The sequence below is a fragment of the Phragmites australis genome, chromosome 2 (assembly GCF_958298935.1).
Source record: "Phragmites australis chromosome 2, lpPhrAust1.1, whole genome shotgun sequence".
Lineage (NCBI taxonomy): Eukaryota > Viridiplantae > Streptophyta > Magnoliopsida > Poales > Poaceae > Phragmites > Phragmites australis.
The window spans coordinates 13,345,111-13,489,289 of record NC_084922.1 but is presented as its reverse complement, the minus strand read 5'-3'; the positions used below and the strand labels follow the sequence as shown (position 1 = coordinate 13,489,289).

The 144,179-nt window shown below is 44.2% G+C and overlaps 5 protein-coding genes and 3 pseudogenes across 8 annotated transcripts; 5 read left to right on the top strand and 3 right to left on the bottom strand.

Annotated features, from left to right (window-relative positions):
- Positions 1-19,801: 19,801 nt before the first annotated feature.
- On the bottom strand, positions 19,802-26,428 carry LOC133900256 (homeobox protein knotted-1-like 1). Its single transcript, XM_062341369.1, has 5 exons — positions 25,950-26,428; positions 25,717-25,833; positions 25,423-25,570; positions 20,444-20,694; positions 19,802-20,361 (listed from the first exon to the last, which is right to left on the bottom strand). Exons 1-5 carry the CDS (start codon positions 26,127-26,129, stop codon positions 20,173-20,175), a joined length of 885 nt encoding a protein of 294 aa, XP_062197353.1. The 5' UTR covers positions 26,130-26,428; the 3' UTR covers positions 19,802-20,172.
- A 25,875-nt stretch (positions 26,429-52,303) lies between these two features.
- Positions 52,304-53,332, bottom strand: LOC133903062 (uncharacterized; annotated as a pseudogene).
- Positions 53,333-66,276: 12,944 nt separating this feature from the next.
- On the top strand, positions 66,277-70,814 carry LOC133900245 (pentatricopeptide repeat-containing protein At4g01990, mitochondrial-like; annotated as a pseudogene).
- Positions 70,815-77,515: 6,701 nt separating this feature from the next.
- On the top strand, positions 77,516-78,058 carry LOC133903053 (formin-like protein 5). Its single transcript, XM_062344398.1, has one exon. The coding sequence runs from the start codon at positions 77,516-77,518 to the stop codon at positions 78,056-78,058; it is 543 nt and encodes a 180-aa protein (XP_062200382.1).
- Positions 77,540-82,721, top strand: LOC133900235 (14-3-3-like protein GF14-B; annotated as a pseudogene).
- LOC133903042 (dihydrolipoyllysine-residue acetyltransferase component 3 of pyruvate dehydrogenase complex, mitochondrial-like) lies at positions 81,042-82,738 on the top strand. The gene is made up of 6 exons (XM_062344388.1): positions 81,042-81,206; positions 81,326-81,445; positions 81,819-81,914; positions 81,989-82,091; positions 82,502-82,576; positions 82,668-82,738. Exons 1-6 carry the CDS (start codon positions 81,042-81,044, stop codon positions 82,736-82,738), a joined length of 630 nt encoding a protein of 209 aa, XP_062200372.1.
- Positions 82,739-115,332: 32,594 nt separating this feature from the next.
- LOC133900225 (pentatricopeptide repeat-containing protein At4g01990, mitochondrial-like) lies at positions 115,333-119,103 on the top strand. The gene is made up of 2 exons (XM_062341345.1): positions 115,333-115,711; positions 117,464-119,103. The coding sequence occupies exons 1-2, from the start codon at positions 115,412-115,414 to the stop codon at positions 118,703-118,705; spliced, it is 1,542 nt and encodes a 513-aa protein (XP_062197329.1). The 5' UTR covers positions 115,333-115,411; the 3' UTR covers positions 118,706-119,103.
- Positions 119,104-119,851: 748 nt separating this feature from the next.
- On the bottom strand, positions 119,852-124,288 carry LOC133900198 (acyl-CoA-binding domain-containing protein 4-like). Of its 4 annotated transcripts, XM_062341337.1 has the most exons (10): positions 123,184-124,288; positions 122,871-123,089; positions 122,240-122,770; positions 121,852-121,917; positions 121,601-121,767; positions 121,348-121,495; positions 121,177-121,273; positions 120,722-121,077; positions 120,518-120,622; positions 119,852-120,424 (listed from the first exon to the last, which is right to left on the bottom strand). In XM_062341337.1, the coding sequence occupies exons 3-10, from the start codon at positions 122,714-122,716 to the stop codon at positions 120,155-120,157; spliced, it is 1,686 nt and encodes a 561-aa protein (XP_062197321.1). In that variant the 5' UTR covers positions 122,717-122,770; positions 122,871-123,089; positions 123,184-124,288; the 3' UTR covers positions 119,852-120,154. The 4 variants fall into 4 exon arrangements, with proteins under 4 accessions (XP_062197321.1, XP_062197307.1, XP_062197316.1 ...); XM_062341323.1 differs by lacking the exon at positions 122,871-123,089 and having other exon boundaries at positions 123,596-124,288; XM_062341332.1 differs by lacking the exon at positions 122,871-123,089 and having other exon boundaries at positions 121,177-121,264; positions 123,596-124,287.
- Positions 124,289-144,179: the final 19,891 nt, after the last annotated feature.

Below are 144,179 nucleotides of genomic sequence, written 5' to 3'. Positions count from 1 at the left end.
TCCACGTTTTTTTGGCGCACTACGCATAGGGTTGGCGCTCCACTAGCCAATCGGATCCACCCCATCCTCACCTCTTATTCCTCTCTCTACAGGTCCGCAAGGTAGCACCGGCGAGGAGTCCTCTCCATCCCCTCCGACGAGCTCCCCTTCCAAAGTGGCAAGGTAAGGCTATGTCTCGTTCCTCTCCCTTCGTTCCTCATTTGATGCATATTTCTAAATTTAATTGCAATTTATGCTTGGTTAAAATGGTCAGATGGATAATTTGGTTGTCAAGCGCCGTAAAATCATTACTCAGGTTGCTGGAATAGTTGCTACAATTTCTACGTACATGCTGTTTGTGTATAGGCATGCATGTTGTACACCACTTGTCATCTATGGTCCTTTAGTTGAAAGACAAAATTAGGATGGCAAACATTAGGTTCATTTTCCACAATGATGATCGGCACTCTGTAGAACAACTTCATATGAGGAGAGCCCCTTTTTCCACTTATACACATTGTTTAGGACAAGACGCTTGCTTAGAAACATAATTAATATCTCGGTTGAGGAATAAGTTGCCATGTTCCTGCTAGTGATTGGCCACAATTGCAACTTTATGTTGATAGAGCTTAATTTTAGAAGGGGCATGGAAACAATTAGTCGTTACTTCCAAGATGTCACGCCCCAAACACGGGCTCACGCGACAGCTGCCACATAATTATGGATTAAAAACCCATAACCATGTTAAGAAAAAAAAATACTCAAATAAAATCAGTGGTTTACAGAGTAACTAATGGAAGCTTTATTTACATGAGAAGTCATAATTTACATAGTTAAGTGTCTGCTTACACAACTTATTTTGATGTAAACAAAATATTAAAAACTACACAATTGATATATCCAAAATTTTCCTGTGCATAGCACCTAGTTATCGATATCTTGATCATGAGTTTGAGATTCTAAGTTTAACACCCAAGATAAGTATGAGTACAAAATACTCAGCAAGATAAAGACATTGAATGTTTAAATAAACTTGAATTATTCTATTATCAGATTTTTCATTGTTTATTAACCATGCAAGATTGTCTAATCACTAATATCACGTCGTGTTTTGTACCACGACGGGGCCTGAGCTTTTCCTATGGATAGTCCCAAATGATACTTTCAATACACATGCCACACCATATAGGTGAATAAGATAGTCCCGGTTACATGACTAGATGTTTCACTAGGCACTCCGTTAACTCAAAATGTATCGATTGTCCATGTCAGTATCCACTCTACCATTAGTGATCGACAACAGTATGAACAATTGACTGAACATATGCATTTCTACTCTAGAAATGCAAGCATTAATTAAAATATAACATTAAACTATAATATTAATGTGTAATAACAAAAAAATACAATATTGAAATATAAACAGATAATGACTCTGATGTAAATATATTACTCTAAGAGGGTGTGAATGCAGCTTGCTAATAAAGTCACAATAGTAATAGAGTAGGGTGTTAACGCAGCTTGCCTCTTACTAAGAAAACCAAAATTCTGACTAGATATAGCGCATTTGTCCTAATATGAAATTTTGGCAAAACCGACACTTGAAAATCAATCTTTATATATATCAGCGGAAAACCTGAACTATAACTTGACAGAATACTCGAACTATAGTTTAACTATAGGCTATAGCACCCTGATTGTAATATATAGCTAGCTTCAGACTAATACTAATATGGGAGTATATGTGTATATTTGTATGAGCTGTGTATACATGTGAAGGACTTAGGGGCTTGGAGCTTGAGTACGTTTAGCACAGTCAATGGTAGTTCCTATTTATAGTATAGGAAACTTGGCTTTTACGTTAGCTCAAATGCTAAAATATTGTGTTGTGGTTATCATAAAGATAATTGTTTCTTGCTCCAAGCCAGTGATGTTGTGTGCGCCAGTAGAAAAAAGAGAACCAAACTCTCTCTTGGTCCCATTGGTCAGTGCTTCTTCCATTGATTGCCTCAAGTATAGACAACCAAAGCTAAATGATTTGATCATGTGGTAGTACAAACTACTAGCACACCTACTGCGAGTGCTAGATATGGCACATGGTAATTCTCAGGTTTGGATATACCTCAATATCAATAAGTCCCACAAGGAAGTGTATCACCTTATTTAACAAATGATAGCAAAGCTAGGGGCTGATTCATGTATTGTGGGTGCTGCTAGAGTGAGCATCACATGGAAGATAAATATGGTGAAAGTAACAATGTGATGGCTTAGTTTATCCATGCAACAAAAAATATGGTTGCTCATGTGTGGCATACATGTGGGCCTCCAAGTTAAAATATTTAAATTACTATACTCATCCATATCCAAGGTGATTCCAGAAGAACTCAAAATTGTATATCCATGACAGGTTGGCCATATGTAGAATTTACCTTCTCCATTTAAGCTATAAATAATTAATTAAATTACCATGTTTAATTAGTATCAACAAATTATTTGGCTAATTAAATTTAAGTATTTATTGGCTAAGTCGCTGGTTCCTCACATTCTACCCCTCTTAAAAGAAATTTCGTCTCGAAATTTTACTCACTGCTGTCCATAAAAAGATGGGGAAAATCTCTACGGATATCTTGTTCCTTTTCCCATGTAGCTTCTTCCTCATTGTGGTTACTCCATTATATTTTAACAAATGGAATTGTTCGTTGACGTAACTTACGATCAATTGATCCTAAGATACGAATAGGATATTCTTGATGCGTTAGGTCATCTTGTAGTTGTAATAATGGCGTATCGACTTTATCTGTTGGCTATTGCAAACACTTTCGCAATATTGAGACATGGAAGGTGTTATTTAATCCTTGTAGGTGTTGTGGTAACTCTAACTGATATGCGACTTTCCCAATTTTATGTGTTACTTGGTATGGATCAATATATCTTGGGCTTAATTTTCCTTTCATTGGCGAGATTTTTAAATATACCCAATCACCTTATTGAAACTCTAGATCTCTTGTACGGTTATCGACATAACTTTTCTGTCTATTTTGTGCCATATGCATTCAATTTCTTATAACCTTAATTTTCTCCTTTGTTTCTTGTACTAAATCTGGCCTAAGAAATTTCTTCTCTCCAACTTCATTCCAACAAATTGGTGTTCGGCATTTTCTTCCATACAATGCCTCATATGGTGCCATCTGGATAGTTGACTGGTAGCTATTATTGTAGGCAAATTATACCAAAGGTAGATGCTTATCCCATGATCCTCCGAAATCTATTACACATGTCCTTAGCATATCTTCTAAAATTTGATTAACTCTTTCTGTTTGTCCATCTATCTGCGGATGATATGTTGTACTGAAGTTTAATTTTGTTCCCATAGCTTTATGTAGACTTTTTCAAAACTTAGATACAAAGCGAGGATCTCTGTCAGAAACAATAGCTAATGGCACACCATGCAGTGACACTATTTCCTTGATATATATTTCAGCTAGTCTCTTAAGGGAGTAAGTTTGCTTCACAGGAATAAAGTGTGTTGTTTTTGTTAATATATCAATAATTACCCAAATGGAGTCATGTCCAGTTGATGTACGAGGAAGTCCAATAATAAAATCCATACCAATTTGTTCTCATTTCCAAACTGTTACTTCTAAAGGTTGTAAATAACCACCTGGTTTCTGGTGCTCAGCTTTTACGTGTTGACATACATCACATTCAGAAATGAATTTGGCAATATCTCTTTTCATGTTATTCCACCAAAATATCACCTTTAAATATTTGTACATTTTAGTACTTCTAGGGTGAATACTATAAGGGGTAGAGTGTGCTTACTCTAGTATTTCCTTTCTTATTTCTTGGTTATCTGGAACACATAAGTGATTGCGAAACCAAAATGATCCATCTTCATGGATTTTAAACTCAAGTGGTTTCCCGGCTTCTGATCCTTCCTTTATGTTATTTAGGAATTTATCATATTTTTGCTTCACCTTTATTTTTTCTTGTAAAATTGGCTGAAGCTGTAGGGCATAGAGTTGGATCTCTGGATCATTTCTTACAACCATGATTTCCAAATTTTTCAAATCTTTTAGTATTTCTACTTGATTGGAGATCATAGTAGCCATGTTACATGATGCTTTTCTACTTAGACCATCAGCAACAACATTGGCTTTTCCAGGATGATAATTTATTTCAATATCATAATCTTTAATTAATTTCAGCCAACATCTTTGTCTCATATTTAGCCCCTTCTGAGTAATATGTTCTTGAGGCTCTTATGTTCAATGTAGATTTCACAACGTTCTTCAAAGAGATAATGACACTAAATCTTAAGTGCAAATACTACTGCTGCATGCTAATTCCAAGTCATGGGTAGGGTAGTTCATTTCATTAGGTTTTAATTGATGGGATGCATATGCAATCACTTTATCTTCTTGCATTAGCACACAACCTAATCCCACTTTTGATGCGTCACAATAGATCACATATCCAATTGCACTTCTTGGTAAAGTGAGTATTTGTTAGGACCCATCCAAATTAAATTCGAATTAATCACCAAGGCGATCATTTGACAAGATGAGAGCTAGCCCATGCATGTCTTTTGACGTGTCACGTGCTAACCCACATCTAATCACGAAGATCAAACCACCGATGATTAAACTGAATTCAATTCTGGCAATCCTGGTATGTGTGTGTTGGTAACTCCCAAGAAAGCTATTACCCACACATACCTCAACAACATAAATACCATAACATGATGAAGAAACAGGATTACAAGAAAAACAAGTTGATACAAAAGATAAATGACAAGGCTCATCTAGCGTTAACTTACAACAAACATCGCAGTGGAAAAACAAAACTAAAGAAACAAAACCGGTGGCGCCATTTGCCCACAAGGCAACCAACCTGGGGCTAGAGTAGCCGTCACCTAACTCCACCAGAAAAGAAAATAAGCAGCGTGAGTACGAAGGTACTCGCAAGACTTAATCCATAGTGGTTACATATAAATAACCCGACTCCAAGGATTATGCATTTGGTTGTTAGCAAGAAAACATCTACAAGGTTAAGTAAATTCATTATGCGAAAGCAAAACTTGATACAACTGTGTGAGCATCTACATAGAACACGTATACCTATCTATCATGTAGACATCCACTTGAAATATAAACATAACTAGAACCAAAATAAACATAACTGTAAATGAAACCATCGTATCTCACCATAACCAACATACATTCCCAACATACCATCCATCCCAAACATCCCACATTCATGACTCTATGACCGATGTAAATGGACATAAGTGTGCTTGATAACCGAGAGTGCGGTAATTTAAATTGATTTTACACCCTACAGGGGGTGCTCCTGGACCCACACGACTCGAGGACCATTTGGCTTGCACGACCCGCTAAAGTCCACGCAAGAGGGTACACATGTCAACCTTTCCCAATAAGCTCCAACCGTTTGATCATACACCGATAGATGCGGGGTCAGCCAGAACTACTCTCGGAGCAAACTGGATACCCCAACAGGCCTCTCATGCCCAACAACATCGACTCGCACACTAAAAAGCCACAACTACAAAGGTATTCGGCTCACCCGTCCCATATCCGGGTATGTGGAAAGTACAAAAAAGTGTTAAAGCCAACTGCACCGATGGAAGGTGCTTAAGCAATGCAAGAGGTCTACGGCATCTGGGCTCCTCTCCCAAACTACCCCGTGGAACTCCTCCAGGGCGGATGATAACCCTAGAACCTCCCACATCTCAACTCATTCTCACAACTCATCCAACCAATATCATCAACCCAATATTGTGGTCCTTGTGAAAGTAATTAACGCCTATGCTCACGAATGATGAAACATTTCACCGCTCGACTACCAGTGACATGCGCATTGCTAAGCATCATGAGCAACTTTTAAGTTAGAAAACATCATATTAAACCTAGGTTACAAGAATACAGATAATCAATAATTCAAGGCGGGAGAAATAATACATCAAAATAGGCTTTACCCACGGAACCCGACATCGACTCACTAACATGCAAATATACATAAAGCATAATTTACCAATTGAGATGACACATGATCCAAAATAATAGGTGCAGTATGCTTAGATTCTTGTCTTGCTGTTTTTTTTCAATTCAGGATCAACAGCAAACCTCCTCGTGATAACCCGCTACTCTCCGGTTCGACGATCGCTAGAGAAAATAATGCATCGCAATAAGCATGATGAAATACTACAAAATATGCTTTATAATGCATGAAAATATTTTTCCTAGTTAGAACAAGTCATAAGAAAACTAGCAAAATTGGTTTAACCAATTTTGGACTCGTAAAGAATTAACGGTGAATTAATGAAGCCTTAACCTAATTAATTTATCTTAGAATTTTAATTAATTATTTTATGGTTGGGGAAATTTTTAATAGGTAGAGTAGGTTATTATGAAACTAACAAAATTAGTTTCATAATTGTTGGAGCTACAGAGAATTTATTATGAATTTTACAAGTTTCAGCAAACAGTGAACTGCACTGAAACAGTTCTGTTTGAGTTGACCGCGGTCAGACCGCAAACATGGGCGGTCGTACTGCTGGGAGTGGCGGTTGGACTATTGGAAAATGCGGTCAGACCGTCGGTGTGCAGAGAGATTCGGGGTCTGGCGGTCAGACCGAACCCTTGGGCGGTCTGACTCCTGAAATAGCGGTTAGACAGCTAGAAAACACGGTCAGACCGTTGTGCTCGCCCGGGAGCACTTGGTGAGCTCACCGGATACGATTCCAGTGATGTCTTTGACCAAGGCTGGCACCTAAATGCTCTATGCGAGGAGAACATATTTTAGGTGCTTTGAGTGACATTCATGGGGCCGAAAGCTAGAGCCCCATGGATCGACATCCATAGCTAGGGAGCTCGCTTATATGGCTATAGGGAGTGGAAGAACTCGGGGGAATAAGGGGAAAAGGGGTTGGGGAGCTTCACCTTGGTGTGGGGGAAGCTTGCTTATGGGTTGGCCGGCTTCAAGTAAGCTCCGATGTGTGGATCCGCTCCGGGGTGCTCCGTCCGGCCTAGAGGTGGAAGAAGTGCTTCGAGCTTGCTTCGGCGAAGGGGCTGCTTGGGGATGAGCTCGGGGACAACGTGAGGGACTCGTGGGCAATCTCCTCCTTCGGTCTTTGGCCTCCATTGAGCTCGGGTGGGGACCTCCTCTTCTCTTCCTCCTTCTCTCTTCTCTCTCTCTCTCTCTCTCTCTCTCTCTCTCTTTCACTTGGTGAGGGGAAATGAAATGGTGGGTGGATGGATATGTGCTGGTCGGGGGCTTAAGTGGCGGTTCTGTGTACTGGCGGTCGGATCGCGAGATAGCTCTGTCAGACCGCCTGGGAGCAGAGACTCTGGGAGTTCTGCACACCACTGGCAGTCAGATCGGTGGTAGCTCGGTTGGACCGCCAGGGGGGTTTCTTCCCGGCTTCTTTCTAAAAGGTTTGGGAGCTTTTGGGGTTTTGGGTACGATTAGGGTTTTGGAGATGATTAGGGAGGCCCAACATACGTGGTGGAAACGCGTATATGCCAAAAACATACGTTTTCGAAACGTTTTAAATACTTAAAACATGATTTTAAAACACTATAATGCTTATGCATGCTCCGCGACCGAATTAAGATTTTTGGGCCGTGATGGTATTGGAGCAGATACAAGTTTCTTCTGTAGTTCTTTGAAACATTTGTCACATTGCTCATTCCATTCAAACTTTGCTCCTTTTCATGTAAGCTTTGTTAATGGTGATGATAAATGAGCAAAACCTTCAATAAATCTCATGTAATATCCTGTTAATCCAAGAAAACTTCTTATCTCTGTTACTGTCATTGGTTTCTTCTAGTCTACTACAGCTTGTACTTTTGTAGGATCCCCTGAAATTCCATCCTCAGATATTACATGTCCCAAAAATGATACTTTGTTAAGCCAAAACTGACATTTCTTTAGTTTTTCATATAACTTATTTTCTTTCACTATTTCAAGAATTATCCTTAGGTGATTTCATGTTCCGCTTCATTCCTTGAGTATATTAAGATGTCATCAATAAATATGATAACAAACTGATCCAAGTATGGTTTGAAAACTCGATTCATTAGATCCATGAAAGCCGGTGGAGCATTTGTTAACCCAAAAGGCATAACCGAATATTCATAATGTCCATATCTTGAGCGAAATGCTGTTTTGGGAATATCTTCCATTTTAATCTTCAATTGGTGATAACCAGATTGCAAATCTATCTTGTAAAATACCTTTGCTCCTTGAAGTTGATCGAATAAGTTATCGATTCTTGGTAATGGGTATTTATTCTTAATGGTTACTTTGTTTAGTTCCCGATAGTCAACACAAAGTCTTAGACTACCATCTTTTTTCTTTACAAAGAGTACATGAGCACCCTATGGAGACACACTAGATTGTATGAAACCTTTGTTTTCTAGTTCTTCCAGCCGTTTCTTCAGCTCTTGCATTTCAACTGGACCCATCCGATAAGGTGGTTTAACGATTGGACTAGTACCAGGAATTCGATCAATGCCAAATTCTATTTCTCGGTCTGGTGGTATTCCTGATAATTCTTCTGTGAAAATATCTACATATTCATTCACTACAGGAATATCCTTTATACTTTCCCTTGTAACTTCAAGATTATGAGCTTTGAGGCTTGCTACCCATTTATGTCCTTGATATACTACTTCAAGAAGGTTTGTAATTTAAATATTACTCTTTTTCTATGGCAATCGATCAATGTCCAATTCTTAGATAACCAATCCATGCCCAAGATAACATCAAACTCCACCATTTCTAGTACCACTAGATTGGCCAAAAATTTCTTTCCTAATATTTCTATCGGGCATGAATCACATATGTATCTTGAAGTCACCTTTCTTACTGGGGTTTCAACTTTGATTTCAACGGGAAGTAATTTACAGTGTATGACATGCTTATCAATAAATTTTCTGATATAAAAGAATGTGATGCACTAGAATCAAAAAGTACTATTCCGTAGTGAGAGGCAATGGAAAGAATACCTGTCACCATGTTGTTTGCTTCCTCTGCAGCTTTCATAGTTAAATTGTAAACTCAAGCTTGGTTACCTCCCTTAGATTTTCCTTTTCCATCTTGTTGTTTTGCTGGTGCATTAATTGCAGGAGGTGCTAGTAGGTACATGGGCTTTTGAGGAGCTAGTAGACCCGTTGGTGTAGGTTTTGATAGAGAATACTGGTTGTTGTTGGTAGTTTGTTTCAAATGAGGACACTGATAAAACATATGCCCTTCTTGACCACATTCAAAGCAACGACTGTCGTGTGAAATGGTTTCCTTGACAAATATTACACTTTGGGTTCAAGAACTTCTGGTTTGATTTGTTATTGCCAAATTGTCCAAAGGTCTTTGACTTTTTGAATCTGTTTCCAGAGAATGAGCCTTGAAAATCTGGATAATGCTTTCATTTGGTCTCGGCCACATCTCGTTCATCTTGATATGATTGTTCTACGATGTATGCTTTATTCACCACTTTATGAAGGACATTGAGCTCAAAAACTTTTACTCAACCACAGATTATAGGATTGAGTCCATCTTCAAATCTCTGTGCCTTTTTAATTTCATTTTGGGCATACTCAGAAGCGTATCTCATTAACTTTGAAAACTCAATTTCATATTCAGCCACTAATTTGCCACCTTGTTTGAGACCAAGAAATTCTCGCTCTTTTTGCCTTTGTATACTAGATGGAAAATACTTCTGATAGAAAGCTTGCTTGAATATTTCCCAAGTGAGAATAGTACCTCCAGGATATGACTTTCTATGTGCATTCCACCAATCAAAAGCTCCTTCTCTAAGCATAAATGTGGCATATGCAACCTTTTTTGTATTTGAACACTTCACTATATCAAAGCATTTCTCCATGTCAGTTATCCAATTTTCTGCCACAAGTGGATTAGTTGTCCCACCAAAAGTAGGGGGTTTAAGATAGTGAAAATATGCGTTGTGATTGCGACAGTCTCCCTCAGATGTTCCATCCATTCTAGGGACTTGCTTACTAAGTTGTTGAATCAATGCACATTATTGTTGTTGTGTCTCATGCTACTTTCCTAATATTGCTATCAATATTTGGGGTACTTGTGCCATCTCAGGCCAATTGTCAGAAAAACTCGGGATGTCATGTTCTGTTGTTTGACCTGATGTATCAGTTTCTTTATCCTTGTTGTTCTCATCAGAATGGTTTTGTGCCATCTGATTTATTATTTCAAAACTGTAAATACTAATCAATGGGACAAAAGCTACAAAATAGTCTAATAATTATTTTAAACAATATACATAAGCAGTACATAACAACAGAAACAACCTGTTAGAGAGATAATGCACAACAAAAATTCTCTCTATCTATGTTATGTGGTGAGCATGCCTAGCACAAAAGGTACTTTCAACCCCAAAATCCCTCTTCGCGAGTCTCTCTCTCTCTCTCTAACAAGGCTAGTAGATTGATAATACAAGAAAATCCTACTAGTTGCTATTTAGGTTGGACATAATCTTTTTAGGATCCTCATCATCATCTATATTGATAATGTCTGAGAGCTGGATATACGACTCCCATGTATGAGAATCATCTGATGCTAGCATTGGGAGTGAATCACCAGGTTCAGAAGGCAAGATGTTTTGCTGATCAAGAATCTGGTAAAGTTCACATAATTCTTGTGCAACTCTAGCACCTTGTTCACAAACACGAGTATGCTAACCTCGAACATTATTAATCTCATTCTCTAGAGAAGATAGATCATCCTGAAGATCGTGATTGTAAGAGCGATACTGAGTCACGGTATCACGTAGTTCAAGAACCTCTCTTTGATTCAAATCATCTAGGTGGATAGGTAAGTGATGGCGCATCTCATGGATAGCTGCTAAAGCAGCCCTCCTGTAAACTTCGCCTTCAAATGTATGCTCCCCAAAGAAAGTATGGAAAATATGATCTAGTGGTCCATTTCTTTGAATTATACTGGACATAAACAAAAGCTTTTAACACATCTCCATCTCGAGTATAGCCAAAATATGGAGCTGGGAAGCCAAAGTCAGTTGTGATATTATTAAGAAACTCTTTAAAATTAACTGTATATATCTTTCCGCCTGCCATTTGCGACAAGGAATAACAATTGAACATGAGTGAGAATGTCTTATATAAAGGTAAAATAAAATGTTAATGCATATTAATTGGAAAATAAAGCACAACCAATTTGCAAAGATAAATCATGAGAATAACTAAGCATTCCCCAACCATGCAACTTAAGGCTCTGATACCATTTTAACGGTCACGCCCCAAACACGGGCCCACGCGACAGCCGTCACATAATTATGGATTAAAAACCCATAACCATGTTAAGGCAAAAAAAACCCAAATAAAATCAGTGGTTTACAGAGTAACTAGCGGAAACTTTATTTACATGAGAAGTCATAATTTACATGGTTAAGTGTCTGCTTATACAACTTATTTTGATGTAAACAAAATATTAGACACTACACTATTGATATATCCCAAATTTCCTGTGCATAGCACCTAGTTGTCGATATCTTGATCATGAGCTTGAGATTCTGCGTTTAACACCCAAGACAAGTTTGAGTATAAAATACTCAACAAGAAAAAATACATTGCATGTATAAATAAACTTGAATTATTCTATTATCAAATTTTCATTGTTTATTAACTCTACAAGGATTGTCTAATCACTAATATCACGTCGTGTTTAGTACCACGATGGGGCCTGAGCTTTTCCTATGGACAGTCCCAAATGATACTTTCAATACACATGCCACACTATACAGGTGAATAAGATAGTCTCAGCTACATGACTAGATGTTTCACTAGGCACTCCCGGTAACTCAAAATGTATTGACTGTCCATATCAGTATCCACTCTACCATTAGTGATCGACAATAGTATGAATAATTGACTGAACATATGCATTTCTACTCTAGAAATACAAGCATTAATTAAAATGTAACATCAAACTACAATATTAATGGGTAATAATGTGTAATAACAGAAAATACAATAATGAAATATAAACAGACAATAATTCTTATATAAATATATTACTCTAAGAGGGTGTGAAGGCATCTTGCTAATAAAGTCACAATAGTAATAGAGTATGGTGTCAACGTAGCTTGCCTCTTACTAAGAAAACCAAAATTCTGACTAGATATAGCGCACTTGTCCTGATATGAAATTTTGGCAGAGCCGACGCTTGAAAATCGATGCTTATATATCTCGGCCGAAAACTTGGACTATAACTTGACAAAATACCCGAACTATAGTTTAACTATAGACTATATCACCCTAATGGTAATATATAGCTAGCTTTAGACTAATACTAATATGGGAGTGCATGTGTATATGTGTATGAGCTGTGTATACATGTGAAGGACTTAGGGACTTGGAGCTTGAGTATGGTTAGCACAGTCGACGGTAGGTCCTATTTATAGTCTAGCAAACTTGGCCTTTACGTTAGCTCAAATGCTAAAATATTGTGTTGTGGTTATCATGAAGATAATTGTTTCTTGCTCCAGGCTAGTGATGTTGTGTGCGCCAGTAGAAGAAAGAGAACCAACCTCTCTCTTGGTCCCATTGGTCAGTGCTTCTTCCATTGATTGCCTCAAGTACAAACAACCAAAGCTAAATGATTTGATCATGAGGTAGTACAAACTACCAACACACCTGCTGCTAGATATGGCACATGGTAATTCTCACGTTTGGATATACCTCAACATCAATAGGTCCCACAAGGAAGTGTTTCACCTTATTTAACAAAGATGGCAAAGCTAAGGGCTGATTCATGTGTTGTGAGTGATGCTAGAGTGAGTATCACGTGGAAGATAAATATTGTGAGAGTAACCATGTGCTGGCTTGAGTTTATCCATGTAACAAAAGTTATGGTTGCTCATGTGTGGCATACATGTGGGCCTCCAAGTTAAAATATTTAAACTACTATACTCATCCATATCCAAGGTGATTCTATAAGAACTCAAAATTGTATATCCATGACAGGTGGGACATATGTAGAATTTACCTTCTCCATTTAAGCTATAATTAATTAATTAAATTACCATGTTTAATTAGTATCAACAAATTATTTGGATAATTAAATTTAAGTATTTATTGGCTAAGTCGCTGGTTCCTCACACAAGAAGTCTTGTATACTATTGGAGAGCTGCGTGGAGAGATAATTCGGCCACCATACCACGAGGTCCACCCCAAAAATTGCAAACAGTCACAGGTTCAACCCATATTTCAAGTACTAGTGTTAGCTTGCGTGGCTTTTTTAGCCACTGTAGTTCTTAACTAATTGTTTCTTAATCTTGATTATAATTGCATTGAGTCTATAGATGGCACTCAAGTGCTAGCTAGAGCCCCAGCAAGCATGGCAGTGACCTTTTGGGGTAGGAAGAGGATTACCACGTAAAATGTCATGGCAGCCGTGGATTTTGACCTTAAGTTCACCTTTGTCTTAGCTGGGTGGGAGGGATCTGCATATGATGCTAGCATTCTAGCAGATGCATTAGAGAGGGGTGATTGTTTAAGTGTGGCTCCGGGTAAGTGTAGTTAGGTAAGTAACATAAAATTGTTAGTGAACTAAACAATGTGCTTACTTGAACGATATTTCTCACTTCTTAGGTAAATTCTACTTGGTCGATGCAGGATATGCTATTCGGCATGGGTTCCTTCCATCATATCATGACTATCGGTACCACTTAAGGGAGTATGGTGTAAGGTACCACCCTTGTGATCAAAGAGAGTTGTTCAATCTGAGGCACTTCTCTCTTAGGGTCACGATGGAACAGACTTTTGGTGCATTGTAGAACCATTTCAGAATTCAGTACAACAAGTCATTCCACCCATACAAGACCAAAGTTAAGTTAGTGCTAACCTGCTACATTTTGCACAACTGGATCCTAATGCATGTCCAAGATGAGTGTGTCCCTAGGGAACAAGAGTGGACTCCAAATCCTGTAGATCCCAAAGCGCACAATGATGTTGCATATGAAAACAACACTTGGGTAGCAAAGCAGGATGAGTGGGCACTAGCTATGAGGAATAGCAGGACAAGGAGGCTCCTGCAGATGGTGCGGAGGATAAGGGGAAGGACTCCTCCAGTGCGATTGGTGCCAAGAGGAAGAGGGTCATGATCACGGAGGAGGATACCATCATCTTCAATGGTAAGACCGATATTGTCAAGCAGATGGCAATGCGATCAAGGCAACCATCCACACTGAGGCACACCTTGAGGTGTGCAATGTTGTGATGATCCTCCTTGGCTTCACCGAGGATGTCCTATTGTCCGCTCTCAGTTGGCTCTATGACAACAAGACACAAAGCATTGGTTTTATGCTTATGTGTGCCGAGCATCATCACAAGTGGATGAACCATTGGAGCCAAGCACTACTTCAATGCTTAGTTTGCTTCTCATCTAACCACTAACCTTTTGCACACCTTTCTTTTGTACATATGCTGGGGTTAGTTGATGTTAGGACTATGGCGGAAGCAAGCTTCATACCTTCACATTTTATGATTGAAGTGTAAGCTAAACTCTATGGATTATGCTTGTGCTTCATATACTATGTTAAATATGGATCTTTATTATGCCTTGGTGTCTTTTAAGTGTTGTTTTCATTTTTTCTTTCTAATTTTGATATATGTTGCTACTATGGTTCGGTCATATGTTGGTGACATATACATGTGCAACAATTTTTGATACATGTTGCGGCTACATACATGTAATGTTGCTATATACATGTGCAATGGAGACTTATCCATTTTCAACCCATCCAAACTCAGGGTGTGGGAGGTAAGCACACCACTCCTCAGCTGCAGAGTTACCATATCCACCTATAGAGGGCAACCAATTAGCTTCAAAACACATACAAACCCCCCATGCGGACTCAGATTTAGCCTACCAATCAAAAACTCAACTCAACCAACCCCTCAGAACAGCAGCCTACCAAACACTCTTCTTTTTAGAAAATATAGTACTACTTAGTATGCTTCTACTTAACCAGAATATACTATACAACTCTACAAAACCCTCATCCAAATAACCAAACATACCCTTAAATCCTGGTGTCCATGGTTTTTTTTTTTTGCGTGTGATAGGAGCACTCTTGGGTGTGTTTGTATGTGCGCGCGCGTCATACTTGTAATTGGAAAAAAACTGCCAATCTTCCATGATAGATGTTACTAGTCTATTTGACTGTTCACTACGTATTTTTATTTATTTATTTAATGCTTTGAAAATTCATGTCAATGGCCAAACATTAAATCTTTCAGCTCACAAAGATGCATATGTAAATTCAGGGCATGTTTGGATGTTACAGTGTTTGTAAACCGGTATTCGAAAACTACAGTGTCTTAAGTACAAGGCGTTGAAAACCTCAGTTGCAATTACCACAGTATTTTACAGTTTTTGATAAACCCATATATGTTTGGCAAACTGCAGTATTTCAATGTAACAGTTGTTTAATAAAAGAAATGAATAAAGTTATTCACATGCATGGAGCTAGATAGCGCTGCATTTTATCTAATGGCTATTTTCAAATAATATGTCTGCAGACTAACTTATTTTCAAGTTTATTGTACCCTTGGAGAAAGAAAAATACAGAAGCTCACTCGCATATGTACGTACCATTGGAAATTTATCATAACATAGGAAGCTCATCTGTATATGTACGTACCGTAGGAAATTTATCATACAACAAGTTTATTGTAGGCTTGGAGAAAGAAAAATACATAAGTTTATCGTGCATTTGTATATGTGTAATATTATGGATGCTAATACAGGGCATGTCACCTACCAAAGCAACGTGCGAGGTCGTTTTTAAGAAAGAGGTGATGAGGGGATTTTCCAAAACTCCAAAAACACTATGGTATTTGGCATACTAGAAACTACAGTCTTTGTAGCATCCAAACACTTCAAAACTTTCAATACTACAGAATTTTCAAGAAATCATGGTATTCTCGTAAACTCAAAAAGATTCCTGCACAATCCAAACAGGGCCTTAAACTGTTTTCTCCCAAGGACAACATGAATTATTCACAAGACCTGGGCCATGTGGCCCAAGAACTTAGAAACCGACTTGGTAGTTTGGCTGAAGTAGCCATTTATCTCTAACTGGGCCTATACTTAAAAGGCCTTACAGAAATTTGATGGAGCCCAGAAATTCCGTCATTTCATGCAGGAATAGTCTTCTTGCCTGGGACAGAGAGCAGAGGAGAACGTTTTTTAATAATGGAATAACATAAAAGCATTTCAGCCTCTACATCTGACGATGTATCTGACCGATCATTATTACAATATTTTGCTATGATGTAGACTTTGTCTACCACATAGATTACTTTCTCATTTACTTATTACAATAGAAAAGCATATGGTGTAGACCCCGTCAACAACATAGCCATCTAACACTCATGATGTAAGAGAGACAAAACTACCACCACTGTTTAACATAAATGTAATCTATTACTAAATCTCCACTCATGTCTTGCAAAGATTTTCATTGTAGTGGTCTTCAAAAGTCGGCACGCCGTTCGCATATTGTGTCGCACCTTATCCTTCTATAGTAAGGTCTAGAACCTCATCTAGTAAGTACCCTAAAGATGACCTACATGTAAGAGTGAATCTTTACTTTATAAAAAATTACATCATTTCGGCTGAGCCAAAGTGCCCAACATAAGGCACCTATCCCCACCAAAATTTGTTTTTTCATTTCTAAACCTATTCCATCTAGCCATTAAGTAGAGGTTGTAAACCAAACGTTATATGTATCGTATGCCAAATAAATTTTGCTAAATGACAATAAAAAAAGAGATGTTGTATTGTTGCATTTGCATTACAGAAGCAACATCTCTTACTGCCTTGCCAATTCCTTTTAGCTAAATTATCTTTTGTTAAGATTACACCGCTATGCAAAAATCATAAGAAGACTTTAATCTTTAGTGGATGTTTCAATTTTCATAGATAGCGATTATTATCCACTATATTGGAATTAATTAGAGCTCGATACATAGAATTGATCATAAAAATTCCGTTTTGGTTAAGCGACCACTGAAAAAATCCAATTGGTCGTTTAACTGAACATGAACTAGTCTTGCCACTAGATTATACCAAGCTACTAACTTATTACCCACTAGAGCTCTCCTAAAAGTTATATTAAGAGGTTCTGACCGAAACACTTTAGCTATTGTTGCCGACTTTCTATATGCGATGTTATATAAAATTGGATATTGCTTGCTTAAAGTGGTATCACCCATCCATACATCCTCCCAAAATCTAATTTGAGTGCCATCTCTTAGTTCAAACTTTTCTAGATTTAAAAATAGAGGTTTGACACTCATTAGACGTGACCAAAACTGTGAGTCTACATGCTTCTTCTCCACTTGAGCAATAGTTTTACCCCTTAGGTATTTATTCCTAAGAAGTTGTTGTCATACACCCTCTTCATTTATTAGTTTAAAAAGCCATTTGCTCATTAGACTCTTATTTTGAATATCTAGGTCATGGATGCCTATTCCACCCTGATCATTCGGTCTACATAGCATATTCTATTTTGAAAGTCTATATTTCTTTTTATGCCCATTAGTCTGCCAAAAAAATCTAGATCGGTAATAATCTAGTTTCTTTAAAACTCCTCTTAGAACTTCAAAGAATGATAACATAAACATTGCCATATAAGATAAGACTGAGTTTATAAGAACTAGTCTACCTCTATAAGACAAGTGTTTAACTTTCCAGGTACTTAGTTTCTTTTCAAATTTTTCCTCCACCGATTTCCAATCCTTATTACATAGTGTCTTATGATGCATTGGAATACCCAGATACCTAAAGGGGTAGGTTACCATCGCACATCCAAAGATTTGCAAGTAGTGGTCTTCAAAATCATAGCAGAACAGTTCACTTTTATAGAAATTGATCCTCAAACTAGATAGATGCTCAAATGCATATAGCAGTAGCTTCATATTCTTAGCTTGTTCTAGATCATGGTTCATAAACAATATCGTGTCATCTGCATATTGAAGAATCGATAGACCCCCATCAACCAAGTGTGGAACTACCCCCTTAATTTGTGCATCTTCCTTAACTCTTGCAATTAAAATTGCCAACATATCGACTACAATGTTAAAAAGAATTGGAGAAAAGGGATCGCCTTGTCTTAAGCCTTTCTTAGTATGAAAAAACCTACCTATATCATCATTCACCCTTACACCTACACTACCTCTAGACACAAATTGTTCTATCCAACTGCACCACCGTTCTGAAAAGCCTTTCATTCTTAGTACTTGTTGCAAAAAACACCATTTAACCTTGTCATATGCCTTTTCAAAATCTAACTTTAAGATGACCCATTATATTTTCGTGTAAAATCACTACCTCTTCCATTATATTTCTTCCTAGCATAAAAGCGGTTTGTGTTGGTCTTATTATATCATCAGCAACGCTCTTTAATCGGTTTACCCCTACTTTCGTGAAAATTTTGAAGCTCACATTTAGTAAGCATATTGGACGAATCTGTTGTATTTTTTATGCATCCTTTTATTTTAGTAGCAATGTAATAATTCCAAAATTAAGTCTGTAAAGTGGAAACCTCCCTTTGTGAAACTCATTAAAAAGTGTCATTAGATCACCTTTTATAACTTCCCAAAAGACCTGTTAAAACTCTGTTGGGAATCCATCAGGTCCCGACGCCTTATTATGTTTCATTTGGAAGACCACCTCTTTGACCTCATTTTCAGGGAACATTTCTATTAATCTCTCATTATCAGTATTGGTTACCTAAGAAATATCATCCCTCAAAGTCGCATCCAAAGCAAAATTCCCATTATCTGGAGGACAAAAAGACCTTTGTAATATTAGGTAATATATATTTTTAGTTGTTCCTCACCTCTAATGATTTGATCATCATGTTCAAGCTGAAAAATTCTTGATTTCCTATATTTTTCATTAGCTACCAATTAAAAATACTTAGTATTACAATCCCCTTTAACAAAGTTGTCGTCTTGGAGCGTTGGTACCATTTAATCTCTTCTTCCCTTAAGAGATGAACCAATCATTCCTTCAGACAATGTTTATGGTCCACTTCATATGGTTGTAATATCGTACTCTCTCCCTTTTTATCTAAATCATCAATACGTTTGAGCAGTTCTTGTTTCTCTTTTTTTATGTACCACTGATATTTTTGGTCCATCCTCTTAAATCGGCGAAGCCTTCTAATCTTATTTTGCCAGATTTCAAGAGGCTATTGACCCATATGCTCTCCCTTCCACACCTTTTCTACTATCTCAAAAAATCCTTCCTGGGTAAGTCAACAAGTTTAAACCTAAACCTATGTTGATTTACACCCTGAGTAGCATTTTCAGTATTGAGTAATAAAGATGTGTGATTCAAAATTTCTCTTGTCAGGGTCTGCACACTTAACCTTGGAAATTTGAGTTTTCATTTTGTACTTACAATAATCCTGTCTAGCTTCTCATATGTAGAAACCTCCCATGTACACTTTTGTCACTTTTTCGATCGTGCTCCGTTCCTGCCTATTCTTTAACAGTCATTATAAATTCTTAATCCGTTCATAAAACTTATCGTCAGGTTGCAAATTCTTAACCCCCTGTTATGTGTTTCCCCGTACTACACAAGTATGTACAACTGATACTACAATCCCTTTCCTGAAATTACTAGTCCAGGTAAATTTGCAACCAAACTGCACAGATTCTGAAACGACACCCCTTATTTCAGTAGACCACTTTGACAATCGCTGAACATCCGAAGGCCACAGACGAATAATAATAGAATAACAAATATAAACAGAAACAGAACAATAGAGGTAAATTTACCTTTTATAAGCCCTTCAGCATATCTAACAATTAAACTGGGTAGCCAGGGCACTGATTACGTACAATCCATGAGCCCCGTACACGAAACTACTAATAACATGCTTTTGCAGGTCTCCTCAAATCGCTTATACATACATTTTGTTTTGGTACGACAGTACGCCATATACACATGATCTTGCAAAATAACGGGGCAATTGATTGATCTGATCAATTTTCAGACCGGCAGATTTATTGTCAATTTTGACCCGGCAAATTTATCATCTTCACACGCCAGATCCTGCTACCGATTGAGCTGGCCAACTTTCTGCCCGAAAACTGGTGCCATTCACGGTCCGATTGTGCCCGTGTCGAAGTAGAGCGTCGTCCCAGATGACCCACCGACAACACCCTCCATGAGGGCGAACCGCATGTCCTCCGACGGCTTCCAGTGCCTCTTCCTCTGGTTGATGAACCAATTGTTGATCTGCTTTGGGTCGAGACCAGTCATCGCCGCGAGCCTCACCTTATCTTCTTCCTGTCAGCACCACAACATCAGGCAACGGTTATCGTACTGTAACAGATTTAAGTTGTAGAGAGACGGTACTCGCGGCGTCTACCGTCGGATAGGGCCAGCGGTAGTGCGTGTTCCACCATTCCAGCAAAACCGTCCGTGCGTCCTTTGGTAGCTTCCCTTTCTTCCGCTTCTTCAAGAACTCCGACCGAAGACGACTGAGACATCCACTGTACTTCTTGAGCAACATATCCTTGAGTTCATGGTCAGCTAAGCGGGAGTTGTGTTCTTGCCCTGTGTCTGCCGCATCAGTGTCCCTCGAGCATTGCTCATCCTCAGAAGACCCCATCATTTCATCTGTCATGCGAGGACCAAGTCAGAAGTACATCAATTTCAAGACATGTAGGTATCAACAATTGTATAATATCTACTGAAAAGTATGTTTTTCAGACTAATCGAATGACAATTCACAACAAATAAATCATTTGCCAAGCAAAAAAAAGAACACCTTAGAAGCTACATAGAAGGAAAATATTGGTACTTTTCACTCATTTTTGTGAGAAAATGAATGGCATTCCATCAAATGTATTAGATCCTTGACAATTAGCATGCGCCAACATGGTTTCGTGATCTCCAAAAGATACCTGGTGGCCAACGAAGAAAAACAGGGACCAACATGACCTTTGATGATAAACATATTAGCAGTGATCCTTTTGAGCTCCTCCAGAAATTATTTCTTTTCTAAACCAACATCTTTCTAATATCATCTTCATGGCACACCATTTATTCACGTGGCGCCTTCATTATCACGTAAAACACATAAATTTCTGCCTACAGGTTCAAAATAAGCACAAACATAACACAAAAGCGCATAGTTACTGCTTGGGCTTCGGACAGTAGCAAAATAGGGGCATGTAGAGAACCAAAGCCCTGTTAAACAGTAAACTTGAAAAGCATTTCAATGGTACTTAAGTCAATGTAAAATCTGTCTCATGATTTTGCATGACAGAATCCCCCACAGAGAACATGTCTTCGTCAAATTCACAACAAAGGTGGACGGCAAAGCAGTTTTTCAATAACATTGAAGGTCCCTTTTTATATACTACTTTAACAAGGCTAGTGGCGGCCAAATATGCATCAAATATCAAGATGCAGAAAAGAAACTATAGTTATAAGCATAGTATGAAACAAATAAAGATAATTTTTCAGCCTAACCTCAAATTGTCACATGCTACTACTGGACTTGGCCCAACAGCGATTAACTCATTGTGCTCTGATTAACTATAGGAACAAAGCTCAGTGCCTTAGCATGCACGACCCAAAATAACAGGAGGCCAAAATCCATTTCCAATATGCACCATCTTACTTTGCAAGACAATGTACCCAATTGTGTGCTTAGTTAAAGAATAAAAAATGGAAGAAACGCCAGAACAGAAAAGGACTAGTGGAAGAATTAAAAGATATCTGTGCACAGCCTTGCCACAGAAGATCTTTTTGACATCACCACTAGTTTACTCCATGCATCGTGTTCTTTTTTTTTTTTTTTTTACTCACCGTGCATCATGTTCAAGTTGGAAGCTTTAGGCTCTCAAGACAAGCTGCACAGCATTTCCAAAAACCAAAAAGATGCATTCAGTAGAACAATCAGAAAAAAAAAAAGAAGGAACAAGATTGTTGTAGAAGGAAGGCTCTCGGGAAAATCATGGGCAAGTCAATTACTCCCTCCGATCATAAATACTTATCGCTTTGACCAAGATTCAGTCAAATTTTTAAAACTTTGACCGTCAATAGCTTTCATAATAGTTAGTTTGAAAACATAAAAATTATATATGTAGATTTATCTTGAAAAATAATTTCATAATATTATATTTTTATTACATATTAGAACTATATTCTAATACAAAACAATTGTCAAAGTTTCACATCGAAGACCGTGAAAAGTCAAAAGTGACAAGTATTTATAACCGAAGGGAGTATGTCTCCAAACAGTAAATAGACTTTTTTTTAAGGAAAGTAAATAGACTTAGAAGTGTATACATATATGACCAAGTAATGAATTCAAGTGCAAGGCCCAATATGGTCTCAACTAAGTTCCACCACTGCCAAAGCTTAATTCATACCTTGATACTTAACATAAAAATGATGAAAAGACCTGCGGGTTTCCAATGTCATAAGAATCATTTTTTATTTGTTTGAGATAATTATGCAAAATATTCTCGAGCATTTCATTGCATAAACCTACTAAGGACGAACAACAACAATAGAATTTTTGCTTTGTGACACCCAAAAAGCACATTTGGAAACATGCCATCATTTACTTGTCTCTCGCTTGACCAGAATACATTAACTATCTACAATTTCATCGTTGACTTAGTTTTTTTGAAAAAAATAGCTCCTACCTATGTCGCCATCACAAGAGTTTTTATTATTATAATGTAATAAGATCAATAATGCAAAAGGTGACAGCATTTTCAAATTTTGCGTTTTTCCTGTGGTGCAGACCAAAGAATAGTAACTAAAAATGGAAAACCCTGGCAAAAGTAAAACATGCATATTTGACTCAAATAAGACCAAGATAGCTAACACCTGTCACTCTGTCAGTCCCCCTCAAGAAAACTAAACATCTGTAGTCAACATCTGAGATCATATGGCACAAACCTCCGCCCATATTTCACAATTTTCTACGTGCCAAGATAAGCCTCTAATCACCAACACGTCTTCTGCACATTTCCACTGAGTAATAGTATTATCACAAGACATTCTTCCCATTTAATATTGTGGTGTTAGCCAGCCGCTGCCATACATCATCTAGCACTTCTTGTGGGGGCTACATTGAAGTATGTTATCTAGGAAGAAATATGGCAATTGCTGGTTTAGTCATTGTAAAACTAGTAATTTGGTAATTTCGCCTTGAGATCTACAAACCAATAGCTGTTATTTTGCACAAAAGTACTTAACTTTTCTTTTCCTTTGAGGAACTCTGCATTCTTTTCATCTACCAGATATTCAAACATTTTACAAGTTCATACGATTACGGACAATATAACAGGATGGGAATTGTTGAAGGGCTTATGACAAACAGCATGAAGTTTGACAAAAGCATGCAGTGAGCAATCTAAGGTATACAAACATAACATCACAAGAGATAGAACAGTGACTTGCTAGGGTTTTGTGAAAAAAGTTTATCAGTTACATGCAAACTAAATAATTTGTTGAACAAAATGGCGCGAAGTCATGGATGTATGATATAATCAAGGGGGAATTAGGATTTAGAGGGCATGAGTATTATATCTTCGCAGATACATTAATAAGACTATTATCTCCCTAATCTTCTCTGGAACTGAAGACATCCATACTACAAATATCAAGCTTAGAATTAAATATGGAACAACAGTTTCTAGTTCTACGCATCTTTTTGACATTATTGGCTGCATAAACTTTTGTGCATTTTTCCATGTGATTAAATTTTTACAGAAATGGAGACAGTCTGGAGCATCGAATGCGAGATCAGTATTTTCCTAGCAATACGGTACGCTTTCACCATATTAAGAGAGGATATATAATGTACGAAGAGGAAGCATGTTGAAAAACATGTCAGTAATTTTTCCAATCATACCGACAATATAACTGTCCTATTCGTTTTCTAAGGGCAACACATATGCATGCACAAACAGTACATATTGTTACGATTGATTGCCAGGCATGCACGTATTTCTCCATAGACCTAAGATATGTGGTGTACATGTCCATTACAAGATCACAATATACCTGAAGGCGATCCTTACAACGTACAGAAGTTGGATCAAAACGTCAATGTTGCATCAGAAAAATGGGGTACCAGACCGGTCTTGTCAAATCAAATAATAGCATTGCTGTCTCCGTGTAAAATATTGCTACAAAGAACCCGAACAAAAAAAATAGACTCCTATGTGCACATATTTATTTTGTTTTGTTTATTCTGCTGCATGTCCCTTTTCTAATATTCTGGGCAAGGATTTGACTGGACCTTGGTAATGAATTTATCAGTGCAATGTATATGTTTTGCTTTTCTGGTGGCGGATCATCACTTTAGAAATAAAACCTTCATTATATAATCCTCCATGCTAACTTGCTAATTCTATTTCTTGCTTTGCTGGCATTGCACCAATGCTGAAAGTAGCCCTGCTTGTTGGTATAGCAACCGAATGTGTTGTTTGTCACCAATAGCATACATCAATGAAAACACGGCTACTTACCAAAGGCTCATCAGTGTTGCGACCCGTTTAATGTCCAAAAAACTACTGTTCCATAAGATAATGGATCTACATAATATAAGGCATGGTAGCTAGAATAGTATATATCATAGTCAAAGAAGGCTTAACATAACAATAGTATTCTAGTCAAAGAAGGCCATACTAAAACAACTCAAATTCTTTAGCTGCCCTCCGGAGAGAGAAACTGTAAAAAGGAAATACCAACCATAGAATAATGTAGTAGAAAAGAAACCGCACCACCGGAAATTATCACTACCGTGATGATATTGATATGTCTTGTCAAAGTACAACTGAATCCGGCAAGAGATCTCCAAAGCACGAGCTACCTTGCAAAATTTAATTTTCACCACCAGCAAGTAGCTCCAAGCAAGACCAAGATTCCGTCATTGGGCAAAGGCAACCAATCCACGCAAGCTACCCACTCCCCCACACAGCACTCTCAAGTTCCATCACACAGCCTAGCTACTAAAGCCATCTAGAGAGAGATAAGGTGCATGCCTAAATAGAGAGAGAGAGGAAGAAGCCTACAACCTTGGACAAAACCCTACACAAGCACCCTCCCGATGCTTTACTCCACCTCTGACACCCCTGCACCCCATTTGCATGGACACGATTTGACCCTTCGAGAACACACACGCACGCACATGAATACCTTCAGAGGCTTGCTTCTTTTGATACGCACACACCACAACAAGATGCACGATCGCTCACACGAAACCAATGTGCAACGCAATGTGACATCTGAAACGTGCAATAGAAACATGTGCCACCACGGATGTATGGATGCGTGCATGCAAATTTTCGAGGTGTCTGGGTGCGGTAGTTTCATTACCGGAGTGCGTGGCGGTCGCCGCCGGTGAGCTGCCGCCGCTGCAGAGATTGCTGAGCTGCGCCTGGATGCTGCTCAGGAACGACGCGGCCTCGTCGAACGGCCGCGACAGCTCCTCCTTGTACCGGATCAGCACCCGGCAGTACGACTCCTGGAACCACAAGCGCGCACGCGCGTGCACATGTAATAACAGATGATTAGGAGTAAGTCCCGCAGTAAATTTAGCGTTCGCCACAGAAATTACTCAGGTAATTATCCCTGTATTCAGATATACACGACACGGGTTCAAGAGCAAACCATGAACTCGTCGAGCTCGGGATCGACGCCGATCTCTCCGGCGCCGGCGCCGGCACAGCCGCGCCTCTCCCGGCTGATCTCCTCCAGCAGCGACGCCACATCAGGAGGCGCTCCCACCTGAAATCAAGAAACCGCGCATGTAGACGAATACACGTACGCAGAAAACTATCAATTCTTGGCATGCACAGCACGCCACAGCACGCGGGAACTCGCAAGATCTCACGTAGGCGCACCTTGCGGCACTCGATATAGGCGGAGAGGAGGGAGGGGTAGCGCGGGTGGCTGGCGATCTGCGCTTTCATGATCTCCGTCAGATCCGACGGCGAGGGGACTCCGACGCCGACGACAGACGCCTCGCTCACCGCGCCGCCGGCCCGCGAGATCCCCGGGTGGATGCTGTACAGATCCTCCATGGAAAAACCACAGCAGCAGGCAGCAGCAGCTCACATGTGGATCACAACTATTTACGACCACTATAGGTGCACAAGTGGTAATCTAGTACTCTACTGTAGTGAGTAAATGGTTCTTGTGCAGTGCTGGGTTCCAAGAAAGAGAGGAGGCAGGAAGCCAGAGGCTTATGGGGGAATTTAGCAGCTGTTTGCACTGCAGATGAAGATGCCGCAGCAGTAGGAGCAGCAAAAGCTTGTGATATCTGCAGGCAGGAGAGAGAGATTGATTGATTGGGAAAGAGAGGGTGGGTGTACTATATGTGGAAAAGGGAAGGTTGGGAGAGGTAAGGTATTTGACCCTATTTTTCTTGGAGATAGACTGGGAAGGTTGTTATTATTATTGATTTGTTAATTTGCATGGTTGGACCCTCGTGTGAGCTGGGATTTGGAGTATTTTTCTGAGTAATCTGAGTGTTTTTTCATAGTTATATATATGATAATAGTACGATTTTTAGAGGCAGACGATATAAAAAACCGCATGCATACAAAATAATTTCCAAACACGCTTCTTTATATGAACCGCATCCAGTAATGTAATGATTACCACGGACTATATAACTAACTATATGTTAAAACGTATTTTCAGATACGGCTCCTTATATGACATGTCTCTGTTAATCTCTCTATTAACAGTATATGTCCACGAAGAGCTCAATTCAGATCAAGCTTGTTTTATTCGAACAGAGCAGCTCAAAGGCGGCCCAAAGATTTTAAAAATAGGGGGAGGTTTTGCTTTTGAATTCCTTAGAGGAGCTAGCTCTCTAAGGTAAGAGTATCACATCCCTAACTAGTATTTTTTTTTTTAAGTTTAGATTTAGATTTAAGGTTTAATTAAAGTTTGGATGTGATATAGAGATGCACATGATTCTAGTCATTTATAAATCCTTGAATTAGCTAAAATTTATGGCTAATGTTGATTAAATTGTGTAGATTTACATGATTTTAGCATTATATTTCAAAAATATAGCTTTAATTTGATTTTAGCCTCTAGGAAGTTGTATCATGAATAGAGATTTTTTTAAAATATATGTAGATCTAGATCTAGATATAGAGGGAGAGAGAGTAATGAATCCACATTTTTTTAGCTACAAATTTGCGTCAGTATAGATTCAATTGCGTAGATATAGCGTTAAGCAATAAAGAAATATACATCAAATGACTCTCTACTTTTATTCAAGTTGTCGAGAAGGACGTTTTGACTAAGAAGATAAAGGAAATACATTATCTATACTCTGACTGCAAGGATAAAAAATTGTGGGACAAATCAAGTATAATCAAATCACACTTAATCTTGAGAGGTTTTATCTATGATTACCCATATTGATCCAAACACGGCGAAAAACGTACATGCAAATCAAACGACGACATCATTGCTGATCAAGTGGATGGTGATGATGAGGGAGTCAAAGACAGCACTGATATTACGATGGATGATGATGATGATGATTTTGATATGGAGGAAATATTGTGCCACGCAGAATCGCATGTTTTAAGGGAGATGAGATGTTTAGATAATTTTGAGGTGTTACATAAGGCATCGAAGGAACTTTTGTATGTGGAATCGTATGGTTGTGATAAGGAGTTTATAGTGTTGCATTTGGTGCTTGAACTTCTAAGGTTGAAGACCAGCAATGGATAGTTCGATAGGAGTTTCTCGGATCTGTTTAAGTCTCTTAGCAAACATACTTTCGAAGCCCAACTCCTTGCCCACCACTACTTATCAAATGAAGAAGGTTATCTATTTGTTGTCATTGGACGTGCAAAAAATACACGCGTGTCCAAACCACTGTATCTTCTACTGTAAAGAGTACAAAGACTTGGATAGATATCCAGTGTGCAATGCGAGTCGGTACAAGAGGGATGATGTCGGAGGATTAACTCCTGTCGCAGGGATCCCGAGAGACCCCTTTTTAGAGATTCGGCCGGGGGGATGATCCTGAATAAGTTCGTCGGAGAAATAAATGGGAATGAATGCAATGGCCAGTGGTGGGGGTGTCAACCTAGTGCAAGGAGAAGTAAATGCACCGGAATTTAGACAGGTTCGAGCCGCACGGGGGCGTAATACCCTACTCCTGTATGGATGCTATAACTATCCTAAGGAAGTCCCTCAAAGATGTTGCTAGTTACAAGGATGTTGGCCTAACTAAGAGTTTGAGGCTCCTTGTTCTTCGATTGGAACTGTGTTCAACTTTGCTCACAGTGTCTACTCTTGCGCTGTGTTCTTCGTCTTGTTCTTTAGGATGGCTCCTCGCTGTGGTTGGTCTTTTTCTTGTTGGTTCGTTGTTCTTCTCTTCTGTGTTGCCGACTATTTTAAGTACTCGCCGGCCACGACATGCCCCGAACGGAAAGGAGGGGGCTCGAGTTCCGAGACGCCATAAATGGAAAGGGCGTCATCATTTCTTCTGGGTGAAGTGACCGGGGGTGGAAAATGCGTCGCACGCCCGGTCGCTCGTCACCATAAATGCCCTGGCAACGGGCATCGTGGAGAGGGCCTACCGGGCAGCCGCAGAGCAACCCGGCGTGCTCGCCCTGTCTTGTTCCCCTGCCACAGCAGTGCGGCAGACGGAATGCCTTGATCCTCATGACGTTATCCCGAGACAAGCCGGATGGCACGGGACGGGATCTGTGCAATTGATGACCCCACGCCTCTCTGCCAAAACATGGCAGGAACTGACGCTGAGCGCGGCAGGAGTATTTGGAGGTGTCAGGCCACGCACGCTCATTAAATGCAGCCTCAGACATCTGGCTGGTTGACACCTCATCGGCAGGCCCCTCGGGGGCCTTTCTGGGTTGTCGGGGTACCGAGTGCTCGGGGGTACTGTTCACATCCCCGAGCACTCTCTCCCGAGCACTCTTGCATGAACCTTCGGGAAACCGAGTGCTCGGGGGCTGCCACGTGCAGCCCCGAGCACTCTTGTATGGATCTTCGGGGAACCGAGCGCTCGGGAGCTGCCGTACGTAGCCCCGAGCACTCTCTCCCGGAACTTAGCTCTTCTGATCGTCGGGGGACTAGGGTGCTCGGGGGTGACCGGGCACCTCCCCGAGCACTTTCTTCCCGGTACTCGGATTTCGTGGATCATCGGGGAACTGGGGTGCTCGGGGATCACTGACTGTGGCCCTAAGCACCTTCTCTCGGGACTCGAGCTTCATCTTATAGGAGAGACCTCGCGGGGTGGCGCCATGTGGCGGATGGCTGGCCTGGCCTCGGGATTTAGGGACCCCTAGTTCCTGATACACCGACAGTAGTCCCGGGTCCATTGGCAGGCGATGGCCCAGAGACTGCGGATGGGCCCTTCGTCGCGAACGAGGCCGAAGCCGGTGTGGACGCCACGTGGCAAGCTTTCAGAAGGCGGCCCCTTCGGTCCGGGCCTTTGGTATGGCCCAACGAGGAGATGAATGGACACGCGTCCACACAACTCCCGATGGGCATGACAACGGGACGGGCGGCACGCGCGGCAGCCGCGCAGATCGAGGAAAATATGCCTGGCAACCGCTGACACCGCACGACCTGTGGGAGATTCGCCTGGCAGTTGCGTCAATCGAGGAAACCATCCCGCCGAGTGTGCCATGGTAGGAGACGTTTAAATTCTCTGAGGTATAAAAGGGGGAGGGGAGCGAACCACCCTCCTCTTTACGCCATCTCGCGATCCTGCTCTTGCTTCCTTCGCGCTCCTGAGCCCTTAGAATCTCCTAGGCGATTAGAGCACATCTCTCTCTCCACCACCCAGACCACCTCCCCCTCCGACGAAATGCCGAGAGCTGGAGGAAGCCACCGTGATAGGACTCCGGACAGCGTATTACCGGAGTCTCGCTTGACGAACGAAGAGGCGGCGGGGAAGATCAGGAAGCTACTGGTCCCCGAGGGCCAGCAGGTGGCCCTGGTGGTGACGCCAGCGAGCTTCCCGCCGGCGACGACCCGCCCCGGGTGCATCATCCTGTTCACATCTTTCGTGACAGTGGGGCTGGTGCCGCCGTTCTCGACGTTTTTTCTTCAAGTCCTCGACACCTACGACGTTCAGTTGGTGCATCTGAGCCCCAACTCGGTCGTCGTCCTGGCGGTGTTCGCCCACTTCTGCGAGATGTTCGTGGGAGTGGCGCCGTCGGTGACGCTTCTCCGGCATTTCTTCGCGCTGCGATCTGCCGGGAAGAAGAGGGGCTACTCCACCGCGGACGTCGCGGGCTGCTGCAATCTCCGGCTGCGGGACGGCATGGGGGAGCGATACATCCCCCAGGTGCTGCGAAGCAAGTGGGAGGAGTGGCGGCAAGACTGGTTTTACGTCGACGTCGACCCCAACGACCGTCTCACCCTGCCGGAGGCGGCGGCGGAGTCCCAGAAAGCGACCTGGGAGGTATCGCCGCCGTCGGATGCGCGGTTGGAGCCGGTCTTCGAGCGCATCAGGTTCCTGCGCGACGCCGGGCTCACCTCGGTGATGGTGGTGGCGGACTTCCTGCGCCGCCGCCTGGCGCCCCTACGAGAGCGGGCCCGGCCCTGCTGGCTCTACACCGGGCCTGAGGACATCACCCGGACCCAGATCGGCGCGAGCTGGGACCTGAGCCCGGCAGAGTTGAGGGGCATGATCCGGGTGGTGACCGGCGTGGAGGAGATGAGCCGGGCGGAGCTCCCGTGGAGAGAAATGGCGCTCTGCGCCAATCCCGAGCGTGTGGCGATCCAGGCAAAGCTGCCGGAATTCGACGCCCAGGGGTTAGTCGACCGGCCGAGGAGCCGAAGTCCTGAGGTCGCGGAGATCCTCGGGTTGGATGAGGCGGCCGGCGAGGGGGCCCAAAGCGGTCCGGCACGGACTGGTGGCCTGGGCGCTGCGAGCAGCAGCCACCGCATTGGAGGAGGAGGCACTGAAGGCAGCAGAGCGGCGGCGGCGCCAGAGGGCCGGGGGAAGCGCCGCTGGGTCTTCACTCCCGCGCTGGAGTTCCCGCCGTCGCCATCGGTGGGGGCAGCATTCCCAGTTCTGGAGTCGCGCCTCGTTCGGATGGGGCCCGACCCGGCGCCCAGAGACCACGCGACGGCCCCGCAGAACCCCCGGCGGAAGAGGAGGAGGGTGGACTCCGGGCCGGCACCACCGAGCCCAGAGTTCAGGATTCCGGCGGCGAAATGGCAATACCGAAGGCCTACAACTGCGTAAGTTCTATTCCTTCTTGGGCGTGCTTCGCCCGAACTAAGCTCTGGATTTTGGTTTTGATCTTCGTCCTCCTCCTGCAGGCCTCCTACGGGCGCCGCTGAGGGCCAGGGGTGGCCGGAGGCGCCGAGGCTGGCGCCAGCCCCCGAGCCGAGTGCGCTGGTGGAGCCAGGGCGGGCAAGTGCGGCGGCGGGGCCGAGGCCAGTGGACACGGCGGCGGAGATGGGGCAGACGGACGTGGCGGCGGTGCCGAAACTGGCAGACGCAATGTCCTTGCTGGGACCGGCGGATGTGGCGGCCGAGAGGGTGCCGGCGGACGCGGCGGCTGAGACAGAGATGCTGCCGCCGCTCGAGCGCCCGGCGTCGTCTGAGCCCGCCCCCGGCGCGCCGAGCGCGGGGCTGGCGACCGCGCGACAACTTTCGGGGACCCCGAGCCCCCCGAGGGAGGCCCAGCGCCCAGCCGCCGCCTAGCCAGCCCGCCGAACCCCTCCCGGTCGCGCTGGGGAGCATCCGGGAGGCGATGGGGCGGCCGAAGGTGGCCATAGCAGAGGAGGTGGCGCAACTGGAGGCGAAACGCGCCGCTCTGACCATGGAGAGGGCGCAGCTTACCACTGCTTGGCGCTCCTTCGAAGCCCGCCTCGTCGCGGTGCGCGCCGCCAACGAGGACGAACAGCGCGCTATGGAGGAGGCCCACGCGGAGGGCGCGCGGGAGCAGAAGGTTTTGGAGGACTCTCGCGCGGAAGTTGCGCGGGAGCGGGAAGACGCCGCCCGCCTGGCTGAGTCGTCGCGGCAGCAGGCTGCCGAGGCCCTTGCCAGGGAGAGGCGGGCGCAGGAGCGGAAGGAGGCGGTCGCGAACCGCGAGAGGGCAGCAGAGGCCCTCCAGGCTGACCTAGCTCGCCAGGAGGGCGAGGTCGACCGGACCCGTGCCGATCTTCAACATTGGGCAGAGGAGCTCTAGCACATCGAAGGGGATCTCCGACGCTGGGAGGAGGACATCGCAATCCGAGAGATGGACGCCGAGATAACGGCGGCGGACCTGGGCGTCCGAGAGGAACTGCTGACCCGCTGGGAGTCAGAGGCTACCAAGGCGGCGGCGGCCGCTGCTGCTAGAGAGGAGCAGATCGCCAAGTCCGAGGAAGATCTGTCCGCCCGCGAGCGGGCCCTGTCCGAGCTGGCGGGGCAGGTGAAGCTGGCCGCCAGCCATGCACCCGGCGCCGACTCTTCTGGCGCGGTCGGGGGCCAGGGGCTTGAGGAACAGCTGTGGATCGCGAAGGAGGAGCTCGAGGCCGCCTTCGTCGCGCGGGCCAGCCTGTAGCTAATGCTGCATGACATCCTCCGGCAGATGCAGCGGTACGTGGCGGCGGCCGGACTTGGGCAACTCGTCATTTGGAGACAAAGGGGGAAGGCCCTGGCCGGCACGCCGTAGGCTTCCAGCAGGTCTGCGAGCGCCTCGAGGCGCTGCCCTGGGCCGTCCAGGAACTCACCACCCGGGAGGGGCGTGGTTTGACCCAAGCAGTGGCCGAACACGTCCTGGCTTGCTACCGGAGCCGAGACCCGAACTTCCCGCTGGAGCCGGCTCAGGAAGGGGTGGTCGACGCCGAGGAGGAGGCCGCCCGGGAGGTAGTTCGGAGCACCGCCGCCGTGGTGGCGGCCGGCTTCAAGCGGGAGGTGCCGCCGCCTCCGGCCCCGAGGAGCGACCATGAAGGCTCTGACTCCGACTAGGCTTTTTGTAGTAGTTTTTCCTTCTGATTTTCTTTTTGACTTGATGTAAATATGGGAGTGATCCCTCAGAACAGCTATCCTTCTTTGTGAATGTAATGGAAGCCTTTCTTTGGGGTCGCAACTCCAGAATTTCTGAGTACTTAGTGTTGTTTTCGCTGTTTTCTCTTGGTGCCCCGAGGAGTAGTCAGTCAGACCGACCCCGACCTTTCCTTCCCCGAGAACGAAGTCGTCCTGATCATCCTTCTCGGTGCGTTCAGCCCCCGAGCCCTCGCGAATCCGCATCGGCTAAGTCGAAAGACAAAGACACGAACTTCTTTGCTCGGGAGATAGATCGATCCAGCACGGAGCACGCCATGACCGGTGAACACTTTTCCACCTTGCGACCACTCAGTCAGCAGACCGGAGACATGCGCGGGCGGGAATGCGACCAAGAGTCCCCATGGTTCGGTGGTGTCCGGGCTTAGGACGGACCGGACCGAGCACCGACAGCCCGCCCCTGAGGCCTAGGCTCCGGACTACTTGAGTGGCTCGAGCGATAGGATTACCCAGGGCGCCCAGGGACTCGGTAGTACTCGGGGCCCTAAAAGCGGACCGAACACCACGACCACCATGAAAGACTTCTATCGGACATTACCGCACGTACGGTACACCTTTCTATGAACCGTTCTTTCGTTCTAGGGAAAAGTGGACACACGATAGGGTTTTGTGCGCGAGGAGACCATCTCACCTTGCAGATTAGAATACGAGGGCCCCCGAGGACAACTCGGGAACAAAATATTCTTGAATGTAAATTCGTCTGAATTTAACCACTCACCGGACAGCTGTCGGCCTTTCGATCAACCGATCCAGGAGGGGTACACGCTCCGAGCTCGGGGTGCCCGGGGACTTGGTTCCCTCAGCCGGGGCGCCCGAGCACCAAGGGACGTGTGAGGAGCCCGGGGTCGGGTGATCTCGACCACTCATGCTTAAGCGGTAGGACCACCCGAGGACCCTCGGGGCCGAGCAGCAACCTTGGCATCGAGGCCCTCGCGGTCGAGCTGCTTTTGCTTTGATTGTCGATCTGTGAATTAAGAGAAAATGGAGAAATTCCTTGTTTGGGGCGCTCTGTTAGTGCAGTACTGGCTATAGACTGCCCTCATTTTCGACCCGAGACCTCTCGAATGCCCAGGCCGACGGACAAGAGCAAGCAGGGGCATACCCCAGAGGTCCCATGGTTCAGTGGCGCTCGGGTATGACAGACCAGACCGAACACCGATAGCCCGCCCCTGGGGCCTAGGCTCCGGACTACTCGAGCAGCTCGAGCGATAGGATTACCCAGGGCGCCCAGGGACTCGGTAGTGCCCAGGAGCCTGCCACGACACCGAACACCACAGCCTACCACATCAGACGTAAGTCAGCAGCAACTACCCGCGCGCATACCGATCGGGACTCTTTTATCAGCGGGGAAAAAGAGAGAGCGAACTTTTCTCGCACAATCGAGCATCTCACCAGACAGATTAAACATATGGAATCCAGAAAAATGAAATTGACACATGATTGCATTTTAACATTCATACTGAATTGACAATTTTTTACAAGGTTGGGTGACTTACCCAGTTAGTGGTAGCCCCCGGTCAACTTGGGCAGGGGGAAGCCCCCGGCCTGGTTGACCTGAGCCGCGAGCATGGCCATCTACGGGTAGAACTTGCGCAGATGCTCGATGTTCCATGGGTTGGGGAGCGGCTGCCCGTCTTCTGCAACCAGCCGGAAGGAGCCTTCTCGCGGGACCCCGATCACGGTGAAGGGGCCTTCCCACATAGGGGACAGCTTATTCTTTCCTTCGCGTGACTGGACGCGTCGGAGAACTAGATCCCCCACCTCGAGAGACCGTGCTCGGGCGTGGCGCTGATGGTAGCGCCGCAAACTTTGCTGGTAACGAGCCGCCCGGACGGCGGCACGCCGCCGGCGCTCCTCCAAGTAGTCGACGTCGTCGCGCCTCTGCTGCTCCTGTTCACCTTCAGAATAGGCATGCACCCGAGGGGAGCCTAGAGTGAGCTTGGAGGGGAGGACCGCCTCAGCGCCGTACACGAGGAAGAAAGGTGTCTCCCTGATAGCGCGGCTTGGCATGGTCCGATTGGCCCATAGCACGGCAGGCAGCTCGTCGACCCACCCCTTCCCGTACTTTGCGAGCACGTCATAGGTCCGGATTTTGAGCCCCTTTAGTATCTCCGCGTTGGCGTGCTCAACCTGCCCGTTACTCCGAGGATGAGCAACGGAGTCGAAGCAGAGCTTGATGCCGAGGTCCTCGCAGTAGTCCCCGAACAGGGCACTTGTGAACTGGGTGCCGTTGTCGATGATGATCCGGTTCAGGACACCAAATCGACTGGTGATGCCGTGGATGAACTGGAGCGCCGTGTTCTTGGTCACCTTGATGACTGGGACCGCCTGTGGCCACTTGGTGAATTTGTCGATGGCGACGTAGAGGTACTCATAGCCCTCGATTGCTCGGGGGAATGGACCCAGAATGTCCAGCCCCCAGACCGCGAAAGGCCATGACAGGGGGATGGTGTGAAGAGCCTGAGTTGGCTGGTGAATCTGCTTTGTATGGAACTGGCACGCTCTGTAGCGCCGAACCAGCTCGGAATTATCCTGGAGGGCTGTAGGCCAGTAGAAACCTTGCCGGAAGGCCTTCCCGACCAGCATGCGGAACGATGCATGGCCACCGCACTCGCCCTCCTGGATCTCAGCACCATAAATGGAAAGGATGGCACGACTTCCAAGGCACCATAAATGGAAAGCAACCATCACGGGCTGCTACTTGAGGTGACGGGGGGGTTAAAAATGCGCCCCCGTCCGGTCCTGTCGTCATCATCCCGCTTTTCAGCGGGTTCCTCGGGGAGGGCCCGTCGGGCAGTCACTGAGCAGCCCCGCGTGTCCGCCCGGTCAGAGTGAGTCTAACACAGCAGGGCGGCAGGCATTATGCCTCGAGCCCTGCAACGTTATCCCGAGGCGCGCCGGATTATGCGCGATGGGACCCGCGCATTAAATGTCCCCACGCCTCCCTGCCAGACCGTGGCAGGGACTGACAGCAGGCGTGGGGGGAGTGGTTGGAAGTGACAGTCCACGCGTCCTCTTAAATGCAGCATCGGGCCTCTCACCAATTGACACCTCACCGCTAAGCCCTTGTGGGGACCACCGACGAAGGACTTCTCAGGCCCTCGGGGAACTGTGAGTGCTCGGGGACTACTGTTCACAACCCCGAGCACTCTCTCCCGGGCATGCCCTTTCTTGGTCCTCGGGGAACTCAGGTGCTCGGGGACCACTGTTCATGGCCCCGAGCACCCTCTCCCGGAACTGGCTTCTCTTGTCATCGGGGAACTCGAGTGCTCGGGGACCACTATTCATGGGCCTGAGCACCCTCTCTCAGAACTTGGTCTTCTCGGGTCATCGGGGAACTTAGGTACTCAGGATCACTGTTCATGACCCCGAGCACCCTCTCCCGGAACTTGGTCTTCTCGAACCTCAGGGAGATAATCCCCGAGGGAGGGCGCCACGTTGCACTCTGCTGTCCTGGCCTCGGGACTCGGGTCCCCTGGTTCCCATGTCACCGACAGCATCCCCCAGGCCCATTGGTAGGCGATGACCCAGAGACTGCGGATGAGGCCCTCGTTTTCTTCGAGGCCGATCCCAGCATTGATGCCACGTGGCCTGTTCTCAGGCGCTGGTCTTTCCAGCCCAGGCTTTTGGTACGGCCCAGGTGGGGAACTGAGAGGACGCGTGTCCTTCCGACTCCCGATGAGCGTGATAACGAGGCGGGAGGCGCGCGTGGCAACCGCGCGGATCAAGGATAGTGCGTCTGGCAACCGCACAGATCGAGAGAGATTTGCCTGGCACCCGCGCCGATCGAGAGAATGCGCTTCGCCGAATGCGCCACGGAAAACGCCGTTTGAAATCCCCAGGACATAAAAAAGGGAGAGGGAGCGAACCGTTGCCCCTTACGCCATTCTTGCGATCATCGCCTGTCTTCTTCTTCCTTGCGCTCAGGAGCTCTCGCCCTTCTTTCGGCGCATAGCACACCCTCCTTCTCATCCCTTCCAGCACACTCCCCACCCCCAAAGATGCCGAGGGAAGAAAGTAGCCGCCGGGACAAGTCAAGCTCCGACAGTGTGCTGCCGGAGTCGCGCATCGTGAACGAGGAGGGGGCGGAGAAAGTCCGTAAGCTGATGGTGCCCGCCGGCCAGCGGGAGGTGTCAGTGGTGACGCCGGTGAGCTTTTCACCCTCCACGCACTAGCTGGAGCAGATTGTAATCTTCGTCTCCTTTGTCGCCGCCGGGCTGGTGCCGCCCTTCTCCACCTTCTTCCTTCAAGTGCTGGACACCTTCGGCATCCAGCTTGTCCACCTGAGTTAAAACTCGATGGTGATCCTGGCCATCTTCGTGCACTTCTGTGAGATGTTCGTGGGAATGCCACCGTCGGTGTCCCTGTTCCGACACTTCTTCGTCCTGCGAGCGGCCGGGAAGAAGAAGGGGTCCTCCGACATGGACATCGTCGGCTGCTGCAATTTTCGGCTACGGGACGGGTTCGGTGACCTCTACATTCCGCAAGTGCTGTGCAGCAAATGGGAGGATTGGCGCCGAGACTGGGTCTACGTCGACGTCAGCCCCCATGACCGCCTCACGCTGCCCGAGATGCCGGCGGAGCCCCACAGGCCGATCTGGGAGACGGCCCCCGCGGAGGATGAGCTCATGCGCCCGGTGCTGAACCGCATTGATGATCTGCGCCGAGCGGGGCTGACTTCAGTGATGGTGGTGGCCGACTACCTGCGTCGCCCCCTTGCGGGAGCGGGCCCACTTCGCCTAGATGTACACAGGCTCGGGCGGCATCACGGGGACCCACATCAGCGCGGAAGGGGACCTGGAAGAGGGGGCGCTGGCGACCTTGCTGAAGGTGGTGACCAGTGTCGAGGACCTCGCTCGGGCGGTCCTGCACTGAGAGGAGCTGGCGCTTTACGCGGACTAGGGCCGGGCGGCACTGCAAGCGACCTTGCCGGATTTTGACGCCCAGGGCCTGGTGGAGCGTCTAGGGCGTCGAAACCCCGGGACTATACAAATCCCCGGGGTGGATGAAGAGGCCGTCAGCAGGCAGCAGGCGGGCGGCAGGTAGCAGACTGGCGGTAGGGACACCACAGGCAGCAGGCCGACCGCAGGGAAGCCGCGGCCAGCAGCCAACAGGCTGGCGGTAGGGACGCCGCAAGCAGCGGGCCGGCGGACGAAGGGGACAAGGGGACAAGGGGAAGCGTCCTCGGGCATACGAGCCTCAGCCATCTTCCTCGTCGTCTCCGTCACCTCTGCGACAACGGTCGGCGGTGGGCGGCGCGACGGAGGGTGGCTGGTACGGCCAATCTTCGGGAGCGGAGTCCGGGACGGAGGCCAGGTCGAGGGCGCGGGAGCCCGAGGGCCAGGGCCCGGTCGGTGGCGCAACAGCTGGCACCCGGACCAACCAGCTGCCGGAGGCGAGCTCCAAAGCAGCCCCTCAACGGCCCAAGGACCAGAACCCTCCACCGAAGAGGAGGAAGGCAGATCCCGGACCGAAGCCGCAGGGCCCCGGCTTCAAAATCCCTGAGTCCCGGTGGCAGTCCACGTAATCTCCCTTTCTGTCTCGAGCATGTCTGCCCGAATGCTAACTTGTAACTAACCTTTTCCTGTTTTCAGGCCGCCCAAGGACCAAGCAGGAGGCCAAAGGCAACCGGAGGGGCCGAGGCCAGCCCCCGCTCCCGGGCTGAGCGCACCAGCAAGCTTGCAGCCGAGAGCGGTGGCCGCAGTGGAGGTGGTCGCGGCGAGGGCGGCGCCAGCGTGGCAGTCGTCGGGGACCCCGAGCACCTCTGCAGAGAGGGCTCGCAGGGGACCCAGCCCCCGGCCAATGTCTAGCCAGGCCCCGGAACATCTCCCGAAGGTGCTTGAAAGCGCCTAGGTAGTCATCGAGCAGCTTGAAGTGGCTGTGGCGGCGGAGCCGGCCGAGCTCGACAAGGAGTGCACCGCCCTGGTTGAAGAGAGGGGGCGGCTGGAAGAGGTCAGTAAGCTTTTGGAGGCCCGTATCACCTCGGCCCGCGCATCCTACGAGAAGTCAATGCGCGCGGTGGCCGAGGAGCGGGAAGCGTTGGAGGAGACGCGCGACGAGGCCGTCACCGCGCAGGAGAAGGCCAGCCGCATGGAGCGGCAGGCGACCGAGCGCGACCAAGCATCCCGGAGGTGGGCCGCGGAGCTGCTTGCTCGGGAGCGGCTGCTTCTGTCTCGGGAGGAGGCGGTCAGCAAGCGCGAGAAGGCCATGCGGTCTGCCCAGGCAGACTTAGCCCGCTAGAACGACGAGATCGAGCGTAGCCGCACCAAAGTCCTTCGTCGAGAGGAGGAGGTCGCGGTACGCAAGACCGACGTCGAGATAACGGCGGTGGCTCTGGATGCCCGGGAGGAGCAGATTGTATGATGCGAGGCGGAGGCCGCCTCGGCATCGTCGGCCCTTACTGTCCGGGAGGAGCTGGTCGCCAAGCGGGAGGCCGACCTGGCCGCCCGAGAGCAGACCATCGCGGCCTGGGCCGAGCAGCTGAAGCGAGCTCAAGCCGAGGCCTCGGCCACCACGGGCATCCCTGCTAGCGCAGCCGATGGTACCAGCCTCGAGGACCGGTTGCGGATCGCAAAGGACGAGCTCGAGACCGTCATCGCCGAGTGGACCAACGTGAAGCTGATGATGCGGGACATTCTCCATCAGGCACGGAAGTCCGTGAAGGCAGCCAGGCTCGGGCACGTGAACGTGGGCGAGCAGGGGCTGGACAAGGAGACGATCGGCCACATCGCCCTCGGCTTTGAGGAGATCGCCCTGCACCTCAAGGCTCTTCCAAAAGCTATACAGGAGCTGGCATCCCTGGAGGGGCGTGCTCTGGCCCAAGCAGTAGCTGAGCACGTTCTCGCCTATTACCGCAGCCGAGACCCTGCCTTCTCGCTGGAGCCGGTCCAGTAGGAAGTGGTTGAGGCCTAGGAAGCTGCCGCCCGGGAAGCCGTCCGTGACATTGCCGCCGAGGTGACGATGTGCTTTACGCGGGAGCCGGCACCGGAACCGAGCAGCAGTGGCAGCAGCGACGCGTCTTCGCCCCCGTCGAAGCCTGCAGATTAGCTTAGATTTTTTGTTTTTTGAATGTTGTAAATATGGGAGTGATCCCCTCCAGAATGGTTCCTTTGGAATATAATAGAGGCCTTTCTTTGGGATTGAAACTCCATTGTGTTTGTCTTGATATTGTTTGCTTTTCGCTTGATGTCCCGAGACGTACTTAGCCGGACCGAGCCCGACCTTCCTCTCCCGAGAGTGAAGTTGCCCTGACCCCTCATCGTACGAGTAGTGGGACCACCCGAGCGTCCAGCCCCCGAGCTCTCGCGAGTCCGCATCTGCTAAGTCAAGAGACACAGACACGAACTTCCTTGCTCGGGAGATAAGTTCATCCAGCACGGAGCACGCCACGACCACTGAACACTGTTCCACTCTGCGACCTCTCAAACAAGCAGACCAGAGACACGTGCGAGCGGAAATGCGATCAAGAGTCTCCATGGTTTGGTGGTGTCCGGGGTAGGACTGAACAGACCGAACACCGACAGCCCTCCCCTGGGGTCTAGGCGATCCCGACCACTCTTTATTCAAGCAGTAGGATTAGCCGAGAACCCCAGAGACTCGGTAGTGCCCTGGGTACTACCAAGCCGGCCGAACACCATGGCCACCATAAAAGACCTCGGTCAGCCATCGCCGTCTGTACGGTACACCGACTACTGTCTGTTTCTGTCGTTCCGGAAAAAGCGAGCACGTGGGCAGGGTTTTGTGCGTGATGAGACCATCTCGCCGAACAAATTAGAATGCGAGGGTCCCAAGGATAACTCGGGAACAATAGTTTATTGCATATTGTATGAAAGGAAAATTCACATGACTTTAGCTACTCACCGGACAGCTGTCAGCCTTTCGGCTAAGCGATCCAGGAGGCGGGTAGATGCCTCGAGCTCGGGGCGCCCGGAACGTCAGTTCCCTCATACAGAGCGCCCGAGCATTGAAAAGCAGGTGAGAGAACCAGGGGCTAGGCGGTCCCAACCACTCATGCCCGAGTGGTAGGATTACCCGAGGACCCCATAGGTTCGAGCAGCGCCCTGGGCACTGAGGTCCTTGCGGTCAGGCTGCTTTGTTCTTGATCATTGATCTGTAAGCTTAAGAAAATAGGAAAAGACTCTTTGTTTGATGCACTCTATTAGTGCGGTATTTATTATATACTGCTCTCGTTTTTGACCCGAGACCTCTTGAATACCCGGACCAGTGAAGTGTACACACAGAGGCATAACCAAGAGGTCCAATGGTTCGGTGGCGCCCGGGGTAGGACTGGACAGACCGAGCACCGACAGCCCGCCCCTGGGGTCTAGGCGGTCCCGACCACTTTTTGCTTAAGCGGTAGGATTACCCGAGAATCCCAGAGGCTCAGTGATGCTTGGGGCACTGACATGCCGCCAGACACCACAGCCTACCACAACAGACTTAAGTCAGCAGCTACTGCCTGCGCGCATACCAACCGGGATCCATTTTTATGAACGAGAAAAAGAGAGAGCGTGTTTTCTCACACAAATTGAGCATCTCACCAAACAGATTAAACATATGGATTCCATAGATAAAAGTTCGGAATAGGAGTGTATATTGACAATTTTGTACAAGATTGGTAACTTACATGGTTGGTGGCAGCCCCCGGCCAACTTGGGCAGGGGGGCCCCTGGCCTGGTTGGCCCGAGCACGAACATGTCCACCTAGGGATAAAATTTGCGCAGATTCCTGATATTCCACACGTTTGGGAGCAGCTGCCCGTCTTCTGTGGCCAGCCGAAACGAGCCTTGCTGCGGGACACCGATCACGATGAAGGGGCCTTCCCACATAGGGGACAGTTTATTCTTTCCTTCGCGCGATTGAGCGCGTTGGAGAACTAGATCCCCAACCTCGAGTGACCAGGCCCGGATGTGACACTGATGATAACACCACAGGCTCTGCTGGTATCTGGCTGCTCGGATGGCGGCTCGTCGCCGGCGCTCCTCCAAGTGGTCGACGTCGTCGCATCTTCGCTGTTCCTATTCGCCTTCTGAGTAGGCATTCACCCGAGGGGAGCCGAGAGTGAGCTCGGAGGGGAGGACCGCCTCAGCGCCGTATATGAGGAAGAACGGAGTCTCCCCGGTGGCGCGGCTTGGCGTGGTCTGGTTGGCCCATAATACTGCAGGCAGCTCGTCGATCCACCCTTTCCCGTGCTTTGCGAGCACGTCGTAGGTCCGGGTTTTGAGCCCCTTCAGTATCTCAGCACTTGCACGCTCAACCTGCCCATTGCTCCGAGGATGAGCAACAGAGGCGAAGCAGAGCTTGATGCCGAGGTCCTCACAGTAGTCCCCGAACAGGGCACTTGTGAACTGGGTGCTATTGTCGGTGATGATTCTGTTCAGGACGCTGAAGCGACTTGTGATACCACTGATGATTTGAAGCGTTGTATTCTTGGTAACCTTGATAACCGGGATCACCTCTGGCCACTTGGTGAACTTGTCGATGGCGACGTAGAGGTACTCATAGCCCCCGATTGCTCGGGGGAATGGACCCAGGATGTCCAGCCCCAGACAGCGAAGGACCATGACAGGGGGATGGTATGGAGAGCCTGAGCTGGCTGGTGAACCTGCTTTGCGTGGAACTGGCACGCCCTACAGCGCCAAACCAACTTGGAATTATCCTGGAGAGCTGTAGGCCAGTAGAAACCTTGCCAAAAAGCCTTCCCGACCAGCGTGCGGAACGATGCATGGCCACCGCACTCGCCCTCGTGGATCTCAGTGAGGAGCTAACTGACTTCTGCCCGGGTGATGCATTTCAGAAGGACAATGTCCGTGCCGCGCAGATAGAGATCCCCATCTACTATGGCAAAGTGTTTGGACTGCCGTGCAATCCTCTCCGCAGAGGCGTCATCCCCGGGAAGGATGTTTTCTTTCAAGTACCCTCGGATCTCGTCGATCCACGAGGCATATTGAGAACCACCGGTAAGCGCAGTGCACTCATCGGGCGGCGGCACCCTGATAGGACTTCCTACTGAGGGCGCTGCCTGGGTTCCCTCGACTAGGCTTGATGGTTCCCCTTCATCCTGGTCGGCAGGCAGGACGGATGGCCGTGTGAGCCTTTCTTCAAAGGCTCCGACTGGGACGAGCGCCCGGGCAGAGGCCAGGCGGGAGAGGTCATCGGCCAGAGTGTTGTCGCGGCGAGGTAAGTACCGCAGCTCCAGGCCGTTGAAGTGCCTCTCCAGCCTCCTGACTTCCGCCACATGCGCCACCATCTGAGGATCCGTGCACTGGTATTCCTTGGATACTTGGTTGACCACCAGTTGGGAGTCTCCCTTGATCAGCAGGCAACGAATCCCAAGGCCCACCACCGCTCGGAGGCCAGCGATGAGGCCCTCATACTCCGCCATGTTGTTGGTTGCTCGGAAGTGCAACTGCACGACGTACTGGAGTACTTCGCCCGTCAGGGAGGTGAGAACCACTCCAGCCCCCGCGCCTTTCAGCGTTAGGGTGCCGTCGAAGAGCATGACCCAGTACCCGGACCCATCTTACCCGGGGTACGCGGAAATCTCTTCATGGTCAATCTCGGGGACCGGCGACCACTCCACCACAAAGTCACACAGGGCCTGGCTTTTGATTGCCTGGCGGCTGACGAAGTGCAGATCAAACTCCGCCAGCTCCACTGATCACTTGACGATGCGCCCAGTGCCTTCTAGGTTCCAGAGGATCGGCCCCAGTGGATATGTGGTGACCACCGAGACCTTGTGCGCCTGGAAGTAGTGGTGCAGCTTCCTGGAAGCGATGAGCACGGCGTAGAGCATCTTCTGGGCTCAGGGATACCTTGTCTTCACGTCTCAGAGGACTTCACTGACGAAGTACACCGGTCGCTGTACACAACGGGCCCGGACTGAGGCCTCACCCAAGGGCTTGTCACAACCCCCGAGCTCGGCGCAGTGGTCGGGGCCGACCGGGTTCTCAGGCTCGACTCTCTGGTCGGGAGGAGCCGTGGTCTCAGCTCGACTCCCTGCTCGAGAGTAGCGCCGAGAACTGAGGACTGCTCGGGGGCGGCTGGGCTCTCGGGCTCAACTCCCTGGTCGGGAGGAGCCGTGGTCTCAGGCTCAACTCCATGCTCGGGAGGAGCCCCGAGAACTGAAGGCCGCTCGGGGGTGGCTGGCAGCTCGGACCTAGCACCTTGCCCCGAGCACTCATCGCGCTCCACCACCAATACCATGCTCACAACCTAAGGAGTGGCCGAGACGTAGAGCAATAAAGGTTCACCCTCGGAGGGGGCCACCAGTACAGGCGGTGAGGTAAGGTACTTCTTCAAGTCTTGGAAGGCCTACTCGGCCTCCGGTGTCCAGTTAAAGTGACTGGTCTTCTTCAGTAGTTTGAAGAGAGGGAGCCCTCGCTCCCCGAGTTTGGAGATGAAGCGCCCTAGGGCCGCCATACAGCCAGCGAGACGCTGGACTTCCTTGAGTCGAGCCTTAGGACGCATTTGTTCGATGGCCCGGATCTTCTCCGGATTGGCCTCGATTCCCCGGCTGGAAATCAAGAAACCGAGGAGCTTGCCCGCGGGCACCCCGAAGACGCACTTCTCGGGGTTGAGCTTCAGGCGGGTAGTGCGGAGACTATTGAAAGTCTCGGCTAAGTCCTCCAGCAGGGTGGCGTGGTCTCGGGACTTGACCACAAGATCGTCGATGTAAGCCTCGATGTTGCGGCCAACCTGAGAATCAATGGTAATGCGCATGGCCTGTAGGAAAGACGACCCGGTGTTGCACAAACCAAAAGGCATTGAGACATAACAATAGGTCCCCACCGGGGTGGTAAAAGAAGTTTTTTCCTCGTCCTGTTTGGCCAGGCGGATTTGCTGATAACCAGAATTTGCATCTAAAAAACACAAAAGATTGCATCCCGCAGTGGCATATACAATTTGATCTATGCGGGGCAAAGGAAAAGGATCTTTCGGACAAGCCTTGTTTAAGTCGGTGTAGTCGAAACACATGGCAAGCTTGCCGTTGGCCTTCGGAACGATGACTGGATTTGCCAGCCACTCTGGGTGGAGGACCTCTCGGATGAAGCCGACGTCGAGGAGCTTGCGGACTTGTTCCCGAATGAATTCCTGGCGCTTGGGCGCCTGCCGCTGGCCCTTCTGCCTCACCGGCCATGCATCGGGGCGCACAGCAAGGTGGTGCTCGATCACCTCCCTAGGGATCCCGGGTATATCGAATGGCTGCCATGCAAACACATCAATGTTAGCCCAGAGGAAGATGACGAGCGCGCTTTCCTATTTGCCGCCCAGGTCACCGCCGATTCGGACGACCTAGGAGGAGTCTTCGCCCACCACGGCCTCCTTTATAGGGATGGAGGCGTCGACGGTGAGTCGGGGTTTGGATGAAGAGGGTTCCTGACCTCCTGGGTGTCCTTCGACCTCAGCCCGAGCAGAGATCAAGGCCGAGTAAAGCTGCTCAATGCAGAAGACGGCACTGCCGGTCTCAGCGGGCACGGAGATGGGGCCTGTAGGGCCCGACATCTTAACCGTGAGGTAGGTATAGTGCGTGACCACCATGAACCGGGCTAGCGTCGGGCGCCCGAGTATGGCGTTGTAGGGGAGAGGGACTTCTGCGACATCGAAGATGACGTTCTCTGTCCGAAAATTATCCTGGCTCCCGAATGTGACAGGCAGCTCGACCTGCCCGATGGGCAGTGTGTGCCCCGGCGTCACCCCGTAGAAGGGGAGCGATGGCTTTAGGCACCGGGAAGGCACCTAAAGCTTCTTAAAGGCCTCTTGGGACAGGAGATTTAGGCCTGCATCCCTATCGATCAGCATTCTGCTGACCTTTACATTGCAGATGGTGGGGGACACTACAAGAGGTAATCGCCCCACGCCTGCATTACTAGTGGGGTGGTCCATCATACTGAAGGTGATCGGGGTGTCTGACCACTTCAGGGGTCTTGCGGCCGCCGTGCTCGGGGTAGCCGAGCACACCTCCCGCCGCATAGTCTTGACGCAGCGACGAGAGGAGGGCGTGTAGGCGCCCCCGTCGATGAAGGCGATGGTATGCTCTGGATCCTGGAACCCGAGCTCTTGGTTCTCGGGGGCGGCTCTATCGTCCCCGCCCCTGCGGCGCTCTTCGCGCTCCTTCTGGCGCCGCTCAACGAGGCCTTCGACCGACCGGCACTCTGTGAGGTCGTGCCAGTTAGTCTGGTGGATCTCGCACTACTTTCCCGGCTTGGGCTTCGTGGGAGCGGGAGCCCTTGGGGGAACAGGAGCCCTCGAGGGAGCCGGAGCCCTCGCGGGAGCGGCCCTTCTGTCGGCAGCCACCCGGCGTGCCGGCCTGCAGTCAGGGCCCTCCGCCAGCCTACGGGCAGGGCCCTCCGCCAGCCTACGGGCAGGGCCCTCTGCCGGCATGACAGGGGCAGCATCGTGCCTTCTTCTCTTTTTCTTTTCCTTCCTGTCGAAGCGGGAAGAACCTGGTTGGTCGGCAGCGGGTTGCTCAGGGCGCGGGACATGCCACACCCGAGCCTCCGCCGCCTTCGCTCACTTGTCAGCCAACGCGAAGAGCTCCGCGGTAGTTTTGACCTCGTGTGTACCTAGGTTTTCGAGCATCCGCTCATCGCGGACGCCCTACTGGAATGCGACGATGAAGGCATGGGGGGTCATCCGCGGGATGGTGTTGCGGACCTAGCTAAATCGCTGTATGAAGCGCCTCAGCGTCTCCCCCTCCTGTTGCTTCACGGCGTGGAGGTTGCACTCCAAGCCGAGGCGCGTGAAGGTGCCCTGGAAATTGGTCAGGAACTAATAGATCCCGGGGGTAAGTTCATAAGCCAAAACGGGCAGAGCCCCTCAAGGCTACAAGGAAGTAATTGGCCATAACCTTTTCACTACCGCCCGCTGCTTGGACAGCGGTGGTGTAGATCTGGAGGAACTCGACGGGGTCGATGGACCCGTCGTACTTCTCCGGTAGTTCTGGCCTGAATTTCGTGGGCCAGTTGACCCGATAGAGCTCGTTGCTGAATGCGCGGCAGCCGGTGCCGTATCCCACGGCACGAGCAACGCCCTTGGGGGGTGAACGTCGGCGTGCCGGGGAACCCCGGAGGTCACTGGCCGGCGTAGAGGAAGCCTAGTCCTCTGCCTCAGCCTCATGCCGGGACTCCCGATGGCGCTCGAGGGTGACGCGCGCATCTTCGGTGGCCCTCCGCTCGTTTAGGTGTAAGCGGAGGTCCTGAGCTCTGGTTGTGGCCAGGGGGGTGGCACTCCGCCTGGAGGGCCCCCGGCCAGTTCTGCCACCACCTCAGGATGGATCGGCTTTGGTTGCGCCTCGGTGGGAGGTGGCACAGGAACTTTCGGCCAACACCTGCCGGTGAGCTGTGCCCACCAAGGCGGCCACCTCCTGAAGCCAACGGCCTTTTAGGGTTTCCCTTGCTGCCTGGATAGGCGGGTGCCTGAGGAGTGCTTGCACTGCAAGCAACGCACTCCCAGGGCTGGCATCCCTAAAGGCGAGCCTGCGCCGTAACGACGCCCGGCGCTGTCCTGACGTAGATCTCACGGCAGGAGTGTCTGCCGCTTGCTAAGGGTTAGGTGGCCTGCCTGCAACGGCCGCGGCAGTCCTGCTGGGCCCAACGCCATTGTCCCCATGAGAGAGGAGCGTCGTACGGGCGGACCGCTGCTGAGGAGCAGCAGAGACTGGGGCCTCCTAAGCGATGGGCTCCACTTCTTCACCGGAGCTGGAGCCGGTGCGTTGGAGACGATGTCCACCTGCCATCTTTTCTGCAAGAATCAAAGCGAATTCACGGATGCAACCCCCCTACCTGGCGCGCCAACTGTCAGAGGATGAACTCCGCAAGCGGGGTTCCAAAGAGACCCCCTTTGAGATTCGGCAGGGGGATGATTCTGAATCCACCTCGTATGTGAAATAAATGGGAGTAAATGAGATACAGGTGGAATGGATAATTGGATGCAGGAGGAAATGAATGCTCAGGGGATTTTAGATAGGTTCGGGCCGTACGGAGCGTAATACCCTACTCCTATGTATATGCTATAAATGCTCAGGGAATGTCTCTATCAGGATCTGCTGTGTTACAAGGATGTTTGTCTAAGTCTAGAGCTTTGTGCTTCTTGTTCTTCGTCGGCTTGTCTTCTGAGCTCGTTCGGTGTGTTCCGTCCGATCCCCTTCCTCCTTCTCCGGGAAGCCCACCCCTCATTTATACCCCGTCGGGGCGGGAAGGATGGCGCGACTTCCAACACGCCATAAATGGAAAGCAACCATCACCGGCTACTGCCTGAGGTGACGGGGGGGATTGAAAACGCGCCCCTGTCCAGTCCTGTCGTCATCATCCTGCTTTTCAGTAGGTGCTACGGGGAGGGCCCGCCGGGCAGTCACCAAGCAGCCCTGTGTGCCTGCCCGATCAGAGTGAGTCTGACACAGCAGGGCGGTAGGCGTTACGCCTCGAGCCCTGTGACGTCTTCCCGAGGTGCGCCAGATTATGCGCGATGGGACCCGCGTATTAAATGTTCCCACGCCTACCTGCCAGACCGTGGCAGGGACTGACAGCAGGCATGGGGGGAGTGGTTGGAAGTGACAGGCCACGCGCCCTCTTAAATGCAGCATCGGGCTTCTCACCAATTGACACCTCACCGTTGAGCCCTTGTGGGGACCACCGGCGAAGGACTTCTCAGGCCCTCGGGGAACTGTGAGTGCTCGGAGACTACTGTTCATAGCCCCGAGTACTCTCTCCCAGACATGCCCTTTCTTGGTCCTCGGGGAACTCGGGTGCTCGGGGACCACTGTTTATGGCCCCAAGCACCATCTCCCGGAACTGACTTCTCTTGTCATCGGGGAACTCGGGTGCTCGGAGACCACTGTTCACGGCCCTGGCCATCCTCTCCTGGAACTTGGCCTTCTCGGGTCATCGGGGAACTCGGGTACTCGGGGATCACTGTTCATAGCCCCGAGCACCCTCTCCCGGAACTTGGTCTTCTCGGACCTCAGGGAGATAATCCCCGAGGGAGGGCGCCACGTGGCACTCTGTTGTCCTAGCCTCGGGACTTGAGGACCCCTGGTTCCCATGTCACTGACAGTAATGATCAAAAACCTCGTAGCAGGGTATTAGTGTTTGAAATGGTCGAAAACATTAAGGTTGTTTTTGGCAAGCCACCGAAGGGTAAAAAGATCAAGAAAAGTGAGACTCCGACCGGCATGCTATGCGAGAAGATGCCAATTTTCTTTAAGTAGTTTCCCTACTGGAAAGACTTGGGCATTCGCCATAGCATCAATGTCATGCACGTTGAGAAGAATGTGTGTGATAGCATCCTTGGCCTTTTACTGGACATACTGGGCAAGACAAAGGATGGAATCAAGTCATGTAAGGACCTGGTAAATTTTAAAATAAGACCAGAGCTACACCTTGAATACATACCACATGGGAAATATTACCTTCCCTCAACTAGCTACTCTCTAACACCTGAGGAGAAAAAGTCACTATGCAAGTGATTTCGTGGGGTGAGAGTCCTAATTGGTTGCTCGTCCAACATCAATAAACTAGTCTCGATGAAAGATTTGAAGCTAATTGGCATGAAGTCTCGCGATCGTCATGTGATGATTATGCAGATGCTCCCTATTGCAATAAGAGGTATCAAGCCAGGATACATAAAGGTGATCATTACACTGTTGTGTCACTTATTCAACACAATTGCACAGAAGATGATCGATGCTAAAAAAACTGGATGCTCTACATAGTTACTTGATAGAGACTCTGTGCCAGCTTGAGATGTGCTTCCCTCCATATTTTTTCGCATGATACACCTCTTGCTTTAAATAATGAATGAGACAATTGCATTGGACCCTGTATTGTTACATCAGATGCATTCTTTTGAGCGGCACATGGGTATTCTCAAGGGCTATGTACGAAATCGTGCTCACCCAGTGGGTTCCATGATTGAGGGCTACAATACCAAGAAAGTCGTTGATAGTTGCATCGATTCAATAAAAGATGCGAAACCGATTGATGTACATCTATCTCGATATGAGGGGATGTTGTCTGGAAAAGGGACCAAAGGAAAGAAAAGATTCATCGATGATGATTACAGAGCAGTGGAAGAAGCACATTTTACCATCTTGCAACATCTCAAGATAATGGAGATGTATGTTGAGCAACACTTGAATGAGCTTCACACAGAATATCAAGGTCTCTCAGATGATTGGATCATGAAAGAGCACAAGCATCGCTGCACCGCATGGTTTAAGAACCAAAACCTACCAGATGGTGAATCCGTAGATAAAAAAACTGATGAAAATGTTGGCTTGTGGCCCATCAAATTTAGTTACGTCATGACAAGCGTATGACATTAATGGGTACACGTTTTATACCAAAGCAAAGGACAAGAAGAGCACGGCCCAAAACAACGGTGTTCAGATAGAAGCCTATAACACAATAGTGGAAAAGAGCACTTACTATGGGTTCATAGATGAAATCTGGGAACTTGACAATGGAGTGAATCTGCAGATCCCCATCTTTTGGTGCAAATATACCCAAATGGCGTGGAGGTGGACAACTACAGGTTTACAACTGTCGACCTTAATATTGTAGGCCACAAAGATGATCCGTGGGTACTCGCTAATCATGTCGCACATGTTTTCTATATAATCAACTCGATGAATGAAAAGAAGCACATAGTTGTTACCGCAAAAAAAAATCAGAGTTGAGAATGTGGAGGATGAGGAAGAATACAATCAGTTCGACGATGTGTTGCCTTTTGGAGTTGCAGAAAAAATCATACATGCAAAAGCAACCCTCGATAGATCTGTGATGCTCTAAATGCGCCTTGATGGTGTAGGGAAAACAGTTCAAGATAAATAGTGCTATTTTATGTAACTTAGTTTTCAATGTGATTTTCATGTTATGCAACTTATTTTTCAATGTGACTTTCATGTAATGTAACTTAATTTCCAATGTGATTATTGATTCTCAAAAGTGACAAAAATGATAATGTTTAATAGACCTGTCAAAAACATATTTAAAACGATTTCCACAGGTAGGTTCTATAGTCTATCGCCTGTGGAAATGCATTTCCACAGGCGGGTTCTATAGTCTATCGTCTGTGGAAATGTATTTCCACAGGCGGCTTTTTACGTCCATCGCACGTGGAAATGTATTTCTATATATAGCCTGGCACGAGGCCTCGAAACCCTAGCCCCCATTAACAAACTTAGAAGGCGCCGACAGACTGCCTACGGGTGCCGCCACCATCGACGCCCTCTCCAGTGCCCTCTGGCCTCTGTTCCACCATCGACGCCTACTCCACGCCTAAGCCCCTCCTGCTGGTGCCCTCCGACCTCCCTCCTCTGTGTGCCGCTGATGCCCGACAAGCCTCCTTCCTTCACGCGCCACCATCCTCCAAGAGTTCGAGCACCGCCGGCTGACACCCTCTCTGGCCTCCCTCATCCGCGCGCCACCGACGTTCGAGGGGCCTCCTCCGATTCGAGCGCCTACCAATGCGCCATTCACCTCGCCGCCGACAAACTGGAGCCTTGACGGCCTACCCCGAGCACACCGCCATCCTCCCCGATCCATGCACCACCAACGCACCGTCCACCAAAAGCCCTCCTCCGTCGTCCCCTCCCGATAAGCCCTCCGCCACCATCACCTTGTGTTTTCCTATATTTTCACTCCGATTAGTCAGACATCCAACAAGCTAGCAATGCTATGATGATCCTTGGAAACGGTGAAATGAGCATCCAACACCTTTGCTTGCTCAGGCATCTTTGCCTCATGCTTCACCATCTGCAACTCCGGCACCTCCGTGGTTGGGAGCAAGGTGACGGTGCCCCCATTTAGCTGTATGCTACTTATATGTTTGTGGTTTCTGTTGTTGGTGATGTGATGCTTGCAAATGGATATTGATGCTTTGGATGTTCCAGAGTTGTTCCTTGTACAATCAACAAGCCAGAGGAATTTTGAGCAATTCACGCAGTTATACATCTGCTGCTCATTATACATCTTGTCAAAAGCAGCTAGCAACTAGGTGTCTGGACCTTGGACCTAACCTTAAGTAAGTAACGTCACATCATATCTTGACCAATACATCCTAAGTGTAAGCAAAAGCTTGTGCAGCTGAACACCCAAAAGAACTATCACCTATCACAGTTGAACACCTGACACCCAAAATAGCTATCATAACTCAACACCCAAAAGCACTAGTTGGAGCTACCACAGGTCAATGTTCACCGGTAAGGAACTTGTACACCCAAGTTTGCAGAATCGTGTCACTTGCACTGCTTAAAAAGTCACACATACTTTTTCTTTCATTGTGAGCCAGGTACTGACCAACTGCTATCTTATCATTAGTAGCAATTGTCAATGCATCTTGCCTCTCACACAAACTAGCATGAGGGTTAGAAGGTTGGGGCACTGGAGGAGCAGGAGCAGTGAGAAATTTCTGGAGTGATAGCAATGTGGAGTTTATTTGTTCAGTGGATTCCGATAAATGACTCTTAGGCTTTTTTGGCTTCTTGGAAGGTGATTTGACGCATCTTGAACGCTTAGTACCAGCTTCACAAGTGCTAGACGAGCTATTATTTCCACCAGCTTTACAAGCTACCGGTGATGGCAAAGTGTCAAAATCATCATCAGGTGGGTCTCCACAAAGTACATAGCAGCTCATATCATTCAATCCTTGTGAATTATCGGTCTCCTAATCATCGCAATCATTCATTCATGTTTCTTGGTCAATGACAAGAGAACCATCAGCGTTAGTGCCTGTGAATAGCTTCTGCATCTCATGGAAGAATTTAATGGGCTTAGAAAGCAAGCACCTTGCCCTAGCCTGTATTTCATGTAGGCAAGAGTTAGAATTATATATGCATTTTTCATTTGCTTTCATAGTGGAAATAAATTGAACATATATTGAGATTAGTCTTTTCAGAATCTGAAATAGTCACCATGCATCTAGTGGCATCAAACCCATGACCAATGTTGCTCAAAGCCTTCGATATATACTTCCAGTTTTCTTTGTAGTGCCTAAAGTGACGATCAACTTGAGCAACTGTTACCTCCATGGCAAACTCTTTGTTTAAGGCATCAACGCACTTCATGTGATGTTGCTTCGTGAACTTAAAATTGGCATGATGATCTTTCAAATACTCAATGCACAAATCCAGCATGAACTTAGGTTTACCATCATCCAATTGATGGTTCTCTCATGGGAAGGGCCATCCCCATCAACTTTCCCCTTCCCTTTTGCCATTGCTACTCCTCATGACATGAGACAAAGACAAAACCACAACAAACGCCACCCTTTCTTTGATTTCACTAACCTTGTTTTCACCATGTCATTTTCTGCTAAGTTGGCGGATGTCCAACCACGAGAATATGCTCAATTAGCATAGAATCAGGGACTTAGACAAGCTGGCTGCCGCATGCACGACGGGTGCGACTGCCACCCGACGTGGTGCGTAGGAGGGGCAACGCGAAAGCACATGACCGAGACAAGGATGAGATGGTGGAGATGAGAGGGAAGGGATTGAGTGGAGTCTGGGATGAGTGGTGAGAGCTATGAGAATGAAAAGGGAGAGGTGATTTTAATAGAAAAGGGTGTAGGTTTTTTCCGTGCTGTGGCACGACGAATGCATGTGGCGTTCTTTTTCCAGTCACAAGTGCCGCGAAAATTTCTACGACAAAGCCCCTAAAATCTAACTAACAATATTTAACAGCTTAAGGTTAGTAATAAACCAAACAATAGTCTTAGAATATATAACGTATCTAACTTTAAATGTGACAAATTTAGTAGTCAACAAACAAGCTCATAGTGACACTGAGTTGAGGTGTATTTCCTTTAACTAGTACAGAATTGAGGTGTACTCCATTCAACTTCGACTTGAGAGGCCAATCGCTGGTTGTAGGTACTACTGTTGCATGCCTACGGCAACCATACTACCATGCTATCCCATCACTCTACACAATTTCTTGTCTATCAAAATCGTATACCAACCGATGCGAACTATTGAAATTGTACAATGATACCGAAACATGGACATCCCACGAATTTGAGATATCATGCCTTCTAGTAAAGTAAAATATATATATATATATATATATATATATATATATATATATATATATATAGACACACACGCGGCGAGACTATTCTGCGCCTATGCTTAACATCCACTATTACAATCCGAAACATTGTGAATTATAATTTATAGGGTGCGCGCAGACATAAACTACAGTAAATATACCTGTAGAATATACATATAATATAAGTGTGTGTATATATAAAAAAATATGGTATTAGACTACGTATAACACATGTACAAGTGCAGAGTAGGAAACTACCGACACGAGTATCTAAGACTATGCCCAAGAGTTTTCCTTTGGAGCGAAAATTCCGTCGTGAAGGGATTTTCGTCCCCTTTAGCGCTCCAACGGTTTCCCTTCGGGTTCTTGTCACGAACGGATTCTCATGATCATTCCCTTCAGGACATGATTCTTTCACTTTTTTCTTCACGATTCCGTTTAAAAGAGAAGATGTTGAAAGTGAGAGAAAATAAAGAGAATAAAAACGAAAAAAAAGAGAATTAGAAAGAAAATAAAAAAAAAATATGGTTGAAGATGGTAGTGCTTCGCAGTCAATATAAGCTCTCTTAAGCTTATAATATATATTTTTGTTATGTACGGGGAACAGAAGCAAGAGGGAGGGATGGATAAACTCCAACGTGCTTCCGCTCCATCCGCCATTGATCACGGTTCACAAATACGATAAATATCGATCGAAATTTATGAAATTCGATCAATTCGAGTCTCATTGAATTCCTAAACCGAGCAAATTTTGAATTTTGAATTTAAAAAATTCAAAAAATCACAAAAAATTCAAAAAATATTAGAGGCAATTCTAAGATCTTCTGTGAAAAAAATAAAAAATAATACCATTTGCATCATATTTTATATGGAGGAAGTTTGACAAAAAAAAATACTGAAATGTGTCGTATGAATATGATAATTTGACCCATCATATTAAGAAAAAGCTTAACATGCAAACACATATTTTTTTTTAGGATGTATCTTAAAAGAATCTTTAAATTTTGTTTAACTTTATTTAGAGTTTTATTAATTTTTTCATAAATTTTACAAAGTTCACAAGCATAAGATGAACATGTTAAGAAAAAGTACTATCATTATTTTTCTATGTAAAACATAGTATAAGTAAACTAATAAAAGTGGTTTTATTAATTTTGGAGGTGTGATGGGTTAGTTTTGAATTAATCTAGTTATAATACATTTACACAATTCTGCATGTTACAATAACTACTTCATGAGTTGAAGTATTTTTTAAAAAAAAATAGGATCATTTAATAAGACTAACAAATTTAGTTTCATAATTTTTTCATTAACAAAGAATTAACAATTCATTTAGCTAGTTTAGAAAATACATTTTCTCACGAAAAATATTCAACTTTTTCATGAGCATAAATACTTTTATCATGTAGATCATGTTACAAGTAAACCAACAAAATATGTTTCATTAGATTTGAAACTCAGATGAATTAGTTATTGATTTTATAAGGTTGAGTAATTTTTTTATTATTGAATCTCACTGAAATTCGAGAAATATTCTTGGTAAATCGAAAAAACCGAACGATTTTTAAGAATTCAAGCAGTTTTTGCTATTGATCAAAATACGACGAATAAGATCGAATATCGATAAAACTGGTTGAATTATAAAAAAGATCATATTTTGAGAGTCTGATTCGAACGTATTTTCCCTCTGTCAATCAGGTTTTACCGCACAAATTCATTTGAATTTTTCAATTTTTCACTTAAATGTTAAGTATTTTGAGAATGCGCGGGGTCGCATGTCGACCTCCCGTCGCATTTGTGAACAAGCTGCCGACTAGTATGTACTGTCGTTGGATGCGCCAGTGGCCTGCGTATATCTGTCGCGTGGAGCAGGGAAATGGGCGTGCACAGTGAATAAACTGTTGGTACTGTACCGGGCTTTCCAAATGGGGCGAACAGTGCACTCCTTGTCGCCCACCCCACACGCACACGGGCTGCACCGGCCTCTCTCTCCCTCCTACCACCTCGATGACATGTGGGTCTGGACCTGGTTTGGGGCCCACGTGTCGGCGTCTCTGTGGATGGAGCGGCGGTGGGTGGCGGACGCGGACGGAGGCAGCAGGTGGCCGCCCGCATTTACAGCCGTCCCGTCGCCAGTGAGCCGACGTGACGTGACGCCCCTAAAAAAAAACAGGCAGACTTGACGGCCGGCCACATGTCGCCCTGCTGTTGGCTGCGGCGGTACAGCTTTGCTTTTCGCTGGTTTAACCCGTAGGAAATTGCGTGGCGACCGTCTCAGCCTCTGAATTTTTTTTCCTTCCTCAAAGGCGTCCTTGCTCTTCTGGTTTTTTTTTTTTTTACTTTCTCCGTAAAAATTCCTACGTTCCAAGCAGATCCGTACGTGGTAAAGCTGACCGCTCCAATCAGGAAGTTTACATTCGTAATGGCAATATGATTTACCGATATTTTGGTGGATATATGCTAAGCTAGGTCCAGATTAAGCTAGGATCGATGTGAAGCGTATGGTCGGTGTCATGCCTGTCCTGTATCTCACAGTAGAAGATAAAATGACATCAATTTAGGTTAATCAATGAGGTTAATTCTGTGCGTGTTCTGTTCATCGCAATCGCATGAGTTTAGGTTAACCAATGATACGACGATAGCATTATTTACTGTGCAACATCTATCCATCCATTTTCTTGCAACTTGAGATAGTGTCCAAGCATGAGGGAGCCCGATGGGTCCTAAAGAAGATAAAAAAAGCTCAAAAGAAGAAATAAAGCAGGCACATAGAAAACAGAAATAAGACGGTTTAGAAAAAGAACGAGGAAAGGAGAAAGAGAATTAGGTTCAACCTAGAAAGTATTAGAGTTTTGGTCCAGAGGTTTTTTCTTTCTAAGCTTTCTTTATTCTTTTTCTTTTCTATTATATTTTCTAATTGATTAATAAATTCTAGAAATCAAAGCAAGGCTAAAGAAATATCAAAATACTTCAATTATTCTGGAAAAATTATGGGCTATATGGAACATAATTAACACTCTAAAAACATTTTTTAATCATGAAATTGCTTTTATTGATTTCTAATTACTCTGTTTAATTTATGATATCGTGAGACCTTTTTAATATATTTGTATTATATTTTGGTATATTCTATACTCATATATTAAATTTACATGAAAGTTTAGAGTGTACACATAATAGAAAAAATTCTAGCTCCACCACTATGTCAAAGAGCCATAGTATAGAATATAAAGATGTCTCTAACAATACATGTCAACTAACCATTAGACATCAACAACGTAATTTTATCTACATGGAGGGAGTTAATGTGAGGAGTAGTAGATAGTAATTAAACGGTGCATACACGAGCCGAAGATGCATGTATACTTCATCATCTTATTACATGTGGACCTCAGCAACTCCAAGCAGATAGTTTCATAAAAATCCACATACTTGGACAATCATTGTTTCAAATAATAATAAGGGAAAATTACCTCCGTATTACTCTTGGCGAAGAGGTTTGCTAACATACCATTCTTTTAACTAGCTTTACAAGTTTAGCACTGTTCAATTTCACATTTTTCTCCGTCTACCATTCCGTCAACAGGCATGAGATTGAATCCTGTAGCTACCCGTTCCAATCAAACCAACTCGCCAATGCTCAAAACAAGGCCCGTTGTCCAAACCCTACATCGACTACTGCAGCTCCCGTTCCAGTCAATTGCCGGAGCTCCCATTCCAATATCACCGCCGCAGCTCCTATTCTAGCCAATTGCCGCAGCTCCCGCTCACCCTGTAGCCGACCGCCGCAGCTCCCGCTCGCCTTGCACCTGACCGTTGTAGCTACCCTTCTAGCCGACCACTGCAGCTCGCCCTGCCACCCGACCACCGCAGCTCCCCTTCCACCCGATGACGGCCACAGCTCCCCTTGACTTCGATTGTCGCCACCATCATCACAGCTGTCGGGGACGGCATCTCCCACGAATGCCACAGCTTCCCCATCACTGATGGAATATGGATCTGGCTCCACCTCACATGTAAGCACATTTCTTCAATCTATGTGGCTCTTTCCCTAGCTATAATGTTTGTGCCTGAATGATTTGTGGGTCCTTAAAATCGAGGTGCTTAGGTTCCATCTAACTTATCCCCCCTTGCTGTTTTAGAAATGGGATAGCATTAACAGTCACGATATGTGTTCAATCGTATCTCTCGATTTGCGGGAGGAAAGAGTATTGCAGGGGGAAAACATGGGATTGAGTTTTTGTTTTTGGCTTTCTAACTTTGCGTAGTCTATAGGTGGTGCTAAAGGAGCATTTTAGTTGGGGTCCAAATCAGAGCCCTGCATTTTTCAGTACAATTGATGGATAGATGGTAAGGATATGCAATGAGATGCAATTGGCGGAAATGAAATGGGCTAACTGATAACAATCTCAGCCAAAATTATAACTGATTATTCATTCACTGTATCTGCACACTGCTCACATGATACCCCGACATCAAAATTGGATATAGTAGTTGTTCCTTGAGAAATTGATGGTGATGCAGATGAGATGGTTGCTGCACCTGTTACATCTAGTACAACAACAAATGTCCAAGAAGGTCTATATGGTACAACAGCAACTGACAAAGAAGTTCCATGTCCAAAGTCATATCCAGAAGCTCCTCCTCATGTTGAAGATGGTTATCCTGAAGTGTAACCTGGACAGTTTGTAGAAGAAGACGATGAACCTGTAGTTATCAACATGGAGGGCCAATACAGTCATATGTTTGAGATGGAGCTGGAGCCTATTACAAGGCCTACATGATGAGCAGCACAACTCGACAAGCCAATTAGAGTAGTCCCTGGAGATACAATTAATGATGTTGATGAGCAAGGTGATGTTGGTATCCCAGATATTCCATACTTCTGCCATGACAAAGAGAATCCAACCATACAGAAAAAGTCTACATTTAGTGACAAGACCACCTTTGTTCTAGCATTGAGGCAAAATATTATCAAAGAGGAATATGACTTTCACATAGAACACAGTGATAGTGATAGGTTTAGACTAAGATGTACTAACATCGAGTGTAATTGGAGGATTCATGCCTCTAGGCTAAAACCTAAAAAGACCTTCATGGTATGTGTTGTGTGTGCCATATATTATTCTTTATTCCTGAATATTTTTATGTTGCTTCATTCTAATACCTTCTTAAATGTGCAGGTGAAGAAGTTACCAAATGATCACACTTGTGGATCTGCAAACAAGAAAAAGGAGGCAGAATGGCAACTAAAGCATGGGTAGCAGAGAGGGCATCAAACATCTTGAGGAAAGAACCCACAATGGGAGCTAAGAAACTGCATGATATGTTGGAGGAGAAGTACAACATCAAGCTGGATTACCATATGGTGTGGAAAGGAAGAGCTATGGCACTTGTAGAGTTGCAAGGAACATATGAGCAAAGTTTTCAAGTATTGTGGAACTTGAAGGCAGAAATAGAGTCCAAATGCCCAGAAGTGCGGTAGAGATAGATGTGGAGCATGAAGATGTGGATGAGGATGCAAGTGATACTGTTGTTGGAGCAACAAAGCACAGAGTGTTCTTCAGGAGGCTATTTGTAGCCTTTAAGCCATACATAGATGGCTTTTTGATAGGTCGCAGACCTTACTTGTCAGTGGACTCAACTCACCTAACAGGTACATACACATGACAGTTAGCCTCAGCAAATGCAGTTCATGGTCACACATGGATGTTTCCTGTTGCATTTGGAGTATTTGACAAGGAATCTGAAGACAACTGGGATTGGTTCCTAAGGCAGCTCCAGAACTGCATTGGCAATCCACCTGGGCTTGTCATACATAGTGATGCAAACAAAGGGCTAGAGAATGCTATCCCCAAGGTTTTTAACATGGGAGTGGAGCATAGGGAGTGCTTCAGGCGCCTTTTGTCAAACTTCAAGAAGAAATTCAAAGGTACTATTCTCTATCACATGTGGCCAGCTACATGGGCCTATAGAACAGATAAGTTTCAGCAATACATGGAAAAGGTTGCAACATAGAGACCAGATGCAATTTAGTACTTGCAAGAGAACCACAAGCACCTTTGATCCAGATGCATGTTTGGTCCTATGAGCAAGGTTGAATATGTGAACAACAACCTTGTAGAATGCTTCAACAGTTGGATAAGACACATAAAGGAGTACCCATTGGTTGAGCTAGTGGATACTCTTAGGCAGATGATCATGGTCAAGCTCTTTGAGAGAAGGGAAATTGTAGACAAGCTAATAGGAGTCATTCTACCACAAGTGATTAAGGAGCTAAACAAAAAGAGTAAAGGGCTACACTACACCCTTTACTGTGGATCAATGACAGCTACAGAAGTATCCGGGATGAGCAAGTACAATAAGCCTTGGAGAGTTGTGGTTGACTTGATGGGAGGAACATGCACTTGTGGATAGTGGCAACCGATTGGGAAACCATGCACACATGCACTTGCACTTGCACTCATTTTCTCCAATCCAGAATTGAGGCTTGAAAATATGGTGGATGGGTATTATTCAGTTGAATCATTCAAAACTGCCTACTCAGGTGTACTCACACCTATTGGAGACAAGTGTGATTGGCCTCAAGTGGATCCTGGGTTTGTCATGCTACCACCACTGCTAGGCAAATCAGCAGGTCGGCAAAGGAAGACAAGAATTAAGAAGCATGATGAGCCTGAAGTTAGACAGAGGGTGTGTACTAGGTGCAAGGAGTATGGTCACATTGCTAGGACATGCAAGAACAAAATGGCTAAGCCTAGGACCATGCCTCATCAACCACCAAAGAACTATAAAAGGTAAAGTTACTAGCATCATGACTATGTCCTCAATTGTTTACACTCATGACTCTTTGCATGTAAAATGTGGTATGCAGGAAAAAATCAACTAAAGGCAACAAGAACAAAAAGGCTAAGGCTGGACCATTCACACCCGACAAGAAGACCAACAAAAGAGCTAAAACAACACCTTCTACACCAAGCAAAAGACACAAGATTGTTGCTTCTACTTCCAATAGTCCACGTCTAGTTACAAGGAGCCAAACATGATCTAGCACCCCAAAGAAAGCCTAAACTCATGATGTGGTTCTCAACAGTCGCATATTTTGATTAAGAATTGATGCCATCACCTTTGTGTAAAACTATGTTACTTGTGAACTTGTAAGTGGTTGTATGCCCAACCATTTAATTTCAGGATGTTGCTTACGGACAACATATGCCAACTTGTGTGATTGTGGAACTACGTATGGCTTTATGCCCAACTATTTGCTATGTGATGGTGTTTAAGACTCGTTTTACTCGGTCTGATATGCATTCATGTTGTTTTGCTATTGCCATATCCTATGTCACAACCTTGCACCATCAAATTATCTATGAATATGTTGTTTTGCTTTTGGTACATGTCGTGATTGTCGCGTTGGATCCGGGAAGAGCAGCAAGAGGCGAGCAAAGGCCAACAACAGTGGTGAGCACACATGGAGGTTGAAGAAAGGGCAAGAACCTTTCTGAGATGGCTTACGTGAGTTCAAAATGATTCGGGCTTATGTCTTAACAGAGTGTTAGACAGAGAAAATACATGAAACTAAGGAGTGCTAAACTAGTAAAGCTAACTAAAAGAATAGTATGTTAGCAAACCTCTTCACCAAGAGTGCTACTGAGGCAATTTTCTCTAATAATAAGGTTAAAAGGAATGGAAATATATCTTTCGTCAGTCACGGTCAACCAGTCCTGTGGTGAACACAATGTTCAAGTGGACGCCGGCATGACCATGGACACAACATGACACCATGTATAGCCTATATGCACCGCACAAAGCATCCTACCTGTGCAATTGTGCACTTGCCGACTTGCAATCAAACCCACCTAGTTCCAAACGCCATGAATATGCAACCATTCGTGCTCAAGAAGATATCGGACTTTGGTCGGTTTATTTTAGCTTTAATGATGAGAATCTAAACTGAAGCTTTTTTAATTAAATTATGGACTGTTAGATTTTATAGTAAAATTGGTACATGGATTGTGAGAATCAGCTTTTAAGGCGTGTTTATTTTTTACTGTGATTCTAACAATCCAAATTTTGATTCCCAATCTAGAATCTGAATTGTTAGAATATAGATTGTACAATCTAAAACAAACAACAAATGATTATTAGAATCACTTCCTTCTCTTGCCTTCCTCTACAGATTCGCTCTCTCCCTCCGGAGTCTCTCTGCTTCTGCCATTGGAGGCCGAGCACGATTGCAACGGCGTTGGTGATGACAACAGCGCCGATAGCGAGGCTCAAGCTTAGGGTCGACGAAGAGGACTGAGGCGAACTTGCCGAGGGTTGTGCGGCGATCAAAGCTCGCCAAAAATCAGTGGCGCACTGATCGAGTAGCAGCATAAGGGCTCAAGGCGCTAGCATGTTGGGGACTTGCATAGGCGAAAGGGGTGACAACATGGGCTTTAGTGAACCATCGTGAAATTCGTGGAGATGACGATTCAACTGGAGGAGCTTCGAGGCGTGGTGGCGACAGTAGACCCAATCAGCCGAAACAGAGGAGGCCGTTGTGGACAACCTTCCATGGTGCATCATGGCGGCAGCTGATAGTTCAGACAAACTCCTGGGATCATGTAGATGGTGTTAGAGTGAGCAATCGGATGGCGGTGGCTCCTGGCGGTGGCACGACGATGGACGGCAGCGATGGAAGCAGGCGCTCAGTGACGGTTCACCTCAACGACTTGTAGGGAAATCAGGGCACCGGGGAGCTTCATGGCGTCCTGGAGATCATGAATACACAAGTAATCGGCTTGACTTGCGTCGGGGAGGCAGCGTGCCAGTGAGGCGCAGTGGCGGTAGTAGTGTGTCGGCGACATGGTAGGGAGGAGAGGGCGGCAGCATGGAGAAAGAAGCGAGAGGAGAAAAAAAAGTGAAACATTATTTTGTAATGACATGGTGGGTAAATATGTGCCCTACAATCCATAATCTGATCCCAAATTATGAATTTTGGATGGTAGAATCGACATATTTGTTTTCAATTCTAATTTTAGAAGCTAGAATATATAATCAGAATAAAAAACAAGCATGCCCTTATATTATGATATTTTTTGTTTTTGCTTTTGTGGTTATAATTCATAATCAGAATAAAAAACACATAGCACCTTAACCATCTATCTAATGTACTGTATCATTCAAAAGAAGAAGAGGAAAAAAATCTTATTTTGAATACGCCATTGGCTGATAAGTCCCATTCGCAAGGATGCCATTGCATGCAGTGCAGGCATACAACAGACACTTAGTCCAAAAGATGCTTTGCAGCTTAGAACAGAAGCACGTAGCAGTTTGGCCATGTTTAGTCCAATTTCTGTTGGTTTTTACTACTCAGAAATAGAAAACTGAACTATACAGTTTGCTTCTAAAACTAACTTTTAAGAAAAAAAACTGTCATTATTAATAGGAGCTAGAAACTAATCTGATTTTGAGGGATGATGTTTTGAGAGATATCATATATATTATAATTTTTTCATTCGTATCATAAGTCAATTTAAAAACAACTTTTAAAAACAACTTTTGAAATAACCTCGGTCCAACAAAAAGACCTCTAATCTAGTGATAGGTGGGGCTGAAGGCCGATGCATGCGGCTGGAGGCCGGTCATCTACTGTTGCGACGTAGCTAAACTCTGGACCACAAACAGCTTTCTCGAACGCACCTGAGCACGACAGAACAAAAACGTGTTGCGATCTCATATCCTGTATCAGGCTTCTCGGTTGGGTTTCAACCCACGGTTTGAAACCGATTTCAACCCGAAAAGTTAAAGCCAATCTAATTCAAACCTGCCCATTCTAATTGCTAGCCCAACCAAAACCAGCTTATTAATCATCTCAGCTCATTCCCTACCAAACTAAATCAGCCTAACTCAAAAACCAATCTACTAAAACCAGTTTTAGTGCAAATCATTTGCAAGTGTCCAGACAGCGTTTGCACAATGCAACACAGGAGCTTGTACGACCACTGCTATCTCCTGCAAATAGAGAAAAAAAAAGAGTGAGTGTATCTATCGAGATTCCCTTAACAGTGCGTTGAGCAAACGGAGAGCAAAGCATATTTGTTTATATCCAACTGGTTCGACTCTAATTTTTTTTTCTGTTCAAAAAAGAATATGCATCTTAGCATGTGACGAGGATGATATATTTCACAATAAGTTATATTTGTTTTTATTCTGATTATAAATTTTATTTCAAAAAGTAAAAATAAATAATCATAATCTAAAATTAATTTCACATTACAAATTTTTATAATTCACAATCTAATAAAAATAGAGTCTCTATATAATCTAGATCGTGATAATCACGATAAAAACAAGCAGAGGCTAAGTCGCTGTGTAAAGCTATTGGGTGATAATGTAGCTGGGATAAGATGTTATCGGGTAAAAATTTAAAATTAGATAATATGTTATCGTATTTATAATTTTAGTATTCGTATTTGTATTCGATACATCATTAATTAAACAATATATATGAGCGTATTTATCGAAATAAATAATACGGTATTGTATTTACAAATTTAGCAAATGATGTGTCGAATACGGATACTAAATTTATAAATACGATAATATATTATCTATTTCGATAAATACGCTTATATATGTTGTTTAATTTTAGATTTTTGCGGATGTTACCGACAATAAGATATACTCTTAGCACTGACAAAGTTTAGTTTTTTTAATAGTCTGAGAATCTAAATAGATTCCGTACAACTTTTCTCCCTTAACGGCAGAAGAGCTTTCGGAACTTGTGTGGTGGTCTCGGTTTCCCGCTAAAGCAGGGTTGGTAGGACTAAACAAAGAACTTCAGGCTCTGTTTTCCTAGAGCCTGTACTATTACCCTGTCCATCTTAAAGTCCCGAGAGAGCCTCGATATGGGGCGCTTAAACTTAAACAATGGCAAGAGCAGTAGATTACCACTATGTTGTTACGTGCGTGTTTGGTTTTCACCACAAAAGACTTACCAAATTTTAGCATGTCCATGAAATTTGGCTACCGTTCGATTTGTTACCAAATTTTGACGTGCTCACGACATTTTGGCATTAGCTAGCTACAGAACACTACCAACGCGAGCGAGCATAGTTTTTTGGCTGGGCTGCCAACGGTGCAAAAACTGAGGTGGTAGCATGTTACTGGCTGCACATGGTTCGAAAATTTATGGATTATCGAACTTTAAATGCCGCTCCCTCCGGTCACATATTTCGGTTGTGTGCGGTTAATATTTTTAAATTTTAACTACAAATTATTTTTTAGAATTTAGTTTGAAGATTTAAAAATGATACGAGTATATTCGTCTTAAAAAGTAGTTTTATAATAGTATAATTTTGTTATAGTCTATAAACATATTACATAAAAAATTAATAGTCAAATATATCTTTTGAGAACCGTATCAATATCTAAAACGATATTTATTTATGATTAGAGGATGTAATATCTATTAAACCATATATGATATGAAAGATTTGCCACAACTACTTTTGGTACACACAAAGTACTCCATTAGTTAATGGAGTAGTTACGCAAAGCATGAGCATGACATGGATGAGTGGTGTGGTTTCGTCTAGCAGATACAATCATTAGCGTGGTCTTCGGAACAAAAGCACAATCTTGCCTAAAGAAGAAAAGTACTAAGCATACTAGATGATGAGATGGTATATAGCACGATGAGGAAACGACAAAGGATCCTAAAGACCGGCAGAGATTAACAAGTGCCCAAGTGGGCTGCTCAAAGGCAATTTGCTGGAGACTAGGCTTTTGTTTCTTACTCCTAATCGAGTACTACTCGCCACCATTTGTTTAAACATGTATGATTGCGTGGTTAGATTCTTGAATGCGGCAGTCGTACTTTCAACAAGTGACAGAATATAGAATTATAAAATTTCAAAACAGACACATATATTTATAATTTTTGAATTTTAAAAAAATAAAAATAAAAAATTCCCCAGACGGCAGCTCGCTTTAGCGCGCGGCATGACTTGGTAGGCCAGCCCATGTAACTTAGCTTGGGCCGGGCTCGAGGACTGCTGCTGCCTTCTTCTTAAACCGCTCTTCACCAGACCAGCCATGCAGAACTGAGCAGCCGAGACCGAGCTCCCTAAACCCCAACAAAGCCCACAGAGACCAGGGCCAACAAACCCAACAGCCACCCATGCTGCGCGCGGCGGCGGCGGCGGCGCATCTCGTTGTCCCCGGCAAGATCGGCGCACGCGCAGGCGCAGGCACAGGCGGGTGGCCCGGAGAGGCGGGCGATGGAGGCGTCGTGGGTCCCGCTCTACACGAGGCTCGCGACGCTCCCCCCTGGCAGGGCGCCGGGGAGCGTGGCGGCGGAGCTGGACGCGTGGGTCCGCGAGAGGCGCCCGCTCTCGGAGGAGCAGATCGTCGTCTACGTCCGCAAGGTCCGCAAGTTCAGCCAAAACGCGTGCGCCCTCGAGGTGAGATCCTAATCCCCCCCCCCCCCCCATTTCCCCACGAAATGCTGGCCTCGTTTGGGTCGGGATGTACTTGCGCCTTCGTTTTGTTGTTTGATGCCACATTTGCACAACTACGCAATGAATTTTTATGAGAGACGTGATAAAATAGCGGGTTTTGGAGTTTGGATTGGCATAAGTGATCTGGTTTGGAGTTTGGACAGGCGAAGTGGGTGGATTGAAATGCTAGGGTTTTGATTGAAGCTCCATCTTTATTTTTTATGGATATTTTTAATTCATGTTCAGTTTTGGATGTGTACAGTGAAAAATGAATTGAATTTCTTTGTCTACTGCACCAATTGGTATGTTCACCGATTGGACTGATCGACTGGTTGTGTTGCAAACCACAGCAGAGAGGTTTACATTGTAGTTAAGACGGAACTTGGGTAGCTAACAGTGACTGAAAAATTAGGTGGCGTACCATGGTAGTGCTCATTGTGCCCGTGAACTTTAAGAGCTCCAGATAGGATAACATGATTATATCTATATTGTTTTTATTTTGTTTTACAGTATGAATCTCAAATAGGGATATCAATACTAGTAGTTTATATTCCATTGCGAAACAGTTCCCGCTGAAATGAATTATGATGAGATGTTGCCATTTCTACTCTTTTTCTAAAAAACTAAATATCATTGCTGACACTTTCACTATTTGACAAAGTTATAGGAAATAGATTCAGAGCATGATGATTATCTGATAAGATGTTTTGAGTCTCGACCGCAAAATATTGAGGTGAATTTTACTAAAGTGGCTATATATATGAACACTAATCATTTGCTGCAGCAGTGGTCCAGTACCTATAATTTTTAGTACTTAATACACTAGTTATATCCAAAGTTCCAAATAACCAATAAAAACTGAAAGAAGAATCAATTGTATACATGACCATGTGTTTGTGATTGTAATTTCGAAGAGAACTTTTCACCCCGTTATCTTATATCTTGTTGGTATTGTTCCCCTCTCTCTCATATGCAAATTTAAGTGTCACATACTGGGCACAAACAAGTGGCATGGACCAGGCATGTGATTCCTGTCTATCCAGGAATGTTAGTTAACAAAAAAAGTTGAATTCAGAAAATCAAAGGTTTTGTTGTTATAGTCATATAAGAACACAGCCCTAGCATTTGTGGTCTATTTGTTTCACAAACCCCACCCCCGCCTAAGTAACAACAAATTTGACTTGTAAGCTCCACATGCAGGCTAACATGTTGATTTAAAGCATCCACCCAGTCTGCAGATGTGTACAGGAGACACTCTGGACTGGTGTTTTTGAAACAAATAGGCCACAGATGCCGGGGCCATATGCTACATGTCAATGTATCCATAGTTTTCTGAAATTACAACCACAAAACCCCGGATTTTCTAAATTTTACTCTAAAAAAATAGCAACCGGGTGGAGTTTTCTGAATTGTAGTGTTTTTATTTATTCTAGGAACAAACTTGAAATTGAGTTGCAAGTTGTCGAAATCGAGCAATTTATAGATCTAAGTAATAAGTCAGTAGTATTGGAATATCTGAAAAAGCATGCATAGGGTTAGAATTAAGTCCAAAAGAATACATGCCATTATGATACAGAGATAGTATACCATGAGCGCACTTTTTTCCCAAAAAAATATATAAATAAATTGGTCAAAAACTAATTGCAGACGGTTGGATGCTCAGTTACGATCGATGTCATTTAGATTTAGACAACAAATCGAGAAAAAGGTACATGTGTCAGTGAGCTAGTTCAATCTGAAGGATGAATGTTGTGCTGTAATTAATAAGATTTATTGTTTCAAACAAACAATAGCTGGTAAAATTATAAAGACTTACATTTGTTGTTTCAAACAAACAATCTTTCATCTGCTGTACAAATAACCGCAGATCAGACACATATGGTTCAAGATTTGAGCCCTGAGGTCTACCACGTAAACATCAATGGTTAAGAATGGTTTTAAAAGGGTCAATTTCCAATTTCATGAAAATTATCTGTTATTAGCCCACAGTACACTACTGTTGAGCGGGGATCTCTATTCTCGCAAATGAATAGGCAAACCTAAAGAAAAATGTTCTAGAGGAAAGAAAAGTAAGACTAAACAACAGGAAGTGATGATTATGGTCTAACAATATAAGGTACAAAATGTGATAACGTTACAACAACACTTCAGGCTCCTCTCCTTGGTCCAAAAAATGGGGAGTAGGAAAGAGGAGGCATAAAAAGAAACTGGGTAGGAGCTTGCCAGCATGAGTTGCAGGTTGTTGTTTGGTACGCCTGGATCTACAACAAATAACATGCTGAATTCAAGCCCAACTCCTGACAATGCAAGTTTTGGTGGCTCCTTTGTACGTGCTATTTTTCATCTGAGTAAAAAAAGAAAAAGAAAAGAGTTACATGTGTTCTTTGTAATAATAACACCACAAGAAACTTGTTCCAACATGCTGGTTCTAGTGAGCATGTGCTTTTCAGATTTTTAATTGTATGATATATTCATATGTCCAAAATAATGATTGATTTCTAGTGTGGCTTCCTCGAGTATTCTGTTCTACTGGAACCATTGGAAGAGATGAATGTTCTGGTTTACAAAGCTATTCTTGTTCTCTGAGGGTTCTGTACCACTGGGACCATTGGAAGAGATAAACATTATGGTATTGAGAATTTATCTGCTGTTTTGGCGCAACAACTTTCTGAGCAAGGTATTTCTATGTTCACTATATAACATTTGGTCGTGTTGTTATGTTCCCAGCTTATGGACTGGATGGAAGCTCGTGGGGCAAAGTTGAATCCCAGGCATCACGCGGTGCGGCTTGACCTTGTATCAAAAGTGAGCGGGATACAAGCTGCTGAAGAATACTTCTGGAGCCTTCCAGATATATTTAAGTCAGTGAAAACTTATTCCTCTATGCTTAACTGCTATGCTGAACACAGGATGGCAGACAAAGGCCTGGAAATCTATGAAAAGATGAAAGCCATGAACACAACAACTTGATGTCCTTGTATCAAAAGACGGGCCAGCCAGAGAAAATCCCCACCGTATTTAAAGAAATGCAAGAAAGCGGTGTATGTGCAGATAAATGTACGTACTTTTTTTTTTGACAGAAAGCTATGTTACAGTGGATGACCTGGAATCCGCTGAGAGGTTCCTGGAAGAACTGCAGGAGGTGACCCCAGTTCACTGGTCCTTGTACACTATGATGGCTAACAATTACATTAAAGTAGGGCAGTTTGGCAAGGTGGAAGTGGCTCTACAGAAAGCTGAGGAAGTTATGGACAAGGGTGAGATGCCCACCTGGCATTACCTCCTCTCCCTCTATGCCCGTTCTGGCAATTCATCCGAGGTTAAGAGGATCTGGGAGTCTTTGAAGTTCGCATTCAAGAAATGTTCAAATAGAAGCTATCTGGTGATGCTTTTAGCTCTGAGAACAGTAGATGATTTTGGCTCCTTGCAGTCAATCTTTCAGGAGTGGCAATCCAGTCATCAGTATTATGACATGAGGATAGCAAATGTTATTATTACAGCTTACCTTGAGAAGGGTATGATAGATGAAGCTGAGGCTATCCGCCGGAGCGCCATGGCTCAGGGTCATTGCAAGGATAAGACGGTCTACATATTTGCAGAGTCCTATTTGGATAAATCAATGGTTAAAGAAGCACTTGAGATCTTGAGAGATGGACAGAACATGGTGAGGACGCACAAGTGGGTGCCATCGAAAAAGCTTGTGAACAGATTTCTGAAGCACTACGAAGAGGCAAAGGATGTTGATGGTATGGAGTCTGAAGAAGCTGGAATGCCTTGATGCAGAAGTTTATGAGGCCTTGATGCGGACATATATATCTGCAGGTAGAACAAACCCATCAATTGCTCAGCGCATCGAAGATGACGGGATTCACATAGAACCTGAGATAGCAAAATTGCTTAAAACTGTCTCCGGCAGTTAAAAGGGGAATGCTTTTTTTTAGAAATTGAGGAGGCTAATTTAGCTACTTCACCTTCATTATAGAGTGAAATGACATTATCTCGTGAAAAAACAGGAAGGAGGTACCTGCTGTACATGAATTAATGGGTTCTTTGTTTCCCCTTGCCATCTCCAATATTTCTGCATTATCCCCTGCAAGTGGAAGATTTTTTGGCATTTCATTTGATGCAATGCTAGCTAACCCCACCGGGCTATTGTGTCCATCTACTGCTAATACGATGCGGTTGTTTGCAAAAATTCAAACTTTATCTACAGTTGTCATGTTACCCAACGCCAACGGTCATGAGACAGGCGAAACGAAGCAATGTTAGTGATTTCTGTACATCTTATTTGCTCACGGTCTCACTCTAGTTAGGATTTTTTAATAATATTAAAATAATATAAAATCACAAAAATAATATCTATTTTTGTATAATTCACGTCTCTACATTTTTTTGTAAAAGTAATATCTATTTTTGTAAAACTGCATAAGTAGTACTATGTCGGCATTTCGTTTACCGACAGGGTACTTATCAATAGGTAACATACTGATAGATCCCTTGTCGTCATTTTTGTTGCCGACTGTAAACACTGTTGGCATAGTCTCGTGCCGACTGAATAAGTCGGTAATGGGAATGCCAACATAACCTCTTAACGGTGACGACAGGAATCCTGTCGATGGCCTATATGCTAGCAGGATTCTTGTCAGTGTGTGGCTCGCCGATAGGACATTGAATTTCACTTTTCGCAGGAATTAATTATTTTTTAGGAGAAAAAATTGTAGAGATATGAATTTCCATCGTGTGACACTGAATTTCGATGGTTGCGTGTACGAACAAACGAAGAGTAGGGCACAAATAACTCAAAGTACGAAGAAGTTATAAACGAAGTCATCAACAAGAGAGATGCAATTAACATAAATATAGTACGACAAGTACGAAACAGAGTATTCAAGCGTAGCTATACAAATAATATAAAATAGGTAGATCAAGGGTCACATCCTCCTCGACCCTATTGCTGGGCCCTCTACCACAATGACGGATCTGGTCTGTCGGATAGGTGGGGCGCGCCTGGATTGTCCTGGGTCTCCGGGATCGACGGATCGGCGTTCTCTAAAAAGGATCAACGCGTGCAATACAATGAGTATGAATGAAGTGTAAAAAGGTATGCCACAAAGCTTAACAACACGCTAGAAGTATAAGATATGCGAATCAACGCAATACTAAACGATCTAAATGAAATCCGGAAAATAACAGCCATCTGGAGTATCCGGATTGGTTCGGAGTATCCGGGTTCGGACCCTCCAGGTGACCCTTCGAAAGAGGCACTTGATTACTGTATTTTTATTTGACTGGCCCAGAGTATCCGGGTGAATCCGGAATATCCAGGCCATTCTCCGGGAAGGCTCTCGGCTAGCCACTACTCTAACTTAACCCGGAACCTCCGGGTTGGTCCGAACTATCCGGGATGTGCCGGACACTCCAAGTGAGGTTTCGAACGAAGCTCTCGGTTACTCAATAATGCAACTACCCGAAGTCTCCGGGTTTGACTGGATTATCCGGGTGACACAGACTTGAGTTCTTCACATCTTTCCCCTTGGGTGATCCGACTCACTTTACAAATCTGTGCTACACAAATGTGCATATACCCTATCCAAAAGATTCTAAACCAATATCGCACCCTAAACCCTAACCAATTTTGAACATAGTTCAACAGACAATTTCTGCTGAACCAGGAGTATTTGGGTGAGTCCAGAATATCCAGGTCAGCCCAGAAAAGCTACTCTCGATTGGATTTTTGGTCGATTCGAGTTGCGATCTTTTCCAAGCCTAAAGGGAATATGTTAGGGGTAGTCCAAGGGTCCTGGAACTTACTTATCAACTAGCAACACGACTCCAGAACTCATTTTTGACCAAAACTCTATTTTTGCTGCAAAAAAGATCAAGAACACCAAGAACTTCAAGAACTACTCGATTATTCCACGAAAACAAATATGGATTGGATAGATGAGTAGCTCATGAGCCAGAGAATGCAATGGTACTACATGCATACCTTGAATCCTCCACTTGAGCTCGGATTTTGGGAGAAAAGAGAGAGTGAGCTTGAGTGGGAGAGTGAGAGGGGAGCTGCTGCAGCTTAGGTGGGGACGTGGGGAGTGAGAGGAGGAGAGAGAGAGGGCAAGTGGGGTGCTGCCCACTTGAGAGAGTGAGTGGGTGAGGTGTGGGGCCCACATGTTAGACAAAAGAGTCCGTTTTGACTGTGAATTTAACTATTTTCTCTCCCGAATTTCCTTCTCTCATCCAATTGACTTTTAACGAAATGCAATGCATTAGCATTCTAAATTACCATTACATAAAATTAAACATAATGCTTAAGAAGCATGATTTTTTCTTAAATACGTGATTAAGAATTTGAGACGTGACACCAGGGTGGATGCATCATCGTGTGTATGATGCGTAGGCTGCGGGGCCTCAGGCAACTAAAAGAGGCCATGGGTAACAGGAGGCGAGGTGCAGCTGCCGGGGTGGATGCATCATCGTGTATGATGCGTAGGCTACCGGGCTTGAAGATACCTTGATCCAAGGGAGAACACGCTTCAGAGAAGGATCGGTGATGAGGACCTCCCAGCAAATGTGCCAAGCCATGGACCAGCTGAAACAAGTCAAGCACCAATTACACCAATACAAGGACCCATCACACGGAGTCGTGCAAGGAAACTACAGCAAGAGGTGAACTCTCTCCTTACTAAATTTGAATACAATACAAATGAGAATTTTATACTACCTAAATGTTCTACTTTTGAATTGCTAAGGTTTACGCATATTGGAGCTGCTGCTGGACCAAAGGAGACAAGTTACACCGAGAAGGAGACGAGTTACGCAGAAGCTGAACCATCACACTGACTCCTGACATCAGAGCCATGTTCCAAGAGACACACGCACAAACTGGTCAAGATTCACCATGCATAATGCACATGGACAGAAAGATAATCAAGTCTACTTTCACCTCCAACAAACGGCTCATCTTTTCGACTTCCCATTAAGGAGTAATGACCATTTAAGTGAAGACTGCCAGGGAGGCTAAAGATCACGCGAGGCTTCTCGGGAACCCATGTTTTCACCTTTTCATCTCCCTTTATTTTCGTGGAAACTTATAGAACTTTCACACCTAGCTAGGAAGGGTGTTCCTAGTATAAATACCTACTGTATCTAAGCCAAAGGGGGCACGATTATGAATTAAGAAAAATCCACCAGATGGTGTTTCCAGCCAAGAGCTGTTGAGTGACTTACCCCAAATTTCTTGCGAGTTCTTCATCGACTTGTGAGAGACCGATTCACTGGTATATATGTGAAGGTTCCTCTGGGACCCCCTAATTCATGCTCTACGGTTTCCAGTTAGGCTGCACCGTTTTGTGTGGATTAGTCCCGGTTTGTGGTTCTGCGGTCGTTCGGAGATCGAGTCGAAATCCATCAAGGTTTCGGTGCCTCTCTCCCCGTCGCTTGGTCGCAACCAACCTTGACCAGGTCTAAAGCTACCAGGTTTGTGTTCTTGAGTTCGTGGAGATCGAGTCGAGTCCAAGGATTCGGTGCCTCTCTCCTCGTTACTTGGCCACATTCCAACCTTTGTCAGGTATAAAGCTAGTTATCCCGCTGCATTTTTCAGCAAGTTATCTCTTGTCGTACCTACTGCCGTGAAGATCGGGCCAACCCACGGGTTTTCCCCTATCAATCGGAGTATCTGATGCGATGCTAGCCAAACTCCGATGGATATCAGAGGTTCCGAGCCCTCGAAAGTTCCAGTCTCCGGAGAGGGGGCGAGAGCGCGAGAGAGATGTGTAAAGCGTCGGTGAAAGAGGTGAATGGCTAAAAGATAACTGTTTATAAGGTAAATACCTTCTGTTGAAAACCATACATCGGATGTTTTGACCCAAGAATCGGATGCTTCGATCTGTGTAAAGTAACATAAATGATTGTGGGATAATACAAAGATCGGATGTTCCGATATGAGTGAAGTATCAGAAAATGGGATGTTCCGATATGTGTAATCTTCCAGATTTTCAGAGGATCTTGAGAGATAAGAATTGAATTTTGAACAATATTTTGGAGGAATCTACTAAGGATATCTTTAGATGTTTTATCCAGTTATGATAAGTGAACACTCGTACACACAAAACAATAATCATAAGTGAATTAACATGATTCGAAGATCAAAATGAATAAATTGGCAAGAAAAGAGCTAATAAATCTGACAATAAGCATAAGAGATAATATAAACCAAAGATGGTGATTTTTTTTTTGAGTTTTTGGACTTGTATGAATTCATTTATTGTACTAGCACCAAAATTCATTCAGAATGAGATCCCTAAGCACTTGAATTTACTTTTACCGCATAATTCACTCAAAGAGTTTCTTAATTGCTAAAATTTCAATTTATTCACATCTTTTGGTTTGTGGGTGCTCATTAAGAGACCAGCACTTTACCAAAAATATGTTCCCCATCTTTAGCTCAAAACACCTAGGCAAATGCAAGCAAGGAATGCAAGGAGTCAAGCCAAGTTTCGAGAATATAATATATTAAGCCCATTCCTTAACTCGTAAAACCTATACTCATCTAGGAGCTTGATGAAGATATCCATTAATTATTTTTCAGTCCTTACATAGCTTAGGACTATATCACCTTTTATTGCATGATCTCTAAGAAAATAATGTCGGATATCTACGTGCTTGGTTCGAGAGTGTTGGACGGGGTTGTTAGTATTTTTTAAGTGCTCTCATTGTCATACAGAAGAGATACATGATTCATATGGATTCCATAATCTTTCAAGGTTTACCACATCTAAAGTAATTGAGTGTAATAACTACTCGCCGAGACATATTCTACTTTGGTGGTGGATATGGCTACAAAGTTTTGTTTCTTTGATGACAATAGAACTAATGACATACCCAAGAATAGACATGTACCTGATGTACTCTTTCTATCCACTTTACAACCCACATAGTCGGCATTCGAATAACCGAGAAGATCAAAGCTCGAATCCTTAGGATACCAAAGCCCTAAGTTTGGGGTATGAACAAGATATATAAAAATACTCTTAACGGGTACTAAGTGGCACTACTTATGAGCGGCTTGAAATCTTGCACGCATGCACACACTTAACATGATATCTGGCTAGATGCACCAAAATAAAGTAATGAGCCAATCATGGAATAATATACCTTTTGGTCAACAGATTTACCATCATCGTTGATGTCGAGGTGTCCAGTTGATTTCATGGGGTGCGGATGGGTTTGGCGTTCACCATATCAAATCTCTTTAGCATGTCCTTGATGTATTTTATTTGACATATGAATGCTCCTTCTTTGAGTTGCTTTATTTGAAATCATAGGAAGAATTGCAACTCCTTCATCATAGACATCTCGAATCTTTTAGTCATCATTCTACTAAACTATAGATTGAAAGTTTTGTTAGTAGAGCCAAATATAATATCATCGACATATATTTGGTACACAAATAAATCATTATCAAGGTTTTCGGTAAAGAGAGTAGTATTGACTTTCCCAATTTCAAAATCATTCTAAACTAGAAAATCCTTAAGATACTCATTTCAAAATCATTCTAAACTAGAAAATCCTTAAGATACTCATTCCAGGCTCTAGGAGCTTGTTTAAGCCCATAGAATGCCTTATAGAGTTTATGAACATGAGATCGGAATTTGGGATCCTTGAAACCTAGGGATTGTTCAACATACACTAATTCTGAGATGAGTCCATTTAGGAATGCGCTCTTCACGTTCATTTGATATAGCTAGAAATCATGGTGGGTAGCAAAAGCAAATAATATGCGAATTAACTCTAATCTAGCAACGGGGGTATAAGTCTCACCAAAATTCAAACCATCGATTTGAGAGAAGTTTTGCGCAACCAATCTTGCCTTGTTCCTCGTGACTATTTTATTTTCATCTTGCTTGTTCCGGAAGACCCATTTTATGTCAATTACGTTTTGATCGGGTGAAGTTGTTTAATTTTCTTGCATTACCATCACCCAATCTGGATCCTCGATTGCTTCTTCTACCTTTAAAGGTTACAAAGAAGATACAACAGAGTAATGTCTCCAAAAATATTATTAGCGAGGTGATCTCTTTGTACACTTTCATAAACTCCTGGGTGTGGCACTTGAGGTTAAGATTCATTTTCCTCTTCTTCATCTTTATCTAGAAATGTGTTGTAGATGTCTTGATCTTGAGTTGAAGTGGGTGACTCCACTTGTATATATGAAGAGGAAGTAGAAGCTACTTCGGGTTCTTGTAGTCTAATTTCTCTAATCGTCATTATTATGATTGCTTCACTTGTAATTTTCTCATTACCTAGCATAATAGGATCAACTTGCTCTAATCAAAAGCCATTAGTTTCATCAAATGTCATATCACGCATAATTTTAACAATATCGGTGGTTTTGTTGAAAACACGGTATACATAAGCATTTAATCCATATCCAAGCAAAAATCCTTCGTTAACTTTAGAAACGAATTTAGAGGTTTTAGGCTTTTTATTTAGAATGAAACACTTACTCCCAAATACTCAAAAGTATAAGACATTTGTCTTGTTATCGGTGAGGAGTTCATAAGGAGTCGATGAAGATACACCCGGTTCGCCACATGACAAGCGGTATTGAAAACTTCCGTCTAAAAACGATCGGAGATCTTATACTCATCTAGCATTATTCTTACCGTCTCAATGAGTATCAATTCTTACTTTCGATCACGCCATTTTATTGAGAAGAGTAAGGTACAGAGAATTCATACTTGATCCCCTCCGCATAAAAAAACTCTTCAATTTACATATTTTTAAACTCACTCTCATTAGCGGTCCTAATATTATAAAATGAAATAACATTATCTCTCCTGCTTAAAAAAAATAACTAATAGATGTATCATCAGCCTTTTTTTTTCTACCCAGCTCTATCGCCTACGCCTGATCTTTTCGTCACACGACGTGCGTCCGGTTCTTTCCTTCTGCCCACGCCTCCCTCGCGCGACTCGAGCCGCATCCGCATCCGCATCCGCATCCGCTCCCACCACCTTCCCCGTCGCCAAGGCCGTGCGCCGCCGCCACGCCCCCCGAGCCTCCTCAACTCCTCGCCGCCGCCATGTCCTCCGCCCATCCTCAACCCCTCCCCGCCGCGCTGCCACGCTCCTGCTCCTCGCCCCATCGTCGTGCGTCGTCCCCCGCCCACCCGCTACCTGGAACCGCCCCCGCCCCCGCCCCCGCCCCCGCCCCCGCCCCCGCCCCGCCCAACGGTTCCTCAAATCACGCGAACTTCCCTCCCGATCCCGTCATTCCCCTCCGCGCAGATCAAGTTCGTCGTGCAGATCAGGGGGTTCTCCCCGGAGGGCTACATCGACGGCAAGAACGACCGCAGGCTCGACGATTGCCTCCGCTACTGCCGAGGAGGAGGGCCGAGGCCATGAGGACCGTGTAACACCCATCAAGGACTACCGTGGCAAGATCGAAACTGAGCTCACCAAGATCTGTGATGGCATCCTCAAGCTGCTCGAATCCCACCTTGTGCCCTCCTCCACTGCCCCTGAGTCCAAGGTCTTCTACCTCAAGATGAAGGGTGACTACTACAGGTAATATGATATGCATCAGGACTTTCGCATTTGTTATAGGATCATGGTTTTCATTTGACCAAAACATTTGTGATAATTAGATACCTTGCTGAGTTCATGACTGGGGCTGAGAAAAAGGATGCTGCTGAGAACACCATGGTGGCATACAAGGCTGCCCAGGTCAACAACTTTTTATTTCGTTTCTTGATTGCAATTTCAAATTTTGTTGGTGAAGCGTGATTCTTGCATCATTATTTTTTTCACTGCACATTTTATTACATGTACTTTATTTCTGAAGAAATGGTTTGTGGTGCAATCAGGATATTGCTTTGGCTGAGCTGCCTCCAACTCACCCGATTCGGCTTGGGCTGACACTTTACTTCTCAGTGTTCTACTGTGAGATTCTTAACTCAACTGATTCGCCTGCAGTCTTGCAAAGCAGGTTAGTTTTTCTGCATCAATAGATGTTATGTTAAAGTATTATCTCTGTGGATGTGCAATGCTTGTGTAGGGAATTGCTTATCTGTTTTTGATGATGTCAAGGTGGTGATTATATGATGAATTACTCAATACATCTTGATTTTCTGATAATTAGTAGTGACCTTTAGTCTGCGGGTGATATGTATTGTGTATTCCTTTTGTTAGCGATGCTATTATGAGTGCTGTTTTGAGAACATTTTTTGTAACATTTTTAATTTAGCAGAAGGGAGAAAATAATAGGTTACAGTATATTAGTTATGTATCACAAGATTATCACACTACCATTTGCACTATATTACCTTTTTTTTCTCATGTTCTACATCTCTAGACTCAATGCAGCTCATTCTTTACTTTGGGGACATTTTTATGTTACTTTTTTCCGGAGTAGAAAGCCTGCAGATATGGGACATCACAACAGAAATAATAGATAATTGATTTTAGTTGTCATGCCTGCAGTAGAAAATATGTGTGTTTTTTATGCAAGGGTAGGTTCGTGCATTCTTTGTGATATGGACAGGAAACCTAACATTTAGGTTTCATACTATTCTGTCATTGACTAATAGAACAATGGAAATTTCATGGAATCAGTATGTTGGGAGACAAGTGTGCCCACGAGAAAAAGGGATCCTATTGGTGTACCTAAACTTATATTATTATCAGCCTTAAGTTGACCCTGAGTTTGTATTACCTGTCACGAATTTCAGTCTGTCCTTGAGCTGCTCTTCATATTCTTTTACATCAGTGTCAAAGTGACTTTAGGAGAATAAAATATTAAATTATGTTCTGCAGTAGTTCCCATTGCTGGTTCTTAGTTTAATCAGTACCCTCAGTAGCTAATAAAAAATCACAGGTGTTTGATTGTTTCTTCTCCATAGTGCAAGGCAGCAGTAATTCAGCTTTTTATGGGTCTATACTTGGTCAAATTTGTACATCAGTGTCAAAGTGACTTTAGGAGAATAAAATATTATATTATGTCAAAGTGACTTTAGGAGAATAAAATATTAAATTATGTTCTGCAGTAGTTCCCATTGCTGGTTCTTAGTTTAATCAGTACCCTCAGTAGCTAATAAAAAATCACAGGTGTTTGATTGTTTCTTCTCCATAGTGCAAGGCAGCAGTAATTCAGCTTTTTATGGGTCTATACTTGGTCAAATTTGTTTCTGACAGTAAACTGTGCGAGGCTTATTAGTGTTACTAAATTGCAATGCACTTGATCCTGTCAAATATCATTGCTTAGCCATGCACTTAAATGATATTATCCTGCCTGGTTCTGGAGTAGTCTACAATTAAAAGAATAACTTTTTTCATCATCTAGAGTTTGTTTCTTAATTGAGACTGTTGTCACATGACATCATGCTGATGTCCCTCCTTTGCAATTGGCAGGATTTTGATGAGGCCATCTCGGAGCTGGACACCCTAAGCGAGGAGTCCTACAAGGACAGCACTTTGATCATGCAACTCCTTCGTGACAACTTGACCCTCTGGACTTCCGACATCTCGGTAATCATCCATTTCCCAAACATAAAGTTCTACTCACACTCTTTACTTTCCTGAAACCATCCCGATTCCTTAACAATTGCATGCTTGTCCTCAGGAGGACACCGCTGAAGAGATCAGGGAGGCTCCCAAGCGTGACTCCGGTGAGGGGCAGTAAAGTTGGTTTGAACAGGTTTAGTTGGATTTGGTATGAGAAAAAGACTTACTTCCTTTTGAACGTATTTTGTTTCAAAAAAAAAAATTATGATGCAAAGGACTATATATTTGTGCTTGGCCGTATTTATTGAAGACATAGTTTTTTTTTTAAATGTCTTGCGAGATTGTTTCATTGTGTTAGGAACAACCTAGCTTCAGTTATTCTTTTAGTATGACTGGAAAGCACAACAAGAAAATATATTCATTTTTTTGCGAGGAAAAATATGTCCGGTTTGGTTTTTTACTAAAACTGGACATGGTTTTCTTTTTGTGAGGGATATGTGATAATGATTTAAATATAAGCTGTTGGATCACTACAGATGAACAGCAACAGAATGCATGTGAACATTTGTGAGTTTAAATCAAAACCCAATTTATTTTGATATGATTCAGAGCACAAAAGTTGGTTGGTATCATTAACAAAGCTATTTTATTGTGCAAGATGCGATAAGTTAATCAAGTTGTCTTTTCACCCTATTGCCTGCTTAAGTGCAGCTAGCACCATTTTCATATTTATTTCAGTACATTCTACTTGTCCTATATGCATGCAGCTGCCTAGGTTTCAGACTTTTTCTACTCCTGTTTTTTCTCTTTCGAAAACTTGTTTCCCTGATTACTTTATTGTTAACAGCTTGACAAAGTGAGTGCTGGAGTTCTCGTAGGGACTGGCATGGGTGGCCTTACAGTGTTTTCCGATGGTGTTCAGAATCTCATTGAGAAGGGATACAGAAAAATTTCACCTTTCTTTATCCCGTACGCTATAACTAACATGGGCTCAGCGTTGCTTGCAATGGATGTTCAGTCTCTTCAATGTTTGCCACTTGTTGAGTGTTTTGTTTCATGTTGTTCCTCCATGAATTTTAGTCATTACTTTGAGCATACTACTAAGAGTTTCTATTTAGTCACATGAACTGCTTTATGTGCTTAATCAGTGATGCTCTGGTTGAACAATAGGTTATGGAGAGCCTGGAGCATGCAATGAAGCGTGATGCACCAATAATTGCAGAATACTTGGGAGGGGCAGTGAACTGCGATGTTTACCATATGACTGATCCTAGATCACATGGACTGGGTGTATCATCTTGTATCACTAAGATCTGCCTTGGGGCGTCTGCTTCACGTAGGACGATCTGGTCCACTGCTGCTACTACGATCTGAGAGGGCACGAGTCGGGCTTCTCCTTGGTTTTGATTTCTAGGTTTCGGTTGGATTGGATTTGGGGTGGTATTGACTGCATAAATTGATTGATAAAAGGTTTTGAATAGAAGGGACAAGAAGGGGATATGCATTTTTTGAGTGAAGGAGATTGTGTGATCCAAAACATGTTGCATGGCTCATTTGAGTTCCGTTGCAACGCACAGGCACTCAGCTATTAGGGTAAGTTACCCTAAATTTGCCCAATGTGTGTTTTCTTTTTTTTTTTTGTTTTCTGACTTGTACATTGTAGGATGCAGACAAGAAGGGAGTTGGTATAATTGCTGAGGAGGTGAAGCAGTTGGCTCAAAGAGCAAAGGAGAATAGCTTAAAAGCAGCAGATTATGAGGTATGGAGAACATAGTAGCTGCTAAGTACGAACCAAAAAAGAATTCCTTGACAACTTTGGTGATTTATTTTCAGGGTGGCACGTTCACTGTATCAAACTTGGGAGGTCCCTTCGGAATTAAACAATTCTGTGCCATCATAAATCCTCCTCAGTCAGCAATATTGGCCATTTGTTTTGGTAATGAGTTCTCGAAGATTTGCATCACAATTTCGCTTATGTGCTGCTCTCTTGCTCATGTTGTTCAGAAAAGTAACAGTAGCATTATGCATTTATACCACTTTTCTGTTGTTCTGAAAAGCGTATTTTCTGATTTGTGCAAACCTGGTACCCCATTTTGGTATGGGGACTAGCATTTGGACACAGAAATCATACATAATCTTGAATCTGGCACTGCTAGCTAATGAGTAACATTCGGTCCTATAAATAGGGCTTATAAGTTAGAACATAGAAATTTAGGTGGTATTTGTTTTGTTTGTGCAATACTTTGTAAGTTTAAATGATAGATAGCTTTAAGTTATGCTAGAACGTCTGATGTTCTTTCATTAGAAATGGTTTCTCTGTTAATCACATTTCTTTTTCTTGAGCAGCTGAGAAGAGGGTGATACCAAGTGGCACTGATGCTCAGTATGAGTTCGGTTCATTCATGTCAGCTACGCTGAGCTGTGACCACAGGGTTATTGATCTTTCTGCGACCTTGTACTGTAGAGTGGACGAGAAATTAACTTTTTTTGTTCATTGAACAACCCTGTGCAGGTGCAATTGGCGCGGAATTTCTGAAAGTGTTAAAGGGGTATATTGAGAACCCAACGTTAATATTGCTGTGAAGTTAGTATGACCAAGACAATTCTTGTCAAAGTTTTTGAATAACTCGTCGAACTGTGCTGTCTCCATTTTGTTCAAGAATCTGATCACGGTTTGGAGGACCTAAAAAGCAAGAGCACGGAACCAACGCAGCAGGACCTGATTCCTGGATTAAAAGCCTTTTTTTCCTTTTGTTTTCCGTTTTTGGTTGTAACCAGTGTTACACTGGAAAATAGGATCAACTTACAAGCCTCATTGAGACAATTTTTTGGTTAACAATGTTAATGATCTTGAGTCAACAGTATTATCGTGTATAAATTTTCAGTTTTCGTTGCAACGTACAGTTACTCAGCTAGTCTCCTGAAAAAACAGGAAAAAACAGGAAGGAGGTACCTGCTGTACATGAATTAATGGGTTCTTTGTTCCCTCTTGCCATCTCTAATATTTCCGCATTATCCCCTGCAAGTGGAAGATTTTTTAGCATTTCATTTGATGCAATGCTAGCTAGCCCCACCGGACTATTGTGAGAATCTAGTGCTAATACGATGCAGTCGTTTGCAAAAATCCAAACTTTCTCTACAGTTGTTATGTTACCCAACGCCAACGGTCATGAGACAGGCGAAACGAAGCAATGTTAGTGATTTATGTACATCTATTTGCTCACGGTCACACTAGTTAGGATTTTTATAATAATATTAAAATAATGGAAAATTGCAAAAAAATATCTATTTTTGTAAAATCGTAGAAGTAGTACTCTATCGGTATTTCGCTTACTGACAGGGTACCTATCAGAAGACGAGATGTCGTTAGACCACTTGTCATTTCTGCTACCAATTGTGAACTCTGTTAGCATAGTCTCGTGTTAACTGGACAAGTCAGTAATGGAAATGCCGACAAGATCCATTAACGGTGATGATAGGAATCCTGTCGGTGGCCCATATGCTGACAAGATTCCTGTCAGCGTGTGGCTCGTCGAAAGGGCATTGGATTTCGATTTTCGCAGGAATGAATTATTTTTGTAGAGAAAAAAATGTAGAGACGTAAGTCTCGATCATGTGACACTGGATTTTGATTGTTGTATGCATGAACAAATGAAGAGTAGGGCGCAAATAACATAAAGTGCCAAGGAGTTCTAAACGGAGTCATCAACCAAAGCGATGCAATTAACATAAATATAGTACAACAAGTACTAAACAGAGTATTCAAGTGTAGCAATACAAATAATATAAAATAGGTAAATCAAGGGCCATGTTCTCCTCTAGCCCTCTTGCTAGGCCTCCTCTACCACAACATTGGATCTGGTCCGTCGGATAGGACAAGGGAGCAGCTGGGTTCCTAGGGCGAGGCGCAGCCGCCGGGGTGGATGCATCATCCTGTGTATGTTGCGTAGGCTGTGGGGCCTCAAGCAACCAAGAGAAGCCCTGGGTGATGAGAGGTTCCACGAACCAGTCGTCCAAATTGTGCTCGTAAGTACTTGAGGAATGAGAAGCAGCAGGCATGAAGGTCCCAGAGTACCACTATGAACCTGTGATTATGAATAAATTTTTTAATAGATATAAATGCAAATAGAAGAAAACAAATTATGTTAAAACGAAATAACATACCTGGTAAGGGTCCCATCCACCCTAGTGTGAAAACGAAAGTGAGCCCAAGTTGTAGCACCTGGGCCGACGTGCCCTCCTGCCTAGGTGAGGGATTAGCATTGTACGTGGTGGTGAAGATGTCCTCCTAGACATCTCAGCCATGTCGTCACGTCTAGGGCGGCAGGAAGCACAATGTATGGCATTGTGACAGCATTGTTGAAGGATTGAGATGACGACCTAGAGGGGGTGAATAGGCCTTTTTCCTAAATTCCTCCAAACAAGCTAAAACTTCGCCTTAATGAAATTAAATACAAAATTAAAGCTACTCTAAAGCAGGTAACAAGGTGCAATCCTATATGAGATATAAACACTAAAATTAACACAAAGCAATTTATGAACTTGCAATAAGTAAAACAAATATGCGACATAACCGAAAGACGGAGACACGTTGATGTTTTTCCCAAAATTCGGATCCTTGAGGGGATCCTATGTCAGCGTTGCACTATGAGCTATGGCTAAATAGGTGTAGGACCAAGGATACCGACTAGAGGGGGGGGGGGTGAATAGGCGGTTTTAAAAACTAATTGCTAATCGATAAAAAAAACTCGCGAAAACAAACTAAGGATCACTAGAGTAATAAGTAGAACAACTAAGAGCTAAGTTGAGGTTTACACATCTAGGGTGACATGCAATAATTTATAATCTAGGAAGATAAATTACTTGAAGTAAATTGCATGAAAGTAAATAACTCAATGATAAGATAAATAGCTCAAAGATGACACAAGAGATTTTTTCCTGTGGTATCAGTGATTTGCCGATCACCCCTAATTCATGTTGAGGTGAGTTCAAACTTCAAACGGCTTCTCTATCAAGTATTCAATTCTCACACGAGAAAGGGCTCATACTGAGCAACTTGACCTTAAGCCGGAAATGAGCAAGAATTACTCAAAACCTCGATTTCACTAGCTAAGCATTTTACCAATTCGGCAAGGCGTGCTCAAACCTCTCACAATCACCACCGCGGCTCCTTCACAATCTTCCTTAAAGGGATCGATGGTGCCACAACCTCCAAGCCGTCTAAGAGGCGGCAATCTCCAAGAGTAATAAGTTGATGATGCTTGCTTGAAGGATCACAAGTGCCTACTTGCTCAAACTCTTTGAAATTATGCACTAGTTGCTCTCAACCTCTCAAAGATGCAATCACCAAGTTAATGGAGAGGGAGAGTAAGGGCAAGAGCTCAAGATGTTGAATTTATGTGCTAGGGTCAAGGGGATGCATTCAATGAACCAGCCATGCCCTTATTTATACCCCTCTACTCAAAAACTAACAGTTGCTGCCGTTCTGACAGTTCTGCTCAAGTGGTGGTCAGACTGCAACACCATTGGCAGTCAGACCGCCCCCGTACAACGGCTACAGACAACGATTGAAATTAATTCTGACACAGCCTGGCGGTCAGACCGCCATCCTTCTCGGTCAGACTGGCACAACCTTGGCGGTCAGACCGGCGGACCCTGCAGTCAGACCGTAGGACCCAAAACTCTCTGTGTGATTCTCGGTCAGATGGCACACCCTTCGGTCAGACCAAGACTTGGTTTTACTCAATGTTTTGAGAAGATTTTATACAGTGGTTAGACCACCCGAAGGGCTGGTCAGACCGCCACTCTCAAAAGAGTAAGACTTCCCTAGTTCAATATACAGTGGTCAGACCACCATCACATAGAAGCTCCCAAATACAGTCTTTTCGACGGATTTTCTCAAACTATAATTTTCAACTCTAAATAAAATGCAAGTTTGAGCAATTTAGCACCACAAAAACCTTAAGTAACCATATATCAACCCCTCTTAATAGTACGGCACTTATCCTATCAATCCGGTCATTTTTTTCTTCTCTAATCTTCGTTGACCGGTAAAAGAGAAAATACACTACAATTATACCTTTGCCTTGAGCTAGCCATTCTTCATGTTTTCCATTCATGCAACTTCTAGCTCCGCAACATCTTTGTGACTAACCTTTTCATAACTTATTCAAACATGTTAGTCCATAAAAGATATATTGTTATTAATTGCCAAAACATGAATTAGGGGCCTATATGCTTCAATCTCCCCCTTTTTGGTAATTGATGACAATAAAACTAAGAAGTGGTGTGATTTAAGTTTTGAGCCCACTTTTAGACATTAGCAAAAAGAAGACTCGAAGGTGAGTATTTATAGCAAAAATTACAAGTATATGAGATTGAAAATAATTCGCTATAAAAACTCAAGTCAAGGTAGGCTCCCCCTAAACATGTGCCCATAAGATTAAAGAGAAGATAAATGGCACAAGATAAAGATTTAATGAAATTTTGGCGGAGTTTACCTTGCTTTCTTGGATCCGAGGAAGAGAATATAACCAAAGGTATTTCCAATACAAACATATCATTTCAACTCATTTTCCTCGAGATATCCATCAAAGTTAGAACGTATGATCACACCAATTAAACATAGTTCAATAATTAAGCAAGGTTCAACAATTAAACATAGTTCAATATGGTACTAATGCAAACAAAAATTAAAGAACTACATAGATCATCATGCAACCAAAATAAAACACTTCTTCCAACACTTCTTCTCCCCTTTGGCATCAAATGCCAAAAAGGTCTACTCATCATGCGGAGGAGGTGGAGGATAGACATTATAAAAGTGCTCGGAGAAGCTACCAAAGCAGCTAGAGAGGGTATCAAACTGATGCTGCAAATTCTGCTGTCCAAGAGATATGTTGTTAAACATGTTAGTTAACTCTTGGTTATGAGTGTTCAACGCTGCAATATCTTCACGAGCAAGAGCAATAGCATTCTGAGTGGCATTGATGATTGGCTGATAGAAAGATTGGGGAGGATTGGCCTGAAAAGAGGCAAACTATTGCTAAATGCTCTGCTGGTTGTTGTGCTGAATGGAGACCATATAGGGATCAAAGAACCCTATTGGAGGTACCACTGAGGGGGGACTGGTTCTGGAGCAGGCTGAGGTGGAGCAACATAGTGCTGAGGCTCATTATGCTGTCCTTCCTGAGCTGCATGCTGACCCTTCCGTAGAATACTTGGGTTTACTTGAAAGGCCGATATCCCAAATGCTACAATCACATGAAGATCTCTGAAACTTTGTCTTCATAAGAATAAGGGATATAATGTATGGAGCAAAATAAAGATTTGGAGTTATTCTCATGGTGATATCGTCAATGGCTTTGAGCATAAACTTGATCACGTTAATCTTTCTCCTGTTTATGATATGGTTAATGATATTCCAATAAAAGTCCCTAATAGCATCACTGTTACCACTCTTTGGAGCAAAAGTGGCTCTAGCAATTTTGTTAATTGTAGCAGGGAGCACCTTTAAGCCTGTAACCATCTCAAGAGTGACTTTAGAGACAACCCCTATTGGTTCATAGAATACACTCCAAACTTCTTCTTCCAAGAATTCTTCATTGTTGATATCGATAGTGTCATAGACAGTATCAAAAGCAATTCTGATGGCATGAGCAAAATCCCTGAATGAAGCTTTATATTTCCTAGATCCAGTCATCCACTCAAGTTTTTGAGAATTGTGAGATATCTCAACAGTAGCATAGAATTGTCGAATGACTGTTGCATTCCAATCACACTTGAAATTGACAAACTTATAAAGACCTAGCTCTTGAAAGATATTAGTTATGACAGTCATGCTAAGTTGATTTCTCACATAAACCCAATCAATCCATTTATGATCAAATATGTTCTCGCGCAAGAGATGGCCATAAAAAGCATCTCGTTGTGTCATGGTATAAAAGTGAGGTAGAGTTGCATCATTATCAAGACTATACTGATATGTATTTCGGGCCCTAGTATATTCAGTTGAATTCTAATTTTTCTTATGCCTAACATAAGCTTGATAGTTTATCTCAGTATCCTCATCACTAGCATCATCCACATCAAAATCAACATTACCAGCATAGGATGAAGCTTCCTCACCAATATCTTGTGAGGGCACCTAATCAGAATCACCATGATCACCTTTTGACTCTGAATCTGCCAATCTTCTTTTACCCTTGCCCCGACCAACCAACAACTTTCTCACCTTCCTTCTAAGAACACTTCCTCCTCCACTGATCATATGATATATCACAATGCATTAGTTAAAGTAAAAGATTGACACAAGATGAAAAACAGAGAAAAACTAGCTTTGCTGCCGCTGGCGGTCAGACCGATGAAGGCCGCGGTCAGACCACCGGCCGGCAGACAGCCCTCCTTCGATCAATTTTGATGAATATATGAGGCAAATTGAATTCCCATCTCACCAAACCTTGAGAATATCATAATAGAGATGCTAGCAACTAATTCCAATAGAGTTCATCTCAAATCCATGCCTCAAATTATAGATCACACCTTTCAAACCCTAAGCACAAAAATCCTAAAAAAAAGGTAAAAAGAGTAGGGATCCAAAGATCACTGAGAGGCCATGAGAGAGGAATTCGCGGTGAGACAGGAGAAACTCTCAGATCGACCGGGGACCGAAGATTTGTCTACCTTGAGTTTCTTACCGAGAGCACGTTTGTGTGGAGAGAGAGAAAAAGAAGATACTCGGTGGAGAAAAAGGATGGGGACCGGAGGAGATAAGGTCGACCTAGACAAAACCTTCGGTGGCGGTCAGACCGCCAGAGTCCAGAGACACCAAACCTCTCTGTATAGATCGGCAGTCAAACCGGAGAGAGAGAGAGAGAGAGAGCTGCGGTCAGACCGTTGGAACATGAGCCTTTTTGAACTTTTGAGGATAGAGCTATAAAGAGAGATGCAAGGTAACATATGATCTTTTGATATAGAAAAAGAGAAAGAAACATATGTAACAAGTCATAACCAAGATTATTGAAAAATAAACTTGAAATTTAATATGCAACAAATTTGCATATTCAAAGGAAATAAACATGAACAAGATGAGTATGTAAAGCATTAAGAACAAATGCTTGATCATGAAAATGCATAAACATCATGTGACTAAAGTTTCAAGCAATATTTGAGAAGTCGATGACATTAAGCTCATTTCTTAATTTACAAAAATGATTCTCCTCTAAAGGTTTGGTGAAGATATCTGCTAGTTGATCTTCGGTTCGAACACTGTCTACTAGGATATCGCCTTTGCTTACATGATCTCTAAGAAAGTGATGGCGAATATCTATATGGTGGGTTCTAGAGTGTTGGACCGGATTTGTGACTATTTTCACGGCACTCTTGTTGTCACACAAAAGAGGCACTATTTTGAAAACAACACCATAATCTAGCAAAGTTTGTCTCATCCAAAGCAATTGAGCACAATAACTACCCGCGAAAACATATTCCGCTTCAGCGGTAGAAAGTGCTACGGAGTTTTGTTTCTTGGATGACCATAAAACTAGCGATCTACCAAGAAATTGGCAACTAACGGATGTTCTTTTCCTATCAACTTTGCAACCCGCATAATCGAAATCTGAATATCCGATTAGCTCAAACTTAGCACCTTTAGGATATCAAAGCCCTATACTAGGAGAGAACTTTAAATACCTCAAAATGCGCTTAACGGCCATCCAATGACATTCTTTGGGAGATGCTTGAAACCTTGCACACATGCATACACTAAATATGATATCGGGCCTAGATGCGGTAAGATAAAGCAAACTACCTACCATTGATCTATAAAGCTTTAAATCTACCGGTTTACCTCCCTCATCAAGATCAAAATGACCATTTGTTCCCATAGGAGTATTGATAGGCTTTGCATCTTTCATACCAAACTTTTTCAATAAATCATTCAAATACTATGATTGGCTAATAAAAGTTCCATCTTTGAGTTGCTTGATTTGAAGTCCGAGAAAGAAACTCAATTCACTAATCATAGACATTTTGAATTCCTTAGACATCATTTCTCCAAATTCTTCACAAAAATCCTTGTTAGTAGATCCAAAAATGATATCATCAACATAAATTTGACAAACAAAGAAATCATTGCCAATAGATTTAGTGAACAAGGTAGTATCAACTTTCCCAATTTTGAAGCCTTTAGAAACAAGAAAATCTCTAAGTCTCTCATACCACACACGTGGCGCTTGTTTAAGGCCATAGAGAGCTTTAGAGAGTTTATATATATGATTTGGCTTTTTAGGATCTTCAAAACTGAGAGGTTGTTCAACAAAGACAATTTCACTAATTTTATCATTCAAAAAGGTACTTTTTACATCTATTTGATATAACTTGATATTATAAGATGAAACAAAAGCAAGCAAAATTCTAATAGCCTCAAGTCTTGCTACGGGAGCAAAGTTTCACCGAAATCCAAACCTTCGACTTGAGTATATCCTTATGCAAACAATCTTGCTTTGTTCCTTACAACAATTACATCTTCATCTTGCTTATTTCGAAAAACCCATTTTATGCCAATAACATTATGATCTCTTGGTCTTTCCACCAATTCCCATACATCATTGCGGGTAAAATTATTTAACTCTTCATGCATTGCATTCACCCAATCCGGATCATTTAGTGCTTCTTCTACATGATTAGGTTCAATAGAAGATACAAAAGAGTAGTGTTCACAAAATGAAGCAATACGAGAATAAGTTTGAACACCCTTACTAAGATCACCAACAATTTAATCAATGGGATGGTCCTTGGCAATGGTATGATGAACTCTTGGATGAGCTATTTGTTCTTGTGATGGATTTGATGGAGTGGTAGCTTGTTGTACATGATCATCCATATCTTCCACATTTTAAGTTGATCATCCATATCTTCCACATTTTAAGTTTGAGCTTGATCGTTTATAGTGGAAGAAGATGGAATAGCTTGAATAGAGATAGATGAATCATCCTCTAGTTCATCTTCCTCTTTTGGCTTAATGTCACCTATTGACATATTTTTTATAGCACTTCTCAAGCCTTCATTACCCACATCATCCAAATTTTCTTGCTCTTCTTGAGAGCCATTAGTCTCATCAAACTCAACATCATGTGTCTCTTCAACCAAACCAGAATTTTGGTTGTAGACACGATAAACTTTATTATTGGAAGAATAACCAAGTAAGAAATCTTCATCACATTTTCTTTGAAATTTTGATAAACGTGTACCTTTCTTGAGAATATAGCATTTGCATCTAAATACCAAAAAATATGAAATATTTGGCTTCCTTCCAATAAGAAGTTCATATGGAGTCCTTTTCAATAGACGATGACAATATAATCTATTTGATAAATGGCAAGCGGTCTTAATAGCTTCGGCCCAAAAATTGTCCGAAACATTATATTCTGAAAGCATTGATCTTGCCATATCAATAAGAGTTCGATTTTTCTTTCTACTACTCCATTTTGCTCTAGAGTGTATTTGGCCAAGAATTCATGTTTGATCCCCTTTTCATCACAAAAGTCCTCAACCTTTGTGTTCTTGAATTTGGAGGTATTATCACTTCTTACTTTCTTGATCTTGAAATCAAATTCATTTTTAGCCCTTTTAGCAAAGCTTTTGAAGGTGTTAAATATAATAGTCTTATCATATAAAAATAATAACCAAGTAAATCTAGAAAAATCAACAATAACAAGACAATAGTTATTACCTCAAATACTTATATATGTAGTAGGACCAAATAAATCCATATATAATAATTTCAAAGGTCTTGAAGTTGACATGGAGCTTTGTATGGATGTGAGTTTCCCACTTGCTTTCCGGCTTGACAAGCACTACATAGCTTGTCCTTCTCAAATTTCATATCTTTCAATCCAACTACATGATCATGCTTCAACAAACGATTTAGTTGATTCATACCAACATGACCAAACTTTCTATGACAAAACCATCCTCTTGATGTCTTTGTGAACAAGCATGTGCTAAGGCTTGCATCATTAGAAGAAAAAATCAACTAGATAAAGATTACCATATCTAAAGCCTTTGAAAATAACACTATTGTCCTTTATGCTAGATATGATCACATCATTTGGAGAAAAAGTGAATGTAAGATCATGATCACATAATTGAGCAATGGATAACAAATTGAAATTTAAGGATTCAACTAGTAAGACATTTGTGATAGACAAATCATTTGAGATAGCAATTTTACCTAATCCTTTTACCTTTCCTTTGCCATTGTCTCCAAATGTGATTTTGTCATATTCCAATCCATCATTGCTCATAGAAGTGAACATCCTTTGATATCCGGTCATGTGTTGAGTGCATCCACTATCTAGCACCCAATGTCTCCCATAGAACTTGTAGTTTACCTACAAAACAAAGTTAAACTCTTTTAGGTATCCGAAATTGTTTAGGTTCTTGGATGTTAGTCACCAAGGTTTTAGGCACCCAAATGGTATTCTTTTTAGCACCAATTATAGGAGTGCCTATAAATCTACCTTTAACACTACCATTAAAGCATCTCTTAAGGATATAGCATGAATCAAAAGATGCATATGAGTTATCCTTGATATTTTTGCAATCCTTCTCAACATACCCGGTTTTCTTGCACCTCATGTAATAACCGCTACCTTTCATAAAAGTAGTTTTGTGATGAATGAATGCCTTCTTACCCTTCTTGGGAACATACCCAAGGTCTTCTTTCTTGATGGAGAACCTTTGACCATCCAAAACTTGTCTAATTTTAGACTCTCCAATATAGCATCTTGCAAGATCATTTGTTAGATTTTCAACTTTTTCTTTCAACATGATATTTTCATCAATAATCAAGATATTTTTGCAAGATACATCTTTAGGTGAAGTAAGCACATCATTATGCAAGGTAGAAGAACTCACATGAGATAAAGTAGATACATCATCAAGAATATTGCAAGATATACTCATATCTAATTTTGATTTGTTAGTTTCATGAGCAATAAAAGAGTCATGAGCTTCCTTAAGCATCTCATGAGTTTCTTTTAGACCCTCATGAGCTGTCTTTAGCTCCTCATAGGAATCTTGAAGAGAAGTGTGTCTCTTTTTCAATTCCTTAAACTTTGCTCTTTCTTTGCTCATGAAATCAACAAAACCATTTATTAGCTCAACTAGATCATCATATAAATATTCATCTTCATCATTTAATACCTTAGAGTCACCTTTTGCCATAAGACAATGAGGTGTGGAGAAGAGTGAAGGTGCTTCCTTGATGGCTATACCGGTAAGACCCTTTTGAGATGGCTTCTCATCATCAGAGTCGGAGCTTGAGCTTGCATCCGAATCCCACTCAACATAGCATGCTTGACCATCTTTCTTCTTCTTATAGTACTTCTTGAAAACTTTCTTGCATTCACTCTCCTTTTTCTTCTTGGAATGTTTTTCTTCAGTGTTATTGCAATTTGTGGCAATATGGCATTTTTCAACACATTCAAAGCATCTTCTTTCTTCGAATGGATTTTCTTTCGAAGATTGTCCCTTCTTACTATATCCACCTTGATATTTTTTCTTCTTCATAAATTTCTTGAATTTTCTCACAAAAAGAGCCATCTCTTCATCATCCTCACTCTCTTCATGATCATCTTTGCCTTTTGATGCTTAAGCCTTAAATGCGACATTCTTCTTCTTGGCATCACTAGCATCATCATGAAGATCCTCTTGTGACTTCTTGAAAATGTCATGAGTGAGAATTTCACTCTTGCATTGGAGTTGTCTCCTTCAAGTTGGACCTCACAAGCAAAATCACAATAGTATCATATTTGTTCGGCAAAGCTCTAAGAAACTTATCAGAAAAATCAACATCGAAAACATCTATGCTAAGCCCCTTGAATTCAATTATGTTGTTCAAATGATTAAAAATTTCTACAATGCTTTCGTTTGGCAACATAGTAAATTTCTCAAGTTGCCCTTTGTAAACAAAAAGCTTGGCATCCTTAACCATGGTTGAACCTTTATGGATCTCTTTAAGCCTTTTCCAAATTTCATGAGCGGTCTCAAGCTTAAAAATGCGATTGAACTCATTAAAATCTAAAGCACTATAAAGAATATTCATAGCTTAAGCATTAGCAAGAGAATTTTTCTTATCAACATCGGTAAGATTAATGGGATCGAGAATTACATAATCCTTATCCACAATATCTCAAAGCTTACCGACCATAGCCATAAGATACACGGTCATTCTAGCCTTCCAATAGGCGTAGTTTGACCTCTCAAAAAACGGAGCTTTCCCCACATTGATATGAACGTCAATAGCCATAATCCTACTCTGGGATGGTTAAATCCGCAACAAAAGGAGTCCTAGGCTCTGATACCACTTGTAGGATCAAGGATACCGACTAGAGGGGGGTGAATAGGCGGTTTTAAAAACTAATTGCTAAGCAATCAAGAAAACTTGCAAAAACAAACTAAGGATCACTAGTGCAATAAGTAGAACAACTAAGAACTAACTTGAGGTTTGTAAACCGAGGGTGACATACAACAATTTATAATCTAGGAATATAAATTACTTGAAGTAAATTGCATGAAAGTAAATAACTCAATGATAAGGTAAATAGCTCAAAAATGACACAAAAGATTTTTTTCCCGTGGTATCGGTGATTAGCCAATCGCCCCTAATCCATGTTGAGGTGAGTTCAAGTTTCAAACCACTTCTCTATCAAGTATTCAATTCTCACACGAGGAAGGGCTCATATTGAGCAACTTGACCTTAAGCCGGAAATAAACAAGAACTACTCAAAATCTCTATTTCACTAGCTAAGCACTTTACCACTCTGGCAAGGCATGCTCAAACCTCTCACAATCACCACTGCAACTCCTTCACAATCTTCCTTGAAGGGCTCGACGGTGCCACAACCTCCAAGCCATCTAGGAGGCGGCAACCTCCAAGAGTAATAAGTTGATGATACTTGCTTGAAGGATCACAAGTGCCTAATTGCTCAAACTCTTTGAAATTATGTACTAGTTGCTCTCAACCTCTGAAAGATGCAATCACCGAGTTAATGGAGAGGGAGAGTAAGGGCAAGAACTCAAGATGTTGAATTTATGTGCTAGGGTCAAGGGATGGATTCAATGAACCAGCCATGCCCTTATTTATACCCCTCTACCCAAAAACTAACTGTTGCTGCCATTCTGATAGTTCTGCGCAAGCGGCGGTCAGACCGCAGCGCCATTGGAGGTCAGACCGTCCCCGTACAACGGCTATAGACAACGGTCAAAATTAATTCTGACACAGCCTGACAGTCAGACCGCCATCCTTCTCGGTCAGACTGGCACAACCTTGGCATTCAGACTGGCGAACCCTGTGGTCAGTCCGTAAGACCCAAAACTCTCTGTGTGATTCTCGATCAGATTGGCACACTCTTCTGCCAGACTGAGACTTTGTTTTACTCAACGTTTTGAGAAGATTTTATACAGCGGTCAAACCGCCCGAAGGGCCGGTCAGACCGCCACTCTCAAAAGAGTAAGACTGCCCTGGTTCATTATACAACGGTTAGACCGCCGCCTGGCCCGGTTAGACTGCCAGCACACAGAAGCTCCCAAATGCAGTCTTTTCGATGGATTTTCTCAAACTATAATTTTTAACTCTAAATAAAATGCAAGTTTGAGCAATTTGGCACCACAGAAACCTTAAGTAACCACACATCAACCCCTCTTAATAGTACGGCGCTTATTCTATCAATCCGGTCAATTTTTCTTCTCTAATCTTCATTGACCGGTAAAAGAGAAAATGTCGTACAATTATACCTTTGCTTTGAGCTAGCCATTCTTCATGTTTTTCATTCATGCAACTTCTAGCTCTGCAACATCTTTGTGACTAACCTTTTCATAACTTATTCAAACATGTTAGTCCACAAAAGACATATTGTCATTAATTACCAAAACACGAATTAGGGGCATAGATGCTTCAACTGGGCACGAGCCCCGACATCGGCTGCTGTGTAACGTGTCCAATGGACGCTATCCTCCATCAGCTAGTTGAGGCATGCGACAAAGTGGGGGTACACACCGCATGCCATTCTAGTAGTCTATTGTGGCTGCAAAAATAGTGTATAAGCATAATTAATTAATAGCATAAAAACTATATTGAAAACCACTCATTTGTATATACTTACATTGCGTCGGCACCAAAGAGAACTCATCATCAGACTGTCCACTACATCAGGCATGTCGTACTTCACTTTGGGGTACGAGTCCGGTGTGTACGCCGCGTATGACGATAGGGTCGGTCAACTGATGTTGAACCGCTAGAAAGACCGCAGCATCAACAGTAGTGGGCACCCCGTGATGGAACCCACAATTGTGGTCCATACAAAGGCATCACAGAGCCCAGAGTACGTCAAAGCCATGATGACTGAACCCCAGTGGTACCGCAGAACCTCCTCCAAAGGGTCGTCTGCTATTTGTCGAGCGTAGTGGAGCAAGTGCTTGTCGATGATGTCACAGTGGGTACACATGAACATCACCCACCCGAAAAGCCAGAGTAAGTAATCCTCCAAATGCCTACGAACTCTCCAGTCCTCTGAGTTCGTGGTCAAGCGTGAGGTGTGGAACTGCTCAACCCAAACCTTAGTTGGGCCATGCTTGCCAGCAAAGCCCAACTGTTGTCCCTCTGGGTGGTTTGGATCTTGCGGTAGGACCCCTCGAACCAGTGCAATAACTCTGCCTTCCACCCTGCTGTAGCCACTACTGGTCCGATGGCAGTCCCCGAGATGGGCAAACTGAGGAACATCGAAACATCCTACAACATCGGAGCCATCTCACCAACTGGTAGGTGAAACGTATGAGTCTTGGGCCTCCTGCAGTTGACCAATGCACTGAGCAGTGCGGAGTCCAATGGGAACCAGGGACCACCATCCCGAGCTGGCGCCACTAGTCTATCGAACGGCAGTGACCCAGCAGCCCTCAACTTGTGTTGCGTAAAATGTAGTGAGTACTACTGACATCAATAATTGTAATATGAGGCAAATGTAAATATTATTTACCTAGGTACCTAGCATGCGTCTATAGACCAGTAGTGGTCCGATGTCCAAAGTCGAAGAGTGGGAAACAGAGCATTGTCCATGAGATGTGATCGATGCCTAGCATCGATCAGTGGATCAAGAAACTCGAGGTTCGCCATACTTGCAATGAAAGATTTAGACAAAGTTATATGAGATTTTTTGAAATGCAACAACAGAAATTGATTCTAAAAGGCATATATAGATGAATAAATATCATAACAGTCAGACAGAAAGAAACATACATAGACCAAAAAAATTAAATATTGTCTGACACATAACAACATACATAGTCCAACACATAATATTACATTCCGACAAATTAAACTTGCTACATAGTCCAACACATATTATTACAGTCTGACACATACAAACATACATATTCAAATACATGATATTACAGTCAAACACATTAAAATGTGATGCGTAGTCTAACACATATTATTAAAGTTAGACATAAAAACATACATTGTCCACATTGGACAGATACAGATCAAGAGCTCAAGCCTGCTTCTTTGTTCTTGTCTCACTTGTGCATCAAAACACGACACACGATCTCTCCACCTTCTTGCTATATGTAGAGCTTGCAATCCTTCCTCGAATGCTCTCCGCCGCACAACAGACATTCCTTCTTTCGACCTCTTGCCTCGGATTTGCCAAGTATTATGTCATCCCTTGGTGTTGACCTTGTTGTCTGGGTTCAGCATCCAGAGCTACGCAAGCTCTGGAGGCTTAGTGAAGTCAACAACTCCCCGCGAACCACGCAGTTCACCTTGCCATGTTGCTGCAACATTCTCCTTCGTGTAGTAAGGGGGAACAAAGTGGGCGGGTTTGATCCCTTCTTTTGTGCAAGTTGCCAACACATTTGAACATGAAAAATGTAGGAGGAAAGGTTTGTTGCAAGTGCACTTGCACCATGTATCTGTCGGCTTGAGCACACATTCCATTGTGATCTCGGACAGGCCAGCTCCAAGCACTCCCTTGTCATGAAGAAGCGCCTCAAATACATATTCTTTGTTGCCCGAGTACCATACCCAGTGCATCCCTCCATTTGTGCTCTTCCCAACCATGTATTTGATGATCTTGTCCATGTAAAGCGTATGGGGGTTCAACACGTGTAGCGATGCAACGACGTACCTTTGCCGAAGATACTTCTGTGTCCCGCATGTTATGCCCTCTGCAATTGCTACTAATGGCAGCGAGTGGGTTTCCTTCATGACCCAATTGCACACTTCTACAAGATTGGTCATCAATATACCATAACACGAGCCATCAGTGACATACAGGAGCACCCACTTCTCCATTGGCTCATGCTCAATCCAATATGAGAAAGCTTTCACCCTCCTACCACTCTTCCTCCTCCTCTTCACGATGCTCAGCTCGTAAGGAATGGGTTTAAGCCCCTGTGGATCCTCCTCCCTTGGCATTGTAGGCTTCTTCAACACTTCTTTCATGTGGCTGCTAGTGACCTGTTCAAACTCCTCCCATAGGAAATCAAACTTTCTATTCTGATTTTGTATGCAAAGCTTATTGAATTGGTCCATCAAATGCTTACTTTTGAATTGCTTGTAAAAGTTTGCCCCCAAGTGCCACATGCACCAGCGACTATGTAAGTCTAGCCAAAAGAATAGCTCGTTCATGTTGGTTTGCAATGTATTAATGCCAGAAAGTAATCTTGCATGCTGGTCATGGAGGATGCAAACATTAGGTCAGCACCGGACAACAACCCTCTTAATCTCCCTAAGGAACCAAAGCCAACTTTTGAGTGTTCTCATATTCAACAAAGGGAAATGCCACGGGGACCACCTGATTATCGCCATTCACCCTGATCGCAGTGATGAACTGCCCTCTATACTTGCCTGTTAGGAAAGTTCCATCCACACACAACACTGGCATGCAGTTCCTTAAAGCCTCTATCATACAACCAAAAGACAGAAAACCCATCCGAAGGACCTTTTTTCCGGATAGGTGCAAGAAGTCATCAATTACAATCCAGGTATCCGGATTCCTTGCTTGCAAAGCCTCCAGAATGGGAAGGAGGTTATGATAAGAGTCCTCATATGTCCCAAATATCTTCTCTAGTGCTTTCTGTTTTACTTTCCATGCCTTGTCATACAAGATTCCAAAGCCAATTCTATTCTTGACTGCATGCATGATACCGAATGGAGACATAAAACTCTTCTTCATGATCTCAGGATACATCACCTTCACCACATATCTTGTTGCCATGTTCTTGTGCACTGGAAGGGCCTCCTGTAAATTACATGTGTGCCTATCCACCTTTGAAGCAACCCAAATATTGTCAGACGTAGACTTGTAACCATGCACATGCCATGTGCACCCTATATTTCTGCACTTAACATCTTATATGCTCCTATTAGATATCACCGCTAGCGATGACTACTGGATAACTATCATATCCGGGCACCCCAGGGTTTTCTACAAATCTCAAAGCATATCTTTATCTCCAAGAAGAGAATTCCTGGATGAAAGAAAACTAATAGTAGGTACCCATGGTATCCAGTAAACAGGGAAGTTTATCTCCAAGATCAGTAAGGTAGACTCCAGAGAACGTACGACGTCCCCTATATATACGGGGCCTGGGGACCCAGCAAAGGGCAAGCGATTACATGTCAATACAGGCCATCAGAAGTTACAAGTCATCGGAAGCAGCTCGACTAGGATAGATCCATCTAGGCTAGCCACGCACCCCTCTTGTAATAGCACCATATCAAAACAAGACAAACATGACATAGGGTTATTATCCTAAGAGAGGCTCGGATCAGGTCTAAAAACCCCTATGTGTGTACCTTTGATTCATCTACTCGAGGCACCTCCATCTATTCTACAAATTTGTAAGATCAAAAGTTCACCAATTGTCAACAGCTGGCACCGTCCGTGGGGAGCAAGACAACATGCGTTGAAGATTTTGCATAGAACATGCCGTCAACTTCGCCCAAGCCTGCGCAGAGGACTGGTTTTTCAAATGAGGTGTTCTATGACAACTTCACCCCTCTCACCAATGAACCGGCAATCGATCGGGTAAACTTTGACGAAGAATTTGCCGGTGATGATTCTAGTGATGAGGTAAGTCACTTTATAGATTAATGCACCAAGGACTACGACATCAAGTTTGAACCACTCAGCTGCCAAGGCAACCATGAATGCCGAATTCACCACAAGTCGGGATCTCCCCCCGTAGCTTTCGACAACATGAATTGTCGAGATACCTATCTGGAGCAATCCGATAAAAAATTCATGATGGATTCAGACTCCTCCTCTAGTGGAGGTTACCACCGAGAAGTCTTCATCCTCGAAGACGAGGGTGATGGTCTAGAAAATCGTGGTAATAATTCTACAAGCTCTCACCTCCCTCCCGCTCCAGGTCTGGGGGATGGCAGCCTCCATTGGCCACACCTCCTCAAGACCAAAACCATAATGGAGTTCGACAAACCGTCCAGATAATATTCCAATTAGTCATTAAGTCGATCATTTGGGTAATCACAACTCTCATGACTAACTGGAATATCACCCCAGAAATCCCGGCATGTATTTTTCTTCCAGGATCGGAACACACGTCTTTACAACAAGCACACCATCACAAGATATAATAAAGAGCGAGTAATTAAAAATAAGTTATAAGTCTTTAAGCAAATTAAACTTTACAACAAAATACATGATTCAAACACCAATAGAGTATCTACATAGCGGAAAGTATATAACTACAAAAGGTGGATAGTGCCGTTTTCCCTAAGACGCCACCCCAAAATATCCACACACGAGTAGTAGGCACTACTCCTACCTGTCACCAACGTCAGCGGGCGTAAAGTAGCCAAAAACTAATTCTTCCTCACCTGAAAAGCAAACAAAGCACGTGAGTACAATGTACTCGCAAGACTTAATCCATAGTGGGCACTTATAAATAGCCCGAATCCAAGGAGAATGTAATTTGGATAATTAGCAACAACTTGGCCTCAAGGTTAAGTAAGTTCTGAAGCAAATGCAATTTTGACTCAAGTGTAAGCATCTACATCTAACCATGAGCAACCTTCTATCTTGATATCATCAACATAACTGTAGATACGAACCAAACCACCGATCATCAACATCATTATCCATCTCCCATCATACCATCATGATCACAAACGGAAACTCTACGACTGCCGCAAATGGATAAAAGCGTGCTCATAACCGAGAGTGCGGCAGTTCGAATTGTTTTATATACACCCTGCAGGGGAGTACCTCTTTACCCACACGACTAGAGGACCATTTGGCTCGTATGACCACACAGGTCCACGCAAGGGGTACTCATGTCAACATTTCACAAATAAGCCCCAATCGTTTGGACATGCACCTCGGCATGCGGGGGTCATCTAGAACTACTCTCAGAGCAAACTAGATACCCCTTCTAAGCTTATTATGCCAACAAAACCCGAGACTAGCATGCCAAAAGATCACAGCTACATAAGGTATTCGGCTCATCCGTCCCATGTGCAGATACATGGTAAGTACAGACAAATGCTAGAGCCAACTACAACAACGGATAGTGCTTAATCGATTCAAGCGGTCCTATAGCCTCCGAGACTCCCTTCTCGAGTCATCCCTATTGCCCGCCCAAATCTTGCCTCATCCTCACGATCTCATACTTCCCATCATCCTCCATCATTGCTATCTTTGTGAAATATAGTAAGCCCTAAGCTCGCGAACGATAGCCGAACCAACGCTCGACTTCTACCAATAACCTAAGACAAGCTAAGCATAACACATTCATTTTAAGTTAGATCATTACTTGACATGAACAATCCAGGTTACAAAGGACCAAGCGATAAACAATATCAAGGGAGAGGAATGCAACAAATAGGATCTAACCCAAAACCCGACATTAGACTTATTAACATGCAAACATACATAAAGCATAAATTATCAATTGACGCAATCGATGATCCAAAGTAATATGATGAAAATGCTTACATGCTTCTCTTGTTGATTAGCTTCACAAGCAACGGAAACAACCTCCCTGTCGCCCTCGATCACACCCACATCACCCTCTGGTCTTTCGTTCACTAAAGAATAACGCATGCAATGATAAGCATGAAAGAGATGCAATGAAATGTGTTGCATGATGCATATCGGTAGTGGATGCATTCTAACATCAAGCTAAAAGTACAAAACATACAAAGAAACAACGAAAGTTTGCGATCTAAACATCATCAGAAAGTAACAGGAGTCCGGAGTCTCCACATAATTCTCCGAACTCTCCGGATTTTTCCAGAGTCTCCACATAATTCTTCGGACTCTCCGGATTTTTTCAGAGTCACCGCATAATTCTTCGGACTCTTCGGATTTTTCCGGAGTCTCTTGAGTTCTGCAGAACAATTGTTCGCGAAGATTCATCGATCAAATCGACTTGCATTTTGAAATCTAAACCACATTTAAATATGCAATGGCACTAATACATTGATTCTAAACCTAATACACTCACTCTACACCCTCGATTTACTAGTTATCTCATACAAACCTTCTTTCCATCTCTAATGCCTCAAGAACACGACATTACTTTGCTAATCTTCCATTGCAGTCCACAAATTCAACCAAAACCGAGCTAAAACTTGCGATGCTATCAAGGAAACCCTAGGGTACTTACCCAAAGTCCTTTGTCAAGGCTTGAGGACATCGATTTGGGGAAAAACCAAAGTGAAACACTTGGAGAAGGGAGAGCAAACTTGTTGAAAGTTGCAGCACAACCTCCAAACCTTCGTGCATGTGAGCAAGAATTAGATGGATAGAGAGCTAGAGAGGTGAGGGACTCAATGGAATAACATGCATACCTTGATTCTTGCTCTTGAGGTGGGGATTTAGGGAAATAATGGAGAGAGTGCTTGAGGGATAAGAGAGGGGATGTTGCCTTTGCTCTATCCAGCTCAGAGAGAGAGAGAGAGAGCAAAAGAGTGAGTGAGTGAGGTGGGAGAGAGGAGGGGTGGGGCTGCAGCTGAGGGAGGGAGGGGTGTGGGCCAGCTCAAGGTGGGCCCCACTTGTAAGTGTCTCATGCCCATTTCAACTGAAAATTCTATTTCTTTCTCTCTTTTTATTAACCCAAAAGGTAGTGCTCTCGAGCTCCAAAAATTCTACGAATTTTTGTGATGCAATTACAAAACAAGATGAAGCCTTCTTAATTGGATTCATCTACAACGCATAAGCGGAGGTTAAACTAAAGAAAATTCTAACGTCGGTATTTTCATAACTCAAAGAAACTTGTTTAAACACCCGTTAGAAATAACAAGCACCCCTCAATGTTTAACAATTAAACATGATGCATGATTATGCTTAATGACAGGTTTATGAAATTGGGATATGACACGGAGTGCTGGGTTTACCGTCTCCTGACCATCAGCAGGGGGCTCGGCTTTATAGATCTACGACAGCTCAGAGGCTCCTCCTTCTACAGGAAGCCCTCATGCACCTTCCGACTCTCTTACGACCCCCTCGGCAAGGACTAGATGAACTCAATGACTGGTATGACCAAAGAGGTTCTCATCCAGGACAAGAATTCCCATGTGACTTGAGAATAGCTCTAACCAAGGGATGTCGCACAATGCCCCTTCTAAAAATGGATCAGACTCAAAGAAGCGTAATCCCCGGAACAAGGTGTCCCGAGACGAAAACTGAGCACCCGACAGCCGCAGAACTTAGCCAGTCAGAGGTCATCTGATCAATGACTTGCACGAAGTTATTGATCAGCAAAGGCGCCCAAGGACACCCGAGGTGGCATCGTCTGCCCCTCGGCAATATGATTGGGGGACATCCCAGCACCGCTCAAGTCGGGGCCGATCCCGGACTCCCGTAGGTAAAACACCCAAGGCTGCAGGAACCAAGCAGGGCACCAACAACGGGTGCCTGGCCTTTTCTTTAGATCTATGAAGCATGAGTTGTTGGCTAGGTTCCGCCTCGGGTTGATAGAGAAGTACAATGGGAGCACAAATATAGTTGATTTCCTCCAGATCTGCACCACAGCCATCCAAACGGCTGGTGGGGAAAAGAAGATAATGACAAATTACCTCCCCACAGCCCTTGAAGGGGCAGCCATGACATGTTTGACCAACCTAATGCCAGGGACAATCTACTCGTAGGAGCAGCTTTGTGGCGTGTTCTGAGCTAACTTCTAGGGTACGTACATTCACCTCCGCATGAGAAATGATCTCTACTATTGTGAGCAGACAAAGAATGAGACCTTGTGCAAGTTTGTGGGCCGCTTCAACAACACCTGGAACACCATCCCCAAGATCAGCGACTATGATGTCATTTAAGCGTCCACTCAGGGGGTTAAAAGACAGAGATGCATTGAAGATATCGCTAGAAAGGAGCCCGAGACAGTCAAAGAGCACATGAAGACCATTGATAAGTCTGCCAAGGCTGGGGATGCGCTCCTCTTCATCAAGGAGAAAGCCCAGGGCATCAAGCATCAAGCATCCTCAACCCGGGCTCGATGACGACACGGTTAAGAGCAAGCACAAAAGAACACTAAGGGAGGTAAAAGCAAGAAAGCTAAATATAATTAAGTTTTTGCAGATCTACCCGACATTCATCCTGACAAGTGCTCTGGTTCTTCCCGGTGGAAGAGCTTCACATCAATCTTTAACGAACGTGACAGTAAGCCTTGGTGTGACCTCTACCAAACTGACAACCATAGCCTCCACGAGTGCCACCTCTGAAAGAAGATGGTCAAGGCAAGGTCGAGAAAGTGGCCAAAGGAAAGAAGACCCAAGTCATGGCCCAAAGCAGGGACTCCAGCTCCAGCAGTAGCGAGGATGATACGGATTCGATGTCTTTCCAGCCGGATGAGAGGACGGTCGACCACATGTTCGGAGGTTCCGCTTCCTATGAGTCCAAGAAACAATGCAAGATAGTGGCCTGAGAAGTCTTAGGTGTCATCCCCAAGAGTCACCAGTCCATCAAGTGGTCGAATGTTGAAATCTCCTTCAGCCAAGATGACTGCCCAGAAAATTTTGTATGGCTAGGCCGCTTTCCGATAGTGGTCGAACCTACGATCAATAACTGTAGGGTCACCCGAGTGCTTATTGATGGAGGGAGCTCCCTGAACATCCTCTTCATAGGCTCACTCAAAGCGATGCAGATCTCTTGATCTGTCGTCAAGCCAGTTTTGCAAGCCTTCCACGATATAGTACCCGGATCTTTGGCCACTCCTATCGGCCAGATATCGCTCCCGGTTACCTTCGGGAAGCATGACAACTTCTAGATGAAAAATATCCTATTTGATGTGGTCGACTTCGAGATGGCGTACAACACCATCTTGGGATGACCAACTTTGGACAAGTTCATAGCCGTCGCGCATTACGCTTATCAATGCGTGAAAATCCTGTGACCTGAGGGAGTCATTATTGTCTAGGGCTACCCAAAAGGAGACCTATGCTATGACAAACAAATTCTGGACATGGCTACACAGCATCAACCTAACAAGAAGACGAAAAACTCGAGGCCCAAGGCTGCCATAAAATCCCACGATGAAGTCAAAGCAGTTCCTTTGGACCCAGCGGAGCCCTCCAAGACCGTTCGGATCAGCTCCAACCTGGATCCCAAATATGAACTCGCACTCATCACCTTCCTCCAGGCGAACGCCGACGTGTTCGCATGACATCCGTCCGACATGTTCACAGAACTCGATCAACCCCAGGACGGTCGCGGAGACTTATCAAATGTATGGAATCTATTCTTCGACAGATCGCTTGCAGTTCAAGGTGCGGGGGCTGGAATTATATTGATCTCTCCAACGGGAGAAAGCCTGCAATATGCTTTGTAGATTGATTTCCCGGCCATGAATAACATAGCCTAATATGAGGATCTACTCTCCTCTCTCTGAGTAGCTTCTGCTCTTGGTATCCGCCGCCTACTCGTAAAAGGGGATTCACAGTTGGTGGTAAAGCAAGTGAGCAAGGACTATCAAATCTCAGATAAGACTATGACGGACTACCTCACAGAGGTGAGGAAGCTGGAAAAGAAATTCATCGGACTCGTGGTCAAATACATTCCAAGGAAGGATAATTATCTCGCCGATAGTCTTGCCCTCCTAGCATCCTCACGATCTCTAGGACAACCCAGGATTTTTATAGAGAAACTTTCGAAGCTGTCTGTGAAATCATCAGATGCCACAATCGAAGGAGTGATGGTCTATGAGAACTATAACCAACTCGGGGGCTCGCCAAGGATTGATGCCCCAAAAGGAGTCACGGGAGAACTCATGGCTCAGCTCGAAAGCGAGGTTTTGTGGATGGACCCAATCCTCAAGTACCTTCAAGATCGAGTTGTGCCTGAGGATGATACACTAATTGAGCAAATTTTCTATCGATCCAGGATATATACCCTGGTGGACAGTGCCCTCTATCGAAGAGGCACTCATAGAGTATGCATGAAATGCATCTCTCATAAGTAGGGTAGAGAACTACTAGAAGAAATTCATAGAGGGGTGTGCGGAGCTCACGCTTCCTTCTGAACCTTGGTCGAGAAGGCATTTAAACAAGGTTTCTATTGGCCTACAACTCTCCATGATGCGAGCAACATGGTAAAAAAGTGTACCAGTTCTCAATTTCACAGCAGATACATAATCAACCCGCTCAAGCACTACAGATGATCCCCTTGTCGTGGTCATTCTAGGGCCCTTCCTAGTAGCGCACCATAAAAGTGGATATTCTAGGGCCCTTCCCGGTAGCGCCCGGGGGCATCAAGTTCCTATTCATCGCAATCGACACCTTCACCAAGTGGATTGAAGGTGAGACAATCAGCAAAATCACTCCAGCGGCCGCCAAGAAGTTCATCATGAAAAGCATCATGACAAGGTTCGGCATCCCAAGTAGGATCATCGCTGATGACACCACTCAGTTCTCCAGCACGGTGTTCATCAATTACTGTGAAGGATTAGGCACTACAATCTACTTTGCATCCATTTCTCATCCGCAAAGCAATGGACAAGACCCGCGTGCTCCAAGGAATCAAGACCCGCGTATTCAACTGCTTATCCACCTACGCTAAAGCATGTGCCTCCGAGCTGCCTAATATACCGTGGGCACTCCAAATGACATCCAGCCGGGCGACAGGTGAAACGTCTTTCTTCCTAGTCTATGGGGCCGTGTTGCTTTGTGAACTAAAGATCAAATCTTCTTGAGTCGAACTATACGTTGACAATGATGAAATCCCGAGAAGGTTGGACGACCTCAATGTTCTCGAAGAAAAAAGGACGCAAGTACTGATAAGATCAGCGTAGTACCAGCAAGCTCTCCGGCACTACAATGACCAGAACATCCACAAAATATCCTTCGAACCCGGAGATCTGGTTTTACGACTCATACAGAGCCAAAAAAATAGCAATAAACTATCTCTGAAGTGGGAAGGTCCTTATAGGGTGGTCAAATCTAACTGACTAGGGTCGTACAGGTTAGATATGGAAGATGGTCAAGTCCTTCAAAATTCTTGGAATATCGAACAGCTTCATAAGTTCTATGTGTAAGTACTTAGAATATGTTTTTTAATATTATTTGTCATATTATGCAATTCAATATATATTGTTATTCCTTATTTTGAGCCAATGCCTTGAGAACTAAGATAAGCAACTATTCGGGTACTTACACCCATGAGCACACTCGGATTCTTAGACTGCCTATTCAGGAATTCCTCCCCGATAACCACTCGGGGGCTTCACATATACTTGGACTGCAAAAACTTGTTGTGCGAGCCATAAAAGTAAGTTATAACGAGAAGGAAAGAACATATTTAGGGACCGTTGAGAAACTTATCGAGTCCACGAGTGCTTTTCGCATAAATTCTGACCTACTAATCACGATGAACATCTCAACAAGTGGCTTCGAAACTCCCTAAGCTACTCGGAAGATACAGTTCAAAGTTTAAACACTTCTTTAAATGTTCCTTTTATTCATGAAGATTCGCAATCATACACAGGCATTGTAGTAGAAATAGGATCTCTTCATTTAACAAAATTTTGAGTTCTTCTACAGATAAGTCAAGGGAAAGATGATTACAAGAAGTCCTAAGATCTACTCAGCGCTGTGCAGCAAGAGGAAGGAATGGAGAGAGTCAGGAAAGTCTCTTCCTCCTCATTCTCGTCCCCAGACATTGACATCTCCAAGGACGACGGAGAGGATGAGGTTGGTGGAAAGGCCTTGGCTCCACCCCGAACTCATCGGTGTCACTACCCTGGTTATTCCCTTTGGCCACCCTCAATAGCATGACTTGAGGGCAAAGGGGATGAAGCTGACGCGGCCTTGCCTTCTGTAACAGAGACACTGCCGGACGCCTCCTCTTCCACCACCTCAACCGCCCCTCTTGTTCCAGTATTTCTGCCTTTAGGAGGTCATAATCCACTTCGTCTTGAACTTGGGATGACCCTAAGGATGTTGGGGGCTTGCCATGTTTAATAGGGACGTCGTTGGTCGCTGCCTTCTCCTCCTTGTCAGAGGAGATGCCAATAACCTCCACTAACAAAGTAGATTCGATGGGAGATGATAGTGGTGTGAGGGGTGAGTATTCCAGAGAAATAGAGGAGTACTTTGATGAAGGAAGAAGTTCCATGATTGAACTCGGGTTTGGTGTGGCCAGGCTTTAGCACCCGGGGCCTTTTTATACTCTAACAGGGCAAGAGACGGTGTCTCTTCACCTTCCAAGCATTAATTTTGGGGGAGCCAATATAATGGATCACGGGCACCCAAGCGTCGCTCGGTCATCAAGGTCACGTCTTTTTGGCTCGCTCGCGCAGACAAAGAGGCAGCCAATCAGTGCGGCCATCTACCCGCTGTGTTTTCAAAGCACATGGGGCAGTTGAGAAGATGGGACATTGCTTCTCTGTAACACCCTGGTTTTCAAATTTTGCAATTTCCTAAAATTTTCTAGAATTTAATAAGGGTTTGAATGAATAGAATAGAATAGAACTTATTTTCTAAATTAAACTCAAACTTGACATAGGTTATATTTTCGTTGAAATGCATTCATGCGGAAATAGGCATTTAGGGATTTATTTGCGTTGTTGGATTTATTTGAATTTCTCTTGATTTTATTTGATCTCTTTTGGCCTTTATTTGAATTTGATTTGCTTTAGTTTGAATTTGAGAAAAAGAAAAAAAAAGAAAAAAGACTAAACCCTAATCACAGCCTAACCCTCTCTCCCCTCGGTCTGGCCCTGCCCAGCCAAACCAGCTTCCTCCTCCCTTCCCTCCCCTCCTTTTCGCTTGGGCCTCGACCTCGGCCCAGCCAACGCCACCAGTGCGCCCAGCCCGCCAGCGCCCGTAGCCAAATGCGCCCCACGTGATGCCGCCTTCGCTCCAAGCTGCTGACACGTGGGTCCAACCTGTTTGAGCCGTCTCCTACCTCGAGTCAAAGTCCAACGCCTTCACAAGCCATTGTCGCATAGATTCCATGCCTAAACCGAGCCAGAGATCTTCTAGACTAGCCGAATCAAGTCCCATGGATCCCCACGACCGCTTGTCGCCTTATCTCCAACAAATCCGCGTTTAAACGAGGGAGTTTGACTTGGATTTGGCCACTGCCACCCTAAACCCTAAACGAACTCGGCCCAGTCCCCTCGAGCCTCCCTGCCTATAAATAGTCGCCCCTACGTCCTTCCCAGAGGCTACCAGTTCTTTTCCCCAACTCGCCGATGTGTTTCCGATGTCGGAGAGCCCTCGCAACGCAGCTCTGCTACTCGTAGCCGTCGTCGCTCGCTACGAGGTCGTTCCTATGGTCATCATCCCTGCCGACGCCGTTGCCAAGTCGCTCGAGCTCCTTTGTCTTTATTCCGCCGCTCACCGGAGCTCCACGCTCGTCGGAGCCCAATTTCTGCGAGAGTCCTGTTGTCTGCCGCCGTGCCCAAGTCACCACCGCCCTCTGGTTCATGATGAGAGCATGCATCGAGTCTACCTCTCCCCAATCACCGCGTCCATGCACTTGGTCCATGAACCGAAGCCGTTAGATCTAGATCCAACGGTCCAAGTTAATCTGAATTTATTAATTTGTTTTCCTTTTTTTTACAATAATCATTAATCTTTACTGCATAATAAACCCTCCCTGTTGATACAATAAATTGAAGTTTTTAAGTATAAAAATAAATCTGATAATTCTGAAATTCATTGTAATTTTGCAGAAAAGTCCCTATTTAGTAAAACTATCATAATTTTTTCGTTCTAATTTCTTTTTCGATGATCTTGCGCCGTTGGATTCGTTTTTTAGATCTCTATATTTCTAGATAGGTTTTGTTTTGGTGTTCTTTTGTTTTGTGTACTGTTCTTAGTGTGTTTGTTTTGTGTGCTTCATCGGTAATTATGCGATTAGACAACATCGCCCCGGATCAGTTTGAGGTACATCAAGACCAAAAGCTAGAGTACACTGAGCAGCTGCAAGGAGAAGGCAAGTGTCCTTGATCATCTTGTACCTATATTTTTTAGTGTTTTATTTTATAAATTGCATGCAGTGTCTGTTAATATGATGGGTAGTCACCTATGTTAGGGTTTGTCCTAGTTTTTCCTTTACATCCCTTGAAGCCTAAATGATAGATGTATGAGTCTCTTGGGTAGATTTGCTCAGTCATTCTATCAGTATGTTGGGAAGTATTATTTACAGGATTAGTAGACATATGTAGTGTTGATGGTAAATTTGATATAGTAGCATGGAACCCTAGGACTTGGGAAAGGGTATGGCTTGATAATGGTGGTTCATATGGTGGGCTTATGGATACGTTCCAAGCAAAGGTGTTAGATTTTGTTGATTATTTCCCTGTTAGATAGTCTTTGCCCAAGTGTCACATATAAGGACCAGTTCATGGAGCGACAACCTAAGAAATATTGTACCAACCACGAGACTGATATGGGTCAGGCTTAGCGTATTGATTAAACACCTGGCTCGCATCTGTTGGGGTACCAGGATCTAATTGATGGACCATGCTTCGTAGTGATCTCCTGGCGGCACATCACTAGTGTGCGTTAAGTGTTTCATGAACACAGCAACATGGAAACCATGACTCGTGGGAAATTTAGACAACCTCTACAGAGTGAAAAATCTGATATATCAGCTGCGCCTGCGGTCATGGGAGACTTGGATCCTCACATGGTTAGTTGGTTATGGTTTTGGTTATAGTACAGGGAGTACTAGATGGTTATGGTGGTTAACCTCGGATGATAGTTGTTATGTCGTTTGGGTTATATTCACTTAACAATTGTTCAATGTTTTTCAATTATATTACTATTTCTTTACTCGTATTTACACAAATATACCATGTGTTAGCCTATTCTTATTGAAATCCTACATGTCATTACTTTACCACACTTATTGAGTACTCCATGTGCTCACCCTTGCTATCTCTCACAACACATATGCTGCTCAGTGGAAGACTTTGAAGATTTCCAAGACGACGACAAGGTGTACTAGGAGTGTGTCTTCCGGTCGGTGCTTGTGGAGTTGCTTGGTCGTCGATACTTTCGTCCCGCTGCCGTTATTTAGTTTGTTGTCGTTTAGGTAATAAAGTTGTTAGTTTAAGTCTTTAATGTAATAGTTGAACGATTGTAAGTTAAAGTATTGGTACTGTTATCTTCACATGTGATGTCCTTAAGTGTGTTAAACTTTCTAGGCACACATAAGCCGCACTTGGTTTCGTCCGTTAAAACCGGGTGTGATAGTACTCATGCAGCTCTTTTCATCAGATAGAGAATCTCTTCACCACCACGTAAATTTTCTGCTGCGACAGTCCAACTTTCGAACCCGACTAGTCACAAGTCTTATCTCCCGTGTACTTTTGCAAGGACGGGATAATATTTTTGGGCCAATTAGAAATCATACTCGGATGTAACACCTTCTCAGGGACTCGCTGGAGAACTCGGAGGTGTTCGGAACCCAAATAGATGATCTGAGAACCCAGAAAACTTAGTTAGATGTATCATCCTAATCAGGAACCCAAGTCTTACTCGATGACGCGGTCAAACAAAATGCTTATCTTTGCGGACCAAGTATTTGACCCGTCGAAGCCTCATTTCACCTACTGGTGGGTGGCTTGACGATGACTACTGGATAACTACCATATCCAGGCATCCTAGGGTTTCCCGTAATTTTCGGGGCATATCTTTATCTCTGGAAAGGAAATCCTTGGATAAAAGGAAACTACCAGTAGGTACCTATGGTATCCCATAAACAGAGAAGTTTATCTCGAAGATCATGAAGGAAGACTCTAGAGGACGTACCCCCCATATATATGGGGCCTGGGGACCCTATAGAAGACAAGAGATTACATGTCGATATAGACCATCAGAAGTTACAAGTCGCCGGAAGCAGCTTGACTAGGATAGATCCATCTAGACTAGCCATGCACCCCTCTTGTAATAGCTACATATCAATACAAGACAAACAAGACGTAGGGTTATTATCCTAAGAGATGTCCGAACCTGTCTAAAAAAACCCCTCTGTGTGTTCCTTTTATTCGTCTACTCGAGGCATCCCCCATCTATTCATCAAATTTGTAAGATCAACGGTTCACCAATCATCCACAACAACCTTGAACTCCCATTTCTACGACATAGCCCACCTCTTAACTGCATCCTGCAATTGACCTTTATCGTGGAACATCTGCCCCATCCTAACCTCAAGTACATTATCCTCGCAGGATGAATCATGGCCATCATTCACCATTAGACTTTTCATGAAAAAGTTATCCCATTGATCGGGCAAATCCTTCTCCTTGTCCCACTCAGCACCATCAACAAATGTGAGGAACTCTTCATTGTCTAACTCCATCTGCTCCACAACCTCCTCATCATTCTCACCCTGATCAGTGGCTAACGGGGAGGGAAATTGTTCATCGTCTGAGTTTTGCGCTAGGCAAGGGTCCATCAATGGCTGAGAAGCCATATTCTCTTGTTCGGTGGTTGCAACAATTTCTTCCTGCTACACGGGGGCACTCGACTCACCTTCTTCAAAACATATCATAGTACCTTGCACGAGCATGACATGTCGAAAACCCCTTTCCAACTCCAACCTCACAAATTGCATTCACAGCTTTACATTCTCAAGCGCTCGTAATTCCCACCTCCACCCAGTAGCATACCACTTAAGTAGTATAACCCTAACCGACAACCGCTGCTCCACCGGACTAATGTGCAACACGTCATGTAGCATCCCTATCACCTTACTACGCCGCAATTCAGCAAGATTATTCAGACCGACCTCCATACCCAAGAAATTACTTAAATCTACCCCACTGTTACATTGCATAACATATCAATCTCCATAATGCACACTAAAAATGACAGCACTTGACATCCCTAATCGAAAATCATTCAAAAGGTTACTCCTAAATCATGCCAAATTTATTTGTAAATCATGCTAAAAATTCTGCAAATATACTAAAGTTTCTATACTGTTCTAAAATTATTTCTAAATTATACAGAAATATCTAAAACATTTTCTAAATCATTCTAAATTGCACCATTGAACTAAATTATCTAATCTATATTTTGTAAATCTATTTTTACATCGCGTTAAATTTCTACAACTAAACTAAATTTTCTAAATCTAATTTTACATCACGCTAAATTTTCTAAACTAATTTGTTCTACGCTATTTTCTAACTCTATTTCATAAAGTAATTTTTTCTAAAACCTAAACCCTAAATTATGTCGTAAACCATAAACCCTACTTTTTCTACACTACTTTCTAAACTTTTTCCTAACTCTATTCCCCAAATTAAATCCTGTACACTACATTTTTTAAGCTACTCTACTCTATACTAGATCTACGAACAAGGACAAAATTCTACCTACACCTGAAGCTTCTCCTCCTCTCCCCCTCTCCTCTCTTTCTCTCCTCTCTTTTCCTCTCTCTCGCGCACGAAGATCGGTCTCTGGAAGAAGGAACAGAAGAATGGGGGCTGTTTGCCCCCCAGCCCCAGGCGGCGGCGCGCCTTATCTACTGCTCCTGTCGGCACGTGGTTTACCGATAGGGTTGCTATCAGCAAACCACATGCCGATAGGAGTGCTGTTGCAATAATAGCCGCAGTAAATGCGATGGTCCACACCTATTAGTAGGTGAGATGCCGATATGTCATTGTCGGTGTCTCGCCTGTCTATAGGGACTCTGTTGGTAAGCAAGATGCCGATATGGTACTAATTCTATAATTTTTCAAAAACAGATATTATTTTTGTAATTTTCCATTATTTTAATATCATTAAAAAAATCCTCTAGTTAGGGTCCATCTTGACTTGAGTCTTTTCTGGGATGGGATGGGCTCGAGCCTATTATTATTGGGCTAGGTTTGGGTTGGGCCATTGCTAAGATTATTGGGCTTGCCAAAGTAGTATTATCGTAGCTCCCCGCATATAATTTTTTAATCTAAGATACAAGCAGATTTGCAATTCTTTTCTATATTGTACTTAGAAAACTAGCATGTTGGACCGCGCAATCTGTGCGGCTAGGTAGCTCCTCAGTTAATACGCCTTTTGTTCCTAAATATCTTATCATCAAGTGTAGTCTGTAAACTCATTTTTCCTGCGTGATTTCCTTTATTAAAAAGATCAAAAAATATGTTAATTGCTTATTGCACCTCATATGAATAATATGTAAGTTAAGTACTAATGTTATTAAAAAAAATGTAGCTCCTTTCCCGCCTACTATTGCTATCGGTCCACGGCTTCGTCACGGCTACACCATCTCGTAGCCCGTGGGCTTTCTCTTGCCTCTTATAGATTTGTTCCCAAAATATTTTAGTTAAAATTTTAAAACTTTAACTATTAGTATATTTCAAAATATTTAGATTCAAAATATGAAAATCATATGTATAGGTTTGTTTTGAGAAGTGTTTTCATAATATCACCATTTTATTGTGTTTTATAAATATATTCAATTAGAAAATAGTAATCAAAGATACATTTCAAAGATCATGATTTTATCAAAAACATCAAATATTTATGATGGGAGGGATTATAACATATCAAACTTTAGCAAAGCTTACGTGGCAAAATGCTGCTAGCATCCAAACTAGCTCAAAAAAAAATTCCCTGTTTTTTTTTTTTCATTTTGGTATGAAAGGCAATTCAACGAGTAAACCCTCACTCAAAGTGGGGAGCGGTGATTTCCATCACAAATTAGCAACACCGCTGATTTCCCCTCCCTTTTCCTCCAGCAGCCGAAACCCCAAAACCCTAAACCGATGGCGCCGCCCGCCCCCTTCGCCGGTGCTCGCCTCCTCCTACGCCGCCTCCTATCCACGGCCACCGAAGCGGTGGCGGAGGCTGCGGCTCCCCCCGCCGCCGCTGCCGCCAAGGCGGCGAAGAAGAAGGACCCGCGGCCGCTCTACCGCCGGCTGTCGGCGCTGGGCAGCGCCGGGGAGGGGAGCGTGTCGCGGGTGATGAACAAGTGGGTGCGAGAGGGCGGCGAGCCGCGCGCCGACGATCTCGTCAAGTACGTCAAGGAGCTCCGCAAGTACAAGCGCCACACCCACGCCCTCGAGGTATGCATGCCTCAACCTTACCAATCAAGCGCGCCCATTCGTTTTGGGTTCTAATTAGTCCTTGCCTTGATGGTTTATCGGAAGGGTAGTAGAGGAAAGGTGCGATTTTGCGGCAGCAAGTAGCAATCGGCGTAATGTCATATTTGGCACTGGAGAGATTAATCATCCAATGCTTTGCTGTTTACATCAGTTTAGGAAGATGTGCAGTTTGTTAAGTCTTGCGCGATCCTGTCCTCTTCAGCGGCGGCGGCGGCGGCGGTGGCAGAATCGAGTTGGGGGTTAGTTTGGGGACACCAAAGCCCTTAACCTTAGTTCCAGGCATAAGATGGGTCTTGCGTTGAGTGGCATCGAGGGTGGGAGGAGCGTGTGCTTAGTAGAAACCATGTGCGGGACTCTCCTCTCTTGAGATGGTAACTGCAGATCAACGACAGCGACTGTGCAATCTAGTTCGGGTTAGGTCTAGTTGATGGGCATCAGTTGCAGCGGACAAAACGCAGATTTCCTGGTGAGCAGTGGACGAAGTTGGAGGTGACCTGTGGCAAGCCCAACCATTTAGGTTGGGCAGGGCAGTGAAGAGCGGTGAGGTGCCATGAGTGGTTGTAGTAGGGTTGCCCAACTGCAAGTTCAACAGTTTTGGGAAATATGAATTCGATGCCCAGCTGCATGCGCTGCTAATTCGCCAACAAGTAATTAGCTTCGTTGTGTCAGTAGTTACAGTTTGAACCAGTCCTGCTCAGACTGCTCTGTTCAGTCCTAGGTAGTAGTGGAGTAGCAACCATGGTGCTCGCAGCCATGGCAGGTGGGGGCTCGCTGGGGAGAGGGCACAGGCACACTTCAATATGCCTTGCAGTGTGCAGAAGCTCTGGCTAGCTTAGTTGTGTAGCAATTTGAATTTCGGTATTGCAAGTAGTGCTTTCAGTAGGTCGTGATAATCTTGTTGGCCTGGATTGGGTTGGTTTGGTTTGCTTAGGTTATTGAATTAAAAAGTTAAGTTTACTTAGTTTAATTTGGCTTAGTTTTACTTTTACCACTTACTAGCTTAGTACATCCATTATTCAGATTGCAATAATCATTCTCATGCTCCTGAATTTGGAAGCTGATTCGCTTGGAACACTGAACTATTGGTAGGGGGATTTAGGTTCATGCTATTTGTCTTTGGCTATGCTGGACTGCTTCCATTGTACTGTTTTTGTTTTGCTTCTTAGTTTCAAACTTTCAGCCTCAAGATATGCATGAGATCTAATTTTGTCTCACAAGATGTCCTTGTGAAGGGTTGGTAGAAATTTGTTTATATTCTTCTAGTTTACACATATACTTTATTGTTTTTTAATATATTAACTAATTATGATAATTTTTTAACCATATGGCCTATAACAGAATATTTATTTTATTGTAATTGGTAAAGATTCTCCCAATTAGATTCCTAGTGCATCACAGGCTCGTGGCACCCCAAAGCAGTGCCAAAATGCTCATTTAACAGTAGGTTTTGTTTCACAATTTTCTGTTACACTTAATTAGAGTAATATAAGCACAGTAGGTAGATGAATGATGAATCAGTGTGTTTGCTGTCCAATTGCAATATCTGTGATAGTACGTAGGCACAACTATTCCCTCAGTTATACTCCTCACAGTCACGAAAAGGTTAGTATTAAGTTATCAACTAGTCCTATTTCATAGTTGTTTGTACATCTGCTATTGATGCCTTTGTTATGTTGGTAATACTAACTATAACTCGGCATCGTTTTCACGCAGTTAATGGATTGGATGGTTAATGCAAGGGGTATGAACATGTCACTCACTAACCATGCAATACGTCTGGATCTCATCTGCAAAGTTCGTGGCATTGAGGCAGCTGAAAATTATTTTACTGGCCTCCCTGATCCAGCCAAGAACCATCGAACTTATGGTGCACTTCTTAATTGTTATTGCTCAGCAAAAATGGAAGATAAAGCAACAGATCTCTACCACAAGATGGATGAGCTTGGCATCTCATCCAGTACGCTACCCATCAATAATCTGATGTCCCTTTACGTGAAGTTAGGCCAGCATAAGAAGGTTGACAGCCTGTTTGAGGAGATGAAAGTGAAGAATGTTAAACCAGATAGCCTCACATGCTGCATTCTGATGACCAGTTATGCAGCATCAAACAAGATAGATGCTGTTGAAGAACTTCTAAAAGAAATGGTAGAAAAAGACGTGACTCTAGGGTGGTCAGCATATAGCACACTCGCTTCTATCTATGTAAATGCTGGTCTGGTTGAAAAAGCAGAGTCTGCTCTGAAGAAACTTGAGGGGCTTATTAGTTCTAATGATGGCAGGCAACCTTTTGATTTCCTTATGAGCCTATATGCTTCAGCTGGTAATTTGAGCGAGGTCAATAGGGTGTGGGACGTGATAAAGGCCAATTTCTCTAAGGTGACCAACACAAGCTACCTTGGCATGCTTCAAGCTCTTTATAAGCTCAATGATTTTGATCGCATGAACCAGATTTTTGAGGAGTGGGAATCCAATTATGAAACCTATGATGTGAGGCTGACAAATATGATGATTCGCAGCCATCTGAAGAATGGCATGACTGAAGAAGCGGAGTCGTTGTGGGAGAAGGCCAAGGAAAAAGGTGCAGATTTTGACTCCAAAACATGCGAGTTGTTTCTTGATCACTACATGGCTAAGGGGGACATGAACACGGCCCTGAACTGGGTCGAGAATATGACCAAACTCCCCAAGAAAGCAGGGAAGCTCGATCAGGATAAGATCCACAAGTTCCAGAAGTATTTAGAAGAACACAAGGATGCCGAGGGTGCTGAGAGGTTCTGCAACTGCCTGAGGACGCTAGGGTGCATCGACGGGAAAGCATACGAGTCCCTCTTACACACATACTTGGCAGCCGGTAAGAGGAGCCCTTCACTCCGTCAACAGATCAAAGACGATAATATTGAGATCTGTTACGACATTGGGAAGTTACTCAAGAGGATGGGCGACAAGGGTCGATGATACACATTTATCTTCAACCCCAATTTTACTTCAGCGATTAAATCTTAACTGATCCCTTCCACGAGCATCAGAAAGCAGATGTGATAAGAGGCAACTGTTTTGGCTATCTTTCGCTGTTCCATGTAAAGGATAGCTCATGGCTGGGTTGGTGTTCCAGCTTTTGGTGCTCTTGCAAGAAGCACTCCGGAGCAATCAGATTCTTCCAAGTGCAACGTGAGGTCTTGTCTACTAGGCTTTTTTTCTGATACTTCTTTTTTACTTTTCTTCTGAATGACATTGCTGTTACAGACTTGCTGTACTAGAGCAAGAATCCTACTACAGAGTCGTTTCCCTTTCCATGTCTTGCGGCCAGTGTGCCATCAGTTTGATACCCTGACAATGATATGTTCATGCTCTCCCGAAGTGGTGTGGATAGGTCTTTGTGAACAGGGCAGCCATTCGGACCGGAAATAATTGCCTGCAGGACGATCGTTTAAAGGTGTCAACAAGTGATGCATGTCGCATAGGCTTCTGTCGTGTCATACCGTGTTGAACTTGAAATCGAATAAAGTTATTTATTCGCAAAAATTATATATGGTTGCTGAACATGGTAGTTATATTGTGTCCGCGTCGTGCCATTTTGTTGAAACCACTAGATAGTTTTATCAGGGCCATTTGTGTTAAACATTTTGTACTGGTTCTGGTAAGGGGGGAAAATGATGTTTTGAACACTATTCAGCTTTCACAATTAATTATATTGCATATATTGTGGAATGCAGCACAACTATAATTATGAAACTGTTTTTTGAGACAAATCTAAGTATATAATTTGCAAATGTTCAAACCTAGTGTTTGGAAAAGCAAAATGACACTCTTTGAACCATTGTACCTTTTGGATAGAACGATTTTACATAAACCCCGATAATTTCTTATACTGTCTAATTCTTGGAGTGAGAATATCCTTAAATAGTAGTGGAATATGGTAGCACGAGACGACTGCATAGTAATCGGTGGATATGGAGGCATTGAGAACCCTCTAATTTCTACCCAAGGCAGCAGCAGTTCTGCCACTATGGGATGTTGATTAACTCTTGGTTTATGCTGTCTTTTCAAGTAACTGGACCAGAACTTATAATTTCAGGTCGTATGACACGGATATTGAGTAAATGGAAGCAAAATTGTTCCCTTCTCAAAGGCAGGAACCAAACTGTTTCGTGCCATCAGAAAAGACTAACAGGTCTAAGAGTCCAGAAAAGCTCACAACACTACTACTGCTCATAGCAGAACTAACTGCATCAAGCTAACACTATATTCATATGTAAAATCACGGATAAAAAGAACCCTAGAAACCAACTGGGAAGGTTACACAAAGCTACTGGTCTTATTTTTTTCTCAACCAGAATGCCTAATTTACAAAGCAAGCCAAGAGACAAACAGCAGGGCTTGGATCTCAAGCGTTCAGAAAGGGGCTCACTTGCCCCCTCCAGGCCCTCCCAGCGTGAGCACAACATCATGCAGGTCATTGCTGCCCCTCTCCGGCTCAGACTTGACGGCCTTCGCCGGGAACCCTTGCCGCCCATGGCGGGTGCAGTCCGGGAGCACAAAGCCTGTCGCCTGTGGCACCGGCCGGGCATGGACCGGGATGGCGTGAGCCAGCGATGGGCGCTGCTGGGGAGGCACGGCCGAGCTCGTCAGGATCTGGTGGTGCACCGTGGGTCTTGGACCCGTCACTCCAGGTCCCTGAGATGAGATCAAAAGGCGAGAAACGTCAAGAACATGCAATGATGCAAAGCATGAATCATTTGCAACTGGTTTCCAGATGGATATGCTTACAGGAGCAAACAGAACGCCTCTGAAGAGCTGACCGTTCACCACGGCGGTCGTGAGGTACCCCGAGTCAAAAGCTCCATCAATTGTTCCATGAACCTCTGCCCCAATCTGCAGATTAAGCAACCATAACAGTAGCCATTAAGATACATGAATGATACTGCTGAACATTTTCCCTGATGAGTTGGTGATGTGATAAGAATGGCATACAAGGGGTGGACCGGGAGGCCGGGGCTGCAGCTTATGATCAGAGGTCAGGAACTGCACTTCGTGCCGTTGCTGCGGTGCGATGGTGCGGAGAAACTGATCGGTCTTCAGAGGCCTTGACGAAATGCCTCCAGGTCCAGGAGCCCTCAGGGTGCCATTGGCATTGAGGCGAACGAATGGTTGCAGGGCTGAAATCGATGGGTTAGGAGACGCTGAAAGTTTGTGAGCCCCATTCTGCTCCTGATCAGATTGGGACGGTGAAGAATGCTGGGAAAGAGACAGTGAGTGCTCCTCTTGCTCCGACTCGGCCTCATTCGGGCGAATATCACCGGTTTTTCTTCTTTTCACATGGCCATTGTCTGAAGAATTTAACAATATAGCCAATGCATTTAAGCATCACAAATATAACAATTAACACCTAATGAACAGCATTTTTTGTGTTTCCGAAATCCAATTACCTAGACCACGCAGGAATGGGTTTCTTTGCTCGATTTCTGCTTCTCGAGGCTTCTGACCGGCATATCCATTACTCACGCTTGCATCCTTCTGCTGTAACTACTAGCGCATCATGCTCGGTATTACAGAAAGAATTAACATGAAGACTACTGTATGCAAGTTAAGCTACTCACATTCCCTGCTCTCAAGAATTTCCGCTTCTCCTGGCTCCAGTGGTTGCTAAGAACCTTGCACATTGAAATGTTGTAGCGGCCATTTGGATGCTCGGAGCCCAATTGCAGAATGAGCAGCTCATTCAGGGGACGTTCATCTTCACCACATCTATGAATTTTCCAAGGTATGTCAAGTTGTTAACCAACTATTAAACATTGTTTTTGACAAACTACAAATCTACTATGTAGGCTTAATCTGTTCCTGCAAACTTACCCTCCATAGATTGCAATGTCAGTATTCATGACTACCGCGGTATGAGAAAACCGTCCCTGCGGTTGCTGCCCGCATACCTCGAGCTGATTCCATGAACGATTAGTGACATCAAGAATCCAGACATCACTGTAATATTGCTTATCTCCAACTCCTCCAATAATATAAACCTACACAGGCACGCTTTATTCAGGATCCAGTAAAAGAGTTCTCTCATAGAAATTGTTCCGATTGTTTCAGTAACTGATGCTAACCTTAGACCCGACGCTTACAGCTGCATGACCTGCTCGGACACCAGGTGAGGCTCCTTTTACTGCAAACTGCGAATGGATGAAGTTAAGTTAGCACACAAGACAATTAACATAGCTTGCAAATTAAATTGAGAAATTTCTTGTCTGATTTGAATCTAAGCTAGTTTTCAAGCTGAAACAAGCAATGTTCTGCAGTTAAACATTGTGGCAATCAGCATGAGGGATAATAAACTCCTAGGCATATTACGAGAAATCTAATGTAGCAAAGTCACTGTCACGATTGGAAAGCGAAAGATAATGGCAACCGATCTATACACCGGGAACATATGCATCTGTCAGGGCTGTCACATTTGAGCCAAGCTACTATACATGACAAGGACGTGACGCTTACCCTTGACCACGCCATGGTGTCGACGTCGAGCACGTCCACCTCGCCATGGTATCGGTCGCCGCAGTCCCCACCGTAGACGAACAGCCTGCCGCCGACGGCGACGGCGCCGTGGCTGTCCCTGGGGGCGGGCGCGTAGTCGCCCTTCACCTCCGGCGAGGACCACGTCATGGTGGGCACGTCCAGCACGTGCACGTCGCTGAGGTAGTTGCCCTCCCCCTCCCCGCTCCCGCCGAACACCACGAGCCTGTCGCCGCCGACCACGGTCACGGTGTGGCTCTCCCGCGGCGACGGCGGTGTCCCCTTGCACTGCGGCCGGGTCCACTCCCCGGTGCGCAGGTCGAGCACGTGGAGGTCGTTCACCTTCTTGCCGCCGTTGGTGCCCCCGAACACAAGCATCCGGTGGCCCACCAGCGCCGCGCCGTGGCTGTCCCGCGTCCCCGGGCGCTGCCCCGTCGTGGCGAGGGAGCTCCACGCCATGGTCTCCACGTTCAGGGTCAGCACGTCGCTGAAGTGCAGTCCGCCGCAGCATCCCTGGTTCATGTCATTGCATAATTGCATTACAACTTCGTCACAGGTCATTACTCCATATCAACTACAGAGAAGTGACCATAGCCATTGACCACATGAACACCTTGCAGATTGATCGTTCGATCTTGTGAAAGATGACTGTGAAACCATGTGATGTCTACTGGTCTGTTTCACTGTTTGCATGCGTAGCGAGCTGTGAAATGTTTGGAGGCCATCGATCGATGTTGAGCAGCAGAGGACGGCGTCTCGGTCGGCGCAGTAAGAACCGATCGAAGGTGTGAGGTGTGGGGTGAACAAATGGTTTCTGATGCAAAAGTTTTTGCTACAATAGAAGATTGGAGGTGTCAAAGATCCACTAACATGTTGGTTTGCAGGTGGTGACAAACTGGCAATAATTCAACGTAAGGCAAACCTACTTTTCCTTTACTGCTACTTTTTTCATTATGGAGGAATATTACAGCAAAGAACTCGCTCGCTTTAGGTGAAAGCTGCAAAACATTTTGCTTGCGACTACATCTCTGGGAGCTGCAAGTCTGCAACAAGACAAAACACAACTCCAAAGGACTAACACCGGAAAAGATACGACTTTTTTGGCCAAAAGAATCCCCAAAAAAGCGTCAGAGCTCACGAACTCTTCATGTTAATCCACTCAGGCTCGCCAGGCTTTCAACTGCTTTCCAGCCGAGTGACCACTAAGTTTCCACGGCTCAAGAGAAGCGTCAAAATGCAAAATTTATAAAAGAATTGGAAGCAAAGATGAAGAACAATCTAGGGGAAGGCATGATCAAGAACATGAACAAAATTGGCAGCCGACTCACGAATGCATACCCCGAACACGTAGACGACTCCTTCGAAGAAGCAGGCGGAGTGGCCCCATCTCTCCGGAGGATTGAAGCCAACCACCTTTGGGTACAGCCACATTGCCTTCCGCCTCCGCTCCATCCCTCTTCCTCTCCCCACTCTTTTCCCTTCTCTCTCTCCCCCTCTCTCTCAAGGGTGAAGGAAGAAGGAAGAAGACAGGGCGAGAGATATGGAGAGAGCCGGGCGAGGAGAGAGAAGAGAAGATGTCTTGACAACTAGTTGTCACACCAGCGGTCTCTGTTGCTGATGAGATTTGCCACAAAGGGGGCGCAGCTAGTGAGGCATCACGCATCAATCAGTCGGTCTCGCTCGCTCACTCGGAGATGGACATGAAAAGATAGGGCCTCTCAACTCCTGTCCAAGGTTTTCGCAGCTCGCTCTGCTTCTGCTACGCCCGTCCGCCCACCCACTGTGGGCTGTGGCTACCGGCAACCAACACACGGCACAGCACCACTGCTACTACTGTACAGCACAAGGGGAGAGGGCGAGGGGGGCACGAGTGACCATGCGACGCAAAGGCGCCTCCCTGTGCTATGGGTGTGACCATGTACGCGCGCACAGCATCTATGGCTCGCCTGGGGTGCGTGTATGGGGAAACGTGTGCGTGGGAATGTGTGAGGGTGGTGATGGCAACGAGGGGAGTATCTAATTGAGCACACCTATCCCCTCCTCGTCTCCTCACGCGCACAGAGACAGACGGACGGAGCATTGCTTGGCTGGAGGAGGGGGATTTGTCTAACTGAAAATGATGGGGAGTGGGGGCATCGGGGTGTGTGGATGTGATGGGGAGGTGTGTCACTCATGGGGCTGGATTCGGTTGGATTATTTAACAATTTACGGGAGTGATAACAATTTTATAATGAGATTCATTGTTAGGGACTCAAGTAGTTTCATATGCGAGCGAGGATGAGAATTATTATTTTCTAAGTGTGACAAAAAGTTAAAATTCTCAAATCGGTTGGGATTGCGCCATTGCTGGGTGGAACTGGTCTTGTTCGCTTGTGCTTTGATTGACCAGATATTTTCTCATGTTTATAGCAGTAAGTAAACATTTCGTCCTATTAGGAAAGGTTATTTTGCGATCCAAATTTTCAGATTTATTAGTAAAAACAAAACTGAATCCTCAAAATTCCTATAATCATCTCCCTCTCTCGTACAGTCTTTTAGGATCCATTCTTTTCTCCTAATCTTTTGACTAAACTAGCCTATCAACCAGTCCGTATGCACAGGCTAGCAACGTGTATAATTTTATTTCAATGTAAATGTTGGTCATTTTTATATATTTGTAGTTTTGTAAGTTAATTTACTCACATGCTTTTATTCTAATGATATAATAGTACATTTAAATCCGTACAAAACACGCATCTCCTTAAAAGTAATGTGTATAGAATGGGACGTAATTCTTTCAGTGATATAAGATAATCATTTTATTACTAAGAATTTTTATTGTTTGTAATATTTAACCACAAAAGCTAAAGGTATAAGAAATGCCTTTGGAAGTATAAACTATATAGAAGTACAAATATCCGAATATATGTTAGGATTACCCGTTTATTTCTTCGTTCCAAACAAGTAAAGAATAACTAAAATAGTTATAGGTACTAGAATTCACCTACGATCCTCTAAACTTTCTATATATCTAACCCTAATATATAGCCAGACTGAAAGAAGAATGTTAGAAGTTTCTTACTCTGAGTACGTGAAAAACTTGTGTTATATTCTCTTTCTCTCTCTGTATATATAGTATTATTTTACACCTGGGACATAACATCTAACCCAACTAACCAACCCAGTCCACTCCCCTTCCCTGTCATTTAGGGCGCGTTTGGTGGGGATTCAGATTCTTCCAGAAATATTTCAGTTTCAGATTCTCTTGGAAACGTTTCTCTGGTGAATCAGAATCACCTCTGTAACTCGTTTGGCTAGCTATCTAGATTCAGATTCTTGAAAGAGAGGAATGTAGTGCAATTGAGCTATCTTCTAGATTGTATTATTGCTCTTGCAAGATCATCACGAAACTTATCCATATTAATGTCACTTGGATCGTATATCGACGCATCGGATGCATTATGAGATGGTGCATGTCGTGCATATCATTGCGGTATCGTGGGCATATAGTTGGGATCCTCATCACATCATCAAAAATCTACGTCAAGTAGTGAATGATTTTCACGAATGAAATTATGGAGGCACATGGTAGCAGCCACAATCCCCTTTTGCTTGGGCATTGGATAACTCGGCATCTTGAGAAGAATTCTCCACTTCATCTTCCATACACCAAAGATGCTCTCAACAACATTACAAAGACTTGAGTGCAAATAGTTGAATATCTCTTGCTCACCACTTGGAGCAGAACCCCTCCTCCAATCAGGAACATGATACCTTTGACCCTTGTATGGTGATAAGTAGCCTGGTTTATTTAGGTAATCGACAACGTAATATTTTCCTATTGGAGGATGTGGGAAAGCGTGGGTATCATGTTGAATAGCATGAAAGAGCATACTTGTGTCCTGCATGGACCCAGGCTGACCAATAGAAGCATAGGTGAAACACAAGTCAAAATCAACCACTACCATCACATTTTGGGTTGAACTTCCTGTTCTTCCAATGTATCTAACATAATATCGTGCCGGTGGTATAGCTAAGATGTGTGTTCCGTCAATGGCTCCAATACAGTCCTTAAAATGTGGCCACATCCTTTAATCCCCAGTAATCCTAGTGTGCACATTATTGAAGTTATGATCTTGAGGTCGTATGTAATCCTTAGCCATCCTAACCAGGCACTGCAATACCTCATCAAACTTTCTACTTATTGTCTCCCCTGAGTGCTTGAATGTATTTTGAACAGAACTGTTTGATCTATTTTGACCACAAAGACACAGAAAGATAGCAAGTACTTCCATAGAACTAATATGGATGGTTGATTGTAGTCCATAATTACTCACCAAAATGTCATGCAATGTATGAAACAACCTATCATTCATCCTGAACATCCTATGACTTTCTCCCGGTGTGTTCAATGTTTCCATAAGCCATGCATATTCACTCAACTGTGAGGTTCTTGGTGGATTCTTGTCATGATAGGTCATGTAATAATTGTGCATCAAAGTAACAGCATGAAACGAATTGGATTGTACCTCTTGGTAATGACGTATTACCTCTAAAGCATTAACATCTTCATCATCAGAGTCATTCCCACTCCTTTCACTTCCAGAACTAGACATCTGTATAACATCACACATTTAACAAGTTAATGGCTAAGGTACAACATACATAAATCACAACACAAGGTTCAACATTACTAGTGCAAGCCTAAGGTACGATAAACATAAGTCACAACACAAGGTTTAACATTACAAGTGCAAGCCTAAGGTACGACAAACATACAATCTTCATGCTACAATAGCATGTATCACATGTTGCCATACTTGACAAAGTGCTTCATCCAGAGCCACTGAAAACGGTCTAACGGGGCGTCTATAGTCATAAACATCTCCCTTTCAGCTCTCTTGGTGACCAGCTCTGTAGCAATGAAGAAGTCCTTTGTACCAGGAGATGCACCACACTCCTTCACAAGGGCCATGACATCCTTGATGGAACACCCTGAGCTTTCATCCCTTTTTGCCAGTGACTCAACAGACGTTGCAGACTTCTCATTCAAAGAAACAATTTTAGTAATCTGCTCTTGTATCCACTGTCCACCACTTGTCCTAGGTCTTTTTCCCTTGTCCATGGCACCACAAGCTCTCTTTCCTTTGGCCTTCATAGGGGGTGTTATTTCTTCTGCCTCGTTGTCATCATCAGACTCTGCAAGCTCATCACCACCATATGATTCATCTTGAGGCATAACACCGGATGAAGCACAAAAATGGTCATCACCGGTGTTTCTAAGATCCTCAAACATAACCTTTAACTCTTCTTCATTTTGAAGTGGCTTCTCTTTGAACTTCCCGCTACCTGGAATTTCCTGTCAACATGAATGGTAAATTTTAGACAATGAAATGTGGGTCGAAGCATGTTAAGAACAATGAAATTACAATTTACAAACTTACTTTTCTAATCTTCTTCCACCATTCCTCACTCATTTTCATCGTTCCCTTGTTCTCATCCCAACCTAATCCAGTTTGTGTCAACAGTTTCTTCCAGGCACCATACTCTCATTTCAGTTTAGCCCATTTGTTCTTAAATTGGGATCTTTTGTATAAAAGATTGGTCCTCTTTTGAAACTTTTCAATCACATTGTTGTACCCAATATTATTCAAATGGGTACTCGAACGATTTCCACACCTCACTTGTTCAGCAAACAACTCACAAATGATCATAGTGTTTTCATCATACCATTCAGCCATCTACTCAAAAGAAGAAGAAAAAAATTCAGAAAGTACTTAAAAGTATGCACAAGTGAACACTGCCCAAATCATTCAAAGATCCACAAAGTGAATGAGAGCAGCAAAATGAGAGCAATGCACAAGTGAATGAGAGCAGCAAATTGAGAGCATTGCACAAGTGAATACTGAACAATTATATTGAACTACACACACAAACCGGTTGCAATAATCAGATCTCCTGAACTGCACATCATTGCCATTGCATTTCTGCTCTCTTTCGAATGCGCTAGATGTAAGGAAGGGAGGAACAGCGAGGATGGCTCACCTGTACAGCGCGGGCGACAGCACTGGCGGCGGTGGCACAGGTAGCAGGCTGGCGTCAGCGCGGTCCACAGCCTCCTAGCGAACTGGACGGCATTGCCAGCGACCTAGCACACATTGCAAATCGGTATGAACATAGATCTAATGATTCACGGGCAGGGAGGCCTACAATATCTAATGATTCACGGGCAGGGAGTCCTACAACATCTAATGATTCACAGGGAAGGACAATGAGAACGGCTTAGGGACCTTGAAGCGCGGCGACGGTGGCTATGGCATGGGCGACGGATGGGCGTCAATGGGCTTGAGGCGATGGATGACGCAACCTTAGGCATGGGCGACAAACGGTGCAACCTTGGGCACGAGCTGTGGGTGGCACGAGCGGTGGTGGTGCCAGCGATGGCCAGACGAGTGGGCGGCGGCAGCCGAGCGAATGGGGACCAAAGTGAGATTCGTTCGGGGCGAGGAGGGAGCGGCAGGGAACGGGCAAAGACGCACGAGTGTTTTGGACCGTTGGCTAGTGGCATTTGTGCATAAATTGGCTTGAAGTCCAAGGGGTTGTTCGAAAACTTGTCCAGTTGGAAACGGTGAGAAATGGCCTCCCAGCTGTTTCGACGTTTCAGCCTGATTCCATGGAATGTTTCAACCAGAAACATTTCCAATGCTACTGTTTGGCTTGCTCTCTGCCCGATTCTACCGTGAATCTGGATTGATTCACAGAGCCAAACGGGGCCTTATTGTAGCAGCTAGCCCAACATCCAACTAGCCCAACTTGTCCCTCATGCCGCGCTTGCTCGCTCGGCTCGAGTGCCCATGCGCCCTCGCCCCTATGCTCACACCACTCACCCCGTCCTCACACCTGCGTCGCTCGTGCCCATGTCTGTGACTCGAGAACATGAGCAGGCTGAACGTCCCATGTTCCAGTGTTGGATTTCCCGTTCAGGTCACCAGCGCACCATTGGATCATATCAGAGGGATCTTGTCATGGCCGGTGAGGCCATTGTTGTTATTTAAACCTATCGATTGGGTTGATGCATGGTACCCAATATATTATTGCCCAGTTGGAATTCTCACGAGTTAGTTAGGCTACTATTCATGCAAGCTATTTTCGAGCTTTTTAGTGGCCATAAAGGATCGATTGGTAGCTCTTTTTTATGTGATGTCCCATGTTTAGTAGTTTTGTTCAGTAGTATCAGTAGTTTAGTGTAGTTGTCAGTAGTTGGCAGTAGTTGTTCAGTAATTTCAAGTCATGGTAAAATTATTCGGTAGTTTTAGGTCAATCAGTAGTCATGTATACAGTAGTTTCAATAGTTCTAAGTTAGTCTCCTCAGGTATCTAGTAGTTTCAATAGTTCTAGATTGGTTAGTAATCCTTAGTAATTTTAGGTTAGTCAGTAGTACTCAAGTATTCAGTAGTTTCAGTAGTCAGGTATCCAGAAATTATAGGTTAGTAAGTATTTCTCAGATACTCAGTAGTTTTAGTAGTTCTATGTTAGTCAGGTATTCAATAGTTTCAGTAGTTATAAGTTTGTCATTAGTTAGATATTTAGTAGTTGACAATTTAATGTTAGCTAATTCTACTACTAAGAGCTATTGAACTACTAAGAACTACTTAACTTCCATTAACTATAGAATTAATGAAACTTCAAAACTACTGAATGTCTATTAAGCTGTAAGTCAAATTGTTCAATAGTGTCAATATTGAGTAGTCGTCAGTAATTTTTGTGTTTTTGCGTTCTGAGCTCCTTTGATTGTCATACTAAGATAACATGTTGTCTCATGTATACATACATGCATATTGTTTAGCTACAAAAAAAATACATGCATATGATTTTAACTACTGACACACTTGCATGCATGGTGCAAAAGTTGCACGCATGGGCCAACACTTGGAGCCCTTGAATGGTGCGAGTCCGCATGCGTGCACGGGAGGAGCTAGAAAGCTAGAACGGCGGAGCGCTGGATCGAAGCTGATGCGCATTTGATAGATCTTCCGAAAGGTAATATGATAGGTCGATTGGTAGAGCTTCAACGTTGACGATCTAAAGGCTCCGAACAAAACAGATCGAGAACCCTCAAACAACTACACAACTACTCTATGGTTATCAAGTGTGCCAAGACGCGATTGACCTCACCAAGAAGGCTTTTTCTGCAAGCGAATTGAGAACACAACCAGGAATATGTAGTTGCAATCTGAATATTGCTAATTACTAATGAAGTACTCGAGTTGGGATTTAGCAAACCGATAAACAGCAAAACTGTCTAAAACAGAATAATTTAAGCTAAACTCAAGCCTAAACTATGACGGCTACCGTATATTTATAGGGGGACATGAGGGGGTCAACGTAGGGTTGTGCAGCTGTGGAAAGAGGCGTGCACAACCTGGACTCCGACCTCGACACGATTATAAAACCCGACAGGGTCCAGAACGGTGATGTAGCACCTTATTCCTTCGACTCTAACTAAACTATAAGGAATATTTGGTCGAGCATAGATCCATTGGAAAGGGCTCGACATAAGCTTTTCTGCAAGTCCAAGAACGCCTAAAACAGACTTCGTATGAAAGAGTTATGCCCGTTTTACTGACATACTGTCTTAAGACTCGACCACGACCACGACTTCAACCAGAGCTCGAATCCGAGTAGACTTTGCCTTCGAGGGGTGATGTCTAGGTAAGGTTGTAGTGCTTCTCACACGTTCCTAAGTAATAAAATATCACAAAAATTTAGTAGTAATCTATCCAACGAAGCATGAACAACAAGTGACAAGTTCACCTGGTGGTCTAATTGTCATGCACGTGCTCTTGTAATTGAAACTTGTATGATTTGAGGATTATTGGAGGTATTGATTGCATTTGAAGAAGCCATAGGCTCATCAGAAACCCACGTGGTGTGAGGCCCATGTGGCGCGGGGAGGGTGCATGGGGGCGGAGCCCATGCAGCGTAGGCGCTCAGGGTTAGTGGTAGGCGTTGTGGGCTATATATATATAATGTAGGAGGAAACCCTTCGGTTTCATCAAAAAGAAAAACACTTGTGTTATGGACATGTAGGAGTGGTTGCTGAATTGGCAAGGTGTCACGTCCCAAAATTGTAATCATGTAATTAAGCATAATCATGCTTCCTAAGTATTATATTTAGTTTTGTGTAATTTTTGTTTTGGAACATTAGAGTATTTCTTTTAGAGTCAATCGTTTGAGAGAAAGTAATTCGGGAGATAAAAGAATAGAATTCGCAGTTAAAATAGGCATCTTTTTCTAGCATGTGGAGCTCACATGGGTGGCCAACCACTCCCTCTCTCCCTTGGGTAGCAGCCTCACATGCTCCCTCTATCTCTCTCACTCCCACACGCTCTCTCCAACCGGCCAAGGCAAGAGAGCAGCTCCCATCTCCCTCCCTCTCTCTCTCTCTATCTCTCTCTCTCTCTCTCTCTCTCTCTCTCTCTCCCTCCCTCTCCCTCTCTCTCTTCCTTGAATCAACCTTCTAGAAGCCAAATTGAGGTCTGCCTGTGGTACTCACGCGTTCCTTAGCTCCTAAGCTCCTCATCTATCCAATTTATTTTTATTTTTCCGAAGGATTCGAGCCAGTTTTAATGTCTTTTGGTGTTCTTGGTTAAAGCACGAGGAGTATCGGTGTTCTTCCACTTCTTGAGCTTTTCCACCTTCCACCGACGGTCACTAACATCGACAAAGCATCTTGGGTGAATCTCCTAGGCTCCCATTGCAAGAATACATGGTTTGGTTGGTTGAAATCCAATTTTGGAGCTTCGGTTGCAAAGTTGTGAAGTGCCTCATGTTGTTGAGCCTGGGAACGAATTTGAGGATTTTGGATAAGTTTCGAGCTAGGAAATTGAGTTGCTAGTTACTGAGTGATGTCTAGACCCTATGAACTAGTGCAAAACCTTTTCTCCTTGGATCGAGGAAGCATGCAAATGAAATTGACCATTTTTTTCCCGCAAAAAGACATGTCTGCAGCAACCCGGATAGCCCGGGTTAAACCCGGAGGTTTCGGGTAGCCCAGGGAAAACCCCGTTGTATTGTACTTGAAAACGTTAGGGTTTAGGGTGCATTTTGGGTCTAGAAACCATTGTGTAGTGTGTATTCATGTCTATATATGATAGATTTAACATGTGAATCAAATTGACCGAGGAAAGTCATCGAAAAGTTCAAGTCTGCCAACCTGTATAATCTGGGTTAAACCCGGAGGGTCCTGGTATTTTACGGTGCTTTTGACCGAGCATCCTCTCTCGGAGCCTCACCAGAACATTCTGGCCTAACCCGAAGGTTTCAGACTCAGCCTTGAACTTCCAAGTTAATCCAAAAATGGCTAACCGAGAATTCCTGTCCGGAGTACACCCCGGAGGTTCCGCAACCCGCATGTTTCAAGTCCAGACCGAAATCTCTAGCCGCATGTTAGTTTTTCGGCGTTGTTTAGATCATAAAGTTTGTTATTCTTTCGCATATCTTGCACCCTTAATATGTTGTTATGCATATTGTAGCATACATTGTTGCTCCTCATTCATGCTCATCATTGCATACGTTCTTCTTTAGTGAACGAAGAACCAGAGCATGATGCGAGCGTGGACAAAGACGACACTTGCGAGTGTTGCGTGGGTAGCATTAGGCGGTCACCAAAGCAGCAAGGCAAATATCTAAGCATACTCTTTCCAGTACTTTAGATCAATATGTGTCTATTGTGGTAAACTATGCTTTATGTATTTTTGCATGAGAATGAGTCTAGTGTCGAGTTGATATAGATAGAATCTATATTGATGTATTATCTTTCCCTTGTATTATTGGTAACATGTATCCGTGTAGCCTTAATAATATTGTTGGTGTCTAACCTAAGAGTTGCTCGAAATGCTTAAAAATGCATAGATCTTTCGGTAGAAGTCGAGCGGTAGTTCAATTTCGGTTCACAAGCTTAGTGCTTACTTACTTGTTCTCAAAGGATACGACTAAGATACCGAGATGTTTGAGTGTGAGGATGAGGCGAGATGTGGGCGGTGCTAGGGGTAAGTCGGGAAAGGAACCTAAATGCCATAGACCGCTTCCATCGGTTAATCACCGTCCGTCGGTGTCGTTGGCTTTAGCACTTCCCGTACTCACCGTATGTTGATCTAATGGTAAGGCAAGCCTAGTACTATACGTCGTGCCGACGCTCACCTTGTGGTCCTATAACGCGTGTGGAAAAAATTAGGAGAAGCAAGGTGGCGGGGAGCCAGAGGTGTCTGTGACATGCTCGCGGTAACTCCGGTGCCATAGATGCATGTGTGAGTGGGTAATTCTGGGTATGAGAAAGGTTGCCTTAGGGGCCAAGAGAATGGACTCGGGGCGTGTGGATAAAGTAGTATCACTTGCAGGGTATAAAATCAATTTGAATTATCGTGCTCTTAGTCATGAGTATATTTTTGTCCATCCGCATCGGTCGTAGAGTCACAATTATGGGTTGGTGTGGTTGAGGTGATTCTGTTCAGTTATACTAATATGATTCCAATTACTTATATGTTCATGATGTTGGTTACATGGTAGAATGATACTTTTAGTATAATATAGTTGCTCACATGTTTATGTCAAGCTATCTTTGCATATGAATCTACTTAACCATGTGGTCATTTTCTTGCTAACATCTAAATTCATAATTCTTAGAGCTGGGTTATCTATAAGTACACATTATAGATTAAGTCTTACAAGTACCTTCGTACTCACACTGCTCTTTCAGATGCTATCGGTGTGGAGGAGTTGGTCTTTAGCTACTTCACGTCCACCAATGTGGATGGCGGGTATGAGTAGGCAACTACTCGAAGATCGTGTTTTGTGATGGAGCTTAAGGGTATATGGTTTCATTCTCGTTTTGCTGTTTATAGCTTTACCTTCCGCTGCATAGTTTCTCTTTATCTAGTGGGTGATTAGTTTTAGTATCTTCATAGCTCTTTTGCTATAAATTGTGAGAATTTACAATTGCTTAAGAACTTGCAATATAAGCTTAATTACTCGCTATTTAGTAAGTTGTGTTGTGATGTGAAATGTTGGTAAGGCATGTATTATGATTTTAGACACAAAACACGTATCGGGACCATCAAGATGATATTCTAGTTAATCGTTGAAGTCCTGATTATATAAATGATCGTCTTAATGATTAATTAAAATAATATTTGGATGGTTCCTCATATAATATGGATAGTTGTGGATATTGAAGAACAACCGTGATCAATCTGCATACTTACTTTCATCGAGATGTTGCAATATGCGCAATATGCATGAACTGCTTCTAGGATGTTTTTTGTCTCTCAAACTTATTGAATTTAGTTGGCTGGTGCATACAGCTCAATATGGTATTAGAATTAGAGGTTTTGAGTTTAAGTCCTGGTATACGCAATGAAATAAAAAAATTGCAATCGGCTCCTATTACCACGTCGGAAACATGAGGGAGCCTTCATATAAGGGGAGTATAAATGAATTATCTACTTTTTCATGTCAACTTAGCTATTGGATGAGTTGGCTGATGCATGTAGCTTAATATAGTATCAGGGTTAGAATTCTCGAGTTTAAATCTTGATAGACATAATTAAATAAAAATTACAACCGATTTCTATTTTCATATTATAGTTTGAATTTTGACGAACACAATTTGATAAAAAAATGTACTTGACTTTTATTTGTACGTCTAAAGCCTGATGGATCATCCACGTTAAAGTCTTAAGTAGTAGTATAAGTGAGTTGGTGTCCACATGCACGAATCATTGCACAACCAAGCACCATACACTTGCCCGGCCTCACGATTTATGTGTGCCTTGTTCTCTCAGGCCGCTGAGCCCGCGCGTTGTGTGCTGCTGTAGAATACGAGGGCTGGCCAATAGCTCCATGACAAGGCCGCACGTACTCGAACGACGAGCCGCCGGAGGAACACTCTGCACCACGTACGCATAAGCGACACGCCGTAGAAAGACCCTACGCTGTGGCGCCGCCATGGTTAAAGTAGTTTGTGTCGTACTCATAGCGGTAGTTTTCTCCTTTTCTATTCGTAGATTGAAAGTGAAGATTGTGAGTTCGATCTCCAAGATTTAGGGCTGTAGAACAGTTTCCCGGTTGAAATTTGAGAACTCTGTTAAATAGTAATTTTTAATTTTTAGTTTTTTAAGTGAAATTTGTGAGAGTGATTCTCTGAAATAAAACTAGAAATCGAGAGCTAAAAAAATAACTTTCACTTATTCACTTCCCGCACTGAATCATCTCTCGTATAGTTTATTAGAAGAGAATCACTAAAGAATTACTTCTAGTTACATAATTATTTTCTTAAAAAATCATTTAAAAAAAAAAATTAAATCAGAGAAAACACAATCAAACAGACCTGAATATGTGGGGATTAAGGACTGGTAGTCGTATCCTCATCGGATTCGTGGCGCCCCAGCCCGATATTAGCCGTAGATCTTTTTATATACAGTTGATGCCAAAGAATCAACAGCAGCATTTTCTGCTTTTTTTAGATTTCTTTTTTTCTTAATGCGTCTCATCTGAGAATCACCGTAGAGTTTTTAGCGAATTGAAGCCTCCAATTTCTACGCCCGAAACAGTATGTTAGTCTCATAATTTGATGAAGTGGACCTTCTTTAAGCCCGTTGATCATTGAAGTGAAATGGGCATTCAGCATTGAAATTCAGAAGCTGAATATCACATCACAAAAGAGACTAGTAACTATATTAGTTAGGATAACTAATCAAATCAAATGCAGTGTCCTAATCGCTCATGAAAGTAGCGCAAGCATCACAACACCGCCACTCCCTTTATTGCGTGCTGTTCATCGGAACTATGCAAAGCGATTATGAGCACCCCGTGCGTCCTGACGCAGCAATTCCACCACACCAGGCTTCCGGCTAAAGCAACTCCCGGTACACAAACAACCACGAGCAGAGCGATTGAATTCCCGATCTGTACAGATAACCCAGTGTCCTCAGTGGATATTTTATATTTTGACCATTTTTAGAAATATATTCTACAAATAGATCCTTATAAAAATCATTTTTATAATAAATCTTTTTATACGACATCGTGACATTACGGTAAATAGCACGATATCATGATAATTATCAAATATAACTTTTTACATTAGACTTATAAAATTATATATAACAACTACCGTAATATCAATTAACATGTCGCTGTGCTATTTAACGAGAACGCTGATAACCATGGTACAATAATTTTACACATTATGTCCTGGTAAGTCTTAGAAAAAGATTTTGGAAAGTTCAAAATCTAAAAATTCGACGCGTCGTCAGGACGCCGATGGGGACAGGAGGAAGTAAAGGCGCGCGTATCTACATACGCCGCTGCAGGTGGCCGGGCACGGCAGCGATGGATTACTCGGCGCTTAGTGCAGTGTTTTTTTCCGCCAAGTCAATGCGTCGTGAGAGGGAGAGAACATGGCATGACAGCCTGCGATACGTTCGGATCACATCAGGGCAGGCCCAGTGTCCGTCCAGCAGCCCGTCGGCGTGTGCAGTCACCATGTGTGCGGCGAAGTGGCCAGCAGCTCAGCTGGGTAATCGCGCATCACATCGCGTCACGCTCCGGTGAAAAGGCCCGATCTTACGATGAAGAAAAAATCTCCGAAAAGTAACCCTCTTGACTAGCTAGAGCACGTCCAACAGTAATGGGCGGTACGCCATATCATCTTCGTCGGTGAGGTGGAGGAGACAGGGGAGGGGACAGAGGCGAGCTTGTCGCTTCTGCCGTCGATCGGCGTATCGCCCGCCCAGGACGAGCCCGTTTGCGGCCGAGTTTGGGAGTGCCTTACGCGGTTTGCGGGTAGGATTCACAAATGTATCGGTAACCATTTGAATTATATGGTTACATATCAATTCATTGCGGTTCGTATTTAAAAATCAATCGATTTTCGGTTAAGTTTAAATTTAAAATTTAAATTTTTTAACAAAATTTGATTGAATTTGATTGTATTTTGACCAAATTCGACTGAATTTTTATCAAATTCTCTAGTTTTTGAAGGATGCTCTGGATCTAGTTTTTTTTTTTTTTTTGCTAGATCGCATTTGTGAACCTTGTTTGCGGGACCATCCTAATTAAGCCGGCATGAGGAACAAGAGGGAGGCGACAAGAAGTTCGACGGGAGGTTGAAAAAGCGGTAGTGAGACCGACGAGCTCCACACGGATGTGTCTTTGGTGGTGTCACTTGCCTACAGTGGCCATGGTCGGCGAGCTCCGCGTGCAACCACTGGTGAGCTCGTCAAAAATAATCATCACAAAGAAGATATTTTTTAGGCAACAATCATCTTATAAATAGTCATTTCATTTGGATGGTCCTTCTTTTAATAATTGATGGCTCCTTTTTCAGTTTCCACCATATATATGCCACAGTCCATTGTTCATCCAAAATTGCGTCTCGTTAACCATTGGCATTTTGGCCAGAGGGTGCGTAGTAACATAGGACAGAAAAGGTCGTTTCACCTTGCTTGCCGTTGATGAAGACACTCTGTTACTCCCGTCGTTTTCCTCGCTCACCCGGTCACCCCGAAAGGAAAATGAGGGGAGGCAGGGGCGCATCAAAGGTGCTAAGGGCTCCAGCCTCTTACTGTTTTGTAGTCAATAGGGACCCTTGAGCTCTCATCTTTTCATTCCAAATAATTTTTTGTTATGGTTGAGAGGGAGGAAGAAGAAAAGAGATGGAGGAGAAGAGGGAGAGATGTGGATCAGCGCTTCTCTACATCGGTCCCTGATGAGAGAAGTTATCTTTCTTGTCTAAAAAACTTTTGCTCTCTGTTTTTTTTTTTCTCTTTTTCGAAATTTCTTTCGTCGCTTCTACTGGTCTATAACACTATATCAACAGGGTTAGCAAAAGTTCATCGACGTCAAAGGACCATCTATTGAACCGGCCCCTATCTATTTCAAACGTTCACAGTTTGGCTTGATCCAAAAGTAAAATCTGAATTGAACCTCTATAAATTTGTTTTTTAAATAATATTAAATTAATTAAATTACAAAAATAATATCCATTTTTAGAAAATTGTCGAAGCAGTACCATATCAGCAGACAAAATACCGACAAGGGACATAGTGAGATGTCTATATGCCTCCTGTCATATGTGCTGCTGACAGATAATCTTGTTGGCAGGAGACTACCGGTACCGACCTATATGCCGACATGTCCTAAGTGACGTGAGGCTCCGCGAACCGGTCATCTGTTCTATGGCCATAGGTCCCAACGATGTAGACGTTGCAGGTACAAAGGCCCACAATTGCCACTGTAAACATGTCATTATAAACAATATTCTTAATAGCTAGAAACATGAATACAAGAAAACAAATTTCCCTAAAACGATATAACGTACATGATAAGATCCATCCACCCTGGTGTGGATATGAAAGTGAGCCTAGGTTCTGGCACCTGGAACGACATCCCTCCTGCCTTGGTGAGGGGTTCAACACAACATGTGGTGATGGAGACCTCTTCCTAGATGTCTCACTCATGTCATCACGTCTTGGACAATAGTAATTACGATGTATGACATTGTGACAACGTCGTGCAAGGCTTAGTGAAATTAGCGACTCTCCATCAACCACGTAGTTCACCTTGCCGTATTACTACACCAGTCTCCTTCATATAGTAGGAGAAAAGAAGTGGACATATTCGATCCCTTATTTTACAACTAAACTAAATTTTCTAAATCTATTTTTACATCGTGGTATAATTTCTACAACTAAATTAAAATTTCTAAACTTATTTTTACATCGCGCTAAACTAAATTTTCTAAACTATACTAAAATTATATCTAAATTTTCTAAAGCATTCTATACTATTTATACGAACAAGAAAAACATAAAAAAAATTACCACCTATTCTGATGCTTCTACTTCCTCCTCTCCTCCCCCCCCCCCTCTCTCTAAAAACCGAAACGAAACAATGGGGTGTTTGCCCCCCTCGGGTTGGTGACGTGCCCCTTAAACAGGATACCTATCGATACCTGATTTCCAACATGTACCTATTGGCACCACATACCGATAGGTACCCTGTTGTATTGCCAATTGCGTTAAAAATGGTAGCCCACTGCATATCAACCTATGAAATGACAATATGATTGCTGGCAGGGTACTATTTCGGTAATTTTTAAAAGATACTCCCTACATTCCATATTACAGGGCGTCTAAATTTTTCTGGTTCGTTCCAGAATACAGGGCGGCAAAGCACTCTTCCAACACGTTCTCTCTAAAATGCCCTGACTTTCTCCTTTCTCCCATGCTTGGCGACGCCTCGATAGCTGCTGCCTGTATTTACGCGCTACTGCATGCAAAGGGTGCGGCTGCTGCATGCAATGGGCGCTGCTAGCGCTTCGTGTACATATGTTTCCACAGTCCATCCGAGTCCTTTGCGAGTCCATTTCTTCCGAGTCCGGCGAGGCGCTACATGCATGGACAACGAACACGCCCACACGAAGCACGTGCTCACCGGCAGTGACGACGACGATTGCTCGATGGAGCATCTGCTTGCAGGTCTCGACACGTGCTCGCTAGCAGCGACAACGGCGACTTCACGATGAAACGAGCGCTTCATGTCGAGGAGGTACACGGCCAGGCGAAGCGCGCGCTGGGCGGCAGCGACAACGGCGACATGCAACAGCGTGGCACATTCGACGACGTCCTGGGCATGCGCGCACTTGGCGGAGGCGACATTTCGTTGCTACTTGACAATGCTGATGACGATGAAGACATGGAGCTACACGTGCTCCCTATAGACCGCCCAAGGTGGCGAAGCCGGCAACGATGCTCTCGCTGTCGGCGCAGCCACGACGACTATACGTGGACTACGAGGATTTACGGCTTCGACCAATTCGATTGCACAGTAATCTTCGTTGGGTAGGATTACCGTGCAATCGAATTGGTTGAAGCCGTAAATCCTCGCAGTCCACGTCAATTGCTTGGTTTAAAATTTCCGGATCACACTACAAACTCGGGAAGAATGCCATTCCTCTATAGTGATTGCTTCTTCAAGTATGGAATATGGTAGTGTTGCCCTCCTTTTTGACGTAAAATCTCACCCATGCATGATTGGTGAGTGAGAAAAATACGGTTGCTCCTATCAACCGGATACTCCTCAAAAGCTTGGACAACCTTGGTGACGATGTCTTCAACATTATCCGGACATGTCTTTTGAAACATTGCTTGAAGAGCGGCAAAAAAAACCTAGGTCTAACACATTGAGATCAGGAGAGTTGGGCGGCTGGCAAATCATCCTTATGTCAAAACCATCAGCAACTGCGGCATGACAAAACTCAACATCATCTACTGTAATGTGCGTCCTAGCATTGTCCTACTGGATGTATACGGGTGTACCATGTTCCTCCGTTGGCCATTTCTCCTTGATTGCGGGCAAAACCTTGTTAACCGACGGCATCACCTTCGTTACTAAGGTACCGGCAGGCCTATTCGCGCTACTTCTTTTCGCAGCCTCCACGAAAGTGAAAGGAAATATTCCTATCTTTCCTGAGAATGTCACATTACCATCACCGTCAAACCTAGGCCTCGCAAAAGCCGCGAGGAACATCACCTTCTCTATAAAATTCTTGCTTTGTGTGGTTCTTTCTGGATCCTCCTCGTCGGGCGACAGATAGTAGTTCTGAGTCTGCCTCGTGCGGTAGAACCACTTCTCGTCTATGTACACGATGTTGTACATTCCACGAAAAGTTGGTTCTTGCGGTAGGCTGATGTTTTCTAGCATTGAGAGGCAGAAACGTACCCTTTCTCTCTTGTTCCCTTCGGTCAATGTAAATTTGATGGCATTCGTGTGCCACCTAAACTTGCCTTCTTTCAACGACCTAAACAACGTAGTCATCGACATATGCAGTTCTTCGGCTAAATCTCAAAGTGTCATTCTCTTAAGCAATGGCATTTCTTTAATGGCTTCGGGATCGAAGGCTATTCTCTAGCGGCCACAATTCTTTGGCTTCTTGCTCACGACTGCGTGTATCCCCCCACCCTGTTGTCCATTGCGCCATATACGCTGCACAACTCTCAAAGGCACGCTAGTTTCATTAGAAACGGCCTTAGTCACTCCACGCTTCAAAATGCCGAACAAAGTTATCTCTAAAATCATGGCATATATGTTACGTCGTTCATCATCTGTGTACTGGTTCCTCTTTATGACATTGCCATCTTGATCTAATGTATGGGAAATGTAATTAGTCGCATGTTTAAGAACAAGCACAATGTACTGGAACACGTATGAAAACAAAAATTTTGAGTGGAATAGCCTTACTCGTTTCATGAGGGTGCTCGTGTTCGTGGCTGTGATGTGCATCGTCCTCGGCAGTGTGGTCGATGAGCCCAAGCTCAACGGTATGACCATCACCATGCCCATGCCAGTGCCCTACGTGACCAACCTCCTCTCCTTCGCCGTCTCCATGCTCATCATCGTGGTCCTCTACACAGTCTCCATGGTCGGCGAGCCCGAGCCTGTGCATGGTGACCCTGCGGCCAGTGAGCCCGAGCCTACCGAACACACAGTGGCAGGAGTGCCCGTGGCCGACGAGACTATCGCAAGCGACAGGACCAACCTCCTCTCCTTGCGCAACACCACCACCATCCGAGGCACCACCTCCTTCGCCATCTCCGTGCTTGTCACGTTGGTCCTCGACACCGTGACCATGCCCGGTTAGCTCGAGTCCTTGCATGGTGTGCCTACGGCCGCTGAGACCGAGCATGCGGAGCCTACGGCGGCAGGCGTGCCCTTGGCCAACGAGACTAATGCCAGTGACTCGACCAACCTCCTCTCCTTGCGCATGGCCGGCAACAGCATGACCAAGCCCGGCGTGACCTCGCCCGGCTCCCAGTGTGACCTCGCTCAGCCCAAGAACGATGGCACCTGTGCATGCACCAACAAATAACATGACATTCTGATCATCATGCCGAAGCCGATAAATCTCTGTAGAAACCAAAGCAGAGAGAGACAGAGATGAAAAACGATCACCTTCTTCTTCTCCCTATGGTGGAACGTCTACATGTGCTTCTCCACCGCCATGTAAATCCAGCCTGCCGTGGCCGTGGACGGTGTCGACGTGCACACGGTCGCGCGCGTCATCATCTGAGGCACCACCTCCTTCGCCGCCTCCGTGCACAAGGTCGGGGGCACCGTCCCTGGCAGCACCATCTTCATTGACTCCGTTCGCATCATCATCCCACTTGAGATTATAGTTCAAGTCAAACATCGGTCCTTCAAACTCCTCAACTTCTTCCTAATTGATCAGGATAGTAGGAGTATTAAGGTCTAACCTAGCCATTGAAGCTAATCAATACTCATGTGTACACTTTGGTGCTCATCAGTACTTATACAAATGGAGGAGAGTAGAGAGAGAGTAGCAAGTTTCTAAATTTTCAATGATTCTGCCAATTTTTCCTTCCCTCCATAGCTCAATCAAATTGTCAAATCAATCTGCCATGCGTGCAGGGAAGAAGATAAACGCGGGAGGGGGTTGGAGCAAATCCATAGCGCGCGCAAAATGCTGCAACTAAAGGCGGGAGGGGCGCGCACGGCAGCAGCTAAACGCGGACGCTAAACGCACGATAGCAGCTAAACGTGGGTGTGCGCACCGCAAAACACAAGACCACTGCTGGAGCGCGCTGGACTAGAGCGCAAGACGAGAAGACGCAGGCATGCAGCGAAAGACAAGGAGACGCACCGGCTAAACTGATGTCCGATTAATTAGAGGTAAATTAGGGAACATCACCACCTCTTTAGTAGCTGAAAAAAAGTAGACGCCCTATAATATGGAATGGAGTAGTATTATTTTTAAAATTTTCATTATTGTAATATGTATTTTTTAAATTCTATAAATTTGGACCTTTTGACGTCATATTGTATTGGCCAATGGCACAAATCGACAAAATAAATACGTGGATTAAAATCATGTATTCCATGTTTGGCTCCTTGGGATTTGGGGTTTAGAGCAGGAAGGTCGCAACTCTCGACCTCCTCACATTCATCTAGGTCGGTGAGCAGGGAACCTGGGGTTTGCTTTTGTTTATGCACGTCGATTGAGACTCCAGAGGCGGTTTACGTTCTCAAGAACGCCTCGGAAACACCCACGACACACGAATTCGTGCAAATATTCAATTCACGGTGCCAGGCCTTGTGTTTTGGATCGTCTCTGCTGCATGTGAGTGAACTGTGAAGACGTAGACACAAATCAAAAATCAATTGCTTGCTTTTCCTCGGGGAGGTGCAGGCAGAGGATTTTTTAAATAATATTATTTTATTAGAAAATTACAAAAATATTATTTAAAATGAGAAAAATTATATAAATAGATGTCAGTTGTCATTTCAATTGTAGACTAACCATCTATCGACAATTGGTGTACTGATTAATAACTATTTATATAATTTTTTACTTTGAATATTTTTTATAATTTTCTAATAAAATATTATTATTTTAAAAAAAGATTTCAAGCAGAGCTTGTTGCGTGCTCCCAAATTCTGGTACACTTTGACGGACTTTCTGGCTGGATTGGATTTTGACCTTGTTAGGGCCTCCAACAGAGGTTGCACGTTGCCAGCAAAATTATCAGGCCTCTCAGTCAAACTTCCATCGAATAATACTTTCAATGATTCCCTCTTTCGAAAGATCATTTTGTTCCCAAAAACTAGTATCTCCGGTTGTATAAAAAAAAGTGACTTTCGCTGTCCTAATAAAATAGCATTCGTAGTGCTACTAGCAATAAGTAGGTGTTGGCCTTGCTCGGTGCCGGTGGTAGTGGTTTACAGTATTCAAGACATCACGAATTCACATACCTAGACAACGTAGCGCCGTGAGAAGTACGGGATGAGACGGAGTGATGGCTACGGCGAAGTGCTCCACTAGCTAGTAGCAAGAGCACGGGTACCGATCCACCCGTCGGGCCTC

Excerpts from the sequence above, each read along its gene's own strand:
- LOC133900256 (XM_062341369.1), bottom strand. The coding sequence starts at position 26,129 with ATGGAGGATCTGTACAGCATCCACCCGGGGATCTCGCGGGCCGGCGGC. Across the intron at positions 25,834-25,949 it reads CCTATATCGAGTGCCGCAAG|GTGGGAGCGCCTCCTGATGT; the intron begins GTGCGCCTACGT and ends TCTTGATTTCAG. Across the intron at positions 20,695-25,422 it reads GGCGACCGCCACGCACTCCG|ATGAAATGATGGGGTCTTCT; the intron begins GTAATGAAACTA and ends CTCGCATGACAG.
- LOC133903053 (XM_062344398.1), top strand. The coding sequence starts at position 77,516 with ATGTATCATCAGCCTTTTTTTTTCTACCCAGCTCTATCGCCTACGCCT.
- LOC133903042 (XM_062344388.1), top strand. The coding sequence starts at position 81,042 with ATGGGTGGCCTTACAGTGTTTTCCGATGGTGTTCAGAATCTCATTGAG. Across the intron at positions 82,092-82,501 it reads AATATTGGCCATTTGTTTTG|CTGAGAAGAGGGTGATACCA; the intron begins GTAATGAGTTCT and ends TTTCTTGAGCAG. Across the intron at positions 82,577-82,667 it reads CATGTCAGCTACGCTGAGCT|GTGCAATTGGCGCGGAATTT; the intron begins GTGACCACAGGG and ends AACCCTGTGCAG.
- LOC133900225 (XM_062341345.1), top strand. The coding sequence starts at position 115,412 with ATGGCGCCGCCCGCCCCCTTCGCCGGTGCTCGCCTCCTCCTACGCCGC. Across the intron at positions 115,712-117,463 it reads GCCACACCCACGCCCTCGAG|TTAATGGATTGGATGGTTAA; the intron begins GTATGCATGCCT and ends GTTTTCACGCAG.
- LOC133900198 (XM_062341323.1), bottom strand. The coding sequence starts at position 123,709 with ATGGAGCGGAGGCGGAAGGCAATGTGGCTGTACCCAAAGGTGGTTGGC. Across the intron at positions 122,771-123,595 it reads GAGTCGTCTACGTGTTCGGG|GGATGCTGCGGCGGACTGCA; the intron begins GTATGCATTCGT and ends GACATGAACCAG. Across the intron at positions 121,768-121,851 it reads CTGTAAGCGTCGGGTCTAAG|GTTTATATTATTGGAGGAGT; the intron begins GTTAGCATCAGT and ends GTGCCTGTGTAG.